The sequence below is a fragment of the Eptesicus fuscus genome, chromosome 7, assembly GCF_027574615.1.
Source record: "Eptesicus fuscus isolate TK198812 chromosome 7, DD_ASM_mEF_20220401, whole genome shotgun sequence".
NCBI lineage: Eukaryota > Metazoa > Chordata > Mammalia > Chiroptera > Vespertilionidae > Eptesicus > Eptesicus fuscus.
In genome coordinates this window covers 104,468,095-104,606,381 of record NC_072479.1, presented here as the reverse complement: position 1 = coordinate 104,606,381, position 138,287 = coordinate 104,468,095, and the positions used below count along the sequence as shown (strand labels likewise).

General features: G+C 56.9%; 4 protein-coding genes, 2 long non-coding RNA genes, 3 other non-coding genes and 1 pseudogene across 10 annotated transcripts in view; 7 read left to right on the top strand and 3 right to left on the bottom strand.

Annotated features, from left to right (window-relative positions):
- Window positions 1-15,022: 15,022 nt before the first annotated feature.
- Window positions 15,023-35,847, top strand: A4GALT (alpha 1,4-galactosyltransferase (P blood group)). Its single transcript, XM_054719601.1, has 3 exons — window positions 15,023-15,113; window positions 32,856-32,996; window positions 34,676-35,847. Exon 3 carries the CDS (start codon window positions 34,721-34,723, stop codon window positions 35,780-35,782), a length of 1,062 nt encoding a protein of 353 aa, XP_054575576.1. The 5' UTR covers window positions 15,023-15,113; window positions 32,856-32,996; window positions 34,676-34,720; the 3' UTR covers window positions 35,783-35,847.
- Window positions 35,848-50,976: 15,129 nt separating this feature from the next.
- Window positions 50,977-60,410, bottom strand: LOC129149699 (uncharacterized). Its single transcript, XR_008556548.1, has 3 exons — window positions 60,353-60,410; window positions 55,213-55,325; window positions 50,977-51,134 (listed from the first exon to the last, which is right to left on the bottom strand). It is a non-coding gene; the product is annotated as an uncharacterized LOC129149699 (long non-coding RNA).
- Window positions 60,411-66,419: 6,009 nt separating this feature from the next.
- LOC114227741 (60S acidic ribosomal protein P1-like) lies at window positions 66,420-74,212 on the top strand (annotated as a pseudogene).
- Window positions 74,213-77,073: 2,861 nt separating this feature from the next.
- On the bottom strand, window positions 77,074-80,084 carry LOC129149868 (uncharacterized). Its single transcript, XR_008556677.1, has 2 exons — window positions 80,020-80,084; window positions 77,074-77,744 (listed from the first exon to the last, which is right to left on the bottom strand). It is a non-coding gene; the product is annotated as an uncharacterized LOC129149868 (long non-coding RNA).
- Window positions 80,085-80,105: 21 nt separating this feature from the next.
- On the top strand, window positions 80,106-106,699 carry LOC103304797 (NADH-cytochrome b5 reductase 3). 2 transcript variants are annotated; one of them, XM_054719599.1, is made up of 9 exons: window positions 80,106-80,202; window positions 89,898-90,029; window positions 94,363-94,435; window positions 94,747-94,853; window positions 97,026-97,155; window positions 97,593-97,676; window positions 97,860-97,945; window positions 102,383-102,482; window positions 106,384-106,699. In XM_054719599.1, exons 1-9 carry the CDS (start codon window positions 80,182-80,184, stop codon window positions 106,554-106,556), a joined length of 906 nt encoding a protein of 301 aa, XP_054575574.1. In that variant the 5' UTR covers window positions 80,106-80,181; the 3' UTR covers window positions 106,557-106,699. The 2 variants fall into 2 exon arrangements, with proteins under 2 accessions (XP_054575574.1, XP_054575575.1); XM_054719600.1 differs by lacking the exon at window positions 80,106-80,202 and adding an exon at window positions 82,294-82,351.
- LOC114229791 (U6 spliceosomal RNA) lies at window positions 100,604-100,711 on the top strand. The gene has a single exon (XR_003615719.2). It is a non-coding gene; the product is annotated as a U6 spliceosomal RNA (small nuclear RNA).
- A 4,044-nt stretch (window positions 106,700-110,743) lies between the features above and the next one.
- Window positions 110,744-110,893, bottom strand: LOC114227753 (U12 minor spliceosomal RNA). The gene has a single exon (XR_003613823.1). It is a non-coding gene; the product is annotated as a U12 minor spliceosomal RNA (small nuclear RNA).
- Window positions 110,859-130,808, top strand: POLDIP3 (DNA polymerase delta interacting protein 3). Its single transcript, XM_054719598.1, has 10 exons — window positions 110,859-110,949; window positions 111,098-111,331; window positions 120,098-120,488; window positions 121,175-121,261; window positions 122,719-122,814; window positions 123,856-124,035; window positions 124,587-124,664; window positions 125,156-125,285; window positions 127,671-127,737; window positions 128,693-130,808. The coding sequence occupies exons 2-10, from the start codon at window positions 111,273-111,275 to the stop codon at window positions 128,868-128,870; spliced, it is 1,266 nt and encodes a 421-aa protein (XP_054575573.1). The 5' UTR covers window positions 110,859-110,949; window positions 111,098-111,272; the 3' UTR covers window positions 128,871-130,808.
- On the top strand, window positions 115,675-115,780 carry LOC114227757 (U6 spliceosomal RNA). Its single transcript, XR_003613826.1, has one exon. It is a non-coding gene; the product is annotated as a U6 spliceosomal RNA (small nuclear RNA).
- A 5,229-nt stretch (window positions 130,809-136,037) lies between the features above and the next one.
- Window positions 136,038-138,287, top strand: part of LOC114227740 (ribosomal RNA-processing protein 7 homolog A) — a 6,178-nt gene continuing 3,928 nt past the window's right edge. Inside the window, exons 1-2 of the mRNA XM_054719597.1 lie at window positions 136,038-136,119; window positions 137,789-137,931. Of these exons, the coding sequence (XP_054575572.1) occupies window positions 136,047-136,119; window positions 137,789-137,931 (216 nt within the window). The 5' untranslated portion in view covers window positions 136,038-136,046. The remainder of the gene's footprint in view (window positions 136,120-137,788; window positions 137,932-138,287) is intronic.

Here is a 138,287-nt window from a genome sequence, read left to right as displayed (position 1 = left end):
TCTGTTGACGAATGAGTTTGCCGACCACTGGGATAAGGGCTTAATCACAAGGAACAACATCAGCCTGTAATTATTGGAATCGAGAGTCTAGGTCAGTGGTCGGCAAACTCATTCGTCAACAGAGCGGCAAACCACGGCTCTCGAGCCGCATGTGGCTCGCGAGCTACAGTTTGCCAACCACTGACCTAACAGAACAGAAGGAAGGACCGGGAACAAATGGAGGCTCGGAGAGGTCGGATTTGCGCCCAGTCTGCTTACGAGGCGCTGTGGCCACACGCTGACGGACCAGCTCAGGGGAGGCCTGGGCGGCAGCTCTGCCAGCTCCGAGACCTCAAGGAACCACGAGGATTCAGGCTTTTTAACTGAAAGCAGTTTGTGTCAGGAAGTCACGTTCCGGTCTCTTCCCGGACCAAGGTCGACCTTTGCCCTCACTGAGCCGTCTCCTGTCTTTTGCATCTAAGATAACCTTCCTTTGGAATGTCGGGTAGCTCTCCCTTTCCAGGTCTCACAGCGCACAGCCGGCATCTGGGCGGGAGACAGAAACCCTCTCCTGGTTACTGTTACCATCACGTTCCTTGGTGACCGTTAACTACCCTGGACCCACCTACGGAAAAGGTGAATGTGTCCATCATTTTACTTTTCATCCAATCCAGAGGTTTCCCCGCTTGGCTTTCTCCCGCCTCCCTAATCCATCACCAATAGATTCCATGAAACCCACTTAACATACCCTCTTTTGATTATAATGTATAAAATAAGGTGCTTATATTTGTTCCAGCCCTCCCACCCCCACAATTGATGACAGTTTGGCTCAAATACACAAAAGAGGTTCTCTATAGGTTTAAACGTTTCTTAATTTTGACAGCACAAAGATTTAATTGCAACACTGTTTGTAATAGCCATCCCCTCCTACACACACACACACACACACACACACACACCCCCCCCACACACACACACACGAAAGAAAAAAGCATTAAAAAGGTGTCCACCAATAGGGCCCCATTTAAACAACCATAACAGTAGCCACACCCGGAGGACTAGGCAGCAGCACGCGGGGGCACGGGCGCCCGCCCTGCCAGGTGCAGAGGGGCGCTAGGTCAGGAACCGGCTGCTCTCTGCATCTGGCAAGGTAACGTGATGGATGTCCTGTCAGTGGGACCCTTGAGAAAACCGCCCTCCACATCCTTAACTCTCGGGGGCCTGGGTGAGGGAGACTTGGCTGCGTGTTGTGTGAGGAAAGCCTCCGAGGTATATCGTTATGTTGTTAAGGGAAAAGCGGGTGCGGAAAAGTGCGTCCAGAACGCTCTGTGTGTGTGTGTGTGTGTGTGTGTGTGTGTGTGTGTGTGTGTGTGTGTGTGCGTGTGTGCGCACGTGCGTGTTGCGTTTGAAGGCTAGGTAAGTTTGTATGTGCAAAGGATAGCTCTCCGAGGACACAGAGGGTCGGCTAGCTGCCCCTGGAGGGAAATTTGGTAGCTGGGGTTGGGGTGGGAAGGAGGCTCACTGCTCCCCTCCAAACTTTTTGCATTTTGTACCATATGCACGTATTCCCCACCCCAATACATCACTATATATTTGTTGTTGTTGTTTTTTAAAGTGTTTTTCATGAACAAATTTTAATTTTTCTGTTGTTAATCCTCACCTGAGGATACTTTTTCATTGATTTTTTTAGAGAGAGAGGAAGGGAGGGGGAGAGACAGAAAGAAACATTGATGTGGAGAGATGCATCAATTGGTTGCCTCTTGCATGTGCCCCGACTGGGGCCGGGGATCAAGCCTGCAACTGAGGCATGTGCCCAGGACTGGACTAGAACCTGGGACCCTTCCGTCTGCGGGCCAGCGCTCTGTCCACTGAGCTGGACTGGCCGGGCCAATGAACACAGTTTGAATTCCAGAGCGGCTGTGAGAGCAGAAAATCGAGTGACCGTGCACGCTCTCCGCCAGCGGAGGAGGCCCCCTGTGCCCTTTGCTGGCGGCGGGTGTGTGTGTGGGTGTGTGTGTCAAATGCTCTTTCTGCATCTATAGGTGTGATCGGACGCCTTCTCTCCTTCCGCCTGGGACGTGAGGGCTCCTAGGAATGGACTTCTGGATGCTGGGCGAGCCTGGTGCCTGGGATGCATCCCACTGGCCGCGGTGTGTGGTTTCATGCGCCGTTGGGTCCAATTGGCTAACATTTCATTGGCGCTTTTTGCATCTGTGTTCATTAGTGCTATCGGCCTCTAGCTCCCGTTTCTCGTCAGGTCTTCGTGGGCCGGGGCCTGAGGGCGGTGCTGCCCCGCAGACGGTCCGGGGCGTCCCTCTGCCCGTTTCCCAGAAGCCATCGGAGAGAATCGCTGTCACTTCTTCCTCCAGCGTTTGGCCGAGTTCAGCGACCCGCCTGGCCTGGTGCTTCCTGTTTCAGAAGCTTGTGAAGGGAGAGGTTCTATAATTTCTGATTAAATCGCCAGGGGGTTTTTTTGAGGGGGGAGGGGAGACTGTGATCTGAAGGCATATTTAGAAGCCTCATTTTTATTGATTTCAGAGAGGAAGGGAGAGAGAGATAGAAACATCAGTGATGAGAGAGAATCACTGACCGGCTGCCTCCTGCATGCCCCACACTGGGGATCAGGCCCCCAACCCAGGCATGTGCCCTTGACCAGAATCGAACCCAGGACCCTTCAGTCCACAGGCCGATGCTCTATCCACTGAGGCAAACTGGCCAGGGCATCAGAGGAGTTTCTTAGCCGTTGTTTTTTTTTTTTTTCTTCCTTTAAGTAGGACCGAAGGGCCGGAGGGGGCGGAGTTGGCTGATTCCCTTTTCCCAGTGTTTGGTTTGCCACCTGGGAGCTTCCCAGGAGAATCTGAGACCGGCCGCCAGCCTGGAGGGTGCGGAGAGGCTGAGGAGAGCAGACACTCGGGGGGCATGGGGGGTTGGGGGGTGCAGGGTTGATAAGCCAGGGGGTGCACAGGCTTGTCCCGGGCCGCGTGAGACACGTAGGTCTCCACACGTCCACCAGGATCTTCCAAGTTTACGCAGAAGCCTCGGCTGGTGCCGTCACGCAGGCCGCCCCGACGGTCCCAGCAGCACCTGGCCCTCCAGGCTGCGTCCCGCGAGCCCAGGGAAGGCAGCAGAGCACACATTCCCAGGACGGGGGGCGTCCAGGAGCCTCCGGCCGCCCAGGGCCAGCTCAGGGGTCAGCCGGTCGTCCCTGGGTGCCCTGGGTGGTCAGGGAGGGGCTTGACTGGCACGAAGGTGAGCTGTTTGGCCGCTACCTGGCCGCACCGGAGGCAGCTGCCACAGCAACAGTGTAGACACGTGTCGGAGGAAACGGGTGAAGCTGGCGATTCCCAACATGAGGACTAGTGTCTCCCACCAAGCGCCCCGGGATCCGGACCAGTGGTGCAGCACGTCCCCGGGCCGGGGGACCGCTCGGGGCGCTCACTTGTGTCCGGGGGGTTTCCTGGCGAGGACCCTTAGCAGACAGCAGGTGCGTGGAGTTCTGCTTAGACGATGGCAGCGAGCACGACCCAGGCCTCCCGGTCAGGAGGCCGGCTTTCTGCATCGGGGACGTAGCAGCGTGGGGACGGGCCGCGGCTCTCTGGAGGCCGCTGAGCGTGCAGTCAGGGCTGGTCCGTGCGTGAGGCCTTCCCCGGGCCATGGAGGGAAGGAGCAGCAGACGCATCCTTGTCCCAGTGAAGGGAGGAGGCACCCACCGGGCCTGGCGGGGCGCGGCCGGCAGCTACTGTTCCCGAGGGCAGGCTCTCCCTCGTGCCGGGAGCCAGGGTGCAGGTGCCCGGCCCAGTGGAGGCCACAGCCAACGCTGTGCCACACAGACACCCACGTCCGAGCGTAGCCACCTCGCCGTCTGTCTAGGACCTTCCCGTCCGCGGTCTGATGGGCTGCGGTGTGTCTGATTGACAGTGAGTGCCAGAGGGGGTGTGGGATGGGTACCCCATGGCTTAAACGTACTGGTCCTGTTTGTTTTTCCTTCACACAAAGGACGTGCATCCCTCCGGCTTGGAGTGGCGATGCCCAGTACCCACCAGGGCGACCCTGACGAGCTAGAGAGGGGCGCGCCCACCCCCCACAGTTGGTCTGGATTCCTGATGGGCGTGCGAGTGCCCCTCCCCCCGTGGAAAAGGCAAGTGCAGGGACTCACAGCGTAAAAACAGCTGAGGTCTCTGAGGGAAGACTCCCGTTCTCTTAACCATCAAAGACCGGATGCCGGTGATCAGCGGCACAGGAAATTACTCTGACGAAACGCCAATCTGTGCTTTCTGGGCAGATAACTTAGGGGCGAAGGAGCACCTTCCACAGTCTTATCCGCAACGGACCAAGAAAACAGTCCAAGGAGACCTGTCCTCCCAGCAGGTGGGAGAAACGTGTTTGCATCATTGACAGGAAAGCTCGGTGTTTCTTTCTTTCTTTTTTAAATATATTTTATTGATTTTTTACAGAGAGGAAGGGAGAGGGATAGAGAGCTAGAAACATTGATGAGAGAGAAACATCGACCAGCTGCCTCCTGCACACCCCCTACCAGGGATGTGCCCGCAACCAAGGTACATGCCCTTGACCGGAATCGAACCTGGGACCTTTCAGTCCGCAGACCGACGCTCTATCCACTGAGCCACACTGGTTTCGGCTCAGTGTTTCTTAAAGCCAGTTAAATAGAGCTCTTTACAAGATGCCCTCGGAGGTAGAAAAGCATCACATATACATCACATTTATCCACAGACACACAGACACACGGACACACGGACACACACAGACACACGAACATAGAGACACAGATGGACACACAGACACACAGACACACAGACACAGACGGACACACACACACACAGACACAGACACAGACACACGGACACAGATGGACACACAGACACAGATGGACACACAGACACACACGGACACACAGACACAGATGGACACACAGACACACACGGACACACAGACACAGATGGACACACAGACACAGATGGACACACAGACACAGATGGACACACAGACACACGGACACACAGACACAGATGGAAACACAGGCACAGACAGACACACAGACACAGATGGACACACAGGCACAGATGGACACACAGACACATGGACACACGGACACAGATGGACACACAGACACAGATGGACACACAGACACACGGACACACAGACACAGATGGACACACAGACACAGATGGACACACAGACACACGGACACACAGACACACACGGACACAGATGGACACACAGACACATGGACACACAGACACAGATGGACACACAGACACATGGACACACAGACACAGATGGACACACAGACACACAGACACACAGACACAGATGGACACACGGACACACACAGACACACGAACATAGAGACACACATGGACACACAGACACAGATGGACACACAGACACACGGACACACGGACACATGGACACACAGACACAGATGGACACACAGACACAGATGGACACACAGACACACGGACACACAGACACAGATGGACACACAGACACACGGACACACAGACACAGATGGACACACAGACACACGGGCACACAACACACAGACACAGATGGACACACGGGCACACAGACACACGGACACAGATGGACACACAGACACAGATGGACACACGGAGACTCCAGAGCTTCCGTTTCCAAACTCCGGATCCGTGCCAACTACTAGTCCCTGCCCCTCACCACCTCCCAGCGCCCGGTGGCTGGAGGCTCTGGGGCGTCCTGGCCCTCGGGGCGGCCTGCGCCGTGAGGACGGTCAGGACACCCCCCCGCACGTGTCCTGTGGGCCGTGCGCACTCGGAGCGGAAGGCGCGTGTGGAGCAGCACCGGGAGGAGCCGTCTCTGCCGGGAAGAAGCGCCATTCCCACCAGAGGCTCGGCACCCGCAGGCCTGGCCGGCCCTCTCCCGCCGCGGTCTCCCTGTGTGCGCTGCTCCTCCACGCTCGGCCTTCCCTTCACCTCGGTGTGTGCGTGACCGGCCTCCCCGCGCTCCGGGGTGGGGTGCCCTGTGCGTCCGTCTGTCTTCGTCGGTGCCCGGGGCGCCCTGAGCGGGCAGAGGAGCGGCTGCTCCCTCCTGGCAGAGGACGGAGAGCTCGTGCTGTGCCCCAGTGCCGGCCTCGCCCTCTGCCGGCCCACGGCCCCACGTGGGGGCCTCTGCAGGTCTGACTCCCGCTGGTGAGCCCCCAAAGCTGCCAGCAGGCCTCGCTGTGCCCGCAGAGCGCCCTCCGGCCAGAGCGGCCTGTGCCGGCGGCTGGACGGTCGGCCTCTCTCTCCAGCTCGGGGGCCTGGTTTGCCCTGTGACCCGCGTTCGCTCCGTTCTCCGAAAGTGGTTGCCTTTCAGCTTATTACGCTTTTTTCTTGTGGGAGTGAGAGGTGACTTCCAGTTCTCTACATGCCGGACGGAACCCTGGAAAGCCCCGTTTTTTCAGAGGAAAAGACCTCCCCACCCCGACGGAAACCCCTGCCGGTTCTCCAGACCCGGCTCGGCGCCCCACCCGCCCTGGCCAGGTGTCCGTCTCGGTAACGCAGTGACCTCTGACGGCGGGTGCCCCGCCCAGTCCCGCGCTCCAGCTCCTGTCCAGCTGCCCGTGACGCCCACCGGGGCCCCACGCACATCTCAAACACACGTCCATCTTTCCCCGGAAAACGAATCCAAGTTCGGTTCCCGTCTCCAGTGATTGGCACCCAGGAGCCCACGTCAGAAATCTAAGCACCGTCTTAATACTTGCCTCTCCTCACCCTGTAGCACCTGTCAATCACCAGGTTTTGTTTTTATTGATGGAGAGAGAGAGAGAAATATCGATTTGTTATTCCAGTTATTTATGCATTAATTGGTTGATTCTTTTTTTTGTTTATCTTCACCAAAGGATATTTTTTCCTTGAATTTTTTTTTTTTTTAGAGAGAGAGTGGAAAGGAGAGGGAGAGACAGAGAGAGAGAAACATCCACTTGAGAGACACATCGATTGATTGCCTTCCACATGCGCCCTGACCGGGGCCGGGGATCGAGCCTGACACCAAGGTATGCGCCCTTGACTGCAATCGAACCAGAGACCCTCCCATCACATGGCTGGTGCTCTAACCACTGAACACCCAGCTAGGGCTCATTGGTTAGTTCTTGTATGTGACCGGAGATTGAACCTGTAACCTTGGCACATCGGGATGATGCTCCAACCAACTGAGCTACCCAGCCAGGCGCCCACCGGGTTTTGTGACGCTCACCGCCGGCCAGTTCGCTCACAGCCACCCAGGCGTCCGAGAGCGGCCTCGGCGCCTCTTCCGCTGATAGGAGTGGCCTCTTCGTAGCCCCTCTCACCCATCTCCCCCTCCTCCCACTGCCACCAGATCTCCCCCAAAGACGTCCATGCGCGCCCCTCCCTGCGTGCACACCCCCACCAGCCCCGGGGTGTGCAGGATACTCCCAGCCACTTCTCCTGGGTGGAAGCACGAGGTTCAAGGACCCTCTCCCTTCTGCCCTCCAAGTAGAGCCCCTTCCGCGTTCCAGCCTCTTCTCCACGGACACTTCCTTTCTAGAATAGACCATCTGCTCTTGCTCCCCCCCAACCCCCCCGTGTGAAACTTCAGCAGGCGATAGAATATTCCGGCAACGCTGCTCACCTGGCCACCTCCCGCCCACCCCCCAGGTTCCGCTCAGATGTCACCTCCTGGCCCCCAGACCAGCGATGCTGGCACACGTGTAACCGCTTGCTCTCCGGGAAGGAAGCCCTGATTTGTGGCATTTGCCAGATTCCAGGGTGTAAATGCTCCCACCGTGGCCAATGTCACCCTCCCAGGGTGACGTCCCCGAACACGATTTGGCAGGAGGCGTTCGCCGTCAGCTCTCCTCAGCTGATACGAGTCGGTTCCGGCTCACAGCTGGTGGATGAGCCTCCACTCGCTCACATGGAAGCATTCCCCTCGATCAGAGTATTGATTCCAGCCCGACCTTCGTGCCTCAGTGGTTGAGTCCACCTGTGAACCAGGAGGTCACAGTTCGATTTCCGGGTTGCGGGCTTGGTCCCCAGTGTGGGACGTGCAGGAGGCAGCCGACCAATGATTCTCTCTCATCATTGATGTCTCCATCTCTCTCTCCCTCTCCCTTCCTCTCTGAAATCAATAATATATACATTTAAATGACAAAATGACGGACTGACAGGGGCTGAGGGCTGGCGTGGGAGGACTGAAAGGAGAAGACGTGTCTGAGAGAGCGAAGAGGTGAAATCGAAAGACTTGCTGGTCGGTGGGTGGGACGTGGGGGAGATGAGGGCCCAAGAGGGTTGATGCCACCGTGGCGAGGGGTTGAACTGGGACCCCGCAGCTCCTGGGCGGCTGCACCAGGCTCCGCTCAGGACGGAGGCCAGGCCACCTATGCCCGAGGCCGCCTGTGCAGCGCTGGGCGAGGGGAGAGGGCCCCCGGGAAGGGCCTGGAGGCGCCCCTGGGGGAGGGATCGGTTGAGAACCAGAGTCCCCCTGAGGGTGACCAGTCGGAGGGCCGGGAGCCCGAGGACACGGAGAGTTCCTGGTCAGCTGTCCAAGGCCACCAGGAAGTCAGAGGCTCAGCCTGCGAACACCCACGGAGCTGCTGCTCTCGGGAGACCTTGGTCCCCGGAGGGCGCAGCCACCGCTACGCCACGTGGGCTTCCCTACCGCTCCTCCATCTCATCAAGGAGGTGCAGGAACCCAGTGTTCCCTGCCGCGCCAACCTCCATCCCCGACGCGGTGAAGTGAATTCCTTTCGGCAACGTAAACTGTAATTACAGATTTCTGAGCGGCTGGTCCGAGAACAATACGTTTGTTCTTAAAACTCCCTGGAATGCCAAGGCAGGGCCCGCGCCCTCTCCGGCCGGGCAGCCGCTCGATTTCCGCTCAGGAATTTGCTGGGCTTGTTTTGGTTCCTCCCCGGGGCTCTGCTGCTGGAATTTGGATACCCTCTCGTGTTTGGGATAAATACTCTCCCAAGACGAGCTGAGGTCACTGGTCTGGATGTTTGACCTCCGCCCCGGCTGGGCCACAGGGCGCGGCTGCCTCTCCCCGGGGGACACTTCCTAGGTGACCACGTTGGGCCTTTTCTGTTGAATCCTCCTCCTGGGCAGCGAGGTGACCCCGCACTGTGGGCCTGAAGGAGCCGCGTCCACCGGCCGTTTTGTGCAGCCACCAGTGGCCATGCGTCTGTCCTTGTTTTCCGTGACACAGTTCCTGCCCCAGAGCACACCTCCCCCCCCCCAGACCCTCAGCACCCCTCAGTCCCCAGCCCACGGCTTCCAATTCATGCTCTTTGATTACACAGGTAAAGCAAACACGCCTCTCTATTTGTGTTTGCTGGTTTGTTAATCCTCACCCCAGGGTATGTTTTCCATTGACTTTAGAGAGAGTGGAAGGGAGGGGGAAGAGGGAGAGAGACAGAAACATCCATGTGAGAGAGATACATTGAGTGGTTGCCTCCTGCACCTGCCCTGACCCGGCCGGGGATCCAACCTGCAACCCAGGCACATGCCCTTTGTTGGAAGCCGCCCATTGTCCTACCAGCAGAGGTGCGGACAAGGAACCCGGAAGGCTGGTCAACCTTGAGGCTCTGAAAGGTCAGAGCCAATCTGTTTAGTTGAGACAATGGCAGATAAAGCAACTTCCACCTTTTAGTTTGATGTAAATCCTTGCTGATTGGCTATTATTGGAATTGCCTGCCTGAAGGCTATGGGTGTATCCCATAGTCTTAATAAAAGGGATCCCAAGGCCAGAGCGGGGTGGAGTCCTTCCCCTTAAGTTGGGCTCCCGCCTGATCCCCAGTATTCCCAAATTTATACTTTCTTGTCTAGTCTCTTTCATTTGTGTGCGGCCTCCTCCAGAGCCCGAACCCTGAACCACGGGGGACGTGGGGGGCACACTCGCAGCCCTTGACCAGGAGTCAAACCCGAGACCCTTTGGCGCGCCAGGGCGATGCTCTGACCACTGAACCACACCAGCCAGGGCTCTAATTTGTTAACGACAATAAAAGAAGCAAAACACACATCCCCACGGATTAAGGTCAATAAAAATTCAAAGGTCGTATGACGGCCATCTTTCTTATATTACAACTCTCTTCAAATGCTTTACGAGAAATTTTTTGAGTTTCCTTATAGCCATCACCTTTCACCGAGTGAATTTATTCAAATTAACTGTCATTATCTCAACGACTAATTTTTGATGCGCTCCTCGTCATAGCTTGGCTAGCCTTGGGGTCTCCTCTGCTCCCCTAAACGTTCTGAGGGTGGCCTCCCTTCCTGGCCTCGTTTTCCTTGTGTGCTCCCAGGAATCCTGGTCTCCTTCCGAGGAAGGAGAAGGCAGTTGGATGCTCAGGAGCCTCGGGGTGGGGGTGGGGCCGAGGTGACTGTGGCTTTTGGGCCACTCTTGCCAGAAACAAAGCCAGAAGCACCTCTATATTAGTAAGGTCAGAAGTTTGCAGCCAGTTCTTTCAGCTTGTGGTTTTGTTAACAAAGGTTAACAATACTGGCATTAACCCGATATTGACAGGATCTGGCGCCAGCTAGCAGATCATTGTGACACTGGCCAGGTCCCTGAGAGGAGGTGACTCCATCTGGGCACCGCCGAAGGGAGGAGAGAATTAGAGGTCACGAGGGGGCGTTGCTTTTTCTTGTTTTGTCTTCTTTATGCGGATGGGAGGGGCTCGGTGCTTATGGGCGGGGCAGAAATGCGGGCCGTTGGGAAGTGTCCATTAGGTTCTTCTGTGTGCAGGGAAAAGAATCTAGCTCATCTGGTTAAACCGAGCTGTGTGATAGGAAGCCCAGGGGCCCTCGGGCAGCCCCACGGGCACAGAGGCTCCTGGGGGGGCCCAGTTCCCCTCTGTGTGACCCCTGGCCCGGCCTCCCAGGGGGGACTTTGTTCTGAGATGGACCCCCCTCGTGTGGTGGCGAGACACCAGGAAGCTCTAGTGTGCACACCCCACTCCTCGTCCAGGAGAAAGACCGTGCACGCAGGGCCCATTCGGGAGAAAGGACACATCCGTCCCCCAGACTTCTACGGAAGGCCAGTGTACAGCTGGGTAAACTGAGGCCAGAGCAGGCCTCTTCCTCCATGCCCTCCCTCCCCACACCGTCCCCAACAGCCAGGCAAGGCCAGACTAGAAGGGATTTCAGGGTCTGCTGAGGGCTTAGGGTCAGATAAACGAATTCCAATCTCTGCCCACTTTAACATGACCCGGGGGCTTGGGCAAGTCCCCATCTTGGCCTCAGTTTCTTTGTCCGTAAAGCAGGAGTGGTGACAGCATGACCTCAGAGCACGTGCGATCGGCCAGCTGGGAGAGCCAGGAAGAGCTGGTGCCCCTGGGTCTGGGAGAGGCCACGCGCCCCTGAGTCCGGGTGAAGCCGTGCCCCTGGGTCCGGCCGAGACCAAACCAGAGGGAGTCGGACCTCCGTTACCACCATTTGTCCACCATCCAGAGCTGAGGGGTCAGTGCCGACATGTACACATAAGGAACTGGTGGACATTGAAATTGGGTCTCAAAAGAACTGTTGGTCCAGAAAGTAACTCACTACAGACTGATTCATTTGCCTGTCAGCATAACTATTATTGCTCGTCTCACATTCAGTTCTTATAAGTATATCTCTAGTGACACATGATCTCACTCATCTAGGGGAAATGATGAACAACACAGACTGATGAACAAGAACAGAACCAGAAACAAGGAAGCATCGATCGGACTATCGGGCCTCAGAGGGAGGATAGGGGATGGTGGGGGTAGGGGGGAGAGATCAACCAAAGGACTTGTGTGCATGCATATGAGCCTATCCAACGGTTAAGGTCAACAGGGGGTTGGGGCATCCGTGGGGAGGGGTGTGGGATGGGAATGGGGGGGATGAGGACAAATATGTGACACCTTAATCAATAAAGAAATTTAAAAAAAAAAAGAGCTGGTGGGGCTGGCACAGCGCAGGCGGCTCCCAGGAGAAAGACTCCTTCTCAGTTCTCTTCTCCCCTCGGCTGAACGGAGGTCCAGGGGCAAGTGGCTGCAGGTGTTGACCTGGGGGACCTCCTGCCCGCCTGGGGACTCTCGCTCTACAGCAAGGAGAGGGCAGGAGGGGCTCAGCCTCAGACAGGCACCGGGACCCCCAGAGCCTGAGAGCATTGCTCTATTCTCATTTCTCCTCTTTAAAATTTTTTTTAAAATTGATTTCAGAGAAAAAAAGGAGAGGGAGAGAGAGAAACATCCCTAATGAGAGAGAATCATTGATCGGCTGCCTCCTGCACACCCCACACTTGGGATCCAGCCCAAAACTGGGGCATTTGCCTGATTGGGAATCGAACTTAGACCTCCTGGTTCATAGGTTGTCGGAAACCGATCATTGTCTCACTGGCAAAGGTGTGGACCAGGAACCCGGAAGCCGGTTGGATGGTGGGAGCTAACCGCTCACTGTTTAGCTGGACATTGGTAGCTGCAGCAGCCTCCACCTGTTAGTCTGATGTAAATCCTTGCTGACTGGCTATTATTGGAATTGCCTGCCTAAGGGCTATGGGTGTATCCCATAATCTGAATAAAAGGGATCCCAAGGCCAGAGCGGGGTGTAGTCCTCTCTTCGGCTTCCGCCTGGCCGCCAATTCCCAAATTAATACTTTTCTAGTCTCTTTCATTTGTGTGCGGCCTCCTCCAGGACCGAACCCTGAACCTGAACCGTGAGCCACGTGGGACGTGAAAGGGGTTCCCACAATAGGTCAACCCTCCGCCACGGAGCCACGCGGCACTTTAGTGTCATTTGTATGTTGCCTTCTACCCTAGCTTCGTGGTCCTGGTGCTCTCTGGGGGCAGTAATGCAGTTTCCTTTTCAAACACGTTCATTGGAATGAAAAAGCCACCGTAAAGAAAAGGCCTCGTGAGCATTGCCAACGGGGAAAGCGCGCAGGTTTATTGGTGCCACACGTGTGTGCTGAGAGCCCGCTCCTCTGTTCCACACACTGTTCCAGGAGGGACACAGCCGTGAGCACTCGGCAGGAACCCTGCCCCGCGGAGCTCACCGCCTAGCGCGGGAGATTGGCGAGAAAATAAATGCGTGACGGAACCGTAAAGCATGTCGTGCGGGCGCTGCGTGTGTGGGGAGGGGAAGGCAGGCCTGGGGAGTGCAGGGTGCGTGTGTCCGGTTGAAATGGGGCGATCAGAGACGCTGACATTGACGCCTGAACCTGAAGGAGGTGAGGGAGGGAGCCCGTCCGTATCTGGGCGGGCTGTTCCAGGCAGGGGCAGCCCGAGGAGAGGCCCTGGAGAGGCTGAGAGCGGCCGGCGGCGAGGAGGCCGGTGCGGCTGGGCGGGTCGGGAGGAGAAGAAAGGGATGAGGTCGGAGGCATCGAGCGCTTCTGTGTTCAGGGAGGAGCCGCTGGTGGGGCTGGGGCAGCGGAGGGATGGGATCCGACCTGGGTCCACCCTCCCCCGTTGGTGCTATTAGGACAGGGGCGCGGGAGAGGCAGGAATGCCGGCGAGAGCGCTCCCTGCACTCATCCTGGGGGGAGTCTGAGGCGTGGACGAGGGGTGAGGGAGATGCGTGGCTGCCGGCCACGTGTGGGCATCTCCTGATCACGTCTCCAAAGCCAGGGGACCTCGGGACAGCATCAGGGTAGAGAGCTGGGGGGGGGGGGGGGCTCGAAGGGGAGGGGTCCGCAGAGGAGCCTGGGGGTGGCCAGGGAGGAGGAGGAAGTGGAGGCGGAGGAGGGGCCAGTGTGGGGTCTGGAAGGTCACAGAGGAAGGTGCTCCAAGGGCGGGAGACTGGCCCGGACCTAGTGACCGGCATCGCTGGGGCAGAAAGGGCGGGTTTGGTGGATTCGGGGGGCGGGGGGGGGGGGCGGTGGACAAGAGCTGGATTGGAGGGGATACAGGCAGACGGTGGAGAGACCGCTCCGGCAGGACTCTGGCTAGAAGGAAAGGGGAAAGGGCCCGGCCTGCGTGGCTCGGTGGCTGGGCGGCCATCTAGGAACCAGGAGGTCACGGTTTGATTCCTGGTCAGGCACTTGCGGGGGTTGCAGGCTCGAACCCCAGTGAGGGGTGTGCAGGAGGCAGCCGATCAGTGATTCTCATCATGGGTGTTTCTCTCTCTCTCCTCCCTTCCTCTCTCTGAAATCAATAAAAACATTTTTTTAAAGGAGAAAGCGAGGCCGCAGTAGCGGCGGGCAGAGGGGTCGGAAGAGGGGTTTCTGTTTTAGTTTTAGTTTTAGTTTTAAGGTGGGAGAAGTAACGCGGCGTGGAGGGCCGGGAATGCCGGGCAGAGGGCAGAATGCGGGGTCAGTGCTGGCTCCGGGGGCGGGTCTGGAGGAGCCGCGGGGAGGCCGGGGCCAGCCTGGTCCTGGGGGGATTCTCTTCGGATTCATTCATTCAAAGGACAGTCCCCGCACCCCTCGTTGCCAGGCCGCTCCTGGGGCTGGGACGGCGTGTCTCCGTGTTCTCCGTGGCCTGGGCACCGGGGCCAGAGGAGGGGCGGGAGGAGCGGACGTGCGGCGGGCCGACCGGGAGGAGCGGGAGCGACAGGACCGGGCACCGCCAGGGTCGGGAAGCTGTGCGGGCGCAGGCGGCGGGGGGCGCAGGCGGCGGGGGGCGCAGGCGGCGGGGGGCGCAGGCGGCGGGGGGCGCAGGCGGCGGGGGGCGCAGGCGGCGGGGGGCGCAGGCGGCGGGGGGCGCAGGCGGCGGGGGGCGCAGGCGGCGGGGGGCGCAGGCGGGGTCTGGGGGGGTTCATGGACGTCCCCGGGCGGAGGCGCCAGGCGGCCAGGCCTCCCACATTGACACGGCCCTTCCCAGCGGCACGATGTCCAGGCTACTTAGCCGCTCGGAGCCTCCGTGTTCTCACCTGTTAAACGGGGAGAGTGGGTTATGCACCCCCAGAGCAGGCGGCCGGAGCCACGGGAGCGCTCCCGGCCTCTGGCCCGCGGGCCGGTGCCGGTCCAGCCCGGCGCGCGCCGGGGCGCGGGGACCCAGCGGGGGCGGCGGGCGGGGCTGCGCTAACCACGCCCCGGGCCGGCGGGGCGGCGCTCGGCCGGCGGGGCTCCGGGCAGTCTAGTCCGCCGCCGGCCGCCGCGGGAGCCGGAGGTACGGGGGCCGCGCGGGGGGTGCGCGGCCGGGGGTCCGGACGCCGGCCTGGGTGCGCCCGGCCCAGGTGAGGAGGGACGGGGAGGGCTCGGCCGCTGCCGGCCACCTGCTCCGGGGGACGCGGGAGTGCGCACCGGCTGGGCGCGGGGGCCCCCTCGGCCGCTGCCGCCTCCACCCCGCTGCGCCCCGAAGTTCAGCGCGGCGCGCGGCCGGACCGGGAGCCCCAGCCCTTCTGCGGAGCGCGCCCCGCCCCGAGCCCTCGGGCAGCCCCACGCCGGGCACCGCGGTGGGAGAGGGGCCGGGGGGCGGGGAGCCGGGGTCCCAGCGCGGGCCCCGCCCGCCCAACGTGCCGACCTGGGTGCGCCGCGCCGGGTGTCCGGGGCGCCGGAGGTCGCGGGAGGCCTGGCCCGCGGTGCCCGCCCCCGACCCCCCTAAGTGTGGCGGGAGCGGCCGGCCAGCGGCTGCTGGGGCGGGAGATGCTGCGGGAAGGAACGGCCTCCAGGTGGGGGACCGGCCCGGGAGGAGCTGGGACGTCGGGGAGTCAGGCCTCCGCGCTGCCTCCCCGACCCGGACCCGCGAGGACCCTTCCTTCCGGCGGCGTCTCTCCCTCCCTGCCTCCAGAGGGGCCTGGGAGCTGGGGTGTGCGCGGGGAGTCCACCCCTCTTCACTGCTGGGGAGTGCCCTGGCCTCAGTTTCCCCATCTAATCCCCGGGGGTGGCAGCTCCCACCGCCTTGCCAGACTCAGCTGAGCCTCTGGCTCCGAGAGGGTTAAAAGCCACCTCCCTGGCGCCCACCGCTCTCGGGGGACTCTGCCCCCCCAGACACTGAGCCATCGCCTCTGACCCTCCCTCACAGCCGCCCTGCAGCACCTGGGCGGCCCTGTCTCTCCCCCGGCTGCCCCCCCCCCCCCCGCTGCCCTTTACTCACCTCCTCCCCAAGGAGGGGGACCACCCTGCCCAGCTGACAAAGCAGGGCCCAGCTGGCCAGGACCGCACCCCTCCATGCTCACGCCTGCACTCGGGGTTCCCACTGCTGAGATCCCCCAAGAGGGAGCCCGGAGCAGGCCCAAATACAAAGGGAAAGAAAGGGCGAGTCCAGATGGAACCTCGCGGTTGTTCTTTTCCTCCGGTGCCTGGGCGCTGTTTGTTTGCCGGGACCTCTCAGGATCAGAGGACAAACTCCCAAATGAAACTTCTTTTTTTTAAAATATATTTTTATTGATTTCACAGAAGAAGGGAGAGGGAGAGAGAGACAGAATCAATGATGAGAGAGAACCACTGATCGGTTGCCTCCTGCACGCCCCCTGCTGGGGACCGAGCCCCCAACTCAGGCATGTGCCCTGACCAGAATCAAACCCGGGACCCTTCAGTCCACAGTCTGACGCTCTATCCACTGAGCCACACCAGCTAGGGCCCCAATGAAACTTCTTAAGAACGTGTTTTGTTTCCTCGTACCCGTCGCAGCCTTCTAGCTGCCGGGGTTAGCGGGGCTGTGCCGGAGGTGTGTGTGAGGGACCCGCCCCTTGTGTGGCAGGGTCTGCAGTCTCTCACGTGACTTGAAACATCAGGAGGTTGGGACCCACATCACCACGTCAGCCCTGCCCGGCAGCTCTGCTCCAGGCACCCAGGCCTCAGAGGATGTAAGTCCCCCCCCCACCACCACCACCAAGGTCTGTGAGAGGAGGTGGCTGCCTGGGACATTTGCTGCCAGACTGAGAGAAGGGGCGGATGAGAAAGGGAAACATGGCCCTCGCCGGTTTGGCTCAGTGGATAGAGTGTCGGCCTGCAGACTAGAAGGTCCCGGGTTCGATTCTGGTCTAGGGCACATGCCCGGGTTGCGGGTTGGATCCCCAGTAGGGGGTATGGAGGAGGAAGCCGATTAGTGATTCCATCGCAACATTGATGTTTCTCTCTCTCTCTCTCGCTCTCTCTCTCTCTCTCTCTCCTCTCCCTTCCTCTCTGAAATCAATAAAAATATATTTTTAAAAAAGGAAGCTTGAAATGTGGAAACAGCTCTTCTTCCCCCCCCCCCCCCCCGCCCCAGCTGCTGCCCCTCGGGTTCTGTCTCCGGCGGGCGGGGGGCGGGGTGGGCTGCGCCTGGGAACTGTCCACGGAGCTCTGCCCCGTGTCTCCGGAATGCACTTCCTCCTAACGCGGTGCTGCGTGCCCAGCCCAGCCATCATACGTGCTCGAAGGAATTAAGCCCAAGAAGCAGGAAGACACACTCCATATTGCATCCCTCAGAGATAATGATGGTTACAATGTGCCCCTTTGGCCAGACACTTTTTGACATATTTGAATATCTTGGCTCTATAAATGTTTCAGACTCCTCACCGCTCTCAACATGGTTTTTGATACTTTTCAACATGTTACACCGTATCCAGTTAATGGGCCGCGGACAGGTGGCGTTTGTGTAGCTGGTGCTTGCACTGAGTGTGCGTAAGTGCCTGTGCCGCTGGCTGTCTCGGCGTCCGCGGCCTGGGAGCCTCCAGGAGGGCTGCACCAGAGCAGCTGGCTCTCAGGAGGGGCCGAGTCGGGGCCGGGAGTGTGCGGCTCGTGACTTCCTAGAACGAAGTTCTGCAAAGGGTATGCAGGGCCCTGGTCTCGGGGTGTCACTGTTCACTTGCTGGGGCTCATCAGCGAGGCCCTTGTCTCTCGGCTCCCTGGCCAGCAGCTTCCCCAGGTTGTGGTTTAGCTTTCATTGTGTGGCTGCCTTTGTGTTTAAGGAGCCTCTTGTACGTGATCTGTGTGTGTGCTTTGTGACAAAGGAGACATCGGTGAGCTGATGGGAAAGAGCCTAAAGGGGTCCGCTGAGAAGGAGGGCAGGTACATAGACCGAGGTCCCGGGGGGATGCAGGGAGGTGGGAGGGGTCTGGCCCTGGTCTGGAGGGACCTGAGCTGGTGAGGACAGGAGGCGGGGCTGGGAGGACACCTGATGAATGGGGGGCTGGGAGGAACCTTATGAATGGGGGCCTGGGAGAAACCTTATGAAATGGCTTTGATCTTCCTGGAGAGGAGGCGGAAAGCTCCAGAGAGAGAGGGTTCTGGAGCTGAGTCCCAGCTCCCTGTGCTGTTTGCTGGCCCAGTCCCCTCGAGCCCGCCCTGCTCCCCTGGGAAGCAGCAGGTGTTCTCGCCCCTTTGACAGATCCCCGGAGGGAGGGAGGGGGAGCGCCTTGTTCAGGGCCAGTCAGCTGAGGAGTGGCAGGGCTGGTGCCCTTGAGAACCCTTCCTTGGGCCTCCGTGCCTGGTGGCCATCGGGACGCGCACCCGCCGTCCCGTCTGCAGCTGGGTGAGCCTGTCCCTGCCTCTCCTTCGGCCCTTGTCTTCTTTCTGGACAGACCCCCGTGGGACCCCAGGACTAGGAGAGCCCCCTTCCTTCCCAGGCGGGCGCCCGCACACCCTCCCGGTGCCCGCTCTCGCCCACCGGTAGCCCAGAAGCCACACGGCCTGCTGCATGCCGCGCCGGTGCAGCCTGAGCTGGCGAACACGGAGCCGGTGGACAGGCACCGGGTGAGACAGGAAGCGGTCTCCATCCTGAGAACCGGCTGGATTCCAAAGAGCAGGAGCCCTTGGCCTGGCGGTAGACACAGCGGGGAGAGGTCCCCCACCTCCAGGTGTCCCTCGGCTTCATTTGCTGCCTCCCACGGTCTCCAGGCAACCCCTGGAGTGGAGGGAGTCACCTGGTCTCGTTGGGCCCCTCGGCCGCCCCGTGCTGTTACTCCCCTTTTAGAGATGAGAAAGCGGAGACTCGGCGGGCGCCCTTCTTTGTCACAGCGACACTGGGGCCCCTGCCCCAGAGAGGTCCCCGGTGAACCAGGCAGACCCCTCTTCCCTGGCAAAGGGGGTTCGAATCCCAGCGGCGCCTCGGGTTCCTCGGGACCGTCGGGACAGTTGAGCACGTTGTTGCGTGAAAACCACGCTGACCTTGGCGGTGCCGGGAAGCCCTTAGGAACACGCTGTTGTTGGGTCACGCAGCTCCACGCCCCAGGGGAGCTTTCCGTGTGTGAACTTGGCCACCTGCCTCCCGCCTGGGTGAGAGGATGGGCCCCCGACGCTGGAGAGAACGTGGGTGTTTTAAAACCTCCCTGGGTCGCGATCGGCATCTAAACCTTAAAGCGCACTTCCTTTGCGTCAGAGCTCCTTCCAGGAAGCGGGTGGCGGGGGTGTGCTCAGCACAGACGTAGACGTGGCTGAGGCGCTCCCCACCGTGTCAGCCACAAACGCAAAGCGGGGGCGGCACATTTCCCGCCATCGCGACGGGAGTAGGTGACGTGAAGGCTGGCACTGCCCGTGAGACACACGGACTGGCGGCCTTCTGCGAGCCCCGACCAGGGCCCGGGCCGGGGAGGAGCCTGCATCTGAGGTACGTGCCCTTGACCGGACTCAAACCTAGTACCCTTCAGTCCCTAGGCCGACGCTCTGTCCAAGCCACACCGGCTAGGGCACCAGCCTCTTTTTTTTTTTTTAAATATATTTTATTGATTTTTTTACAGAGAGGAAGGGAGAGGGACAGAGAGTTAGAAACATCGATCAGCTGCCTCCTGCACACCCCCCACTGGGGATGTGCCCGCAACCAAGGTACCTGCCCCTGACCGGAATCGAACCCGGGACCCTTCAGTCCGCAGGCCGACGCTCTATCCACTGAGCCACACCGGTCAGGGCTCCAGCCTCTTTTTAAATGAAACATTAACCATCCCTAACCGGTTTGGCTCGGTGGCCAGAGCATCAGCCTTCGGACTGAAGGGTCCCAGGTTCGATTCCTCTGAGCCAGGAGGAAACCGCCGTGGCATTTTGGTGGATTCTTGGCAAGCGGCAACTCTTCTTACCTTTCTGGTTCGGAGGCCGCTGGGCAGAGGGAGGGACGCTGGGACGGGGACCCCGCACGCTGCAGACGCGGAGAATTCCTGGAAGCTGGTGGCTCTGAGCCGGAGGAGCGATGGTTTTCCTTTCACGGTTTTACCATCACTGTCAGAGGCATCGAGAGCATCAGGACGGGTTTCCTTCCTCCCCCGTCGCTCGGGCATGGGGTGCCCGCCGCGTGCCAGGCCCCCCCCATTCGGCGTCATTTACAGCCTTAGGCGGGGCGGGCTCGGGGCCGCTGTCCGCTGCTGCCCGTTCACTCCAAGGCCAGACTCACCTGGTCATTCCCCTGGGGACCCACCCCCGCGGCTTCGAGGGTCTGCCATGGTCTCGGCCAGTGGTCGGCAAACCGCGGCTCGCGAGCCACATGCGGCTCTTTGGCCCCTTGAGTGTGGCTCTTCCACCAAATACCACGTGCGGGCGCGCACATACAGTGCGATTGAAACTTCGTGGCCCGTGCGCAGAAGTCGGTTTTCGGCCTGGGCGACTCTTATTTTGAAGAAGTGGCGTTAGAACTGCGAGCTGCGGTTTGCCGACCACTGGTCTAGGTGGGTGAGGCCCAGGGTGTGGGAGCGTGCTACTCACTCACCCACACATTTTTTTTTTTAAATATATTTTTATTGATCTCAGAGAGGAAGGGAAGGGAGAGAGAGATAGGAACATCACTGATGAGAGAGAATCATCAATGGGCTGCCTCCTGCACGCCCCCCTACTGGGGATCGGGCATGTGCCCTTAACCAGAATCAAACCTGGGACCCTCCAGTCCGCAGGCCGCTGCTCTATCCACTGAGCCAAACCGGCTAGGGATCACACACGCATTTTGAAGGAGCCACACGCTCCTACCTTACCGTGTGCCAGTGTGTGCAGCACTGGGGCCCCCGTCCACAGCCTTGGTGGGAGCTGTGCTGCAATCCAGGTGGCTTCCTGGAGGTGGCTGCTCTGCTCACCTAGGTCAGGAGAGACTCGTGGAGAAGGAGGGTCTGAGACTTGGGAGCAGACACACCCTGCCTCTCACTGACTTTCCTCTGTGCACCTCGGTCTTCTCCTCTGTAAACTGGGACTGCGGTGGCAGTGGTGTGGTTGGCCAGGTTGCCTGCCGCGTGCTTCGTTCTTGGCAGATGGCAAACTCTTCCTCTGGACTGTGGTTGGACGGTCCTGGGCGGGGGCGGCAGTGTGTGTGGGGGGGAGAGGCAGGAAGCCAGAGGGGCGGTGGGGTGGTGAGTCCCGAGACAGAGACAGGGAGAGACCTGAGCCGGGGAGAGTGTGCTGGGGCTGTGGGCTGGCGGAGAGGGAGAGGTGGGGGGCTGTGTGTGACCAGAGGCCCCCCGCCCCCCACCCTGCGCCTCACTCTCACAGGGGCCTCATGACTGCTTTCTTGTTGCCACAGGTCCTCTGCGGTGGAGTCTCACATGCAGTCAGGCAGGAAAGATCTCTAAGATCTAAGTCACACTGTAGCCTTTCCTCCTCAGGGTGTCCCCGCGGCACTTCCTCCCAACCCGAGAGGCAAGTCCTTCCAGTGTTCCCAGCGCCCCAAGGCCCAGCCTCCCCGCTCTCTCTCTGCCCTCCTCTCCTGAATCCCCCTTCCCTGCCTTGCTCACCCTGCTGTTCATCAGCACCTTCCGGGCACATGGCCCCAGGGCCTTTGCACTCACCGTTCCCTCCCTGGACTCTTTCCCTCAGGCACCCCCAAGGTTTGCACAAATGTCAGCTTTTCAGAGAGACGATCCCTAACCGTATAAAGCCCCCCCGCTGCCCCCCCCCCCCCCAGTCCTCCCAGCCCAGTTTCCCTGCTGCCTTTTTCTCCGTAGCACGTCTCACCTGAGATATTCCTTTACTTTGTTTGTGGCCTCGGACAGCGAGGCAGGACTGACGAGTGACACCGCTGTGACCCACATCGCTCACGGGGTCCAGGTTGCCAAAGGACTCCCCTGGGTCAGGGACCACAGTCGATCCTGGCTTTGGTCATTTTCTTACTCATTTAGAAAAGACGTAGGTGAGCTGTAGGTTTGGCTCAGTGGATAGAGCGTCGGCCCACGAACTGAAGGGTCCCGGGTTCGATTCCGGTCAACACGTATCTCAGTTGCAGGCTCAATCCCCGGCCCTGGTCGGGGCATGTGCAGGAGGCAACCAATCGATGTGTCTCTCTCACATTGATGTTTCTCTCTCTCTCTCTCTCTCTCCCCCTCCCCTTCCATTTTCTCTAAAAATCAATAGGAAAATAAACTCAGGTGAGGATTGACAAAACGTGTGCGTGTGAGTGTGTGTGTGCGTGTGTGTGTGTGCACGCGTGCACGCGCTGAGGTCTGTGCTGGCCACATGGGACTGGACAGTGAGTAAAAGCAGCCTCGGGCCCTCCAGCTGACACTGTCCCGTGCTATCAGCGTGTCACTGCGTGTGTAGTCAGTCCCCTCAGGAAGGACCTTGAGGGTAGTTGCTAATCGCTTGCAGTTGCAAACAGATCTGCGGCCTGTACAAATACCACTCCTCTGTAGGCTAAGGTCACCGCGCAGGGTGGCGTGACGAAGGGCAGCTGCCTGTAACCTTGCTAGATGGGGTTCCCGCCGGAGCGGTGCCAGAGCTGCCCACCAGCCGCGTGTGAGGCCACCCCGCCCCCCTGGGGAGAATGTGCCCAGGTTCAGGCCCTGTGCCAGCCCCACGGGAGAGATGCTCTCTGCGTGTCCGCTTGCGGTTCTGCTCACAGAAAGGTCCTCAGCCTTGCTTGCGGGTCTCAGGGTCACGTTTGGCATACGGAGCTTTTCGTGCCGGCATTTTTGGGGGGAGGACGAGGACAAGTTTGTTTTTTCAAGGAGTCAAGTTTATTCATGTTTTCTTCATGGCTTCTGGGTTTCATACATCATTCAGAAATCATTGCCAACTCTAAGGTTATGAAGGAATTTACCCATGTTTTGTTCTGAAGTTTTATGCGTTTTAATTGGGATTTTATCCTGGGGCGTGTTCTGAGGTATGAACGTGGCTTGTGCTTTTTTGTGGGGGGAATATGAATGGAGCTTCTAATTTTATTTTTTAAAATCTTCATTGCTGAGAGTATTACGGATGTCCCCCTTTCTTCCCCGTTGACCCCCCTCTAGCCCACCCCGCCCCAGGCCTGCACCACCCCATTGCCCGTGTCCATGCGTTATGTTTATATGCACACAGGTCTTCGGTTGATTGCCTCCCACCCACCCTCCCCCGCCTTCCCTCCGAGGAACTCAGCTTGTTCTTACTCCTTCTAGAACAAGCAAGTCAAACTCAAAGGCTAACAAGGGCTAAATAAACAAGGTTTACGTGTATGTGGGCCGCAAAAAAACAAAAGCTTCCGTTTTCATAGAAACGTAGGTTTATTTTGATAGAGACACGCTGAATACAAAAGGGCTGAAATAAGTGAGTCATCGTTAACATAAAACATTAGAACATTCTAATAAAAATTAATATTTTTTCTTGGACATTAACTTATCAGACACTGAATAACTGCACAAATTAATAAGCGTAACGCAAATAAACCTATTTTTCTTGTTCTCGGAAAGCAAAATATTTCCTGTTGCGCACACCAAACAAGTCAGTCCAAGACTAAGGATGTGCCCTGACCGGTTTGGCTCAGTGGATAGAGCCTCGGCCTGGGGACTGAAGGGTCCCGGGTTCTATTCCAGTCAAGGGCACATGCCGGGTTGTGGGCTTGATCCCCAGTGGGGGGCATGCAGGAGGCAGCCAATCAATGATTCTTTCTCATCATTGATATTTCTATCTCTCCCTCTCCCTCTCTGAAGTCAATAAAAATATATTAATAAAAAAAAAAAGACTAATGATGTGGCTGCTAAAATATTTGCTGCTGGTATTAGTGGAGCGAAACGGTGCGTCTGCGTGTAAGGCGCGTAAGAGAAACGAACGCAACACGGTTGTAGCCCTCAGTCATTCGTGAGTGCTGTAGTCGTTATTAACAATCATGTATGGCAGGACACTGTGAACATTAAGTTAGGAGATTTTATTAAAACGTTGCGTATTTACCTCTATCGGCCGGGCTGCAAACTGGGGCCGCGGGTTCGACACGCTCGCTCCCGAAGCTTCTCCAGTTGCCGAGGTCTGTGAAAGGCTCCGCCTGCTTCACGGTGGGGGCCGCCTTGCCGGCCGTGCGGGCACCGCAGGACGCGTGCGATGGCGTTGGTTTGGCCGCCTGTTGGCGGGCCGTGTGCCGATGTTGTTTTAATTAATTACTGAAGCGGTGCAGCACGTTGCGCAATCTCAGAGGCCGGCCCTTCCTCGCCGGTGCCTCCTGCTCCGGCTCTTCCTGGGCTCCTGCCTGTTTCCTTTTCTGTACGAACCCGCGATCAGCGTGTCGCACTCCAGCATCACACCCACTTTACACCCACTTTACACCGCGGCTCAGAGAAAGCGGCCTCTTGACGGAGCCGAGTCATCTGTCCTGAGACCATGGTGGTCTCTCCACGCGTCCACGTCTGTTCTGTGCATTGGAACATCTTTGGTGAAGTTGAACCCTGAGTCCCGGAGTGATGGTTGTCATGAGTCGGGTCTTCTCTTTCATGACAACTTCTGCTTCTACCTGCTTGGTTGTTTTTTTTTATATATATATATAGATTTCAGAGAGGAAGGGAGAGGGAGAGATAGAAACATCAATGATGAGAGAGAATCACTCATTGGCCGCCTCTTGCACGCCCCCTACTGGGGGTCCAGCCCACAACCCAGGCATGTGCCCTTGATGGGAATTGAACCCGGGGCCCTTCAGTCCGCAGGCCGACGCTCTATCCCCTGAGCCACCGCGGCCCTACCTGCTTGTTTGTATTTAAGTGTGTGTGTGTGTGTGTGTGTGTGTGTGTGTGTGTGTGTTATCACATTTCAGCATTCTTTTTTTTTAAATGGATTTTTATTGATTTCAGAGAGGAAGGGAGAGGGAGAGATAGGAACATCAATGATGAGAGAGAATCATTGATGGGCTGCCTCCTGCACGCCCCCTACTGGGGATCGAGCCCCCAACCCCTGCATGTGCCCTTGACCAGAATCAAACCCGGGACCCTTCTGTCCGCAGGCTGACACTCTATCCACTGAGTCAAACCAGCCAGGGCAGTTGTGATATTTTAACATGCTACTGAATTTTATTCGCTGTGTTTTATTTAGGGTTATTACAGTAATATTCATAAGTGATATTGGGCAGTGGGGTACCTTACGAACTCTTTTTCGGGTTTTCATATCTGTTACACTTCAAAAGTTTTTTGAAGTTTTCTCTCGTATTTTGCTGATGAGCACTAAAAAACGTTGGGTTTCTGTCATTTAAGAGTCTGCTAGAAATTTTCTCTAAAAATATCTTGCTCTGGTGCTTTTTTAAAATGTTTTTATTGATTTTATTTTTTTAAAATATATTTTATTATATTTTAATAAAATGATTTTAGAGAGGGAGAGAGAGAGAGAGAGAGAGAGAGAGAGACAGAGAGAGAGAGAGGGAGGGAGAGACCGGGCATGTGCCCTGACCAGGAATAGAACCAGCGGCCTCTTGGTGCATGGAGTGATGCCCAACCGACTTAGCCACACCAGTCAGGGCTGGCGCTTTTGGTTTTAATGCTCTTTTATCATTCTCTTTCTCATGTGAAAGTTGGCCTGTCTAGATTATCTGTCTCTTCCAGGAACAGTCTTGATTTATGATATTTGTCTAGAAATTATTTTTTTCAGGGTTTAAATTTTATTTGCAAAGTACTGTCATGATTAAAGTGTTTTTCCTCCCTTCTTTGGCTCCGTGCCCCGGTGGCATTTCTTAGTTCGCTTCCCTCCCACCCCTTGTGTTCTTCATTAGGTTTAATGGTGGTTCATGTATTTTATTGAACTTTCCCCCAAACGCCAGCTTTTTGCCATATTTCTTAGTAGGCTTATCTGTTTTTCAAATTTATTTCTGCTTTAATCTTTACTAATTCTTCCCTCATTCTTTCTGTTCGCTCTATGATTATTTTTCTAATATTTTTATCTGTTCTGTTGTAATTGTTACACGTATTGGAAACTGTAAACATTCCTCTGACTGCTGCAGCTGCCTCCCTTAGATTAATAAGATTCATGCTGTTTTGATTGTCATTATTTTATGGAAATCCCACACATTCTGTTTGTATTTCCCTTTGGATTTGAGAATTGTCCAAGAGAGGTGTGTGTTGTTGTTTTTCCCCCCAATTTCTGGACTTTTAAAGTAATTTCTAGTCATTCTGCCTTGTGATCATAAAATAATCTGTATTTTTTGTACTGATGGATGTTCTTGAGGTTTTCAGTTTTCATGAATGTTCTGTCAGCTCTTAAAAAGAACGTACGTACATTATCTATCATTAGCATAGAGAGTTTGATATGTTGTACTTTACTGATTATTTTATTGAGGTCTTTTGAACTCGTATTTGTGTTTGATGTACTCTATGTTCCTTGGGCTGAGAGGTGGATTAAAATCTCTTATTGCCCTGACTGGTTTGGCTCAGTGGATAGAGCGTCAGCCTGCGGACCGAAGAGTCCCAGGTTCGATTCCAGTCAAGGGCATGCACCTTAGTTGCAGGCACATCCCCAGTAGGGGGTGTGCAGGAGGCAGCTGATCGATGTTTCTCTCTCATCAATGTTTCTAACTCTCTATCCCTCTCCCTTCCTCTCTGTAAAAAAGCAATAAAATATATTTAAAAAAACACAAAAAAACTTTCCTCAAGATCAGTGAGTTACACCTGTCTACTTACTGATGTGGCAGGTGTCTTCGGTCTTCTTCCTGGCACCATGTGCGTGTGTGCGTGTGTGTGCATATGTATGTCTTTGTGCACGTGGAAAGGCTGTATTCTGTATTCTTTATTCTTTCAAGTGTGGTCTGTTTTCTTCACTTTTAAAAATACTATAGCCCTTCTGATATTCAGGAAAGCTTGTATTTTGGTTCTAGTGGTTACCATTATATTTATGTGTATATAATACTAGTGGCCTGGTGCACGAAATTTGTGCACGGGGCGGGGGTGTCCCTCAGCCCGGCTTGCACCCTCTCCAATCTGGGACCACTTGGGGGATGTCTGACTGCCGGTTTAGGCCCAATCCCACAGGGCAGTCAGACATTCCTCTTGCAATCCGGGACCGCTGGCTCCTAACTGCTCACCTGCCTGCCTGCTGGCCTGATCGCCCCCAACTGCCCCCCCCCACCAGCCTGCTCACCCTCAACTGCCCCCCCCCCCGTTGGCCTGCTCGCCCCCAACTGCCCCCCGTGCTGGCCTGCTCGCCCCTAACTGCCCCCCCTGCTGGCCTGATCGCCCCAAATTGCCCCCCTCTGCCGGCCTGCTTGCCCCCAACTGCCCCCCTCCACCGGCCTGATAGCCGCTAACCGCCTCTGCCTCAGCCCCGCCACCATGGCTTTGTCTGGAAGGACGTCCGGAAGGTCTCCCAGTCTAATTAGCATATTACCCTTTTATTAGTATAGATTCCTAGTTTTTTCTTTCTACTCTATCTATTATTGCTTCTCTTCTGTGAGCAATACTGCTTTTTAACTATGTTTTTATTGACTTTTAGAGAGAGAGGAAGGGAGAGGAAGAGAGAGATAGAAGCATCAATGATGAGAGAGAATCATTGACCGACTGCCTCCTGCATGCCCCCCACGGGGGACCGAGCCCACAATCCAGCATGTGCCCTGACTGGGAATCAAACCGTGACCTCCTGGTTCACAGGTCGACGCTCAGCCATGGAGCCACACCCGCTGGGCCATAGTGTCCCTTTTTAATTCATGAAAGTTTTCCTGAATTACAGTTTTAAATATTTCTTCTGTTCAGTTGGTTGAGTTTTCTTCTTTATGCTGGGCTGGCATGGCTCAGTGGTTGAGCATCGACGTATGAACCAGGAGGTCACGGTTCGATTCCTGGTCAGGGCGCATGCCCGAGTTGCGGGCTTGATCCCCAGTGTGGGGCCTGCAGGAGGCAGCCGATCAATGATTCTCTCTCATCATTGATGTTTCTATCTCTCTCTCCCTCTCCTCTCCCTTCCTCTCTGAAATCAATAAAAATATTTTTAAAGAGTTTTCTTCTTTAGAAACTCCAGTTATACCATCATTGCATCTCCCATCTGTCTGTTTTTCTTCTTGAATTCTTTGATCTCCTTGACTATTGCCTCTCGATCTTTGTTCAGTTTTCCTGTTTTAATCTCTGCTGGGTTTTGTTCTGCTTCGTATGGAGTGCACTCTCCCTTATGTTTCTTGCAGCTCGGTCTTCACTCCTGAAATGCATTTGTCCTTTTCTTTCGGTTCTTCCCTGAGGTCTGTCCGCTCTCGCCCTCGTCCTCATGTCTCACGTTACCTCTCCGTTTCTTCTCCGCTTGTATTCCTGCCCTTTGGTCTTCCTTCAGGTTTGTGGGGTTTTTTAATTCATGTTGTAATTATGGATTAGAATTTTTATTTGTTGTGTGCCAATATGGTATCTTTGCGTGGATGCTGTGTTTCTTTCTTTCTTTTTTTCTTTTTTCTTTCTTTCTTTTTTATTTATTATTATTTTTTAAAATATATTCTATTGATTTTTTACAGAGAGGAAGGGAGAGGGATAGAGATCTAGAAACATCGATGAGAGAGAAACATCGATCAGCTGCCTCCTGCACACCCCCCACTGGGGATGTGCCCGCAACCAAGGTACATGCCCTTGACCGGAATCGAACCTGGGACCTTTCAGTCCGCAGACCAACGCTCTATCCATTGAGCCAAACCGGTTTCGGCTATTCCTTTTTAAAAATATATATATTTTATTGATTTTTTTACAGAGAGGAAGTGAGAGGGATAGAGAGCTAGAAACATCGATGAGAGAGAAACATTGATCAGCTGCCACCTGCACACTCCCTACTGGGAATGTGCCCGCAACCAAGGTACATGCCCTTGACCAGAATCGAACCTGGGACCCTTGAGTCCGCAGGCCGACGCTCTATCCACTGAGCCAAACTGGTCAGGGCTGTTTATTCCTTTAACAGTGTTTTTTTTCTGTGTTTGAATTGGTTGGATTTCCCTGGATCAGCTGTCAACAGGAAGTCCTGGTGGGAACTGGGAGAGAGGTTTCCCTGATGAAGGCTCCTTCCTCTGTTTTTATGGGAATGAATTTAAAAGGTGGCCCTTTAAAAAAAAAAAAAAAGGAAAAAGAAATAAATAAAAGATGGCCCTCTGGACCCACTCCCCTTTGGCCTCGCAGAACCCCACCTGGTTCAGGAGGCAGGCTGCCCTGGCCGGTGTTGCTCAGTGGGTAGAGCCCCAGGACTGAAGGGCCCCAGGTTTGATTCCCGTCAAGGGCACATACCTTGGTTGTGGGCTCAGTCCCTGGCCCTGGTTGGGGTGCATGTGGGAAGCAACCAATCGATGTGTCTCTCTCGCATTGAGGTTTCTCTCTCCCTCCCTCTCCCTCTCCCTTCCTCTCTGAAGTCAATAAAAATATATGTTACTGAACGCAGAGGACGCCACTGTCTCCTCTGCGCCTGCGACCCCAGCCCCAGCCGCGCCGGGACACAAGGAACCCCGGTGTGCTCCCCGGTGTCCACTCCTGCCGGCAGGGGGTGGGGCGTTTGTCTTCCTTGGGGGGCACTTGTTCCCCGGGGGGGCCTGTCCTTGGCTGGAGGGAGGCCCACCCAGTTCAGGCCCCCATCCTGGGAACAGCCCCCGTCCAGTGGGTCAGGGTGGGAAACCGACATCTGAGGGCCGGGGCGCCAGGGCTCCCGTGGGACCAGCTCTTCTCCGGCAGGTCCTGGGTCCCCCCCCGCCCCCGCCCCCGCCCCCAAAGCCTTGCAGGTGGCTCTCCACGTCACAGCCCACGGGGGACAGGCCTGTGACTGGGCCCTGGCGGGAGCTCTGGCAATGTGACCGAGAGTGATGGGCGCAGAGGGGGCGCTCTGCAGAGGGGACCCTTAAAGCCGGGACACACACACACCCCCAGACGTCCACGCACAGCGGGTGAGGCCACACACCTCAGACCCAGGCTCCGCTCGTGACTCCTTGGCGGCCCCTGGCGGGATCTGGGAACGCGCTCCTCCGTCCTCGGCTGTGATTGAGAACGAAGCTTCCTTCTTTTTCTTTTTAAAGAATATATCTTTATGGATTTCAGAGAGGAAGGGAAGGGAGAGGGAGAGAGAAACATGTGTCCTGACCGGGAATGGAACCCTGACCTCGTGGCTCATAGGTCAATGCTCAACCACTGAGCCACGCCGGCCGGGCCACAGCCTCCTTCACGAGGCGGCCCGGAGGCGCCGGAGGACACAGAGGGGCGCAGGGGGGCGGCCAGTGGCCTCCTGTCCTGTCCTGACCCCGGCACCTGTGGATGCGACCTGTTTGGGGAAAGACTTTGCAGCTGGTGCGTTAAAGATCAGGACTGAGCCCTGACCGGTGTGGCTCAGTGGATAGAGCGTCGGCCTGTGAACTGATGGGTCCCAGGTTCGATTCCGGTCGGGGGCACGTACCTTGGTTGCGTGCGCATCGCTGGTTGGGGGGTGTGCAGGGGGCGGCTGGTCAGTGTTTCTCTCTCATCGATGTTTCTAACTCTCTATCCCTCTCCCTTCCTCTCTGTAAAAAATCAATGAAATATATTAAAAAAAGAAAAAAAGATCAGGACTGAGCCGGTCGCCCAGGTAGGCCATGCACCAGCGACAGAGACAGAGGGGAGACAGGGACTCGGAGAGGCCGCGTGGAGACAGAGGCCGAGGCAGGGGGACGAGGCTATGCGCTCAGGGGCCGAGAGCCCCAGACACAGGAAGTGGGATCAGGGCCCGCCCACACCTTGACCTCAGGGTCGGTCCTGCGATGAGAAACCCGGCGCCTGAGCTAAGCCCCAGACTCAGCCCGGAAGCTAACCCCGAGGCCACCAGGCTGGTCCCTGCGCTGGCCCGGTTTTCTGGTTGAGACTTCTGGGATGTCTGCCTCCTGCCGCCTCTCAGAAGCCCCCGAGGGTGCGGGACAGCCGAGGAGGGACGGGAGGGGCTCCCTGAGCTGCCCAGGCTCCTGTGCAGGCGCCACCTCCGCTGCTGTGGGACCCTGGCTGAGTCCCTCCCTGCTCTGGGCCTCTGTCCCCATGCGAACATCGGGCTCCCTGGCGTTCAGCACCAGCCTGGCAGCGAGCGGGGTGCGGGGGCCCGGTCAGCCCGCCCTGGGCGGGACACGGGAGCCCCGAGAAGGTCAGAGGGGGCTGCCCCACTGCGGGGCCAGAGCTGGGTGTGGGCCCTGAGAGGTGCCAGGTGCCCGGCAGGGAGCCTTTCCAATGGACCCTGATGCCGATGCCCCCGAGGTGGGAGGCCGGGGGGTCTGGCCAGGCCCGTGCCCTCTGTCTCCACCAGCCACCCCTTCTCACTCGCACGTCCTGCCTGAGAAAGATGGGGTGGGGGTGACGACGGGAGCCACAGGGATGCCCCGCAGGGAACTGCTAACTGGAACACCTCCCGGTGCGGGGCGGGAGGGGGAGGCGGGGGGGCGGGAGGGGGGGGCGGGAGGGGGCGGTGGCGGCGGTGTGCCAGGCTCATTTGACGAGGGCCAGGACTTCGGCCGCAGCTGCCAGGCCCATCCAGGGGGCCAGGAGCGTGCTTGGGGCCTGAGGTCTCACGGGCATTGGGCTGTGGCCAACTTGGCCCAGGCACGGTTTCTATTCCTGGGTCCTGGGCTCCGGCACCAAATACGGTGCTGCCTGCCTCTGGCACCCGCGGCTATGGCAGGCCTGGCTCCAGTGGCTCAGCCCGCCTCCCCTCAAGGCCCATACTTGCCCCACACCGTGGCAGAGCCCCCTCCCCCCGGGGCCCCCGGGCCACCAAGCAGCCAGGGCCTCGCTCCATCCCTCTGTCCGTCCGTCCACTCCTCAGTAGGGTTCACATGGGGTTAAGAAGACGTGGGACCAGAATGGCCTCTCTGCCTGCAGGGGAAACCGGGGGGGGGGGGGGAGCACAAGGCTCTTGGTTTACAGCAGCGCTCTGCCATTCAGGAGCCGGGGGGGGGGGGGGGGTCCCAGGCAGCTCACCCCACCTCTGACCCCCAGTCTCCTCACTCACATGCTCACTGGTTCATTTGGTCACTCACTGACTTGCTAACTCACTGACCGACTCGCTCACTCATTAATCCGCTCATTGATCACCCGTTGATCTACTCACTCGTTGATTGCTCCGTCCACTCCTCACCCACGCACAGTATTCATTGACCCCATGGGGTTTGTTCCAAATAAATACCTAACACAAGCAAGTACAAAAATGCACAGAGTGTTAGCCTAGTCCCGGGGAGAACAGACCTCAGCAGGGGGCTCTGAAGTGCTGGGGGAGTTGGCATTTTAGGGAAGGTGACTTCTGAGCGAGGGTGAGAGGGCGGGGAGGGAACAGCTATGGGAACAGTGTTCCAAGCAGAAGGAACAGCAGCTGCAAACGTCCTGAGGCGGCAGCATGGGGGGTGGGTTTGGGAAAGAGCAAGGAGGCCTGGTGTGGCTGGGGCAGAGCAGATGACGGGGAGAGAAGTGGGGGGTGCAGTCAGGGATTGGGGGACACACGGGACCCGGTGGACCGCCCACATCTCAGGGCCTGAGCAGGGGAACGACTGGCCGCCACGTCCTTTCAGTGTCCCTCTGGCGGCCGAGTGAGTGAGTCAGCGAGTGAGCGAATGGACGAGACGGTCATTTTCCTGTGTGACGGGGCACGGGGCACAGGGCACGGGGCCGGGCTCGGGGAGAGAAGGTGTGCGGGCCCAGTGGCACTTAGGGGGGTCCATCCGGCCAGCTCCCTTCTCCAGTGCCACCTTCCCGGGAAGCCACCTTCTCCGGACTCTGCGGGCCTTTGGCTGCATTTCCGCCTCATCTCGTTTATTATCCTCGGCTCTTTGCCAGAGGTCTCCCCAGGCTGAGCGCCCCTCCAGGGTGGGGCTGCACCTAACTGCTCCCTTCCCCTGGGGCCGAGCGAGTGCGAGAATCAATGAACGTAGGAGCCCACGCCCCGGAGCGCCCGCGCCCACCTCACTGTCTCGTCTTTTGCAGATGGATTTGCGGGCACAGAGCGCGGGCGGAAGGGCCGTGTCCGTCTTGGCAGAGGAGGCTGACCGCTGAGCCAGGGCGTGTCTGCAGGAGGCTGCCCGGCTGTCCGGATCCCCGCCTCACCGCCATGGGCCGCCCAGGCTGGTCAGTGCCAGCTCTCGATGTCATCGCGGTTCCCGCCCTGGGCCCTGGGGGCGGGCGGCCCATTGCTCACATCCTAGGCTCCTGGCACCGCTCTCTGGCCCTGAGACCCAACTGTCCTGGGAGGGGCTGTCTCCGGCCCCCTGGGGTCCCCAGACTGTGTCTGGTCCCTCCACCCCTTTCAGCCCAAGTTTCCAAGCCTCTAAAGTAGAAATGATGCAACTGCCCCCTGGGGTTGCTGAGAGCCAGGGGGGGTGGCTTTGTCTCTGGGCACTCAGCAGGCCCCGAGGAAATGGCCGGTTCTGCTAACAGGGAGCAGAGTCCAGGCCCATGAGCTCGGACCCCCTGCACCCCCCACCCCCCGACCCCAGCGCCAGGCACAATGTGTATTAGCTGCGCTGACTCGCTCCCAGGCAGGATGGCGCAGTGGTGAGAGCACAGGCCCTGGAGCCAGGTGGCCAGGGTTCAGACCCAGTCCTGCCACTTGCTGGCCGTGGGATTCTGCGTGAGTTGTCAGACTGCTCTGTGCCTCCGATTCCTCACCTGCAAAGTGGGGTGATGCTTGCCACCCGATAGGGTAGCGTTAGGACTTAATGAGTGAATACACGCTCGATGCTGAGAAGGTCGCCTGGCATGCGCATGGCAGACGGGCAGTGTTTACTGAATAGGTGGGCGAATGAATGGATACCTACACACCCCCCGCTGGTGGGTGCTAGTGTTCCTGTCTTGCAGGTGGGAAGGTTGAGGCTCTGACGGCTGAGTGACCTGCCCCAGGTCTCTCCGCTGCTTCAGACAGACTTGGGGTCACCTGCACCCCAGGCATTCACAGTCCCGCCCTTGGGGATGAGTCCCAAGCCAGTCTTGTTCCTCCCAGCCACCGGCAGGGCCCCAGGCATGTTCCCGGCTGCTGGCCCCGTGGGCACTGCCCAGGGAGTGAGGGCCCCAGGGCAGCAGTGGAAGCCAGGGGCCCAGGAGACCCCGCGTGTCTGAGCCCGGGGCCTCAGGACCTGGCGAGCATCCCCAGGTGCCTGCAGTTCACCCGTCCTGCCCGTGAGCGAGCTTGCACGCCAGCGCCAGGCCCCCCACCCCCGGCCCAGGCTCTTGCCGCACGTCCCCGAGGCTACTCGGCAGCCTGCCCTCTTGGACCAGCTCCGGGCCTGCTTTGCGGAGCTGAGGGGTCCGGGCACCGGGCCTCCCATCACTGGCTGCCGAGGGGCCAGGCAGGGCCGGGCAGAGAGGCCTGTGGCAAAGGCACGGCTTCTGACAACTCCTGCGCCTGCCAGCCCCTGCCCTGGCCCTGCTGGCCACGGGTTGTATGGCCCTGGCCCCTGCTGGCCACGGGTTGTATGGCCCTGGCCCCTGCTGGCCACGGGTTGTATGGCCCTGGCCCCTGCTGGCCACGGGTTGTATGGCCCTGGCCCCTGCTGGCCACGGGTTGTATGGCCCTGGCCCCTGCTGGCCACGGGTTGTATGGCCCTGGCCCAGTGCTCGGGGAGCTCCCCGGTGTGTCACAGAGGCTGAAAGGGACCCGCCCTCGGTCCGCGGCCACCGCGCCCAGGTGAGGAAGGAGAGGAGCGATGAGCGGCTGGCAGGCCTGTGGGCCCCGCAAGCCAGTTTGGCCTTGGCGTGTAACGGGTCAGGGATGCCAGCAGCCCGTCCGAATGTGGTGTCCTCTCTTGCAGACCAGCCCGTTCCTGCTGGAGGCGCCTGGCGGCACCGGGGAGACCATGTCCCGGCCCCCGGGCGGCCTGCTGGGGCTGCTCCGGGGCGCCCCGAGCCAGCGGGGCTGCACCCTGTTCCTCATCAGCTTCAACTTCATGTGCCTGGTCTCCGTCATGATCTACTGGCACATCGTGGGGGAGCCCGGGGGCCCGGCGCCGCCCTCTAACCTGCCTGCCGACGTCCCCTGCCCCCGCCCGGAGCCCCCCGCGCAGCCCTCCGGCACCCCACCGCCGGGCAGCATCTTCTTCCTGGAGACCTCGGACCGGACCAACCCCAACTTCCTGTTCATGTGCTCGGTGGAGTCGGCCGCCCGGGCGCACCCCGAGTCGCAGGTGGCGGTGCTGATGAAGGGGCTGCGCGGCCGCAACGCCTCGCTGCCGCGGCACCTGGGCCTCTCGCTGCTGCGCTGCTTCCCCAACGTGCGGGTGCAGCCGCTGGACCTGCACGAGCTGTTCCGGGCCACGCCGCTGGCCGCCTGGCACGCCGCCACGCAGGGGCGCTGGCAGCCCTACCCGCTGCCCGTGCTGTCCGACGCCGCCCGGCTGGCGCTCATGTGGAAGTTCGGCGGCATCTACCTGGACACGGACTTCATCGTCCTCAAGAACCTGCGGAACCTGACCAACGCGCTGGGCGCCCAGGACCGCTACGTGCTCAACGGCGCCTTCCTGGCCTTCGAGCGCCACCACGAGTTCGTGGCGCTGTGCATGCGGGACTTCGTGGCCCACTACAACGGCTGGGTCTGGGGCCACCAGGGCCCGCAGCTCCTCACGCGGGTCTTCAAGAAGTGGTGCTCCATCCGCAGCCTGGGCGAGAGCCACGCCTGCCGCGGCGTGCGCGCCCTGCCCTGCGAGGCCTTCTACCCCATCCCCTGGCAGGACTGGAAGAAGTACTTCGAGGAGATCAGCCCCGAGGAGCTGCCCCGGCTGCTCAACGCCACCTACGCCGTCCACGTGTGGAACAAGAAGAGCCAGGGCACGCGCCTCGAGGCCACGTCCCGGGCGCTGCTGGCCCAGCTGCACGCCCGCTACTGCCCCACGACGCACGAGGCCATGAAGATGTACTTGTGAGGGGCCTGCCAGGCCGCCTCCCCACGCCCCGCATCCGGCTGGAGCAGGGCCCCCAGCCTCCCTTCCTGGGGGAGGGGGTGAGATGAGGGGTGAAGGGCAGGGAACTAGGTGTTATTGCAGGACTTGCTGCAAGCCCTGGGGTGTGCTCCCTCCAAGCCAGCGTGAGGCTGGTGGGACCCCCCTCAACCGGAGTGCTGTCTCAGGGTAGAAGCGACAAGTGGTGGGGAAGGGCCCCCAGCCAGAATCAGCTGGAGTGAGCGGGGTCGGCGGGCGGGGGGGGCACCCCAGGCCTGCTGGACATCACAGCATCCTCCTCCAGGATCCAGGGAGGACAGGCCGTTCGGGCCCAGGTGCCCTGAGGGGAGCAGCCTCAGAGGAGCCCAGGGAATGGGAGAGGAAGGCGGGCCTGAGGGGAAGGGAGAGGAGGCCGTCGGAGAGCAGTGTGCAAACCCAGCCTCCCGAGCCCGAGGCCCGGGCGCTCTGCTCCTTCCTGGTTTTGTGTGTTTGTTTTCAGGGAGGCTGAGGCCGGCAGAGGGGGCCTGGGGAGCATCTGGGGGAGGCCCTGCCGGCCGCCCATCCTTTATTCTTTCCACAGATGTTGCAGGGGTGACCGCTGCCCACTCCAGGGCATGGGGTGTGGGGTATTTTGGGCTCGGGAAAAGCATCTTAAAGGAAACGCTCCCACCCTGCTGGTCACAAACACAGGCAAATAATAAAAATAACCAACGTGACTCGCCACCAGCCAGTGCTCTGTGGTCGCTAAAACACACTCACTGTCCTTCGGCTCCGTTCTGCAGATGGGGAAGCGCCGGGCGGGAGGAGACTTCCCTGAGGTCATGCAGCCTGCCTGGATCGGAGGCCTGTGCCAGAGGGAAATCTGCTCTCGGGGCGGAAGGGCGCGGCCGCAGCTGCTGGGCATTGAGGAAGCTGCCCAGGCGCTGGGCGGCCCAGCACAGGCCTCCCTCGGGACTGGGGGTGCTGCCAGGAACTCTGGGTCTCTGCGTGCTGCTCTTTGCCAGTGGAAGGGGGACGTGTTCAGAGGCCTCTGGGTTCTGCCTGCAGACTCTTGGGCAGCCTGGTAAGGTGGTGAGCTCCCTGGCTCTAGGGGTATTCAAGAGCAGGTGATGTTTTTGATGCAAACAGTGGATTACATGTCAGTTATTTCTCCACCTATCTTAATTTTCATTAGAATAAGCAGGTTTTACTTTAATCACACACACACACACACACACACACACACACACACACACACATGTAACGAGTGAGATGACCTCTTAGGGCCAAGCCTCGTTTAATTCGTCATTTGGTCGTCATGCCGTGAGTGTCTACCCCCTGGGTCCAGCATTCCAGGCTCTCCTGATCTGGCCCCGCCTCCCTCTCCAGCTTTGACCTTTGCCCTCCATCCACACTAAACTGTATATTCTTCTTCTTCTTTTTTAACTGGATGGTCTTGACCCCCGTCCCCACCTCATGTCCACGTTGATGCTCTCTATGCCTTCGCTGCTGCCGGCAGTGCCCTTCTCAACATCTTCATCTTCACCCAAAACTCTTGTTCCTTCCCTAAGACTGATCCATGTCCCGCCCTCGCTGGTTTGGCTCAGTGGATAGAGCGTCAGCCTGTGGACTGAAGGGTCCCAGGTTCGATTCCCAGTCAGGGCACATGCCCGGGTTGCGGGCTTGCTCCTCAGTGGGGGGCATGCGGGAGGCAGCCGATCAATGATTCTCTCTCATCATTGATGTTTCTCTCTCTCCCTCTCCCTTCCTCTCTGAAATCAATAAAAAATATATTGAAAAACAACAACACTATTAAAAAATTATTAAAATAAAAGACTGATGTCCCCTTTGGGAGGCCTTCCCTGATTGCCCCTCCTCCAGCCCCAAGGCCCCCAGGCACCCTCCATGACCGTTGGGTTCTTGGCCCATTCCTCTAAACATTTTTTTTAATGTTTTTATTGATTTCAGGGAGAGGGAGAGAGAAATAGAAACATCAATGATGAGAATCATCAATCCATTGCCTCCTGCACGCCCCCTACTGGGAATCATGCCCACAACCTATGCCCTAACTGGGAAGCCGTGACCTCCTGGTTCATGGGCTGATGCTCAACCACGGAGCCACACCGGCCGGGCCATCTAAACATCTTGAAGGGCAGAGCCGTGTCGAGTCCCTCTCGGGGTCACTCCTGGGGTAGGACTCGGGCTCCCCGTGGGGGACACCCATGTCGCTTTGCCAGGGCCTCCAGAAGTTCCTATCGTCCATGAAGAGCAACTCTGGACCCCACTTCCCTGGGGACGTCAGGAAGAGAGCTTTGGGCCCTCAGCTACCCCGACACTAACCCGGAGGGCTGGGCCGGGCCAGGCCCGCTCTGCAGGATGCCAGCCCCCGCGTGTTTCCGGGCCTTCACGGGGGACCTGTTCTGGAGACGCGGTCCCGGAGGCAGCCTGGGCCCAGCCTCCTCCCGCCCTGCCAGGCGGCCACGCAGGGAGAACTCGGATGTTCCTGGCGTCTCGTCTCTGAGAAAGTGGGCATGGCCTTCCGGAGGTTTGGGGTTGATTTTTCCTCTCCCAGGGTCTGGGAAGGGCCCCCATCCACCCGCCGGGACAGTGGGGGACGGGGCGGGAGGGGCTGTACCTGCTGAGCCAGCCCGTTAAGGCAGCAGCCTGCACCCTGGGACCAGCGGGCCAGAAATAGCAGCAGCAGCCCGGAGCAGGGCCCAGGGCGCGTGTGGGCGGGGCGAGGGACCGGGAGAAAGGCAGGAAGGTGACCTGCTGCCCTCGCCAACCAGCCGGGGGCGCCCTTGCCTCCCCCTCCCCAGTACCTCCTCTGGGCTTGGGAGCAGCTCTCCTAGTGCCCAGGGCAGGGTCGGGGAGCCAGAGCCCCTCTCCCTGCCTCCTGGCCGAGGGCCCGGCCAGAGCGCTGCGACTCTGGGATGGTGCCTGCCTCCGAGCACGTTGGCGATGATCGAATGAGCCAGCACCTGGCGTGGAGCCCGTTATTACAACACCCCTCCCCTCTGCGAGGGGAAACTGAGGCTCAGCAGGTAGGTGGCAGTACTGGGATTAGCGCCCAGGGCGTGGCCATCCCGAGGACTAGCTCCGGGCAGGAAGGCCAGTGGGGGGAGCTGGAGAGGGCACCCACAGAACAGCCCAGAGCCCGCCTGCGGCCCCCCTGCTTGGCTCTGATTCCAGGGAGGCCCTGTGCTTGGTTCCCTCCCATCCCAAACCCAGTGCCCCGCAGCCTCAGGCGCCCCCCCAACCCCCTCCCTGGAGTAGGAGGCGGAGCTCTTTCTCAGTTCTCGGAAGGAGAAGGGAGGGGCAGCCTGCCCTGGGGACAGTAATCAGATCCAGGAGCCCCAGGCTGGCTGCTGGCCGAGTGCTGGCTGACATTTTGGTCTGGGGGTTGGGGAAGATGAGGACCCATCCCTTTGTTGGGGGGCTGGAGGGGAGTGGCTGGCCGGGCGAGGCGGGCAAGCTTCGTCAGTCATTTAGTGAACCTTTCCCAGCTGGCCGAGCACAGGCGGGCGGGAAGCGGCCTTCCCAGCAGCTCTGGGGACGGGGCTGCATCCCTCGTCGCTATATCAACATTCAGCTTCTTGTTAAATATTAAACAGAATGTCCTCCTTCTGAGTGCCCACGGGAAGCCAGGCTGAGCGAGGAACTGGGGCTGCGTTCCTGGAAGTCAGGGTTCACAGTTCACTTGTTCCTAAGTCTCTGCTGCTCCCAGCGAGAGCCAGCCCGTGCAAGGCATGCTGGGAATCCTGCTGTGAGGTTGGGGGGCAGGACTGGACACAGCTTGGGGACCTGACAGCTGGTCGAGGACTCAGGTTTGAGCTGGGCTACCGGGGATGGGGTGGGATGGGGTGGGATGGGGTGGGGTGGGGTCGGGGCAGCACCCACTCGCCGGGCAGGGTCAGCAGCGGGGAGGAACCCAGGTGGTGGGTGAGACTGCACCTGGGGGCGGGGGCGGGGCATCCCCAGTCAGAAGACATTCCTCACCGCCTTGGTCCACCTTCACCGCCTTCGTCCACCACCAAGCAACATTGGGACCCAGCCCCAGGCCCCAGCAACTTCCAAGGACAGAAAGAAGATCCGAGGCCTCCAGCGAGGAGAAACGATTCAGGTGGCTGAAATCTTGAGGACATTATTCTCGGCCAAGGCACGGGGGAAGCCGCTGTAACGGAAGACTGCAAAATAGAGCCCCGTAAACCAGGGAGGCGACTTTCTCTCCCACCACAGCCCCAAGGTGAGTGCTCCAGACCCATGGGGCCGCTCCGCCATCCCCAGGGCACCAGCTGTTGCTATTTTCCAGCTCATGGGAGGTTTGGGGGGGGAGGGGTGCCAGGCAAATGTTTTTAAGGAGATAATCCTAAAGTTGCGAGCCTCACTTCTGCTCACATCCCATTGGCCTGGACTGAGTCACGCGGCCACAGCCAGCTGCCAAGCATGCTGGGAAGTGTAGTGTGCATCTAGGGGGCCAAATACCCAGGTAGAACCCGGTATGCTCCATCACTAAGTGGGTGACAGGAAGCAGGGACACTAGGGGACTGTGAACAGTGTCTCCCACACATAAAGCGGGGGGAGGGGGCCTCCAGGGTTAGTTAATTCAGCGCTCATCCACATTTTTATTTTATTTTTTAAAATATATTTTTTAATTGATTTTAGAGAGGAAGGGATAGGGAGAGAGAGAGATAGAAACATCAATGATGAGAGAGAACCATTGATCGGCTGCCTCCTGCATGCCCTCCCACTGGGGATTGAGCCTGCAACCCAGGTACGTGCCCTTGGCTGGAATGGAACCCGGGACCCCTCAGTCCATAGGCCAACGCTCTAGCCATTGAGCCAAACCAGCCAGCCAGGGCTCATCCGCATTTTTATATCTTCAAGGATCCAGTGTGTTGACTTGGCTCATTCCTCATGGCCTCAGGATGGCTGCCACCGCCCCTACCATCACACCCTCATGCACTAGGGCCAAGAGACGGAAAAGAGAATGCTTCTCCCTTGTGTCTAGGAAAAGTTTGAGCCCAGGGGAGCTGAGCTCTCCAGACAGGCTCCTTCCCGCTGCAAGGTGCCCTCGTAGGCGTCCTGGGACCGGCTCTTCGTTCTGAGACCAGCAGAATGAGACCTGTGGACTACACTGAGTGGCCAGATGATTATGATCTCTGAACGCATAATAATCTGGCCACTCAGTGTATATCCTATATAATAAAAGGCTAATGTGCAAATTGTCCCCTCGACCAGGAGTTCGACCAGCAGGCAGGCAGGCAGGCCGGCAGGCCAACTGCCCATGTCCCCTCCCCCTGGCCAGGCTGGCCAGATCCCACCCATGCACGAATTCATGCACCGGGCCTCTAATGTGTGTGTGTGTGTGTGTGTGTGTGTGTGTGTGTGTGTATATATATATATATATATACTGTATATACACTGAGTGGCCAGATGCTTATGCGTTCAGAGATCATAATCATCTGGCCACTCAGTGTATTTCACAGTGGCGGCGCTGGCAGAGTATTTTTGGAGAAACACAAGTGTTGCCCCACAGGGAAACTGCTCACACATCTCCCTGTGCCCCGGGCTCTTTGCAAAACCCCCCTTCTGCATTCCTTTACTAGATGAGGGCCCTGCATTGTTTTGGCCTCTGGCTCAGCCCAGGACTGGCTGGTGCTGACCCCACTTCTTGTGAGGATTATCCATCGGGATCTATCTCAGCTGCAAAGAGCGACAACAGCAAAAGAGTGGCTTGAACCGGACAGGAGCTCATCTCTCGCTTGTGCAGAAGCCGAGAGGTGGGCAGCCGGGCGGGTGTGGCAGCTCCACCATGTGGGGACCGGGGTTCCCATTAGCTGTGGCTGCACCACCCCCAGTTCCTGGCTCCCAGCTTGTGGCCCAAGATGGCTGCTCAAGGGCCAGCATCCCATTTGCATTCCAGCTGGAAGGAGGGGGGGCAGCACTCCCTGCCAGCTGGGGGAGCTCCCACGGGGCACGGATAACTGCGCTTCCCGTCATTTGCAGGAAGTGAGCCAGAGGACCGCGTAGCTGCGGAGGGGTTACCCTGACGTGGCCCCCACAGGCCCACCGTGGCCTGGAGCCGGCAGGGCCTGCAGTGGTTCCAGTTGTGCAAGGGGCAGGGCCCTTTTAGCCCGCTGATGAGTCAGGGGCGCAGCTGTCCCTGGAAGAAGACAGGACCTCGGGCAAGGCCGCCCTTCAGCCCAGGCAGCCCTAAAGACTCAGGGCAGCGTTCCCCGCAGCTGGGGAGACACTCCCCCCCCCCCCCCCCACCCCCCAGCCGGGAGGGAGCCTGGGGTGCGCAGTCATGCCGGGTGTGGGAGGTCAGGGCCGCGGCTGCCCTGGAGGGGGCCTCGGCCTCTGGTCGTTGTCTCTCTCTGGTGCTGGACACGCGGGGGTGTTGCTTTGTGGGTCTCGCTGGTCTCACGCGGAGGGTCCGTGTGCTTCAGTAACACGTACACAAACAGTAAGACAGACCGCGAGGGTGGAGGGACGGGGCTGGGGAGGCGCTCTGGAGCCGGCAGGACTGGACGTCGGGGCCGGGTGCACGGGCTTCAGGCCTGGGCGTGGAGGAGGAGCAGTTGAGAAGCTCAACAGACTGAGTGTGCGGGGCCCCTGGAGACACGGCTCGGGGCTGACGCCAAGGCTGTGGCCAGCGATGCCTCAGAAAGGGTGGCCGGGCCGGCCCTGGGGAAGGTGCAGAAGAAGAGAGGGTCAAAGACCCATCGTACAGGGTGCCTGCACCCAGAGAGTGGGTGCTGGAGAAGCCACTGGCGGAGGGGGAGAGAGGACCAGGGCCCAGTGGGGTCCGAGAAGGGAGCCGGGTGGGGCAGAGCCTGGAGGTCACAGGGGCCTCGGGAGGAGAGCCAGAAGCTGGGCCCCCGGGCCCCCGTCCCAGGCCCAGGCCCTCTCCTTGGGCTCCGGCAGCCAGCAGGCCACCTCTGCCTATTTCTAGAAGGGGCTGCCGCAATCAGGGGGCCTGGCAGGGATTCCAGGTGGAGGCGGTGCTGGCGGGGCTGCTAGAGGCTCTGCGGGGTCCTTGCCAGCCCCGTCCACGCCCTCAGAGGGGAGACAGGCAGGGGCCACTGTGATTGGACCAGGGCAGGGCTGGCCTGAAAGCAGTGGCCCCGGCCCATCGCCGCTCTGCGGGCCGAGGAGCTCTCTTCCTCTGGCCTCCAAGTCCTTACCCCGGGGGGAAAGAGCCTGCCTCGGCTCCAGACTGAGGTCCTCAGGGGGCCTGGGCCCGGCCCCCTCTTGGCCCCACCCAGTGCGGGGCCGGACGGGACATGCGTGTTTGCCCGGTGCAGGGCCGGACGGAACATGTGTGTTTGCCTGGTGCGGGGTCGGACGGGACATGTGTGTTTGCCTGGTGCAGGGCCGGACGGAACATGTGTGTTTGCCTGGTGCGGGGCCAGACGGAACATGTGTGTTTGCCTGGTGCAGGGCCAGACAGGACATGTGTGTTTGCCCAGTGCGGAGCCGGACGGAACATGTGTGTTTGCCCAGTGCAGGGCTGGATGGAACATGTGTGTTTGTCCGGTGCAGGGCCAGACAGGACATGTGTGTTTGCCCGGTGCAGGGCCAGACGGAACATGTGTGTTTGCCTGGTGCGGGGCCGGACGGAACATGTGTGTTTGCCTGGTGCGGGGCCGGACGGAACATGTGTGTTTGCCCAGTGCAGGGCCGGATAGAACATGCGTGCTTGCCCGGTGCGGGGCTGGGAGGGACATGCTCACTTGCAGGGATTTGAATAAAGAGGAAGCCTTGGCCCTGACCGGTTTGGCTCAGTGGATGGCGCGTCGGCCTGCGGACTGAAGGGTCCCGGGTTCGATTCTGGTCAAGGGCATGTACCTCGGTTGTGGGCACATCCCAGTAGGGCGTGTGCAGGAGGCAGCTGATCGATGTTTCTCTCTCATCGATGTTTCTAACTCTCTATCCCTCTCCCTTCCTCTCTGTAAAAAAATCAATAAAAATATATATTTAAAAAAAAATTTTTTTTTTAAAGAGGAAGCCTTGTCCTCCAAAGGCCCAGGGCCCACAGGCAAGCAGGGCCTGCCCTGGAATCCCCCACGAGCCTCAGGCCCTCTGGCTCCTCAGGGTCCTGCAATGTTGCCCTATGACCTCAGTGCCCCCAAAGAGGGCTGAGGGGGTGGGGTGGCCTCCAGACCAGCCAGGAGGGGAAGGACCGCGTCAGGCCCAGGGCCTTGGGGCCGTTGGCATAGTCACCTCAAATATCACCTGAGGAAGTCGAGAGTTACTTGGGGTGTGCAAGTCCTACTCAGTGGAGACCCCTGGAAGGCTGCCCGGCGCGTCATGCAGAAAAGAGTGCTCTAGGGCCCCAATTCCCCGTGAGCCTCAGTTTTTTCATCTGCAAAATGGGGGCAGTGAACCATGGAGTCTTGAAGCAGCTGCTGGCCCTGACATCCCCAATGAATGAGGGTCTTCAGGGGCTGTGGGAGCTAGAACTGGGAGGTAACCACGGGTTTGTGGGCTGCAGGCTCTGCCCCTGCTGCCTCAAGGGGTGGCGGGGGGTGCATCAGCCCCTGGGTGGCAGCCACAGAGCCTTAGAGGGCCCCCAGGCCTGGAGACCATACGCCGCAAAGTCCCGAGGCAGCGGAGGCCTGAGTGACGTGCCCAGCGGCGGGCACAGTGCGCCTCTGGGATGACCCCACGTCTGGTTCATCCATCTGTGAGCCCCCAGCCGTCGGGGATGGCTCTCACGATTGTCATTCCGCCCCAGGGAGGGCGGATGTGTCCCCCAGTCACACAGCCAACTCCGGCCGCCAGAACAGCACAGTCTTGAGCGCAGAAACGCCCCACCTCCGGCCTGTCCTTTCCATCCGCTGTGGGCCCAGGCCCTCCATGCACAGATGCCCTCGGACGCCCCTGCAGGCGGGAGAGCCTCCGGGACCAGGACAGAGGGAGGCAACCCTCCCGGGTGCAGGGGTTTCCGCCTCACAAGCGTCCCTCTCCTCCTCTGCACGAGGACTCCACGCGGCAAACGTCACCTCCGCTTGCCGAGCAGACATCGGATGCCCCACGTCGCGGCTAGCGGAGGCCGGGCCAGACGCCGTTCACCTCCTTCCTGCGGGGATGCAGGGAGGCTCGCAGGACCCCCTCCTTCCACCAGGTGCGCCCGCAGGTAAGCCACAGGGCAGTGGGAGCCAGGAGGCGGGCTCTCTGAAGCCCCTTCTCAGCTGGCAGCCATCCCCGAGCCTGGCCCCGCCCCCGGCTCCTTGGTGAGGCCTCAGCCGGACTCTGCAGGTGCCAACACATCTGGATGCCATAAGCCTGCTGGGGGCTGCCTAGCGCTGAGCCGCCCAGACAGCCCCAGAGGACCGCAGGCTGGGCTGACGCAACCCCCACAACTTCAAGGGGTACAGAGCCCCCGAGTCCCTGGACAGGGAGGAGGCAGGAAGCTCCGCGGCTCACGTGGCCCTTCGGGGTGTGGCCCTGAGCGCCCTCTGCAGCTACCCTCGCTCCTCACTCTGTTTGTGTCTGTGAGCGCCTCCCCCTCGGACTGTGAGCTCCTCCGGGGGACAGTCGGCCCACCTCTGGTTCATCCATCTGTGAGCCCCCAAGCGTCAGCCTGCCGGGGCCCTGTCACAACGCACGTGTCAGGCGACTGTTTGTGAAATGAGTGGATGAGTGAGTGGATGAATGAGAGAAAGCAAGCAGTCTCCATGCATCTCCCAGGGTCCAGTCAGGAAAATAGAAGCCTTACCAGTTGTTTTATCGTAAAGGGTTTTATATCAGGAGTCGGTTAAAGAGGAACTGGAAAGTCACAAAGGGAACCCTGAGGTCAGCAGAGACAGCCCTACCCCCTCACCCCCCACTCCCACCCCTGCCTCGAAGCAGCTACCACAGCTAGAGCTGGGGGCCACGTGGGAAAGGCGGGAGTTACTAGAAGCTTGGAGGCGAGGCCCCAGGCCCTGGAAGCCGCCTCGGCAAGGACGCTGCCCAGTGGAGGAGAGGCCGCCCAGCGGGGCTGCCGCCTCTGGAGCGTGGAGGAGGGTCCCTGGTCCCTCCGAGCCAGCCAGGCCTCCGAGTGGGGGCAGCTTGTTCTCAGAGTGGGGAGGAGAGTGGAGCTGGGGCTGAGTGCGCTGCTGCCTGAAGAGTCCAGAAACAAACACGTACAGTGGATCGGTGTGTTTTTTTTTGGATGGATCGGTGTTTTTGACAAGCGTTCCAAGACAGGCCGGTGGGGAAATCATCGTTTCCACATACGGTGACGGCAATAAAACTGGATGTCCCCATGCGAAAGAATGAGATCGGACCTCCCTCCTCACACCGTATACCAAAACCAATTCAGGGTGTATCCAAGAGCTTAATGCAAAATGTATGTAAGAGCTGAAACTGTAAAACTCTCAGGAGAAAAGATAGGAATTCATTTTTATGGTTTTAGGTTAGATAATGGTTTCTTAAATATGACACCAAAAGCACAAATCAGGCCCTAGCTGGTTTGGCTCAGGGGATAGAGCATCGGCCTGCGGACTGAAGCGTCCCGGTTCGGTTCCGGTCAAGGGCACATGCCCAGGTTGCGGGCTTGATCCCCAGTGTGAGGGAACTGAACTGTGACCGTCAGCCTATAAACCAGGGGGTCGCGGTTTGATTCCCGTCAGTGTGAGCTCAATCCCCAGTGGGGGGCGTGCGGGAGGCAGCTGATTGATGATTCTCTCTCATCATTGATGTTTCTGTCTCTCTCTCCCTCTCCCTTCCTCTCTGAAATCAATAGAAATGAAATAAAACAGTGAGTCACCACTTCGTGCCCATCAGGATGGCCACCCTATCGAAGACAGGCAGTGACAGGTGTCAGTAAAGGTGTCAGACCCTGTGAGCCTCCTGCCCGGCGGGAGGGGGTGTAAAATGGTGCAGCCACTCTGGGAGCCTGGTTGGCAGTTCCTCAAAAGTTAACCATAAAATTACCCAGTGACCCGGAAATTCCCTTCCTAGGTACATACCCACGGGAACCGAAAACATGTGTCCACGGAAAACCATGTACATATTGTTCATACTTTTGTTTAGGAGGCCAATGCCTTATCCATTAGGCCACTGCATACTATCTATAATAATCTATAATAATAAAAGCATAATATGCTCATTAGACCGGACGTCCTTCCCAATGACCTTCCCGAAGAAGCCAGGGCTGCGAGGGAAGCCCGGGTCCCGGGTGCCAGAGGGAAGCCGGTGCTGGCAGCCGGAGGAAGGAAGGCCTACTCTTTTTTTTTTTTTTTTTCTTTTTTTTAAATATATTTTATTGATTTTTTACAGAGAGGAAGGGAGAGGGATAGAGAGCCAGAAACATCAACCAGCCGCCTCCTGCACACCCCCCGCCGGGGATGTGCCTGCAACCAAGGTACATGCCCTTGGCCAGAATCGAACCTGGGACCTTTCAGGCCACAGGCTCGATGCTCTATCCACTGAGCCACACCGGTTTCGGCGGAAGGCCTACTCTTGCGCCAATTTCGTGCATCGGGCCTCCAGTTGTTTATAATAGCCAAAAGGTGGAAACGACCCAAATATCCAACAACAGTGGACTGGTATTCAAGAATGAAAAGGGAGTACAGATACACATTACCACATGGATGAACGTGCTCAGGGAGAAAGCCGCCCAGAAAAGGCCACGTGTTGTACGATTCCGTGGATGTGAAATGTTCTGAATAGACGACTCCATGGAGACGGGAGGTAGGCCTGGTTGCCAGGGGAGGGCTTGCTAATGGGCACGGAGTTTCCTGTTGGAGAGATGGAGAGGTTCTGAACGTAGTGGTGACGGTTGCACAACTCTGTGAGGGTATGGAAAAACCACGGCAGATGTTCTGGCACCTCGATAATGTTATTAGTTTAAATATAGTGCATGCTCCTCTTTTCTGGCTCAGTGGACGAGGAGCCTGCGTGGCTAGGAGGCCGGCTCCAGCTCGGCGTTCAGCTCAGTGGAGCCATTGTTCTGGGCACGGTGGACGCCCTCCCCACTTCGAGGTCCGGGAATCGGAAAGAAAAATTCCGTGCGTGACTGCACCGGGTGTCATCATGGTTCCTGCCCGTGTGCTCTGTTCTGAGACATGCTGGTCTCGGACTCCGCGCCAACATGTCATCCGCTATGGCAGAACCCCATCTTTCTACGTGTGGCCTCCCAACTGAGTCTTCAGTGGGTCCTGCCACTGTTTCTGGGCATCTTCGCGCTTAATAAAGGCCCACTCTGCCCTGGGAGAGTCCCCGCGGGGTTGTGGGTAAAGTCCACACTACTGTGCTCTCCAGCTGCAGAGTAAGGACGGAGGCTGGGGACGGGGTGGGGGGACATCAGGTTTGACCCCAGCTTGGTCTAAAGGCCCAAGATATGACCCTGTCTAAGCTCAAATACAGCATGGGGCAAAAGTAGGTTTATAGTAAAACACAGAGTATATTCTTATATTGTTAATCATTCTATTACTAGAGGCCCGGTGCACAAAATTCGTGCACTGGGCGGGTTCCCTCAGCCCATCCTGCACCCTCTCCAATCTGGGACCCCTCGCGGGATGTCCGACGGCCTGGCTGCTTGATTGCCCCTAACCACTCTGCCTGCAAGCCTGATCGCCCCCTAACCGCTCCCCTGCCAGCATGATAGACACCTAACTGCTCCCCTGCTGACCCAATCTCCCCCAACTGCCCTCCCCTGCTGGCTTGATCACCCCCAACTGCCCTCCCCTGCTGGCCATCTTGTGACAATGTGGGGGCGGCCATCTTGTGATGACATGTGGGGTGGCCATTTTGGGACGATGTGAGGGTGACTCTCTTGTGGTGGCCATCTTGTGACGACATGGGGGTGGCCATCTTGTGATAACGTGGGGGCGGCCATCTTGTGATGTGAGGGTGTGAGGGTCAATTTGCATATTACCTCTTTATTATATAGGATTTTCCATACAAGCTACTGTAAACCTACTTTTGCCCACCCCTGTATCCAGAAAGAGTTCATTCTCCTGGAGTCTGGGAGGAAACAACAGGGGGAAATTGATGATGATGGTGATGATTAAGATGATGATGATGATGGTGGTGATGATGATGATGATGATGATGATGATGATGGCGATGGCAGGAGTGACTAATTTTTTTGAGCCCTTCTTCTCAGCCAGGCACTACTGTAAGCACTTACAGACGTGTTTAACTCAGTTCTCACACTCACCCTTTGAGGAAGGGGCTTTGTTGACTCTGCAAGATTTTGAAGCAACGTCTCCGTCAGGATGGCCCATTATGGTTAATGTCCTTCTGACACCGGCCTTTTCTGTGGTGGTTGTTCATCCTCACCAGAGGATACTTTCTCCACTGGTTTTCAGAGAGTGGAAAGGAGGGGGAGAGAGAGACAGAGAGAAACATCGATGTGAGAGAGACACATCGACTGGTTGCCTCCCACACCTGCCCCAACCAGGGCCAGGGATCGAGTCTGCAACTGAGGTACGTGCCCTTGACCAGAATTGAACCCACAACCCCTCAGTCTGTGGGCGGATGCTCTATCCACTGAGCCAAACTGGCAGGACTGCCATTGGCCTTTAACCAATTTCTGCTTCTCCTGTTTGGCCGATCGGACTCCTAACTCCTGGTGAGGCACACCAGGCGTGTGCCCTTGGACAGTAATACCCCGTCCAAGAGCGGCCCCAGGCCTCCACGCTGTGCCCCTGGAGCCTGCTCCTGGCCTCGGCCTCAGACCTCTGTCCTCAGCCGATTCTGCCCTGCCACCCGCTCTTCTCCTTCTGCCTCTGCCCGAGCCTCCCCTTGGCGAGGTCAGACCCCGTCCCCTGGCACCCCTCCCACATCTCCCCCAACCCCTGAGTCTCCCCATCCTGTTCCCTGTCCCAGAGAAGTCCCCACATGCCCAATGGGTCCCAGAGAAGCCAAATAAACTTGAATATTTTTTCATCAGGAAACTCCACACCCTAGCTATGCCAGGAAAACAAAGCCTTTAAAAAAAAAAAAAAAATCAGAGTCGGAAAAATACACACAAATGACTCCGTGATGTTTGGGTAAAGGCGGGGGAAAAAAAAAAAAGAAAAAGAAACCCACACACAAACAGCATTTCACAAAATGGATTTCTGGCCATTGCAAAATGGTCATAAACTGTCCCATTTCCAGAGTATCCGAAAGGAAAACTCATCGGCACACAGCTCCTTCCTTTCCATTTGGGTTTGAAGGCGGCCCCACCCCAGCTCTGTTACAGAAGGTCAGAACGGAGGTCGAGGGAAAATAGTGAAGAGAAGAGAAACAGATCGGCATTCGGTCCAGGGCCTAGGAACTGCTGGAAGCGCTCAGTCCAGCCACCCCTCTCCCACCACACGGCCATGGAATTGCAGCACTGGGAGGGGCCCTGGGGACTGGCCCGGCTGCTGCATCCCTGGACAAGCACTCCCTTTCTATTGTAAGATGGCCTGTAGGTTATGAAAAACCCTGAAATTAACACTGGCTTAAAGAGGGTAGGACTTTTGCCCTAGCAGGTTTGGCTCAGTGGGTACAGCATCGGCCTGTAGACTAAAGGTTCCTGGGTTCAATTCCCGTTAAGGGCACATGTCCGGGTTTTGGGTTTGATCCTCAGTAGGGGGCAGCTGATCAATGATTCTCTCTCATCATTGATGTTTCTATCTCTCTCGCCCTCTCCCTTCTTCTCTGAAATCAATTTTAAAAAAAAAATTTTTTTAAAGAAGGTGCCCTGGCCAGTTTGGCTCAGTGAATAGAGCATCAGCTTGTGGACCAAAGGGTCCCAGGTTCGATTCTGGTCAAGGGCACCTACCTCAGTTGCAGGCTCCTCCCCAGCCTGGGCCCTGGTTGGGGCTCATGCAGGAAGCAATCAATCAATGTGTTTCTCTCACATTGCTATTTCTCTCTGTCTTTCCCTCTCTCTTCCACTCTCTCTAAAAAAACAATGGAAAAACATCCTCAGGTGAGGATTAAAAAAAAAGATAGAATTTTTCCCAGCCAGCATGGCTCAGCAGTTGAGCATGGACCTATGAACCAGGAGGTCACAGTTCAATTCCCAGTCAGGGCACATGCCTGGGTTTGGGGCTTGATCCCCAGTGGGGGGGGGGGGGGGGGGCGGTTGCAGGAGGCAGCCGATCAATGATTCTTCTCATCATTGATGTTTCCATCTCTCCCTCTCCCTTCCCCCTTGAAATCAACAACAACAACAACAACAACAACAAATATAATATATATATATTTTTTTTTTCAAGGTAGAATTTTATTTCTCCCCTCAGGCAAGAGGCAGAGGCAGGTAGTCAGGGCTCAGGGATTGAGCTGTTCCCCAAAGTCATCCGAATACCTCAGGCTCCTGCTCCCCGGCTCTGCTCCTCGACACTGTTTTCATCTCATTGGCTAGCCCTTATTGGAAGTGGAGCTGTGAAAAACAATCGTTGCTAATGTACGGTGACAGGGCACACGGTGCAATACACACATCTTGTAACACAGAAACCCACCCCACACCTGAAATCTATATGTTCATGTTGACCAATGTCACCCCAGTCAATTTAATAAATATTAAAAGAAGAAGAAGAAAAAAAGTCCTGGCTGGCGTGGAGCATCGACCCATGAACCAGAAGGTTGTGGTCCGATTCCCGTCAAGGCACATGCCCGGGTTTTGGGCTGGATCCCCAGGAGGGAGTGTGCAGGAGACAGATGATCAATGATTCTCGCTCATCATTGATGTTTCTCTCACTCCCTCTCCCTTCCTCTTTGAAATAAATAAAAATACACTGAGTGACCAGATTATGCATTTAGAGATCATAATAATCTGGCCACTCAGTGTATATCCTATATAATAAAAGGCTAATATGCAAATTGCCCCCTCGACCAGGAGTTTGACCAGCAGGCAGGCTGGCCAACCGCCCATGTCCCCTCCCCCTGGCCAGGCTGGCCGGACCCCACCCATGCACGAATTCATGCACCGGGCCTCTAATATATATATACTGAGTGGCCAGATTATTATGCGTTCAGAGATCATAATAATCTGGCCACTCAGTATATATTGATAAAGAGAAACCATTGTTGGGTGGGGAGTCAGGTGCCCAGCTAGAACGTCTGTTGCTGTATGAGACGGAGAGGTGGGTATTGGGAGAAACCGGCCATGTCTCCACAGAGGGTTCCTGTGGGAAAAGGCAGGCCAGTCTATGGCAAAACTTCCCAGAATGCACTGAACTGAATTATGCAGAATGTCGCATTTTGTTTTGTTTGGAACTCACAAGCATCTTGGGCACAGGGCCACCTTGTTGTTAGTCCAAAACCGTGTCCCGAGACGAAAATACAATGGTTTTTGGATTTTGCCTCTAGTTCCGCGGGTGGGCTATGTGGCCAGACTGCTCAGGTTTGAGTCTGGGCTCCCTTCGTACATACAAGCCACACGGCTCTGGGCAAGTCACCTGCCTACTCGTGCCTCCACGTCCTCATCTGTAAAATGGGGATAATAACTATTCCTGCCTCATAGGACTGTTGTGAGATTGCATGTGGAGGCGCCCGGCCCAGTTCTGGGCGTGTAGGAAAAGCTCCATAAACACTGTTAAGTCTATTTCTGCTCTGCCCCCGAGCCTGCGGTCCCATCTCTGAGGCTGTTTCCTCATCTGTAAAAGCAGGGGTGCGTGGCTGCAGACGATCCCTCCCCTCTCTATACACACACACCACCCTCCTATCAAGGTGTGGAGCTTGGTTCTAACCCCGAGAGTTTGGTCTGCACCGAGGGCAACGTGGCAGTGCCACGCGGGCCTGACCCTTCAGAGAACAGGCAGCTTCCACTTCCTCCCGCTCGGAGACAGCGCCGGGTTGTGGGGAAGCCCACGCGGTGGCCTGGACAGGCCCACGTGGAGGACGAGTGAGGCTCCCCGCGCGTGAGTGAGCCACCTGGGAACTGGGTCTTGCAGGCAGCCCCCTGTCTCAGCTGATGCCACGTGGAGCTGAGGGATGATCCTGCCCAGCCCACGAAATTGTGAGCTGTGAGCCCTCGCCGGTTTGGCTCAGTGGATAGCGCATCAGCCTTCGGACTGAAGGGTCCCAGGGTTGGTGCCAGCCAAGGGCACATACCTAGGTTGCAGGCTCGATCCCCAGCCCTGGTCGGGGCGCATGCGGGAGGCACCCATCAATGTGTCTCTCTCACATCGATGTTTCTCTCGGTCTCTCCCCTTTCTCCCACTCTCTAAAAAAATCAGTGGAAGAATATCCTCAGGTGAGGATTAACAAAACAAAGCAAAGAAGAAGAAAAAAGACAGAAATATGGAACTGTGAGCAAGTAAATGATCTTTGTGTTAAGCCGCCACATGTGAGGGGGTTGTCATGAGAGACGATGCCCACAAGACCATCCGATTTGGGGAAGAGGGATGCCGTGCAACCCCCAACGCTGGACACGTGGCCTGGGTCAGGCCGTTGAGGAAATCAGTGAAAGTTACAGGCTTGCAGCGCCGTGAGGAGCCTGCCACTGGCTGCAGAGGAAAAGGTCACCCCGGTTAGAATAAAGCTGACACTTGTTTTACTCTCCCTGCGTGGGAGGAATCCCCACGGTAGGGTTGCGGGAATGGCCGAAGCATGACACCCAACACCGGACAGATGACATGGAAGCAGTTAGGAGTCCCCTATGCTCGGAGCTCGGAGAATGAGGACATTGCAGGCCACACGGGGCTGCACTTGGGAGCAGCGTGGACAAGGGGTGGGGGGCGGGGGAGGAGGCAGGCTGTGCCATACCGAGAGGGTGTGGCGCCCTGGTTCCTTCGGGAGGATGTGAGGGGCTTGTCTGTCTAATTCCCCGGGCTGGCCGGGAACAAAGCCAACGTGCAGAGATAAACAGGAACGGTGCCTTGTCCCTGTGACAGGCAGGGCTGCTGGGCTGGGGGAGCCTGATCCCTGGGACCGCCCCTGAGGCCGTTGGAGGGCCTCCAGATTTCACCAGAAATCAAGGCCGCCCCTGACGTGGGGCCATAACTTTAGGGTTCGTAACACTGAGCGAAGCTGTTGCCGCGACCGAGAGGGTGTGCAATGAACGTGGAGATCTAGTTCCAGTGGTTTCCAAGCAGAAGTCAGCAATGCCGGCTGCGCTCGCTCAGCTGCCTGCAACCAAACACAAGAGGAGGGAGGAGCTAAAAGGGGGACTGCTCAGGTTTTAAGGAGAATGAAGGGGAAATATAAAGGAGCCGAGATGTGCTGGCTTCAAACCTAAACTATACTGTAATTTCATATTTCAAACTGTGGAGTCGATTCCTTTTATAATTGACTAGAAGCCTGGTGCATGAAATTCGTGCACGGAGCGGGGTTGTCCCTCAGCCCAGCCTGTACCCTCTCCAATCTGGGACCCCTGGAGGGATGTCCGACTGCCCTCTCACAATCCAGACTGCTGGCTCCCAACTGCTTGCCTGCCTGCCTTCCTGATTGCCCCTAACCGCTTCTGCCTGACAGCCTGATCACCCTCTAACCACTCCACTGCCAGCCTGGTTGATGCTTAACTGCTCCCCTGCCAGCCTGTTTCCCCCCAACTTCCCTCCTCTGCTGGCCTGGTCACCCCTAACTGCCCTCTCCTGCAGGGTTGATCATCTCCAACTGCCCTCCCTTGCAAGCCTGGTCCCTCTCAACTGCCCTCCCTTGCAGGCCTGGTCCCTCTCAACTGCCCTCCCTTGCAGGCCTGGTCCCTCCCAACTGCCCTCTCCTGCTGGCCATCTTGTAGTGGCCATCTTGTGTCCACATGGGGGCAGGATCTTTGACCACATGGGGGCAGCTATATTGTGTGTTGCAGTGATGATCAATCTGTATATTACTCTTTTATTAGATAGGATAGAGGCCTGGTACAGGGGTGGGGGCCAGCTGGTTTGCCCTGAAGGGTGTCCCAGATCAGGGTGGGGGTTCCCTTGGGGTGTGGGGCGGCCTGAGCGAGGGGCCTGTGGTGGTTTGCAGGCCAGCCACACCCCCTGGCAACCCAAGTGGAGGCCCTGGTATCTGGAATTTATTTTCCTTCTACAATTGAAACTTTGTAGCCTGGAGCAGAGCCAAGCCTGCTGCTCCCTCCGGGGCGGCAGCCATTTCTATGGCAGTTAATTCACCTTCTACAATTGAAACTTTGTAGCCTTAAGCGGAGGCTGGGCCCGGACAGGGTGTGTGGAAAGCTTTGCTTCCCCTGTTGCCGCTGGCAACCCTGGCTTACTCTCTCAAGCTCCGTTCTGCCGCCATTTCTGTTTGAATTTGTTTACCTTCTATAATTGAAACTTTGTAGCTTGAGTGGAGACTTAGGCCTGCAACAGCTCGCGGAAAGCTTGGCTTGCTCTGTTACCTGGGATACCTTGCTCTCTGTGGCTGTAGCCATCTTGGTTGGGTTAATTTGCATACTTGCTCTGATTGGCTGGTGGGTATGGCTGGTGGGTGTGACTTGTGGGTGTGTCGATGGTACGGTCAATTTGCATATTACCTTTTTATTAGGTAGGATACTAGCATGAAAGCTTTAAACAAACCTTTGTGCCTGGGACAGAGCCTGGCGTGCGACTCTTCTGAGTCGATATTTAAACAAATGCCATCCGATGCCTCTGTCTGCCATGGCCCTGGGTCAGTGAGGCAGGTTCTTTACCTGCAAAATTTTAAAAAATATATTTTTAGTGATTTTAGAGAGAAAGGGAGAGGAGGAGAGAGAGAGAGAGAAACATCAATGATGAGAGAGAAACATTGATTGGCTGCCTCCTGCATGCCCCCTACTGGGGATCAAGCCCACAACCTGGGCATGTGCCCTTGACCGAAATCCAACGTGGAACCCTTCAGTCCACAGGCTGACGCTCTATCCACTGAGCCAATCTGGCTAGGGCTTTACCTGCAAATTAAACTCTTTCCGAAAAGAGCTTAATAAAGCAGAACGAGTGACCCCAGCGACCGGGGCATCCGGAAGCTGAGATGACCAAAAGCTCCTGACAGGGTGCTTTCCAGGTGCCGCTCATTTTTTTTCTGGTGCAGCCACAATATTGTTCCCCAGAGAAGATGGTCTGTGCATCAGACAGGGGACGCTGAGGGCTCAGGGCTACTTTCTGTGAGCTTCCTCCGGGGTGTCAATGGGCACGTGGAAATGGACAGGTCAGTTCCGGCTCCCACGTCCCGGGGCAGCTGCAGGTGTCCTCACCTACCTTTTCCTGTTTAATTCACACAACCACCTCACTACGTTGTCACACCTGTCCCCGTTTTAGAGGTGAGGCTATTGAGGCTCCGAGAGGTGGCCACACCGTCAAGCTTTGAACTCCTGGCTCTCTGCGGATAAAATTCCTGCTCTTTCAACCACACCAGGGAGTCCCAACCTGTCTCCCTGAAACTACCCAGAGGCCCCCCAAAAAAGTCCCCGAGCTCAGATGGGGATGAGCCTGCGTGGCAAATGCCATCCTTCGTATATGACGATGCAAAAAAACTACCACACTCATCTGTGCCAAGGAGCAGGGTGGGGTGTGGAAACCCCCAGCCCCCAGTCTGACCTGCCTCTCTCCAAAGGGCATTTTTGCCGTGTCATTCCCTGAACTGGTACCACTGCAACGAGCTGGGTATCAGTAATGGAAAAGGAGCAAAGGGAACATCAGCCATCATCGGCATGTCACTGGGCAGCTTCACCAGGGAGCTGCAACTTTGCACTCCCCAGGGAACCACACAGGGAAGACAGACGCATGCCCAGTCATGTTGGGGTGACACCGGGAAGATACTGGCTTGTCAGTCACACCTGAGGACAGTAATGGTTGGCCAGAAGGGGCGCGGCCACTGCGAGCATGCACAGTCTGGGAATACATAATCCCCCACGCAGAGACGCTTGCTCTCTCGGGCTCTTGTTGCGCTTGGCTCTTGGCGTGTGGGGCTCCCTTGTTTTGCTGCTGCCCGTGTTCCCTCCATGGCCACGTGGCCCCGCGGACCCCACGTGCAGTGGACTAATGGACTGAGCGGGAAACACAGGCTGAGCTGGCCGGACCCTGGACAGACCTGGCTCCAACATGGAGAGGAAACCCCGATGTTAGCTCTACCGAAACCCCAGCTACACTTCTTCTCCGACTGGACTAAGGGAACGGGGCTTCGGCAACCCGGGGTGTATTCCACAGAAGTAACGCCTCCTCCTCCATCCTCCATGGAGGGGCACACGGTCTCCACTGACCCCCAATCTGTCTGTGGGTCTCAGAAAACTCCATTCCCAGTTCCAAACGGGGGGGAGATGAGCCCCTCTCCCAACCTGTAACAGAACGACTATCTATTGGGGTCACCATGCAACCGTCCCTCAGGCAGTGGGGCCAGACTGACTCACACTGAACTGTGTGAAGCTGAGTGAGAGAGTCATCGGCCTCAGTTTTCTCATCTGTGGAATGGGGTAATACAGACATTTACCTTCCAAGTGGACAGAAGGAATGAATGAGTTAAGGCATGTACACAGGGAGATAGCAGGCACTCTCTGCCCTTATTATTATTTATTATTATTATTATTTGATGAGTAGATGGATGGATTTTTTTTTTTAATCCTCACCTAAGGAGGATATTTTTCCATTGATTTTTAGAGAGAGTAGAGAGAGGGAAAGACAGAACTATCGATGTGAGAGAAACACATTGATTGGTTGCTTCCCGCCTGGGCCGGGGAGGAGCCCATAACTGAGGCATGTGCCCTTCACTGGAATCGAACCCGGGACCCTTCAGTCTACAGGCCAACGCTCTACCCACTGAGCCTAACCAGCTAGGGCTGGATGGATGAATTTAACTGCAAAACTGTGAGGAAGACAGGAGAGGCTATACCTAAGCCCGTTTTATAGGTGAAAACATGGAAGCTTAGAGATATTAAAAACGTTGCCAGAGACAGAACAGGTATAACTATTCTCATTCTACAGACAGGAAACTAAGGCTCAGGATTTAAGTAACAAGCTCAAGGTCAGAGTCAGTGTCAAAGCCAGGCCCAGGCCCCACCTCTGCCCTCGGTAACATCCCCCTCTTTGGAATTTTGCCCTAATGGGAAAGGGTTACACAGAGGTCACAGGTGGCCCTCATCACCCCTGCCCGGGAGGACCAACAGCCTGAGATGGTGTTGCTTGCATCCTCCATCCAAACCTGCCAGGCCTCACGTACTTAGGGCTCCCCTGCCCAGGCCTCACGTACTTGGGGCTCCCCTGCCCAGGCCTCACGTACTTAGGGCTCCCCTGCCCAGGCCTCACGTACTTGGGGCTCCCCTGCCCAGGCCTCACGTACTTAGGGCTCCCCTGCCCAGGCCTCACGTACTTAGGGCTCCCCTGCCCAGGCCTCACCTTCTTAGGGCTCCCCTGCCCAGGCCTCACGTACTTAGGGCTCCCCTGCCCAGGCCTCACCTTCTTAGGGCTCCCCTGCCCAGGCCTCACGTACTTGGGGCTCCCCTGCCCAGGCCTCACGTACTTGGGGCTCCCCTGCCCAGGCTCCGCAGGAAGTGCCCTGGGAAATGTAGGTTGGGGAGAGCCCCCCACACTGGGCTCAGCACCTGAGCCTGACCTGGACGGGGTGAAAGGAGGTGGAGGACGAGACCTTCAGACCCCCAGGCCCCACCTTCACCTGGTTGGACAGAGGTTAGGATCGCTGCCTTTGGGCTTAAGACGCCACTTAGCCTGACCTTTCTCATAACATAAACATGTAACCCTGAGGGGAAATTACTAAGCGTTCTTAATAGTCAGGTGGTAGAAGATGGAAAGGGCGGGGCTGGGTGTCTTGACTTTTAGTAAAAGGAAGCCGCGTCTGTCTGGAAGGTGGAAAGGGATGGAAGGAATTCAGTGAAAGCTGGAGGGAGCTGTCTGGCACCCATGGAGGGTGGGGGGACAGTGTTCAAGCACCGTCTTGTCTCAGGTTCGTCCTGGGCAGTGACCAGCAGGACCTCATTGAACCTGATGCCCCTCCCGCACGCCCTGCCATCCCTCCCAGCGCCTCCTCCCACCATCGTATGGAGCCCATGGGGCGCGGGAGAACTGGGGGGCGCAGAGCTCGGAGGGCTGAGAGCGGCGGGGGCGGGGGGGGGGGGGGAATAACCTGGGTAAAGGGATGGCGAGGGCAGATTTGATCGCGAGCGCAGGAGACTCGGTGCTGCCGCCTGGAGGCTGCGGGGGATGGCGATGGCGGGCTGGGGACTCCGGGGACGCCCGGCCGCCTGCCCAGGAATCCGTGGGCCCCAGTGGCCTCCCCCACCCAGGGCTCCGGTGTCCCCGGCACCCCAGCTCTCCCACCTCCGGGCCTTGGTTCCAGCTGCGCCCGGGCCAGGAACGCTCTCCCCGCAGGAGACTCCGCGCGGCCTCCGGGGCAGCCTCCCCGCCGTCCACCCGCCCCGGACGGGTTTCGGCTCCGCCCCCGGGTTTCCTCGGAGCTTCGTTGCCCGGGACGCAGCTCCGCCCTCGGGGTCCGGCGGCCTCTCCTCCCACCCAGGGGTCTGCGGGCCCCCCCTCCCCCCACCGGGAGCGCAGGCAGGACTCGGGTGAACGGGCGCCCAAAGCACTGGGACATCTCCTGGAGCCGCGGGGAGGGGGCGGTGGGTAAGCCCCATCGAGCCGCGCACCCCCTCCCAGGGGTGGGTGCTAGGGATGGAAGGACCCAAGGACCGCGCGCGGCCTCAGGGAGCCCTTTCCTGGCTCGAGGGCGCCCCCCCTGGAGGCCCAGGCCACCAGCAGGCGCGTCCCGGCTCTGCACGCCCCCACATGTGATCTCAGGGTCAAGGGCGCCTCCTGAGACCCTTAGGCCGGGTCTCTCCTCCCTGCTCCCCTGACTGCTCCCCAGCTCCGCGGTCTGGGAGGACGCACTGGGGTCTGAGAAGACCGTGCGCCTCCTCCATGGGTACCTCCATTGGGGGAAGGGAGGGAAGATCTGAATCCGCCACGGACTAGGCCTTTAGGCCCCGGACTCCTCCTGTCCCCACGCTGGGTGACACGCGCACACGGGGGTACACACGCGCGTGCCCACGGCACTCAGGCAAACCCCCACTTCCCTGCGCACAGCACACTCACAGGCCCACCCGTGCGTCCGCGCGCGCGCATGGCCTTTCTGTGAGAGCCACCCTTTTGCCCAGGTCGCCTCACCTGGTTCATCACCAGGATTGCTGGTGCGCCCCCAACACTGGAGGCGAGGCTGTCCCCACCCCAAACCCCTCCTGCTGCTCAGGTCAGCTGCAGGGCACAGGTAATACCCACCCACCCCCCCCCACCCCCGCTTCCGGGACCCAGGCGCTGCCGCGCTGCCCTGAGAGTGCGGCTGGTCCTGGGCCGGGGCGGCTCTCCTGGACCGGTGCTGGCTGGGATGGCGTCTGCGGGCAGGCGGCCGCTGGGGGAGGCTCCCAGCAGCCTCCCTCTCCCATCGGTTCACCTTCCCTCCCCACTTTGAAACGCCCCCTTTATACTGAGGTCTATCCCTGGACTCCCAGCCCCCCCCCCCATCCCCCAAGGGCCACTCCGCATGGGAAAGGAGGCGTTTCCTCCTGCCGGGGTCACAGTAGGACCCCAGTGGGGTTTGGAGGCCCGCCCTTCCCTGTCCCCTGTGCGGGAGGCAAAGTTCCCATAGCCCTCGGTTCCCTGGCTGGCCTGAGGGTTCACAGACAACACAGATTAACCAGGGGAAAGCACACAACTGTATGTAACAGTTTTCTGTACATACGGGAGTCTTCAGAAGGAAAACGAGGACCCACATAAGCGAAATAAGCGACCGGGCCCCGAGCTCATGTGCCTTTTGCTGTGACAAGGCGAGGGGCGGGGACGGGCAGTGCGTTGTGGGGCGGTGACCAGCACGTGCGTGGGGGGCTGACAGAGACGGCTCTTCCTGCCGTTTGCCGGGCAGGCCCGTCCGGTCCTGGACACGCAGTCCCGGTGACAAGAACGCTCTCCTCCTGTGCGGGGAGGGCCTTCTCCGGGGCCTTCAGCTCGGGGGTCCTCAGCGTGCCAGAGCAGCGTGTTTGGGGAGACGTGTTCTGAACCCCCTCACCAGGAAGGGGGTTCCCTCCGCACTTAGGCCTCTGGCCCCAGCCAAGGGGAGAGGCGCATCTGACTGTGAGCTGGGATGGGGAACGGGACATTCAGCCGGAACCCTCCCCGCTGTCCCCAGGAGCGCTTCCCTTTCCCACAGGGGAGGCGATGGCATTCGTGGCTGCGTGCCTGGATGGAGGAAGTCTGTCTATCTCTGGGTTCATTATTTTTCTTTTTTTTTTTAAATATATATTTTTTTTATTGATTTCAGAGAGGAAGGGAGAGGGACAGAGAGATAGAAACATCAATGATGAGAGAGAATCATGGATCGCTGCCTCCTGCACGCCCCACACTGGGGATGGAGCCCACAACCCCGGGCATGTGCCCTGACCGGGAATCGAACTGTGACCTCCTGGTTCATAGCTTAACACTCAACCACTGAGCCCCAGTGGCCAGACTGCTTTTAGTTTTGACAATTATAAATAAAGCGACTATACACGTGGATGTGCCGGGGTTTTGTTTGTTTTTGTGGTGTGTTTTGTGTGTTTGTTCTATGTGCAGGGTTCTGTGTGGTACATGTTTGGGTGAAGAGGTGGGAAACTATATTTAGCTTTGTGAGAAACGTCTCCCCTCGTGGCTCACTGGCCTGCAGCCCACCAGCACCAGCGTGTCCGTTGCTCCACATCCTCACCAGCATTTGGGATTTTTTTTTTAATTTTTGGATTCCAGCCATTTGGATTTAATAGGTGTGTTGTTTTCATTTGCAAGTCCCGCGTATGTATGATGTCGGCCGTCTTCTCATGTACTGTTTGCCATCTGGATAGCATCGTTGGCGAGGTGTCTGTTTAGATCTTTTGCCCATTTTTAGACCGGGTAGTTTGTTTTCTTACTGTGCAGCCGTACGACTTGTTGGCATGTTTTGGATACAATTCCTCATCAGCTCTGCTTTGCCAATATTTTCTCCCTGCCTGCGGCTTGCCTTCTTTTTTCACTCCCCTGATGAAGCTCTGCTTGTAGAGCTTCACCTCGCCCTCTAACTCCGCGTCTGTTAGCAATAGGAAGGCTGTGTGGTCTCCATGGCGCTGAGTCCCTGTCCTCTCAGTGGGTTTGAACTTGACCGGGTGGAAAGGATACCTGGATTAAGCCTCTAAAACCCTCATACCTACCACCTCCAGGGTTGTGATGAAGAACAAGCGGGTTAGTGTTTCTAAAGCCCTTGGGACGGGGCCTGGAACATGTGAAGTGCTCAGTTACCTCAGATGATTGTCATAATAAGCATTCCATCTTGAACAGCTTAACGGAGTCCGTCCTTCCTCCTCGCTCTTCCTTCTCAGACTCCCCAGCTACGTTCACACGTTCACTTTCAGAATGAGTCATTTTAATTAATTTTTTTCAATATCCTGTTTGGATTTTATTAAATGCCTAAGTGATTTAGAGAAAACAAACATTTTAATGAGGTTGGGTTTTTTAATCCAAGAATAAAGCCTGTTTTTTTTTAATTGAAGTATTCGTTATGCCCCTTTTCTTCATATAGAACTTATCAATCCTTGCTAAATGTATTTCCTAACATTTTACTTTTTTCTTTTTTAAAATTTAATTTATTTTCCATCACCATTTATCCCTCCTACACCCTCTCCCACCTCCCCCATCGCCCTCCCCCGCAATCACCACACTGTTGTTCGTGTCCATGAGTTCTCTCTCTCTCTTCTCTCTCTCTCTCTCTCTCTCTCCCCTTTGTTGCTCACCCCTATCTCCCCCCCCCCCACTTCTTTTTTCTTAAATGCTATTATGAATGAGGTCTTTTCATCAGAGCCATATTTCAACTGATTGCTATATATCTATAAGGTATATATAGGCAATTGGTTTTTTTCATAGACTTTATTTTTGGAGCAGTTTTAGATTCACAGCAAAATGGAGAGAAACATACAGAGATTGAAAATGCCCCCTGCCCCACACATGCACAGTCTCCCCATTACCACTGTTCCCCGCCAGAGCGGCTGATTGGTTACAACTGCCAAACCTACGATGACACATTATTGTCCCCAAAGTCCATGAGGGGCCACTCTTGGTGGTGTACATTCTACAGGTTTGGACAAATGTATAATGACATGTGTCCAATTTCACTTGACTTTTAAATATTAATGTTTTTAAATCTCCTTAAACTTTTTATTTATTTATTTTTCTACATGATTCTCTCAGCTTTTCTGGGGAATAATCTGGAAACAGTGGAATTTGCCTTTGCGTTTCCCACACTTACGTACCCTTCTTTACGCGTCCTAACTGCGCCCCTTAGTTCCCCCAACGCAGCGTCACACAGCTGTGGGGCCAGGAAATCCTTGCCCTGCTCCCAGGCGATGGGAAGGCATCTGGGGTCTCACCCGTGAAGATCATGCTGGCTGTGGTAGCATCTATTTACATATTTCATCATGTGAAAGTGTTACAGAGAACCGAGTAAATCCAGCCATGCTCGGAGAGTTTGGAGTCACACTTTATTCACCGGTGGGCTTAGAGAAAATGAATTCATATTCTAAGCAGAGCTACAAGCAGAACTTCCCTCTTTATTAAAGAGCCAGCCCTCCATGTCCGATTAGTGGTTATCTCGCTGCTGGCCTTGAAAACAACACAGTTCTATCCAATTAAAAAATGCACCTGGCACGGCATGAGAATATGAGCGTATCTCGTCTCTGGCCTACAAGGTCGGACAGCTAAGTTTATCTTCCTCATTATTCAAGCAGGCTAGAAAGCAACGTTATTTTTTTCAGAATAAGAGGCTGTCTAAAAAATAGAGAATTTCAAACAGTAGTTTTACAAAATAGGGGTTAGCCTTCTCAAAAGCATAAAATCTATTCCTATGTTAACCAAGTCTTTTTCTAACATTAGGACTAGATGTTGGGTTTTATCAGAAGCCTCCTTAGCACCTATCAAGACACTCATTTGCTGTTTCTCCCACAATCAGTACATTTGGTGAAGGCTAGGCTTCTCCACGATTCAGTAATGAGGCTCAGAGAGGGGAGTCGCTGGCCCAGGGTCACACAGCGGGCAGGTGACAGAGCTACGTCTCTCTCCTAGAGCCCATGCTCTTTGCCCGGCCCCCAATCCTGTCTGCTCCGAACGCTTGTGACCTGCAGCTCCTGAGACATCTCAGCCCTGGGCCCTTGCCCACAGTCCACATAGCTCTGTGGCCCCCACGCCCCCATTCTCATGCAGGAGAAGCCGGCCCAGCTCAGCAGCCACCCATGTCCCACCCGTGAACACAGTTTAAAGCCACAGGACCCAGGCCTGGGGTGAGTGGGTACTGGGCAGGCCCAGGGTCACAGGCCTAGGAGGACAGAAGAAAAGACATTGTTCTTCCCTTCTCCCAGGCTCCATAACACAGGGAGGAGCATGTGGGTGCTGCCAGGCGGAGGCACGGCTTCTGGGGGGGGGGGGTTGAAGTGGGCACAGAGGCGGCCAGCGGGCATCTGGGCTCCGATGAAGAGCCTCAGGCTTTGATTCAAGTTCACCCCGGCCTTGCCAGGTCCCCGCCCGTGCTTTGCTGTGTGACCTGACTGGGCCGTGCCTCTGTGCTGAGGGAGGCACAGAGACCCTGAGGAAGCCCCTGGGGGCAGGGGGGATGGGCTGGCTCACCCGGGCCCCCACCTGGAGCAGCTGAGCCCAGAGGTGCCTGAGAGCCCGGCAGGACAATTATCATTGAGACTCTGCCCTCGGCCACACATTTTGCATGCACTGTCTCATTAAATCTAAATTAACTTGCGGTAATTAAATCCTCTTCTGAGTAATCCTACCTGCAAGACAGGGTCTTCTCAATGTTGAGTGCTCTACACGCCTTCTCGTTACCCCATTTTACAGATGAGGAGCTTGAGGCCGAGGAAGGGAAATAACTTACCCAGGGTTGGGGGGGTGGGGGTGGGGAGGGATGTCGGGCAGAGCCGGGGTCCCCTGCCTTTGACAGCAGTGTTAGTATTTCAGCCGTCTGCAGGTTTTCTGAGACCTGCAAGGTCACTGTGTGGCTTTGGCATCCTGTCACCAGTTGGCCAAGCCAGTGAAAACAAACTGTGGGGGGCGGGGGAGACCTCTCCTTAGCTGAGAGCCTCTGGAATTGGACCCCATTCTACATGGAACAAAACTGAGGCCCCAGCAGGTAAGTGGTGGAGGTCAGATTCCGGGGGGGGAGGGGGGGAAGGGGGGGGCTGCCTGACGCTGCTCCAGGGGGAGTGGCTTCATTCCCATCCGGGAAGAAAAGGCAGTGTTTTTTCAGTGTTTTCACCCATTCTCCAATCGTCCACCTGGGGGCGCTGGATAACAAGGCTGTGACTGGAGCTCGGCAGAGAGATCTCTGTATGGCTAGCCTGGGGGTGGGGGTCTCCCCTCTGGGCCCATGGCTCCTTCCCCAGGATGCTCACCTGCACCGGCAGACCCCCAGGTGCCACGTTGGGTCGCAGGATGCCTCCCCTGTGCTGATCGAGGTTACACATCTGGCCTCGACCGGCACCTGGGTGGTCTGGCAGCCTCTCACCGGGCCAGTTGGGCCCTCGGCCGTGCCCCCGCTCCCCTGCCATCTCCAGAGCTCCTCCTTTTCTTCTCCATCTTCCCTCTAATATCAGAGGTTGCCTCTGATGTCATGGGCTGCTCCCAGGTTCACGGGGACCTGCAGCCTTCCCTCCTCCTCAGTGTGTCCCCCCCTCTTCCTATAACCACCTGTTTCGGGGCCGGAGACCCCAGGTCTTCAGCTCCTCGAAGGCAGGCCCACGGAGGCCTCAGTGCAGGGTGCCGAGCGCACAAGGAGCAGGTGCCCGGTGGGTAGCAGGTGTGTCTAGATGAGACGGGCCGGGGGTGGGGGTGGGGGACAGGGCCTCATGGGGTGGCCAGGGCCTAATTCGCACAGATGGGCATACCTGTGGGCAACCTGCCCAGCTGAGCGGTTGAGGGCAGTGGGGGGGCCCTTAGCCACAAGCCCAGCTCCACTGTGTGAGGCACTTCAGGTTCACTGAGCAAGGGGCCCCCTGGGGCTGGGGGTCCTTGGGTCACTTAGGGCCTCAAGGATGCAGCACTGACTAAAGCGGACGCCCGTGGCGAGAAAGTTCCTGTCTCTTCGCGTCTCCTTCTGGCCTCTGTTCGGTGCGGGGGCCCCTGCAGCCTCTGCAGCCCTGCCGAGCGCTCACTTCCTCCGGAACCCAGCAGGCCCTGCGCCGCGGCACAGCATCCACCAGCCAGAACTAATCTCATTATTTCCATGTGCTGATCGCTATGGTTACTGTCTGTTTGTGGCGAGTGCTACTCGTTCTCTGTTTGTGATGACAAGTTTACTTTTTAAGGGAAAAGTGGATGAATTGAAGGATGTCACAGAGTGGGCTCAGAAGAAACGAGCCTCTGGGATGCCCTGGGGTGCCTGAGGTTTGGGAAATGGAGAAAGTGCTCCCCTGAGCCTCGCAGCCACCCGCAGGGGCGCTGCTGGGGGCTCGCCCCCTGGCACAGAGGAGGAAACCGAGGCCCTGCGAGGGGAAGTGACCATGACAGAGAAGCCCCTTGCCTGGGGGGAATCTGCCCCCCCCCCCCGCCACACCTGAACCCCTCCGCTCAGGGCCAGCAGCCTCTCGGCTGGCAGCCTGGGCCTGGGGGCTGGGGTGGTGGAGCCCTTGAGGGTCCGCCTGAGCAGCAGCTCTGTCCCCGATGCACTCACCTCTGGCCCTGCAAGAGGCCCCTCAAGGAGGAGGGAGCCCAGCCCAGTGGGGCGTGTGCCACCCAGATGCCATCATCCCCGCATGCAGACGGAAACGGACTCAGCCAAGGTCACACTGACGCTGGAACCTGTGCTCTCTCCTTTGCGACTCCAGCGGGTGGAGGACGCGGAGGGTCTGAACCCCGGAGGCCATGTGGCACGGAGGGTGGGTGCCAGTGGGGAGCAGGTTCTGCCCCGTCAGCTGTGCAGGAACAGGTGCCCTGAGGGTCCCCATCCTGGTGTTCTGTGGATGACAACATGCCCTCCCCTCCGCACACCAGAACCCTCCCGCTCCCAGAGTTAGGCTCCCTCGTCCTTATCACTGCCCCCTTCCCACCCCACACCTTGTCACCAGGACCTCCGGGAACCGAGGAGGTGCCCCCGCAAAGGCTCACCGCACCCCGTCCTCTTCTTCCAGATTAAGGTTGGGACAGGGTGACGGGAGAGAGGCGACAAATTGAAGAGGGCGCCGAAAAGTACTAGTCAACACCAACAACCCAGTTAACCGCGGCACGTGATCTAACAGACATTTCTCCAACGACACGCAGACAGGCAAGGAGCACGTGGAAAGGTGCTCAGAGCCGCTGGTCATCAGGGAAATGCAAATCAAACCCACAGCGAGACACCCCCCACCACCACCTCCCAGCCACCCGGGTGGCTGTCATCAACCGGAACCCTCGCACCCTGCTGGGGCGTGGACAGCGGTGCAGCCGCTGTGCAAAGCAGTTTGACAGTTGCTCCGTGAGTAAACACAGAATGACTGTCTGACCCCGCAATCGCACATCTAGGTGTATCTCCAAGAGCAATGCGAGCATGGCCACACCAAAACCGGTACACAGATGTCATAGCATGAGCCATAACAGCCCCAACGCAGAAACAACCTAATGTCCACAAACAGATGAGGAGTGGACAAAGTATATATCCTATCCAGACCATGGTTTCTTTTCTTTTCCTTTCTTTCTTTTTTTTTTTTTTAATTTCAGAGGGAGAGAGAGATAGAAACATCAATGATGAGAGAGAGTCATTGATTGGCTGCCTCCTGCACGCCTCCTTCTGGGGATCGAGCCCACAACCTGGGCATGTGCCCTTGACAGGAATCGAACCCGGGACCCTTCAGTCCACAGGCTGATTGATGCGCTATCCACTGAGCCAAACTGACTAGGGCCAGACAATGGTTCCTAACACCACTCTCCAAGGAAGGGAACCAAGGCTCCTTGGAGAAACGGCTGCTCTGGGCCTGGGGCAGGAAAGACACAGAATGAGCCTGGAGCACGTGTAGTGCCAGAAACCAGCAACCGAGGAAGTGCTCAACCACATGCCTACCATGTCCAGGGACACGGGCCAAGGGATAGAGCTACCGATGGCCAAAGACAGAACAATGGGAGAGAGGAAGGAAGAACTGGATTACAGCACAAAGTAGGAAAAGGTCTAAAATATATACCCATAAAAATAAAAATATGCCCATAAAAATAAAAGCATGCCTGATATAAATGAACTTGAGGCCCGGTGCACGAAATTTGTGCACGGGCAGGGGGGGGGGTCCCCTCAGCCTGACCTGCACCCTCTCCAATCCAGGAGCCCTCAGGGGATGTCCTACTGACAGCTTAGGCCCGCTCCCCGTGGTTCTCTACTCTCTGCGGGGCCTGCCTGCTCCACACCTTGGCGATGGCCAAGCAGGCCATGCTGGGAGCTGCCTCCTCCCTGCTGTCAGACTCCACGGAGGTGATGAGGTTAATTTGCATGCTCACTCCTGATTGGCTGGTGGGCGTTGCGAAGGTATGGACAATTTGCATATTTCTCTTTTATTAGTGTAGATGACTGAGTAGGTAAATAGAGTGAAGACACAAATCTCCCCAGCAGAAGCATTCCAAACCACTCATGTGGACACTCCGGCCCCCAGGAGGGGGAGCAGAATCCCCACCCGAAGGAACTGGGTCCTTTCAAGAAGTCCATCAGGTGCACCCCATTATTAGACCCATTTTACAGATGAGGCCACTAAGCCTCAGAGAGGCCAGCCTCTACGCCACACTTTGCAGCCCCCGATCCTGCTTCCTGCTTCCTGCTTGGCCTGGTCCATGCCCTATGTATGCCCTAGGACCTCACGAGGGTGTGAGGGGTATTTAGTGACTAAAATTGTCAAATGAGTGAACGGAGGTAAAAGCAGAGAGAAGAGACAGAAATGGAGCGAGAGAGGTCGAATTAGAGACCAGGTGCCTGCCGGTGCCGCTGCTGAGGGCTGTGTGACTCTGGGCAGGCCCCTGACCTCTCTGAATCGGTCTCCCTTTCCTCATCTAGGAGATGGGATGGTCTTTCCTGCCTCATGGGGTCGACATGAGACTAAAATGAGGTCACTCCACGCACACAGCTGCGCAGGGAACACAGTCTTCTGTTTTCTAAAAGGCAGCTTCAGCCTCTAAGCCCCGCCTTGCCCAGCCCACAGGAAAGACGTTTCAGCTCCAGAATCCTAGGAATTTCAAGTGACGGGCTGGCTGGCTGGTGCCAGTCCTGCCGTGGCCTCCCATCATCCCGGGGCGGCTGACAGGGACAGCTCCCTGCTTCCTTCTTATCCCTCAGGGGGGCCGGGAGGCTTTCCTGGGGAGACTGTCTGGGTCCCAGTGACCCACATACCCCGAGAAAGCCCACACAGAAAGCAGTGCAGGCAGAACCGTCTCGGCCTGTTGTGCAAGGACCCAGCAGAGGTGGGCGTGGCCACTCCCGGAGCCCTGGATGCCAGCCTGGGGCAGCTCCCAGAGCGGGTGAGGCTGAACAGTCAGAAGCTGGGGAAACCTCTGGGCAAGCAGAATGGGAAACGGAGACACTGAACACACTGGCCAAGCAATGTACAGCCAGATCCGGAAGGTCGCCTCCCTAGAGATAACATCTAGGCCTCCATCGTGTTTTAGCTCCAGGCCCAGAAAAGCAGCAAAACCAGGTGGGCGAGGCCAGGCCCAGCTGCACCGAGCAACGACCCTGTCCTGGCACCAACCAATCGGCAGAGACCAGGACCCTGACAAAATACACCTGGGAAACGGATGACTATTCCGCTGAGACCTCCCCTAAGATTCCCACCAGCAAGAGAGAGATAAAAACCCTCAGACAAAGGACCCAGCTGGCATTTTCCCTCCCGAGAGCACGCCCGAGCCTTTCTCTACCCCTTCCTCCCCCACAGGCACGTATCTCCGAAATGCCAAGGGTCCCCACGAGACTTGCAGCCAGGGGAGCAATGGGCAGTGGCAGCTTGTCCCAGGCTAACACCCTGAACTTGTCTCCAAGGCCCCTTTAAAGCCACAGGACACAGGCCTGGGGTGAGTGGGGGGTATTGGGCAGATACTGGGGAGCTGAGGCCCAGATCAGTAATTGAGCAAAATAAAGGCCCCTGGGCCAGTCCCTCACCGGGGCTGGGGCAGTTGGAAGAGGATGGGGCCGGGACCACGCAGGCCTAGGCCCTCTTGTTGCCTCTTCTAAGCTAAGTCCTTCCTTGCTTCACTGCCCCCAACTTCTTTAAAAAGGTATTTTTTTATTGACTTCAGAGAGGAAGGGAGAGGGAGAGAGAGAATGGAACAGCGATAATGAGGGGGAACCATTGATTGGCTGCCTCCTGCCCGCCCCCACCGGGGGTGTGCCTTGACCAGGGACCCAACCGTGATCTCCTGGTTCATACGTTGACGCTCAACCACTGAGCCCCTCCGTCTGGGCCACTATCCCCAACATGAATAAACATATTCCCAAGATCACCTGGGCTTATATTGGGAAATCTTTTTGATTTATTCTATTTTATTTTTAAATTTATTTTTGTATTGTGAAATCTTTCTTGCAGGCAATCAAAACCCCACACACCACCCGCTGGCCCTAGGCAGACCCACTCAGGGCCAGGTGTCCGTCTGGTAACCTCGGCACCTTTCTCCCACTCGCCTAAGACATCCGACGGGGCTGCAGGAGTGCTGGGGGCAGGCCCCTTGGCTCGGGGATCTATGCACCTCCCTTCGCCCCTCTCTACTCGCCCCAGCCCTGGGTCCGCTCCCTGGTCAGGGCTGGGATCTCTTCCTCCTGTTTGCGTCCTCCCTGGGGCGCTCTGTCTGTGCTGGGAATCCTCTCCCCACTCCAGACAGGCTGCTGGCTTTCAGCTCCGTCTGGTCCCTGGGTCGGGGAGCACAGGGAGGGAAGGGGGAAATACAGGGGAAGGTGGAGAGAAGCCCAGATTATTATCTCTGATCCTAACTCTCCGCACAGCCAAGCCCCTGGCATAGGGCAGTGTTCTCTCGTCCACCTTCGTTTGCATATAATTATGCAGCATTTTGAGGCTCTCAGAACACCCTCCCATCCTCTCCTTGACCAAGGTCACACAGCAAGTCAAGAATAGAGCCTTTTCCAGCTCTAGGATCCAGTGGTGACCCCCACCGGAGGGCAGCTAGCTCATTCAACTCCCCGAGGTCACAGGGGGGGCGGTCCCCTTCTCATGGGGACCCTCCTGCACCCACTTCGCACCAGCCCTGTCATCCCAACGGGAGAAACCAATCTCCCCCCCACACACACCTGACCCTGCCTCCCTCACCAGAGTGCTTAGCGAAGGGGTAGGCACCTGACCCAAACTGGGCCAATTGGAGAGTGCCAGCCTCTTGGTGGCACTGATTGGTCCAAAAATGGGCACATAACAAAACAGACCAATCAGAGTTCTTCCCCAGGATTTTTCCTCTCAGACCACCGCTGGTGGACCATGGGAGGCCCACCCAAGTGGGAAGACACCCATCACTGGCAGAGAGAGGCAGAGGTGGGGAGGGGAGCCCTGGTCATTCTCCAGCCTTTCCCCAGGTGCCTCCTTTGATTTGGTGAGTTATTCAAGGGGATTTCAGTAAATTCCTGGTTTCTGCCCCCAGGTGGTAGTGCACCTCCCCCTCCTAAACCCCCCCTCCCCCCAACCCCTTCCCCAACCCCTCCCCCACCTAAGAACTTGGACTTCGGAGCCAGCCAGCCAGCCTTGCCTTTGCATACCCTCCGCACTCACTAGCTGTGTCACCTGCGGCATCTCACTAAATAGCTTGGTGCCTCGGTTTCCCCAGCTGTAACGCACGTTGGCTTATTGTGGGGACTGAGTGAATGATAGCAGCACCTGGCACACAGGAGGCCCTCAATAACACCAGCTCTTCAACCGGGAGCATTCTGGATCCCACACCTTCGGGGGCCCTTGGCGCCTCCCCCGTGGTGCCCACACCTCCCCGTGGTGCCCACCCTCCCGTCGGGGTCAGCCAGCCTGTCCACCAGAGTGGCCTGGCGGTGGCTTGCTTCCTTCTTGCTGAAAGCTGGCCGCCTTCGTGACGAGGCCGCACTGGCCGGCCCTGCCCGCCTGCTGCTCAGGCTCGGTGCTTTCCCAGGGTTAGTATGCAGGGTGCAGAGCTCAGAGTCTGGCCTTCCACAGCAGGCAGCCCCTGCCCCAGCCGGTGTGGCTCAGTGGATAGAGCATCAGCCTTTGGACTGAAGGGTCCCAGGTTTGATTCTGGTCCAGGGCATGTACCTCAGTGGCAGGCTCCTTCCTGGCCTGGGCCCTGGCTGGGGCTCGTGCAGGAGGCAACCAAGCGATGTTCCTCTCACATCGGTATTTCTGTGTGTCTTTCCCTCTCCTACTCTCTAAAAAATCAATGGAAAAACATCCTCGGGTGAAAATTAAAAACAAACAAAGAACAGAGTAGGCAGCCCAGGCCCCGGGGTGGCTCAGAGACCAATGCCAGGGATGGACACCGTGAGAGAGACTCCGAATACCTCTTCCCTCCACGGCTAGCTCTGTTTGGGGTCCAGCTAACCACACGTGGCACTTGGAACCGTTAGTGGGAATTTTTGAGCACTCCGGAGCGGCCGTGGACTGTGCCCCGGAGAGGGCTGCCAGTGCTGACACCAGGCCAGGCCTTGAGATAGGGTCTCATGGCCCCTTCCCCTTGCACCTCACAAAATAGCCTTGCGAGATAGAACACTGTCGGCTCCCTGAAGCACAGGATGACCCTGTGAGGAACATGGTCGTCAATAGCATGGCCCTGACGTTATTTGGGAAAAACTGTTTTGTCTTGGGTTGCTTACTCTGCAAAAACAGGATGTGGTTAATGTGCTTACAAGGTGGTCTTGCACAAAGGGTCGGGGCAGGCAGAACAGCCGCCGGCCGGCAATAAAGGCTCCCTGAATCTCAATTTGGTTTGGACTCCAGTGGTCTTTATCGCGTTCGCTCCACAGCAGGAACGGTGCTGGCAAGTGTTCGGAAAAGGCAGAAACTGTGGTGCCCAGGTGCCCAGCTCTTTCGACCCCCCTCCCGTGTGCCCACCCCCACCCCCGCGAGGCTGGCTCCCCTCCCAGGCGCTGCTCAGCCCCTCACACAGACAGCTGTCAGCCAGGCTCTTGTCATCCAGGGCTGGCCTGCCCAGACCCGCCCAGCGCTGCCTGAGCCCCAGGGGAGTCCGCAGCTGAACCCAAGCTGGGAACATCTTGTCTGCCAACAAGGTTCCCCCACCTGGGACCTCAGGCTGTGACCTGATTGGGAAATAGGTCTTTGCAGAATCTCAACTTAAAGATTTCAAGATGAAATCATCCTGGACTGAGGGTGGGCCCTAAATGCCACCGTGGGCGTCCTTACGGGAGAGGAGGGGACAGAGAGAAGGTGGAGGCGGAGGTTGTATGTGGCGGCAAGCCCAGAAACACCCAGGCTGGCGGCAGACCCCAGGAGCCAGGAGAGGCATTGGAAGGTTCCTCCCTCGGGGTCCCCCCCCCCGGAGGAACCAACCTTGATTTCAGACTTCTGGCCTCCGGACCTGGGAGGGAATGAATGTCTGTTTTTTGAGGCCAGCCAGTTTGTCATTGGTTATGACGCCCCTAGAAAATGCCTGCTCGTACAGGTGCCCATCGGCAGTCTGGCTGTATTACCAGGAATCTTTAAACTTTGCTCTCTCTTTGCCCAAGAAATTCCACGTCTAAGCATTTATTTTTTTGGAAATAGTTGGGGCAATGCAAAGATATACCTGCCAGGGTCTTCCCCACAGTTTTGTCCAAAATGGTGAAAAATTAGGAAAAGAGTAAATATCTCTCCATGAAACTTGGTCGAATACATGGTAGCACTCCGTGTGCTGGGATACCAGGACCTTACGTGGTGAACATCAGATGAGATACCAGGACCATGATGAGTTGTGGGTTCAGTCCCCAGTAGGGGGAGTGCAGGCGGCAGCCGCTCAATGATTCTCTCTCATTGATTTTTCTGTCTCCCTCTCCCTTCCTCCCTTTCTCTCTCAAATCAATAAAAACATATTTTAAAAAACACATATTAATCATAATAAAACGGATAATTTCCCCTTTCCCCAGCTGCCGGTAAGGTGCTCGGTTCTTCCGAGGCAGCTAAGGCTGCGTTGGGGTGAGGCCCTCACTTCATCCGGCAACTAGCTCCGCTCCGGGCAGCGCTCGCCCAGCACTCACCCTCACCGTGGCCTTGGTCTCGGAGCTCGCCTGCATCCACTCCGCCCTTCTCCTGCAGGACGATGAAGTGAGTGACGGAGGGTAAGATCAATGTCCTCAGTAAAGCCGCTGGTGTGTATGCTGAACCTTTCTGGCCAGGCTTGTTTGCACAGGCTCTGGCCAATGTCAACACTGGGAGTCCCATCTGCAATGTAGGGGCTGGGGGACCTGCCCCTGCAGCTAGTGCTGCACCAGCAGGAAGTCCCGCCCCGCCCCCCCCCCCCGGCCCCCCGCTGCTGCCCCAACTGAGGAGAAGAAAGTGGAGGCAAAGAAAGAAGAATCTGAGGAGTCTGATGACGACATGGGCTTTGGTCTTTTTGACTGAACTGGCTCTTTTGTAACACAGTCAATAAAAGCTGAACCTTGGTTGCGGGCACATCAGTAGGGGGTGTGCAGGAGGCAGCTGGTTGTTTCTCTCTCATCGATGTTTCTAACTCTCATCCCTCTCCCTTCCTCTCTGTAAAAAATCAATAAAATATATAAAAAAAAAAAAAAAGCTGACCTCTGTTAAAAAAACACAACAAAACCTGATCATTTGAACTTCATTAAAATTAAGAACGTCTGTTCATCAAAATACAACATTAAGAGTTTGATTTCAAATGCCAGTTCCCACTAACTGGCCGTGAGGCCGCGGGTGAACGGTTTCAGTCCCCCCTGCCTCCGTTTCTCATCTGTAAAATGGGGGGAGTTTCTCCATGAGGTGCTCCCCAGTTAACTATTATTGTGTAACCAGCCACTACACCTTAGTGATATAAAAAATAACCACCTGCTCATTTGCTCATGAATGTGAGTTCTGAGCAGGGCTGTGTGTGTGTGTGGGGCGGGGGGGGGCAGGTGGCACATCGCTGCTCCGCCAGGTGTCAGGTGGGGGGGCTCAACCGGGGGCTGGAGATGGTGCCCTCACGCGGTTGGCAAAGTTGGTGCTGGCCATTGGCTGGGAGCTCGGGGTCAGAGGCCTGGGCTCCTTCCCACGTGGGCCTCTCTATGGGCTGCTTGGGCTTCCTCACAACATGGTGGCTGTGTGTTAAGTATACGTATATTTAAGTGCAATATTTGGGGCATATACCACACAATTATTCATTGTTCATCCGAAATTCGAATGTAATCAGGAATCTTGTGTCTTTATTTGCTAAATCTGACAACCTAGGTCTCCTGCACAGGTTACGGGGATCAGAGGGACTGCCAGGGGTCAGACGGCCCCAGCCTGGACCCTGAAACTTTGTGCTCCCGTTGGCCCGAAAGCCTCCTTTCCGGTCCATGGGAGGGACTGGAGCCCAGAGCCTGCTGGGAGGGGCTTCTCTGCCCTCTGGGCCTCAGTTCCCTCCACTCGGTAAGACCCTGGTGGTAGCTCTGCCCGCCTCCCAGCCTCTCCAAGGATTTCCTGAGGCGTCGTCACAGTGGCCAGACAAGCCCAGGAAGAACTGGGCCTGGGGCGGCTCCGTCCTTTGGCCCAAGGACCTTGAGGACCAGGACGAAGCTGTTTTCTTTCTCCCAAAGCACCCTGCAAACCTGTTCCACCGCCTCCGCGATAATTGATCCAGGCACGGATCATTAACAGATGCTAAGACCAGCCGAGGAAATTTTCACACGGTATCAAAGGAGAAGTTCCCTTTACAGGAGGGAGACCTGGCCGGCGCCAACAGCTGCCCACTCATCACCTGGCCTCTGACCCAGGTCTCCAGATTAAAGGAGACCTGCCTAGTAAATGTCACGCTTGATCTGGAATTAGAGCCCAACCAGAAGAAATAACAGCTACAAGGGCATGATGGGGCAACCGGGCAGGAGGAGTGTGGCCTGGGAATTGGGTAACAGTGCTGCATCAATGGTGAATCTCCTCAATTTGGTCATTGCACCGCGCTCGGTGTAACCCTCGGCCTTGGTCTCAGGAGCTACGCGGTGCTGGAGGCGAAGGGTCACTCCCTGCCACTGACGCTCCACGGTTCAGCAGAAGCAAACAGAAGGGAGAGGAGAGAGGGTGAGAGAGAGAGAGGGAGGTCACATGATAACAATTGGAGAATCTGCGAGTTCATTGTACTATTTTTGCAACTTCTCTGTACATTGGACATTTTTTTTCAAAATAAAAAGCCTGAGGGGTCTGGCCGGCGTGGCTCAGTGGCTGAGTGTTGACCTGTGAACCAGGAGGTCAGGGTTCGATTCCTGCTCAGAGCACATATCCAGATGGCAGGCTCGCTCCGCAGTGTGGGGCGTGCAGGAGGCAGCCAATCGATGATTCTCATCATTGATGTTTCTATCTTTCTCTCCCTCTCCCTCCTCTCTGAAATCAATAAAAAATACATATTTTAAAAAGTCTGCGGGAACGTATACCCCGAATAAAATATCAGAAGTAGGAGCGTCTTAAAGACCCAACGCCCTCTCTTGGAGGAGGAGGCTGAGGACAGAGGTCTTGGCCTGTGGTCACACCGTGAATGGCAATGAGCCCACCCCACTTGGTCTGAGTCCCAAGAGCAGGAGGAAGCGCCGCAGCGATGTCATCCCAGGTCTTTCCTGCGCCCCGCCCCACACCCCCTGAGGTCACCCTACTTTGCTACAGGTGAGCAGCCCCGTAGGGTCCGGGGGGAAATCTACCCTCCCTCTCCAACCAAACGGGGCCACCACTGCCTCAGCCCGCACTGCCAACACCCGTGAGGAGACAGCTGCCGCCCAAGGTGCCGGCAGGCTCACCCAGGAGGGAGACCCGAGACGAGGGGACAGGGATTCGAACAGTGTCCCCTGGAAAGCAGCAAGTCCTGGGGTCTCACCGGCTGTGCCAGCAGGTCCAAACCCCGGGCAGACACTGGGGGGTTGAGGCCCAGATCAGTAATTGAGCAAAATGAACGCCCCTGGGCCAGGCCCTCACCAGGGCTGGGGCAGCTGGGACCACGCAGGCTGGAGGGCGTGGCTGCAAGGGGTTTCCAGTGACACTGGAGTCACCACTGTCCGGAGCTCATAAGCAGCTGTCCTGACCACGTGGGGCCCCAAGCAGACAAAATCCGCCCCCAGTTTTGGCTTCATGTTCAGCCTTTGTCCACTTCTGCACCAGGTGTGTGACCTCCTCAAGTTCATGTGTGGCCACGGACAGGGCCACACAGCCAGGCAGGAGCCAATGCCAGTGTAAGGCCAGGCACGGCGGGCAGGTCACGTTCAAGGGAGGCTTCCAGATAAAACCAGGAGTGAAAATCCCGCTTTGGGCTTTACTCAGTGAAATGAGCCAGTGGTGTAAACGCAGGCGGGATTTATTACAGGGAGAGCAAAATGCCTCAGTCATTTACGCTGTGAACAACGTTAAGTTTTCTGTACAGAAACAATCATGAAGACAGTCACACAGAGAAAGAAGGGAAGAAATAGACAGTTAATATGATATTAAGAGAGGCACCCTGGCCGGTGTGGCTCAGTTGGTTGAAGCATCATCCCGTACCCTGGAAGGGTGTGGGTTTGATCCTTGGTTCGGGGTGTGAACAGGAGGTAACCCATCGATGACTCTCTCTCTCTCTCTCTCTCTCTCTCCCCCCCTTCCTCTCTCTGAAATCAGTAAGAACATAGCTTGGGGTGAGGATTGGAAAAAAAAGAAAAGGGAGGCAGTTAATAGCATACATAACTTAGGAGGAAAACTACTTCCTTTTTGAGTCCACAAATACAGATACAAGGCAGGAAAATAGATTCCATTCTCCATCCGTGTTTTAGGATCGTTTGCTGGACTGGCACGTATGGCCTCAGTCTAAACGGTCTTCAGGTTTTGTCTCTGTAATGCCAGCTAGGTGATGGGCCCTTCCAGGAAAAGCTCCGTGTGGGAGTCTTCATGGCTGTGGAGGACGATTACACGGGGAAGCCAGCTCAGGGACCTCCAATTTCACCAGAAGAATCGCCATCAATCCAGGTGTAATAAGGCCTGGGAGGAAAATGAGGAGCGATTGGGGGGTGAGCAGGACGGGGGTGACCTGCCCCCAGGCCTCCCTGGAGAGGGCACCTGGGCAGGGCTGGCCGACGGGAGGTACCAGGTCAGGTGTGCTGGCGTCAAGCTTTGCGATTTGATGACTTCCTTTGAAATATTAAAATTGTGATCACGAAAACTGAAATAAGTGATCTGCTCTCTCATTTACCCTTGTACTCTAGGGTAGTCGAACCCTCTCCCCGCCCCTCCCTCCAGGCTGTTCCAGCTCCCTCTCAAAGCCAGCAGTCCCGCCCCACCTGCCTAAATCTTCCAGGGCCTCCTGCGTTCCCCCACACCCCAGCTCCCCCCACTTGGGGTCCCACACTGCCTCACTGTGACCTCCCATTACACCACTGTGCTCCCAGCTCTGGCCTCGCTGACCCTATCTGTCTACCCCGTTCCCACCTCCAGGCTCTGCCCAGCTCCCTCTGCCCGGCCAACGTCACGTCACACTGCGGGACACATCACCCAGGAAGGCTGGCTGGCCAGAGCACCGGGGACTCCTATCCCGGTCATTCCAGGAGGGTGAGGCCGGAAGTGCTTGCGGGGCGGGGCCAGCGTGGGCCCACACAGAGGAGGCGTCCACAGTCTGTTACATTCACTCCTTCGACAAGTGTTTATTGAGCACCTACTATGTGCAGGGACTTCAAGGCAGAGTCCTGCCCGAAGGGAGCCCTGGTCCACTGGGGTGGAAGCGCACAGGTGGCTTCAGCTCAGTACTAGGCGCCGGGAACCGCAAGGCTGCGTGGGATGGGTGGGGTCAGGGCGGCCTCATGGAGGAGGGGACCCTTAATGTGACACCCACAGTAGGCAAGGGTCCCAGAGGGAGGAGGGGAAGGCGAGTGTGGACGAAAGGGGCCACATGCTGACCTGACAAGCTCAGGGGAGGCCTGCATGGTGGTCTTGCAAAATCAGACACCTAGAGTAACCACAAAGGATGGTCTGAAATCAAACTTTAACTAAAAACAGGCTATAGTGGGTAGTCATGTCCTAGGCCAGTGGTCGGCAAACTCATTAGTCAACAGAGCCAATTATCAACAGGACACGTGTTGAAATTTCTTTGGAGAGCCACATTTTTTAAACTTGAACTCCTTCAAACGCCACGTCTTCAACATAGACTCGCCCAGGCCGTGGTATTTTGTGGAAGAGCCACACTCAAGGGGCCAAAGAGCCACATGTGGCTCGCGAGCCGCCGCAGTTTGCCGACCATGGTCTTAGGCCAGTATTTTCCCTGACAAAGATCAACTTAGATCTTTACTGAGCCCATTTGTCTTTTGCACCTAAGATAACGTATCTGTGAGATGTCTGGGTAACTTGTAACCCCCCCCTTTTTTTCCCCCAGGACCCCTCAGGGCACAAGTGGCACCAGGACCTTGTTATTGCTATTGTTTTTGTTATTGTTTTCAAGTTAATCGTCAGCTGCTCATGTGTTAAACCCTGTATCCCTCCTGTAAAGAAGCACGTGTCGGTCATTTCACGTTCACCCTATCCCCGAGGTCCCCGCTTTGCTCTCCCACCTCCCCAATCTGTCGCCAATGGATTCCGTGGAAGCCACGTTGGATGGTACGGTTATGAACACAAGGTATGAACTCCCCGTTCTGCGAGCATCATTCAATTGTTGAGGTTCTGCCTGCGGCATGTGTCGACAGTTTGGCTCAAATGAACTCACAATTCCTTACAGGTCGCAATGACTTTTTACGTTAAAAGAGTCCGAGGCCCGGAGGGGACCCCGCGCAGCGGCGCCAGGAGCGGGAATGCCGAGGCCCAGCGGCTCCGCGGCGCCGGCGGAGGCCAGGCGGGGGCGGGGCCTGCGCGCCCGGAGGCTGCGGGGCGTTTCCGGGTTCAATTTTAGATCTGCGAAGGGGGCCGCCATCTTCCTCCCTTAGGCTGCCCAGGGCCCCGAGGAGGCCGCCCCACCCGAGCCGCACAGCAGGCGGAGCCCGGCGCGCTCGGGGCGTGGAGCGTCTGCAACCTACGGCCCGCGGCCCCCCCACCTCCGTGCACCCCGCGGCGTCCCTCTCCGCGCACCCCGCGGCCCCCCGACCTCCGCGCACCCCGCGGCCCGCACCCCTCTCCGCGCACCCCGCGGCACCCCCACCCCGTGCACCCCGCACCCCTCTCCGCGCACCCCGCGGCACCCCCACCCCGTGCACCCCGCGGCCCGCACCCCTCTCCGCGCACCCCGCGGCACCCCCCCACCTCCGTGCACCCCGCGGCCCCCCTCTCCGCGCACCCGGCGGTGGAGGCGGCGGGCGGGCCCAGACCCAGGCCTCCGCCCGGTGCACCCACGGGGCCGCCGGGCCCGCCCTCCTCGGGGTGACGCGCGCGGGGCGGGCCTGGGCGCGGCGGGGACTGACGGTGCCGGCGGCGGAGCGAGCGGAGGAGCGGCGGCGCGATGGGGGCCCAGCTGAGCACGGTAGGCGCGGGCGCGGGGCGGGGGCGGCGCGGGGGACGGCAGGCTCGCGGCCTCGGGCGCGGGCGGCGCCCACTGCGACCAGCCCGGGGGCCGGGTGCTGGGTGCAGGGGTGCGGACCCCACCTCGCCGCACCCCACCCCGCCCCGCCCGGCCTGGGCGTGCCCGCGGGCGCCCTGACTCACGCCCTGGCCTCTGCCGGGGACCCAGCCCTCCTGCCCGGGATGGGCGACTGCGGGCACCGGGGGCGACCCCGCCCGCCCCCCTCATCCCCGCCGCGCCCCACGCAGGGACAGAGGCTTCTGTGCGCGCGAGTGTGAGAGCCACTGTCTGTGACCTGGAAAGTTTGCGTGCGACCGAGTGTGACAGTGCGTGACGTGTGACGGTGTGACTGTGACTGGTGATGCGTGTGGCCGAGCAAGTGTGAATGTGTGAACGTGAGTGTGTACACGGGTGAGTGTGAATGCACGTGGGTCTGAGTGCAGATGTGAGTGACACGGGGTGGCTGTGAGGGTGAGAGGCTGAGTGGAAGTGCGTGTGTGAGTGTGGGGTGTGTGAGTGGGGGTGTGGGGGTGTGAGTGGGTGTGGGGGTGAGTGTGGGGGGATGAGTGGGTGTGAGTGTGAGTGGGGGGTATGAGTGGGTGTGTGGGTGTGTGAGTGTGGGGGTGTGACTGAGTGGAAGTGCGTGTGTGAGTGTGGGGTGTGTGAGTGGGGGTGTGGGGTGTGGTGGGTGTGGGGGTGGTGTGGGGGGGTGAGTGGGTGGGGGGGGTGTGGGGGGGATGTGATGTCGCTGGATGGAAGGGGCTTTTGTGCATCTTCAGCAACAACCACCACCACTGGGCGCCTCCCCCAGCTGGCGGCCCGCTCCCTGCCAGGGGCCTGCTGTTGGCCATTTCACAGATGAAGAAACGGGCTCGGACTTGGCCAGCGGCCTGTGGCCGGGCCTGATCTGTGAGCTCCAAAGTCCACAGTCATGCTGTCACGTCGGGGTTGTCCCAAAGCTGCCCTCCCTCCCACCAGGCCCACCTCCTCTCAGATTTCCCAAAAGCCACTGCACAGAGCCACAGAGCCACAGAGCCACAGAGCGGGCTTGGGGCATGTGTTCCCCTGGAGACTGTGGCCAGAGGGCAGCCCCCAATCACCTGGCTGGCTTGGGGGGGTGGGGTGCAGGGGTGAGGTGCAGGGGGGGCTGAGGGGTGGGGGAGGGGGACTGGGGGAGAACAGGCCCAGCACCTCTGCCTCCATCTCCACGCTAAGCTCTTGGACTTGAAGGCCCCTGCCTCCTCCCTCAGACTGGGAGGCTCCCCCAGGACCGGGTGTTTGCTCGTGAACTAGGGCCCAGCCAGGACTCGGGGGATGTTCAGACCTGTGGGCCTCCCCCCGCCTCAGTTTAACTTCCTGACTGCTCCCAGAAATTGCCTTCCCGTCCCCGCCCCCACGGGGTTCTCACCTCTCCCAGCGCTGGTTGGATTTGTCGCTGGGTCCCCAGCACGTGGCTGTTGCACACATTGTTTGAACTGCCAGCGCCCCCGGCAGCCCCCATGTGAGGGCAGAGCCCTGTCTTGGGGTCAGGAGTCCTGATCCGTCCAGGGGTTGGTGGGAATTGCCCCTTCCTTGCGGGACCTGCTGGGTCCACCCCCCCCCCCCCGCCCCCGGCCCAGAATACCCACAGCTGACCTAGCTGGGCCACCTGGTGAGGGGCTGCCCGCAGTCTGAGGGAGGCCAGCCCAGGCCGGGGCGCCAGGCAGCTTATCTGGGATGTGCAGGCTCCAGGCTCCGAGGGAGGCCTCCCACCCTCCGGGGGGCCCAGCCGAGGGGTTGGCACTTGAGTCTACCAGCCACCTGAGGGGAGCGTTGGGGCCTGGCTCCCCTGCCCTCAGCCGCTGTGAGTGCTCAGTCGGCCCACCCCACGCTGTCCCTGGGAGCCCCAGGCCTCAGCGGTGGCCCCTGGGAAACTGGGTGGTCTCCCCTGCAGAAGGCAGCTCTGCAGTCACCTGCCCCTCCTCCTGGGTTCCCTTCTCCTGCACTTGCAGGCAAGGAGCCCCACCCCCTGCAGGACTTCCTCCACTCCCTCCCATTTCCTGAGAAGGGGACCAGGCGGGGGTGGCCGCTCAGATCCCAGTGGGACAGCTGGCAGTCGGGCAGCAGGCAGGTAAGCCTCCGTGCAGGGAGCTGGCACGTGGGGAGGGCCGGGCCTGCCAGGTAGGAGGTCCTGGCACATCCCTCTGCCCACCCAGACCTGACCTGGGCAGAGTGGATGCCAGGGTCCCAGTGGGGAATTCCAGGGGGTGAGCAGCTGAGCATGGTGCCCTGTGGTGGGGAGCAGGGCAACCCAGCCCCTCAGCTACAGTGGGTGAGCTGGGGGCTCCCTGGAGACATCCTGGGACTCTGGCACCCCGTTTCCTTCCCCCCTTTCCCCCCCCCCCGTGTTATCAGAAGTGAGGAAAGGCAGGTGGGGGGTTCCCCCACGGGACAGAGCACAGACCACGGATCAACAGGTCAAGGCCCTGGAGGCAGCTGTTTCTAGAACCCCGTGGTGGCTGGGGCGAGGTAGTGTGTGTGTGTGTGCGTGTGTGTGTGCGTGTGTGTGTGTGTGTGTGTACACACACATATGTTTATGGGTACAAGCTGCACAGCTGAGAAGCTGGGGTGAGGCCTTGGCTCAGCCATCTGCCTCCTGTTTTTTTTTTTCATCTGCCTCCTGTTTACTCTGCCTGCAGCGTGCAGGGGTGGGAGGGTGCCGTAGACAGGGAGGGGGCTCAGAGCCCGTTTCACCCCCAAGTGTGGGAACTGCATCCCACCCCCGATGAGTCTGGTGCCGCCTCCCACGTTCTGCAGACACAGCCCTCGCCCTCCACTGCGCCTTTCTCTGCCGGGTCTGTTTCCCCGCTGACCTGATCTCCTCAGGGCGGGGTCCCCTGGCCTGTGACCCCAAGTCCTGCCTAGGCCCTGGCAGATGTGCCCTTTGGGGTTTGTGGCCTGCGGGCCTGCCCACAGCGGCCTCCCCAGACAGGAATTTGTGCGAACGTGAAGCCCTCTGCTCTCTGAGGCCAGGCGGAGTCTGTGGGCGCAGAGAGGCCGTGTGGTGTGGTGTGGCTCAGGGCACAGGCTGGAGCCAGACCCCTGGATTCAAATGCTGGCCCTTGGGATTGTCACCCAAGCCTCCGAGTCCCCGTCTGAAATAGGGGTTGTGCAGCCCCGCCTCCCAGCTCTGCGGAGTCCCCCGTTGTTGGGAGCGGGGCCTGGAAGGCCCCCCGCATGTATCAGCCGCCCAGTGAGCGTTCTTCCCGCAGGGGCTCCCATGTGCCACCTCTGGGAAGTGGGTGTGCCTGACAGGTGAGGGCACGGCCGGAAGCCGGGATCCCAGACCCGGGCAGGGCCCTGGGCTTGATGATACACAGGATGGGCCGGGCATGCCCCACCCTCGCCGGGGAGGGATCTGGCCTCTTGCCCTTATTCCTGAAACTTCCAGACACAGAGAGTCAGAGAGATGCGGGTGGGACTTGTCCCTTCACACGTGTACCCACAAATACTGATCGCGTGTCCCTGGTCTGAGCGCTGGGGATGCGCAGGTGATGAGCCACATGCCCCTGCCCTCGCTCGGCTAGAGGCTCTGCTGTTTGGTGTTGACTGTGACCAAACAGGGGGTGAGCAGCTGAAACCGGCTCTCCGACATCCCCGAGGGGAGCTGGCCCGGCTGTTTGCCCCCGGGGCTGGCGTCCAGGTCTCGAAGGGCTGTGCCAGGGCTGAGGCCGTGGTGTCCTGGACTTGCCTTCAGAGCTGTTGACATCTGAGTCTCTCGTGGCCCAGCACGCACCATGGGCCAGCGTTTGTGGGCTTGGGGCAGGAGAGATTCGGGGTGAGGGACAGAAAATCGGGAACCAAAGCCCAGACTCCACCCTGCGCCTCCCCGAGCCTCAGTTTCCCCATTTGTCCAGTGAAGAACACAGTTGGCCTGTCTCCCACCCGGCGAGGGTGAGTCAGCGAGGAAATGCAAGGGCAGGTGCTTCTCAGGCTGAGGCCAGCTGCAGGCCGCAGGGTCTTGTGTTCTTGAACTTGGCTGTGCACTTAAACAGCTGTCCTGGGGGGGGGTAGCTCCTGGAAGAACCAGCACAGCTCCCGCGGGCTCTCAAGGCCGTTTCCGTTCATTTCCAGGACTCCCAACATTGGCGACTTCCTGGGAATGGAGCTTCATCAACTTTCCCCTAAACAGCGTTCCCCAAGGATGTGGCTTTTCTGATGGACAAGGGAGGGGCTTCTGAATAGTCCTCACCCCCAGGGAGTTCAGGAGGGAGGCCTGGGCTGTGGAAGTCTGCTGAGGGCCTGAGTAGCTAAGGAGTGCCAGTCAGGGAAGATTTGAGCTGGGCTCTGAAGGATGAATAGGAGTTTGCTGGTTGGCTGAGGGAAGAGGAAGGGTGTTGTAGGCAGAAGAGAGACTATGCAAAGGCCTAAGGCAAGAAGGCCTTGTGGCTGGTGTTGTCATCAGTGGGGCCTTGAGTGTAGGCAGTGGGGAGCCATGGTGGGTGTTTGAGGAGGGGGTAGAGCGGCCTGTTGGTTTGGGCAGCTGGGGCCTCACCGTGGAGAGAGGATATCGGATTGTGGGGGGTCAGTGGGGCTCTGGGCTCTGTGACTGGGGCCCAGAGAGGGCACCTGCCCTGGGAGGCGGCTTGGGAAGAGCCGTTCTTTGGGTTTGACAGGCCTGGGTTTGAATCCTGGCTCCGCCCCTGACTTGTGCGTGACCATGGGCAAGTCACTTAATCTCTCTGAGAAACAGGGTCAACAGTATCCCTTGTCACGAGTGTGGTCCTCCGAGGGTTGGCTGTGGTGTGACTTGGGGCAAGTTACTGGTCCTCTCTGGGCCTCAGTTTCCTGCCAGCACCTGAGGCCGAGGGCTGGAGGGAGGATTATCCCAGGGAACACGTGTCCCGTACCTGAAGCAGTGTCAGCCGTTCCTGCCTCATTTCCTCCCCAGCTGGAAATGGGGCCACCCTCAGGCTCTTGAGGGAGGTGGGGATTGGAGGGGCAAAGAGTCTCTCCTGAAGTCCGGAGCTGGGCCCCCGAACCCTGGTCTCTGGACCTGAGTCCAGGGCTGCCAGCCAGGACCTTAAATGAGACCAGGGCGGGTGAAAGGCCCATGGTTCCCGGGACACGGTGGGTGCTAGTTAGATGGGCAGGTGGCCCCGGGCAGGGGTGGTCTGGCCCGGCTCCTGCAGGCCTTCCCTTTAGACCCTCCAGTTACAGGCCAGGGGCCCCATGGGGCCAGGCCTGGCCGCCCCGCCTGGAGGCCCTGCCTGGAGGCCCTGCCTGGAGGCCCTGCCTGGAGGCCCTGCCTGGGAGAGACACATTGTTCTGAGCCCAACAAAGGGCTGTAACCCCGGAGGCAGCCAGGCAGCTTGAAGCTGCTGCGCCGGTTTGGGCGGCAGGGCCAGGCCTGGTGTGGGGTCTGGGAGCCTCTGCCCGTCCTTCGCTTGGGTGTTCCAGCTCCCAGGGGGCAGTGGCCCCGTGAGGGTGGCAGGAAAAGCTCCTGTGTGTGTACCCACAATTCTCGGGTTATAGACGGCTCCGTGACCTGTAACCCCCATCTCATCTCATATCCCAGGTCCCCTAGGAGGTAGGCAGGGCAGTGGCTCTCCCCTTCCCTCTGCAGAAGGGAACAGCGAGGCTCAGAGAGCCTCCCGGGTTGATAGATAGTGGGGGCAGTTTCCAGGAAGTGGGGAGCAGTAGGACAGGGGCCACGTCTAGGTCTGTGCTCTGCAGAACACGATACCTCGCCCTGGCCGGTGTGGCTCACGGGATAGAACGTCGGCCTGCGGACTGAAGGGTCCCAGGTTTGATTCTGGTCAAGGGCACACAGGTGGTGGGCTCTGCCTCCAGTAGGGGGCGTGCAGGAGGCAGCGATCAATGATTCTCATCTTTGATATTTCTCTCTCCCTCTCCCTTCCTCTCTGAAATCAATAAACATATATATTTTTAAAAAGAATACGACACCTCAGGAGTCCCACAAAGGAAGCAGAGAGGCCCCCATGGAAGTAAGGAACTTGGGTCTAAGCTTCCTGGCAGCCAAGGCAAAAAGGGGAATGTGTAGTATTATGATAAGAACACACACACAGCCGAAACTGGTTTGGCTCAGTGGATAGAGCGTCGGCCTGCGGACTCGGGGGTCCCAGGTTCGATTCCGGTCAAGGGCATGTGCCTTGGTTGCGGGCACATCCCCAGTGGGGGGTGTGCAGGAGGCAGCTGATTGATGTTTCTAACTCTCTATCCCTCTCTCTTCCTCTCTGTAAAAAATCAATAAAATATATTTAAAAAAACAAAACACAAACACACACACACACACACAGTCATTTGCTGAGAGAACTGAAGTCAGGGAGGTTTCCTAGGGAGAGTGAGTGAACAAGCTGTGAAAAAACTTTTTTTTTAAACTTTTATTTATTGACTAGAGACCCAGTGCACGAATTCATGCACCAGTGGGGTCCCTCGGCCTGGCCTGCGGGATCAGCTGAAACTGGCTCTCCGACATCCCCTGAGGGGCCCCAGATTGCGAGAGGGCACAGGCCAGGCCAAGGGACCCCACCGGTGCACAATTGGGGCCAGGGAGGGACGAGGGAGGTTGGCCAGCCAGGGAGGGACCATGGGAGGCTCCAAGGGTGTGTCCGGCCCATCTTGCTCAGTCCAGATCGGCCGGAACCCAGCAGCAAGCTAACCTACCAGTTGGAGCATCTGCCCCCTGGTGGTTAGTGCACATCATAGCGAGCAGTTGAGTGGCCTTAGCATATCATTAGCATATTACACTTTGATTGGTTGAACAGACACCGGACACTTAGCATATTAGGCTTTTATTCTATAGGATTGCTTTGAGAGAAATATCGACTAGTTGTTCCACTTATTTATGCATTCATTGGTGATTCTCATATGTGCCTGACTGAAATCTGGGTGTATCAGGATGATGCTCTACCCACCTGAACTCTGGGCCAGGGCTGAAACAGCTTTCTTTTCTTTTAAATATATTTTATTGAGTTTTTACAGAGAGGAAGGGAGAGGGAGAGAGATAGAAACATCAATGAAAGAGAAACATTGATCAGCTGCCTCCTGCACACTCCCCACTGGGGATGTGCCCACAACCAAGGTACATGCCCTTGACCGGAGTCGAACCCGGGACCCTTCAGACCGCAGGCCGACGCTCTATCCACTGAGCCAAACCGGTTTCGGCTGAAACCGCTTTCTTGAGAACCAGTGCTCTGTGTGACCTTTTGGGTCTCAGCCTCCCTGTTGGAACCACCAGCGTGGGCCCCCCTACGCCATGCCCCGCTTTTTATTTTGAAATAATTTCAAGCTGACGGTCAAGACTGTCTAAAGGGCTCTTGTATACTCTCCATGCACATGTGCCAAATGTTAACATTTGCTGTATTTGCTTTCCTGTGTGTGTATACATTTTTTTAACTATTTGAGAGTGTTAGAGATACGATGCTCCTTTGCCCCTAAATACTTTAGTATCTTTCTCCTAAGAAGAAGGACATTCTGTTGCCTACCGCATGGTAGTGAGCAAATCATGGAAGTAACATGGATACAACGCTATTGTGTGATCCATGGGCCCGGATTCACATTTCACCATTGTCTCAGGATTGCCCTTCATACCTATTTTTCCCCCCCGGGCCATGACCTAATCCAAAACCGCACATTGCATTCAGTTGTTCTGTCTCTTGGCCTCAGTGTTCGTGTCCTAGGGCTGCGTGAAAATTACCACAAACTGGGTGGCGTGAGACAGCAGAAATGTATTCTCTCACCGTTCTGGGCCACAAGTCTGAAATCGAGTATGGGCGGGCCGCACTCGCCGGAGGTCGAGGGGAGCCCTTCCCGCCTCTTCCTGCTTCTCCTCAAGGCCGCTGGCCTCCCTCGGTTTCCTTGGCTTGTGGCCCCATCACTCACATGGCCGTCTCTGAGTCTCCTCCTCTCTCATAAGGAAGGTTGTCGTGGGACTTAGGGCCCTGGGATAATCCACGGTGATCTCATCTCAAGATGCTTAGTTTAATTACGTGTGCAAAGACCCTTTTCCAGATGTCCCTTCCGGGTTCTGGGTGGACGTCTCTTCTGGGGCCCCACACAGCCTACCAGAGCCCCCTTTAAGCTGGACCAGCTTCTCAGACTTCCTTTGTTGTTTGGGGCATTGACATTTTGAAGTTGTGGCCACTTGTTCTGGAGATCGGCCCTCAGTGTTTCCTCGTGGTTGGAGACAGGGAGCCCACAGGGCAGTGGTGGGCCCTTCTGAAGTGGCCTCAGGAGGCTCATGACCTCCCGCCCCTTTCCTGTGGCCCAGATAGCGGAGGCCTCTCGGGACCAGCTTCCGGATGGCCAGCGGGTGGCTGCGGCGCAGCGGATGCCCTGTGGGCTCGGGCCCGCCAGGGAGCTGGCCTGGGTTAGACACTTTCCGTGGCGTATTTCCATCTTCACAGCCTGGGAGCACGGCTTATGATCCCCATTTCACAGATGGAGAAACTGAGCTCAGAGAGGCTGAGTGATCTGCCCAGGGACAAAACAGCTAGAAAGGGCGGGAGGCCTGTTGTCTGTCTTTGCCTGTCCTCTCCAGGTAAAGCTGAGCAATGAGCTATCCTGCCATTGGTGTTGGGTTTTCTGTTTTGTTTTTTAAATATTTTTATTGATTTTTTACAGAGAGGAAGGGAGAGGGATAGAGGTAGAAACATCAATGAGCTGCCTCCTGCACACCCCCTCCAGGGATGTGCCCGCAACCAAGGTACATGCCCTGACCGGAATCGAACCTGGGACCTTTCAGCCGGCAGGCCGACGCTCTATCCACTGAGCCAAACCAGTTAGGGCTGGGTTTTCTGTTTTAAAAAAATCCAAACCACCCCTTAGTGTCTCTGTGAGACTGAGATGGCGGGGGCAGGAGGCTGGCAAGGAGGAGGTTTAAGTGTGTGACTGGGGAGGCAGGTGGACTCAGGTCCCTTGGCGAGTTGCTTCACCTCTCTGAGCTTTCTCCTCATTTGTAAAATGGTGGTGATGACAGTGCCAACCTCATAGGGTGGCATGAGCTTCACTTAACGCCTGGGCGGGGCCCAGCATGGTCCTGAGCAGTGACCTCTCAGAGCTTCCAGAACCCTGCAGATCGCTGGTCCCGTTCAGTTCAGAGAGGGGAAGGGACTTGCCCAGGGTCACACGGCCAGCAAGGACCAGAGCTTCTAGTGCCCAGCTCAGAGCCTTAGCCACCCCTCGCACCTGAAGGCAGAGCCCCAGGCTCCGGGGTTTGTCTGCTCGTCTAGCTAGAGCTTCATCGGACAGGGAAGGTGACTGCAGGAAGAAAGGGAGGGAGGGAGCACAAATACACCGGGATTTATAGGTTCTCTCCACGAAAATAAGCGCCATTACTTGGAGCTTGACCCCGAGCTTCCTGGCAGCCGGAGTGAAAAGGGAGGCGTGCTCCGTCATGTACGAGCTTTCTTCACCCCTGTTCCCCGGGGCAGAGGGAGCGTTTCCAGTGACTGTGCAATGCCCTGATGGGCTCAGGAGTCTGGTTTTGGTAACTACTCCCAGCCGGCACAGAATGCGTGCTGGGGTTCCCTGGGTGCAGACGGTGAGGAGAGGGAGCTCTGACGGGGGGCACCAGCTGGGGCTGGCGGGAAGGGCAGGGGGCAGGCCCCCCCCAGGCCTGCCCTGACCTTGGGGGTCTGTCCCTGTCGTTTCAGTTGGGCCACGTGGTCCTCTCCCCAGTCTGGTTCCTCTACAACCTGCTCATGAAGCTGTTCCAGCGCTCCACCCCGGCCATCACCCTCGAGAGCCCGGACATCAAGTACCCGCTGCGGCTCATTGACAAGGAGGTGAGTGCCGGCCCTGCGGGGTCACAGGGCGCGGCCCCCAGGGGCACCTCTCTGCTCGTCAGCATCGCAGCATTTCCCCGGCGCCCACTCTGTGCTCAGGACATGGCCCCCTCTGAAGTGCAGGTGCTGTTATCTGCCCCTTTAACAGGTGGGGAAGGCAAGGCGATGTCAGTTCTATGGTTCCCAGTAAGTGTCTGACCACAGAGCACATTCTCTGAACCACACTCACTGTCCCACAGAAGGTCCGAGGAGGGGGGACCCCTCAGGACTTTCGAGTCCAGGCGCCCATTTAACAGATGGGAAAGCAGAGGGTGAGAGAGGAGTAGAGGGCATTGAGGTCACACTGTCAGTTAGAGGTGGAGCCAGGACTTGGGCTGTGGCCTCCGGGTGGTCCCAGGAGCTTCCAGTCCCAGTGCCCCTCCCTCCTCCTTCCTGCCCCAGGGTCTCTACCCAGGGCTTGTTCCCTCTGCGCAGACTCCCCGTGTGAGACCTGACCTCTGCGGCTCCACCCGTCCCTCCGCCCGCCCCTCTGCCCACCCCTCCGAGAGGCTTGCTCAGGTCCCTTTTCAACTTCTGCTCCTGAGTTAAAACCATCCCCCCCTCCTTTGCCCTGTGCCCCTTACTCTTCCCGGATCCAAGTCCCTCCCCGAGCTCCGAGTCTCAGATCTCCCGGGGACAGAGCCGGGCTCCCTGTGACTGGAGGGAGGTGTGTTGATTGTGCCCGGAGTCCATAAAAGAGATTAAAACCAGAGAGGGCAGCCCCTCCTCCAGGTGAGGCCACACTGTCCTTCCGGTATGTTCTACACACTTCCCTCTCACGCAGGTGAAATCGTCAGGTTTTGAAATCCTTTCCTCTCTTAAACTTCATTTCTTAAAATTCATTTTCCTTGCTTTTTAGTTCTGGAAGTAATGTGTGATTTATATGTGCTCTCTATAAAAATTCTGTGTGTGAAATCTGAGTGATCCCCTCCACACCCCATAGTCATGCGGTGGGTCCCATTCACCAGCCCCCGCCCCAACCCCACACGGTGCAATGGGTCCCATTCACCAGCCCCCGCCCCAACCCCACACGGTGCGGTGGGTCCCATCCACCAGCCCCCGCCCCAACCCCACCCGGTGCAGTGGGTCCCATTCACCAGCCCCCCTCCCCAACCCCACACGGTGCGGTGGGTCCCATTCACCAGCCCCCGCCCCAACCCCACACGGTGCGGTGGGTCCCATTCACCAGCCCCCCTCCCCAACCCCAACCCCACACGGTGCGGTGGGTCCCATTCACCAGCCCCCCTCCCCAACCCCAACCCCACACGGTGCGGTGGGTCCCACTCACCAGCCCCCCTCCCCAACCCCACACGGTGCAGTGGGTCCCACTCACCAGCCCCCCGCCCCAACCCCACATGGTGCGGTGGGTCCCATTCACCAGCCCCCGCCCCAACCCCACACGGTCCCCCCCAACCCCACACGGTGCGGTGGGTCCCATTCACCAGCCCCCCTCCCCAACCCCACACGGTGCGGTGAGTCCCATTCACCAGCCCCCGCCCCAACCCCACACGGTGCGGTGGGTCCCATACACCACCCCCCCCCCCAACCCCACCCGGTGCGGTGGGTCCCATTCACCAGCCCCCCTCCCCAACCCCACACGGTGCGGTGGGTCCCATCCACCAGCCCCCGCCCCAACCCCACAGGGTGCGGTGGGTCCCATTCACCAGCCCCCACCCCAACCCCACACGGTGCGGTGGGTCCCACTCACCAGCCCCCGCCCCAACCCCACACGGTGCGGTGGGTCCCATTCACCAGCCCCGCCCCAACCCCACACGGTGCGGTGGGTCCCATCCACCAGCCCCCGCCCCAACCCCACAGGGTGCGGTGGGTCCCATTCACCAGCCCCCGCCCCAACCCCCACCTCCCCAACCCCAACCCCCCACGGTGCGGTGGGTCCCATTCACCAGCCCCCCTCCCCAACCCCAACCCCACACGGTGCGGTGGGTCCCACTCACCAGCCCCCCTCCCCAACCCCACACGGTGCAGTGGGTCCCACTCACCAGCCCCCGCCCCAACCCCACATGGTGCGGTGGGTCCCATTCACCAGCCCCCGCCCCAACCCCACACGGTGCGGTGGGTCCCATTGCAGGTCAGCCGGAGCCTTCTCGGGCATCACGTCTGTATACACCTGGTGGCGGAGGTCCAGGTGTGCGTACACTGAATTTTAATAACCTTCCTTCACCCGGCCATATAGCATGGACACTTCCCTGTCTATCCCAAAGCTGATTCCCTCTTTTTTAAAAATGTATTTTTGCCCTAGCCGGCATGGCTCAGTGGATAGAGCGTCAGCCTGCGGACTGAAGGGTCCCGGGTTCAATTCCGGCCAAGGGCACATGCCTGGGTTGCGGGCTCGATCCCCAGTAGGGGACATGTAGGAAGCGGCCAACCAATGATTCTCTCCTCATTGATGTTTCTCTCTCTCTCTCTCTTTCTCCCTTCCTCTCTGAAATCAATAAAGAAATATATATTTTTTAAAAACAATAAAAATAAAAAATATATTTTTATTGAATTCATAGAGGAAGGGAGAGGGAGAGAGAGAGAGAAACATCAATGATGAGAATCATTGATCAGCTGCCTCCTGCACGCCCCCCACTGAGGATTGAACCTGCAGCCCGGGCATGTGCCCTGACAGAATCGAACCGTGACCTCCTGGTTCATAGGTTGACGCTTGACAACTGAGCCACACCGGCCGGACTGATTCCTTATTTTTGACGACTGTCTAGTCTGTGGTCATAGGGATGTCACCCCGCGGACCTCCAGTCCCCTTTGATGAGCGTGTGGCAGATGTCGGAGCCGTGGCCTAAGGCTTTGCGTGGTCAGCGGGGGTCCTGCTTTTTGACACTTCTGCTGTCTCCCCACGGGCCGGGAGTGGCCCGCTGCCGCCCTTCTCTCTGAACCGGGCCTGACAGGTGGCCCGAAGGTCCCCGAGGCGCTGAGTCTACTCAGGTCGTCGCGGCCACAGCCCCCTGGTGCCGGCCCCGTGCTGAGCCGTGCTCAGATCTGGCCTCCTGACCGCTGGGCCCCGAGAGGGGGTGCCCAGCACAGTAATCACCAACGTCTCTCATTTCTGTCCTTCCTCCAAAAATTGTCCGGTGTGTGGGTTTCTGACCGGGAGCCTCAGGACCAGTCGGTAATTCTGGAATCTGCTCCCTGGGCGAAGGCTTCCGGGAGGCAGTGCAGGCCTGGGTGCTGGGGTAGAGAGGCACCAGCCACCAGCAGCCCCGTGCCCTGAGCGGGGGCTGGGGCCATCTTTCCTGAGACCCAGGCCACCTGCCTCGCTCGCACGCCCCAGTGATGCTCAGAGCCGCTCTGTCCCTCTGAGGAGCTGGGCCCCACCCCACCGGGAGGACACTGCCGTGGGCGGACCTGGCCATGTCTCCCAGCCTCCCGTGGACACGGGCTGGACACTCAGCTGTCTCCCAGCCTCCCGTGGACACGGGCTGGACACTCAGCTGTCTCCCAGCCTCCCGTGGACACGGGCTGGACACTCAGCTGTCTCCCAGCCTCCCGTGGACACAGGCTGGACACTCAGCTGTCTTCCGAGCCGCCGCACACACCCATCCTGGCTGCACCAGGTGCAGGGCAGCCCCCACAGCGGCTGCTGGAGCCCCGGTCAGCGGTCAGGGCCCAGGTCCAGCCCCAGCTCTGACCACAGCCTGCCTGGCCTCGGTTTAAGACCACTTAGCGCGGTTTCTGGGGCTGTGATCCCAGCTCCTTCCCCCTAACCAGCCTCTGCCCCACCTTGGAGGGGAAACGGCTGCCACCCTCCCGCCCGTGGACTGGGCGCGAGGCTGCCACGTCTCCTGCCCCGTGCAGCCAGCGCAGCCATGGCCGCCCCGGGTCACGGTGCCTTCTGGAGCCTCTCTGGAGCCTCGGCCAGGGCGTGTGGGGCTTCTGGGGACAGAGCAGGGCGTCTCGGCTCTGTCCCTAGTTTCCAGCCAGTCCCTGGGTTCCTCCTGCCACCCAGGACCCCGCTCAGGCTGATGGCACAGGTGGGTCCCTCCCTCCCGCCCCTGGAACTTTCTGGGCCATCTCAGCCTCCCGCTGGGACCCTGAGTTGCCCTCCCGCTCTGACAGGCTCGCTCTGGGCCCTGGGCCGTGACTGCCCTTCCCAGGGCCAGTGAGAACAGTGGCTCACCCGCGTGTGCCCGACCTCTGTGCCCTCACACACGGTCTGCACGCGACATCCGTGTCACTCCCCTCAGTGACTTGGGGGCACTGGCGAGGAGGGGGGCTCTGGGGCCTGGCGGCCCCTCTGCCCTGGACGCCGCCCCACAGCTCGGCCTCTTTGCAGATCATCAACCATGACACCCGGCGGTTCCGCTTTGCCCTGCCGTCACCCCAGCATATCCTGGGCCTCCCTATTGGTGAGTGCGTCCCCACCCAGCTCTAACCGAGGCGGGTGCTAGGTCAGAGGGGGGAACTTTGCACTTCAATGAGGGAGGGCTTCAAGGAGGAGGAGACAGCTGCTGTGGCCTTAAGAGTAAGTGTCAGAATGAGAGAGGTGTCACCCCGGGGCCCTGGCAGCGGCTTCAGCACAAGCAGAGGCGTGGTGGCGGGAAGCTGGGCATCCCTGCGGTGGCAGTGTTAGCTGAGCACGGCAGGGGTGAATGCTGGGTGGGCACCGGGAGGTGGGTTGACCAGTCCCTGACCCAGGCCACCGCTGCGCATCCTGCAGGCCAGCACATCTACCTCTCGGCCCGGATCGACGGAAACCTGGTCATTCGGCCCTACACGCCCGTCTCCAGTGACGACGACAAGGGCTTCGTGGACCTGGTCATCAAGGTGAGGTCTGGGGGCCACGCCACATGGAGTCAGTGTGGGGGTGACCACATCATAGCCGAGGCCTCCGGGGGACCCATGTCCCCGAGCCTGGTCTCTGCTGGCCTGGTGCCCCTCGCGCCCGGTGCCTCCTGCGCCTGGTTCTGAGTGAGGAGCCGATGTACCCGACCAGCAGCGGCCACGCGTGGGGTCTTTGCTGAGGGCCGAGCAGCTGGCCCGGCTCGCTTTCCCCTGCACTGCATACGGCCACACGAGCTCCGTGCCCAGCGGGTCCCGTTCTGGGCCCGGTTCCCTGAGAAACATGGTGCACACGCGCGGGGGTGCGGTGTGAGGGCGCACGGGCGTGGTCGGGGAGCTGCAGAGAGCGGCCGTTACAGGCCGCGGACCGGCTGTTACAGGCCGCGGACCGGCCGTTACAGGCCGCGGACCAGCCGTTACAGGCCGCGGACCCGCCATTCCGGGCCGCGGACCGGCCGTTCCAGGCCGCGGACCGGCCATTGGCCGTTCCGGGCCGCGGACCAGCCATTACGGGCCGCGGACCGGCCGTTCCAGGCCGCGGACCGGCCGTTCCAGGCCGCGCACCAGCCAGGACTGTGAAAACCTGGAGAGAGAAGTGACGACTAGCGCGGGGCCTTTTATGGAAACCAGCAGCACAGACTTCGCAGTAGCCATCCACGGTCTCTGAGTACACGTCCAGCGGGTGTGAACCAGCCGGGCTGCTGGCGTGGGCTTCACAGACCATCCCGTCAAGGCCCAAGGCCCCCGGGCCCTGGCTGACTCTCAGCTGCACTGTGTGGGCCCAGGCCCCCTCGCTGGCCATTGGTGGGTGGGGGGACCGAGGCAGAGCCCCGCTGAGTCCTGGGGCCGGGCTGGGTCTGTGAGGGCAGGAGGGGAGCCTGGCTCTGCCTGGGTCCCCTTTAGCTCAGTGTCATTTAGTCCCCCTGCTGGTGCCCAGCCTGGCCTCGGGACCCTGTCTTTAGCTGGGGAGCCGACAGTGAGCATGTGGTCACACAGGTCGGTGCTTACTCCAGGGGACACGGGACCGAGCCTGGAATGGGCACTGGGCAGGGGTGGGTGAGAGCTGCTCCTGAGCGGGCGGCAGCGAGGAGGCAGCGACAGCTGAAGAGGAGAAGGGCCTTTCAGGTGCAAAGGCCCTGAGGTCAGGAGGAAGCACGAGTGCTAAAGCCCCAAAGGGCAGTGGATCAGGTCCGATAGGTCAGCGGGCAGGCGGGCCTGGGAGATGCTGGTAAGGTCTGGGGCTTCGTGCGGAAGCAAAGGGAAGGGGCGAGGGTTCGAGCATCTGTCCTCATTGAAACACTCCGGCCAAATGCGGGGTGTTGGGGGTTCGAGTAGAGGATAAAAAACTCACGCTGACCAGGCCCCTCCTGGCTGGGAGACCCCATGGCCACCATTGGCCCAGGATAGAGGTCACAATCCTGGCCTGGCACACAGCCTGCCCTGACTCCCCTTCCCTCTCCCTGCACTCCCTGCCCCCCCTCTCCGCCACACACCGCCCCTGTGCTGTAGGCACACCAGGCTCCTCCCTCCCTAGTCCCCAGCCCTGGCAGGCCGCCTGGCTCTGCACTCCCTCCCTCCCAGCCGCCTTCCTGTCTGCCCATCACCTGGCCGGCCCTTCCAGGCCCAGGGAACATGCCCCGCGCCGCCTCCCCGGCAGGGCGAGTGCTCCCTGTCTCCGCTCTCTGTCTGAGGGCTGTAGCGCTTCCTTTTTTCCAAAGCTGAAGCCCAGAGAGGGGGGCCGGAAGTTGTTCTGAGTGAGGCTTTTATAAGGGAGGATGGAAGAGCTGAACATCCCGGGAGGGCGTGGCCGGCCCACTTCCGGAGCCGCTGGCCTTCACTGAGCTGACAGCCTCGGAGTCTCCCGTGGGAAGGTCACGGAGAAGTTCTTGGAGGAACGTTAATACGTCAGATGAAGCCATGGGGTCGGCTGCCCTGTGTACACCAGGCTGACGCTTTGCGTTCCAAGGACACGTTGGGGGAGGGCAGACTCCTGGGGGTCCGGGGCACAGCCGGGTACCTTTTGATGGGTGGGTGGGGCACTCTATGACAGGGCCACCCCCAGGCTGCAGAAGAGCCCCCAAAAGTCACTTCCCGTGAGGCCCAGAGCTTCCCCACAAGCCTGGGCACGGGAGTGAGGCCTGTGTGTGTGTCTTGCAGGTTTACTTCAAAGACACTCACCCCAAGTTCCCCAACGGAGGGAAGATGTCCCAGTACCTGGAAGGCATGAAGATCGGAGACACCATCGAGTTCCGGGGCCCCAACGGGCTGCTGGTCTACCAGGGCAAAGGTGCACGGGGCTGGAGGGTGCTGGTGCAGGGCCTGACTGCTGCTTCTGGGTGCTGTCCCTCTCCTGGGCCTCAGTTTCCCCAGCTGTACAGGGGATGAGTGGGCCAGCGCAGGGGTTGCAGCTGGCTGCCCTTGGAGGCCACACCCAGCCCACAGACCAGCCTCGTTTGGCTGAGAACAAGCGGGAGGTTGTGCCGGGAGCCTCCGTGCGCCAGCCGCTGCCGCTCCCCACGCCGTCTGCACGAGGGAGCCCCGCTGGGCTCCTCTGGCCTTCGAGTTGGGCCTGTGTCCCGCCGCCCCCCCCTCACCCTGCCTGGCTGGCGTTGGCTGGTGGGCGCCTGCACCTCGGACACCCAAGCAGGGGCAGGTTCTCCAGCCCATCCGACCCCCAGACACAGCGTGCTGGAGAGCGGGCCTCACCCCTTCTCCTCTCCCCAGGAAAGTTCGCCATCCGTCCGGACAAGAAATCCAACCCCGTCATCAAGACGGTGAAGTCTGTGGGCATGATCGCGGGCGGGACAGGTGTGTGGTCGCGGAGCCCCTCGCGGAGTCCCCAGCGCGTGGATGCTGTGGGTGGGGTGAGGGTGTGGGGCGGGGCACAGACGTGAGCAGTTGTGAGCTGCCCGAGGTCCTGGCACCTCCCCGGCCCCCCGCCGGTGTGTGTGCGGCAGGGGCTCACCCAGCCGCGGGGCTGCCGTTCTGCAGGTATCACCCCGATGCTGCAGGTGATTCGCGCCATCATGAAGGACCCGGACGACCACACCGTGTGCCACCTGCTCTTTGCCAACCAGGTCAGTGGGCGTTCCCGAGGTGCAGACCCGGCCCCTCCTGAGGGGCGCAGGGCCTCGGGGCAGCAAGCATGAGGGGTGCTCCGAGGCCGTGTGCCCGGCAGCCGGTGCAGCAGCGGGTGGGGGTGGGGCTTTTCAGCCCAGAGCCCGTGTCTGGCCTGGCACTTGGGGGTTGGAGAGGGATCAGGCACCGGGAGCACCCCCACCTGAGACTTGCTCCCCCGGCTGCTTCCGCCGAACCTCAGAGCTCCCTCCGTGAGCAGAGCTCAGAACCCACCGGTAAAGGGCAGATGCTGGCCGGGCTGGGGCGGGCCTGGAGGCGGGCCGTGTCACCGGAGGGGCCGGGAGCCCACCTGCCCCAGGCCCTGAGCTGGGGTGTGGGGCAGGGTTCGGGCCTGGTCTCTCTCCTGAGTGCATGTCCTCCCCGCGCCTGCTGCCTGCCCACCCTGGCCTGCTGTGTGGCCTTGGACAAGTCACTTTCCCTCTCTGTGCTTTGATCCCTCCGCGGGAATGAGCAAGGCCATCACAGGTCGTTCCTGTTCAGTGTTTCGTGGCTGGGGATGTGGGTGTCACAGTGACGCCCGTTAGGGGGAGGCCGAGATGAGACTGTCCTTCCCTGCAGTGTGGGGGCCGTGCCAGGTGCGGGCTGGGTCTGGCCCAGTCTCTGCACCCTCCGCCTGTGAGGAAACCGAGCCCCGAGGACAGAGACTGGCCTAAGTCCTGGACGCTGCACAGTTACAGAAAGTGGCCCTGGGGCCACCAGGGCGGCCTTCCCGGCCCGGGGTGGGCGGAAAGAGCCAGAAATCCCAAGCTGCTGGCGGGGCAGGAGGGCGGGCAGCAGCTGCCCTGGTCCGAGTGGGTGCGTCTCTGTGGAGGCCACCAGCCCTCTGTCCGCCAGCAGGGCATCCCCGTGCCTGTCAGCCCGTTAGCCAGGGCCGGGGTGCAGCTGCCCTGCCTCTAAGCTCTGGACACGGAGACCCCGAGGGGGTGCGGCCTGCATGTGCCACAGGAAGTGGTGGAGCCAGTGTATTTTATGGAAAATAGCACGTTTTATGAAAAGTCACTGGGACCCACGCGTATTTTGTGGAAAATAGCCCTAGTTTTGCGAACGTCGTTTTGTTCACCGGGGAAGCCTTTGTGGGGTCTGGCTCCATGCCTGTTCTGCACTCGGTGCCCCGGGAGGTCCCGGCCTTCCTGCGGGAACAGGAGTGGGCGATGCCGATCAAGTCCTCGTATCAGATGAAAACCGTCTGACCTCACAGAGCTCCGGAGGGTCCCCGGGACCCCGGCTCGCAGGCCATGCCGAGTGGGCATTGCCACTTTGCCCACCCAGGTCTCGCCGCCCCTCCGCTTCGTCCCGAGAGGAGGACGCGGGGCTAGCGCCAAGCCCCTCCTAAGGGAACACGCCTTTCAGAAGGACATTAGCCCTGGCCGGTGGCCAAGTGGTTAGAGCATAGCCCACGGCCGGAGGGTGAGGATTCGATTCCTGGTCAGGGCATGTGCCAGGTGCAGGCTCCGTCCCCAGCGCCGGTCGGGGCACGTGCCAGAGCATCACTGTCCCACATGGATGTTTCTCTCTTTCCCACTCCTCCCTCCCCTCCACTCCCTCTGAAAAAATCAGGGATAAAAACAACAAGCGAGGACATTGAAGGAGAGTTCAGAGCAGTGGGGCTGAGGCTCTAAAGGAGCCGGTTCCTCATAAAGGAACCCCCGTTTCCGGGGGGTGTCCCCCCTTCCACGTGACAACAACGCAGCGTGGTCAGGGAGACGGCGCGAGCGCAGCCAGGGAGTTCTGAGAAGGAAGGTAACGGGAGGCGCTTAGCTCACGATGTGACAACCGCTAGCAAAGCACGTGGTGGAGCCGTGGCTCCAGAGCCGCACGTGAGACCTGGGCTCACTGGTCCTGCTGCATTTCTGGTGACAACGGACGTCAAGACGGTGCTGGAACCTGCTAGGACGTGTGGCCATTCGCATTTAGATTAAGATCAGAACGTAAAACTGGCCCTTCCAGTCTCACCAGCCACATTGCATGGGTTCTGTAGCCACATGTGGCCAGTGGTTACCACCTCGGATGACACGGGCCTGGGACATTCCCATCACTGCAGAAGGTTCTGTAACGTCCGACCTGGAAACAGGCCCGGGTGTCTGTGAGACTTTGTACAGATGCAGGGACATGGCAGCCTGAGGAGAGAGGACCGTGGTCTGGGGGCCTGGCCAGCGGGGCTCGGGCTGAGCGGAGAAGGTCGCTGGTTGGGTTCCTGGTCAGGGCACAGGCCTGGGTTGTGGGCTCGATCCTCAGTGGGGGGCGTGCAGGAGGCAGCCGATAGATGTTTCTCATATTGGGGTTTTTTCCCCTCTCTCTCTTCCTCTCTCTAAAATCAATAAAAACATTTTTTTAAATGGGTATTGGGTGGCCCTTGCTGGTTTGGCTCAGTGGATAGAGTGCCAACCTGTGGACTGAAGGGTCCCAGGTTCGATCCCCAGTCAGGGCAAATGCCCAGGTTTCGGACTCGATTCCCAGTAAGGGGCATGCAGGAGGCAACCGATCAATGATTCTCGCTCATCATTGATGTTTCTATCTCTGTCCCTCTCCCTTCCTCTCTGAAATGAATGAAAATGTATTTTAAAAAATGAAGAAAAATAAAAATAAGTGGATGTTGGGTGCTCGCTTCGGCAGCACATGTACTAAAATTGGAACGATTACAGAGAAGATTAGCACAGCCCCTGCACAGGGATGCCACGCAAATGGATGAAGTGTTAGTATATTTCCACAGAGTACGATGCCGTGAAAGGTTGAGGAGCTGAGGAGGCGGGACCCTTTCTGAGGGCAGAGTGACCTTTGGGATGTGAAGAATGTCTTTGGGTTGAAACCATGGCCGTTTGTCACTGGCCGTGTTCCTGAATACGAAGCATGCATTTGTGAGCTCCGGAATAGGTTCCCTTGTTAAATAACAATTAAGAAATACAAAAGGAGGAAAGGAATGTTGGGTTAGTTGCTATGCATTTGGGGAAAACTAAGTAGATCCCTCCTTTCCTTCCGTAGAAGGAAGTTTAGGTTAAAGATGTACATGTAAAAAAACACGACAACAACAACCCGAAGCTTTAAAAGTAGGGGAGCATTTTTCCAAGAACTGTTGCGTGAATGAATGGCTGGGGACGGCCAGTCTAAGCCAGACGGAGAGGAAAGACTGGTGGAGTGAGTTCTCTGCTGAAAATTAAAAACATGTCAATGTTCTTATTTGGGTGAAAAAAACATATTAACGGTAGAAAAATACAGAACTGAGGAAAAACATATAACATCACCAATAGAAATATCCTTAATGTTAAAAGAGTTTTATAAACTAATAAAAGCTATGACTAGACCAATGACAAACTTATTTATTAATAATCTATATATATAAAAGGCTAAGGGACCAGCTGGTAGGGATGATGCACACTGACCACCAGGGGGCAGACACTCAACGCAGGAGCTGCCGAGCTGCCATGACTTGGCAGCGGTGGTTCTCAGGTGATGCACCCCTGAACCAGAGAGGAGGGACCCCAGTTCCTAGCAGGGCTGCAAGATTCCACCAGGCTGCAAGACCCCACCTGCCAGAGGGACCCCGCTCACTCCGCAGACGCCCTTCGAGCCGTGGCGCTGCCCCAGGAGGGGCCGGCTGGGGAGGGACGGTGAGAGGTTGGCTCCAGGGCATGTTGGGCCCGTCTCTCCCGCCCCGCCCCGCCCTGCCCTGCCGGCCACCTTCTAAATCCTTTCCTTTCAGTGTGCACTAATCCGTGTCCTGGGTCACCAGTAAAATATAAAACATGAGATTTACCTTCAATCGGACTGACGGGCAGAGATTAAAGTTATTACCCAGTGTGGGCAGTGGTGTGGGAGGATGGGCACTCCCTGTCGTGCCCCGGGGAAGTCTGGGAAGGCTTCCCGGAGGAGAGGGCCATGGGCTGAACTCTGGGGCCGTGTGGGCTGGCAGGGGTCTGATTTCCTAATTTACGGATGTGCAACCTGAGATGCCGGAACCTGAAGGCTTGTCCCAGGGATGAGGATGGCGAACTTCGTTCTTTCACTGAGCCACTCGTTAGTTTAAGAATCATAGTCACCCCCGAGGGACCGTCACGATTAGGGTGTCGGCCGTCTCCTCCCCGTCTTTCCTCTGTCGGGCCGTTGAGCGCTCCATCTGTCGTTCTGTTCCCCGCTCTGTCCATTCCCACTGTACCGTGTGCATCTCCCACCGCTCAAAGCCCTTTGCAAGCTGCCGGTGCAGTGAGCACCTCCGTCTGCAGCCTGGCCCGCTCCTGTGCGAGATGAGAGGGTGGTGCTTCCGGGAGTCTGGTGAGCTGTGCCAAGCGCGTGCCCATGGGTGGGCGATGAGCCGTTGGGCGAGTGTCTCCAAGGGCAGTCCCTGCCGCCATCCTCCTGACCCGGGACTTGTCCCCCCACAGACCGAGAAGGACATCCTGCTGCGGCCCGAGCTGGAGGAACTGAGGAACGAACATTCCGCGCGCTTCAAGCTCTGGTTCACGGTGGACAAAGCCCCTGAGGGTGAGTGGTGGGAGCCGGGCCGGGCGGGCTGGGTGGGGGCGCATGCTCTCATCTGCATGCTCTCCCGTGGCCTGTGAGAGGGACGCGGTGACCCCGTCTCGCAGGTGAGGAAGGAGGGATCAGAGCGGGGAAGTAAGCGCCCGGCACACAGCTGGGAGCATCAGGGACAGAGCCCTGGCTGCACTGCCCCCTGCTGGACGAAGGAGGCAGGCCCTCCCCTGGGCTGGGACTCGCTGTGGGCAGGTCTGGGGCAGAGCTGGGGGCTGATTGCTCCCACCCTGTAGTTTGTGCCCCGTTAGGCCCATTTTTCTCTCCAGTCTTCAGCCCGGGGGTGGGCTAGACTGACGGACGGTTACCCCTCCCTGTCCAGGTGCTTAAGCTGTTTGCCAGGGTCACACAGTTGATTGCGGAGGAACCAAAACCATGTAGGAGACAGTGAGGGAGGGCTGCCCCCCCAAACTTGAACACGGTTGCCCTCTGGGAGCTAAACAACTTCATCTCCTGCCTTAGGTAGATGCGGATGTAAAAAAAATCACCTTCTTTGCTGTGGGAAGAGCGGCAGGCCAGGCTTCTTGGTGGATAATCGTGGTGGTGTTTGCTTCGGGTTAGAGGCAGTAGGGGATGGTGGGGAGTGGGGCGAATTGGAGAGCACCTGCCCTGTCCACAGCGGGCAGCCCCTCAGCGCCATGTCAGTTGGCCGCGCAGGAATTAGCCCTGCGACCAGGCCTCTCCACTCTAAGGGAGCTGGATCTGCATTTCCACGGGAAATTCCTAAATGTTAGAAATAACATGTCCTAAACAGCCACGTGGGCGCCAGCTTGTAATCTCATTCGCGCTCTGCCAGCCCCCCTGCTTGGCCTCCAGCTTCTCACCCAGCCCCACAGTTCACGGGGACTCAAGCCACGTTGTGGGGAGCACACCGCTCTCTGCTCCCCCCAGAAGTGAGCACACGGGCTCCGGGCTGGCGCCCGTCTAATGCGCCGCGCCCTCTGGGCCCATCCCCGGGAGAGGAGCCTCCCTCCTGGGCCTCCTGGCCGAGAGCCAGACCCGGGCCGGGCGGGCGGCGGACCTGACGGCTGTGTCCCGAGGCCGCTGGCTGGACCGGCCGTCCGGGGCCAGCCCATCTGGGCACAGCTTCCCTCCCGGTCGGGTGCCCGCTGTGTCTCATGAAGCCAGCCTGGCCCCGGGGCTGATGTCCAGGGGGTGAAGGAAGAGGCTTATTCGTCAGTCACCGAGCACGGGAGCAGGTGGCCAGAGACCCAGGGAAGACCGTGCCGGGGGTCGGGCAAGGCCTTGCGTGAAGGCCGGACGGGGCACTGGTTCTGCGAGTCGCAGCTGCTCTTCTAGCAAAGAAAGGAGCCTTTCTCGTGTACCCAGGTCTCAACCCAAAGGGGGTGGGGTGGGGAGGTCCTGGGTTCTGGTGTGGTAGGGGAGGTTCTAAGAGTCTGGTAGGGGAGGCTCACTAGCCACATGCGAACCGCCTTGCCTGTGGCCTTTGGAAGGCCCGTCCACTGGAGGAGGGGCCGACACTGACCCCTGCTGGTGGCACACGGCAACGCCAAGACCAAGTGCCTCCTCCCAGGGACTGTTGAGCAGGACCGGTTCCGGGCCCAGGAGGTGCCGTGGGCTCTCCTCTCGGCTTACGTTTGGCGTTACCCTGACCACGTTTCGTGGGCGTAAGGTGTGGCTATGACATTAGCCTAAGCTGGACTCTAGATGCTGAGAAGGAAGTGGCAGCTGAGCAGCACAGCCATCGCGGAGCTCAGCGGGGACAGGAGAGGGGCCAGCCCACGTGGCAGGTGCAGCTGACGTCTCCCCCCCAGAGCCACCTCTGCACGCGTGACGGAAAGCACACTGCCTGTGAGCACGGAGGTGTGTCACGCCTGCACATTCCGTTCGTTAGCAAACAGTTCCGTCCATGCAGTTTTTACGAGGTCCTTTCCGATGCCTTGCCCAGCTATGAAAATGCCACGTGTCTGTGCCCTGCCTCGTTCCAGGAGGCTGTTAGGCAGCTTAAGAAGACTCCCCGAGTGAGTCAGAGGGGTGCAAACAGAGTGGGTGAGGAAGACAAGGGCAGGGCTGTGACATAGAACCAGGAATGGGGTTTGTACAAAACCATGGACTGGGATACACGCTTGCTGCAGATCCTGAGCTTCCCAGCAGCCAAAGTGCAAAGGGGATGTGGTCGGTTACCCAGATCAGTGCCCATACGATAGCGAATGCTCCAGCGCTCAGCACTCCATTGCCAAGACGAGCTGGGACTGCTGGCCCCGGCAAGGCACCCCCTAGAGTGGTGCAGTGAGTGTCCATCGAGCCAGGTCCCTCGGTCTGTCTCCTGTGCCTGACCTTGGCTTCCAGAGCCATGTTTCTGTTGGTGTCCAGGGCTTTAGCGAGGCTTTTCCAGCCAGAAAACCGAGACCAGCCAGATAACCGGGGGTTCAGGGTGGAGGGACTCGGCACAGGGCCGCCCCAGCCTCTGCCAGCCCTGGCGGAGCACAGACCCTCTGACTGAGCCCGCGCCCCTCCGCCTCCTCCCCTCCCATCTGCTGCTGCTCTCCCACCCTCCCCGCTGCCCGCGCCCCTCCCCCCAGAGCCCAGCCAGGGGATCTGCCAGGGTGACCGCCCCGCCCATTGGCCAGAGCGCACGGGCCGGCCGGGGCGTGGGCACTCGGTGGGGTCGGGAGGTGGCCGGGGGCTCCGTGGAGGGGAGGCAGCCTCTGTCTGTCGGGCTGAGCTGCTCGGCACCGGGGTCATTTGAGAGCCCGTGGCTGCGTGGCCAGCCGATGCCCTCAGTCCCCCCAAACCTGGGAGCGTGAAGGAGGTGACTTCACACCGGGCCCTCCTCACTGGTCTGAAAGGGGGGGCAATGGTGAGGCGGCACGTTTGAAAGGTGGGGGCCCCCTCCCCCCGGACCTCATGGCCCCGGGCGGTAGGCAGGATGGCACCGCGAGGACACGGAGGCACAGAGGGGCGATGCCCAGCAGATGGGAAGCCAGAGCCGGAGAGGTGGGCGGCTCCTCTTCCTCTCCTGCCCCTGGCGGCGCCCAGCCCTCCCATCAGACTCCTGCCAGCCATCGGTCCCGTCCGCCCACTGTACCCCTCCGAGCAGCCCCTGCAGCGGGTCAGTCCCTGAGGGCCCTTGCCAGCCTCGGTGCCAGGTTCTCACCGGGGGCACCGTCCGTCGCCTGAGGAATGAAGGGGGTTCCATTCTCAGGCGAACCTGGAGACACTGCGTGCGAGAGGGAGTGCAGGCGGGACCAAGTCGGGGCCGCGGCCGCTGGCTGGAGCTGCGTTTGTGTCTGGGCCTTTGCTATCTTCAGGCTCATTCACTGCTGGTTTGGGGCACATTCCTCCCTTCACTACTAATCGAGCAAGTGCTACGTGCCAGGCTGTCTGGGCACTAGGAACACAGCACATGGGCCGACACCCCGGTGGGGGCAAGGGTCAGGCAGGGGGCCCGGGGAGGGGGCGTGGGTAGAGATTGTCACCTTGACCAGCCTGGAGCTGGACACTGGCTTGGGGACAGACCCCTGGGGCCTGGAGTCCACATCCTAGCCGAGCAGCTCAATTCTGGGTCCTCTGGGCCTCAGTTTCCACGTCTGTAAAATGGGATCATTAGCCCTCTCCCTGTCCGCCCACCGGGGGGTTCTGAGGGCCAGATGGGAGTGAAAGGCTCTGTGGAGACCCAGGGGGCTGCGCTGTGCTGTGGGCAGGCCAGGCTGGGCGGCATCAGCGCGAGGGGTGGCTTGGATCAGCCTCTTCACTCCTCAGTGCTGGTGGGAAGAAGGGAAGCATTTTCTTTCCGGGGCCGGGACGCATGCGCCGTGGGAGGGGTGCTGGGCAGGGGCGGTGGTCGGCAGCCCCGGGCCGTGCTTGGGCTCACCTAGTCTCCCCTCTGCAGCTTGGGACTACAGCGAGGGCTTCGTGAACGAGGAGATGATCCGGGACCACCTCCCGCCGCCGGAGGAGGAGCCGCTGGTGCTGATGTGCGGGCCGCCGCCCATGATCCAGTACGCCTGCCTGCCCAACCTGGACCGCGTGGGCCACCCCAAGGAGCGCCTCTTCAGCTTCTGACGGCCGGGCACTGCCGCGCGCATGCCCGCACCCGCCCTCCCTGCCACCTTTGCCCTCACTCCCCCACATCCCTCACCGTGGCCCGGGGCTCAGCCTGGCCTGCCCGCGCCCGCCCGGCCGGTCACCCTGCTGGGCTGGCCGCCACGGCCGCCTTCAGGACCGGCTCCTGTCGGACCGGCACTGGTTCTCGCAGTGATGGTGCCCAGGCTCGGTCCCCCCCTCCCCCCGCCCCCGCCCCACCCACACACTACGGCCCCGGCCGCCAGAGCAGACCACAGGCGGGAAGGATCGGAAATGCACGGCAGTCAGAGCTGCGGGCGCCAGGGACTCCCTGCCACCACCTGGGGACCCCCTCCTGCGCCCCTCACCACCTGCCTGGGGGCCAGGCCAGGCCTCAGCACCTGACACTACAGGGCAGGGACTGCTGGGTGAGAGGCTGCCCCACGCCAGGGCTGGGAGGAGGGCCGGCTGAGGGCCCCCTGGCTGGCACGTGGCCCCGCCCGGAGCCCCCACATTTCCCCCAGTGCACCCAGACATTGGGCAGCTGTGGGAGTTCCAAGCTGTCGGCTCGGTGGTTAGAGCGACCACTTCAGGGTCCTGGGCCCCAGCCCTGATGGCCGAGGGAGGACCGAGCTAATGTTTATTTCTTCCTCTGCCCGAGCCCGCCCGCCCGCTGCCTGCGCCCCGCCCCGCGTGGGGACACTCAGCAGAGCCTCTTGTCCGAGCCACATTCTCAGTGGCCGCGTCGTTGCCTTTAGACAGCGGTGGGTTCGCCTCTAGCATATCGGCTTTTTCAGTCATTTATGAGCAGAAAAAACGTTGAAATAAAACTTCGCTAATGTTAACCCTCGTGCGGCTCCCTGAGGCTGTGACCTGTGTCCCGGGGGGGCGGGGAGGGGGACAGGCTGCGTGGGCCTGGCACTCAGTGCAGGAAAGGTCACAGGAAGAACCCCCCCGCACCCCGCACCCCGAACCCCCCAGGCCAGCGCTGGGGACCAGTGACACCACATGTGCCCCCGAGGGGCCCTGCTTTTCCCCGATGCCTGGGGGGTGGGGGGGCTCTCCCTGTCCTCACTCACCGTGACCCCCACGGTGGGACAGGCTGCCTCCAGTTGGGGGGTTCAGTGAGGAACTGGCTGTTTTACCTCCCTCCAGGCTGTCTCCTAGGACAGATGCCTGGAGGCGGGGCGGGGGCTGGGGCTGCACCCCGAAGGCCAGCACTTAAGCTCCCCGCATGCCCATCCTGTTCACGTCGCCTCCCGAGGGAGAGGTCTTGTGGGACTTAGGTCTGTCTTGGGTGCTCGCCTGTCCTGGTGGCTTCCTTTTTCTCTCCGCCCGACAGCCAGCCGGAGAGGAGCAGGGAGCAGCCATTAGCCCCACTGCTGCAGAGACAGGCTCAGCAGTGAATGGTCCTGGGGCCGGAGGTGGGGCCTGGCGAGGCCCGAGGCGCTGCCCTGCGGAAGGCTCCCCGGGGAAAGGCGCTCACGGTTTCCAGGTGCTGGGGACCCTGGCTGCCCCCACCCGCGCTTCCCTGCTCCCGGGCAGCTGGCAAGCAAGGCACCAGGCAAGGAAGCGATGGTGGTCAATGCCAGGGGAGGGAAGCCCTCCCAGGAGATGGCCTGCCGGGATGTGGCGGGCAGGATCCGCCCCGCTGGGGCAGCAGGAGGGCCGGCTGAGGCCCCCCTGGCTGGCACGTGGCCCCGCCCGGAGCCCCCACATTTCCCCCAGTGCACCCAGACATTGGGCAGCTGTGGGAGTTCCAAGCTGTCGGCTCGGTGGTTAGAGCGACCATTTCAGGGAATGTGGTGGTGGGAACAGCCAGCGAAGAGCCCTTGTGGTCAGAGGAAGCTCGTGGAACAGACTTCCAGACAGCTCAGAGGAGGCGGGTGGCTGAGGTGATAATGCAGATGAGGTTGGATTGGCGTGACCAGCAAGTGCAAAGGCCCTGGGGCAGGGACCTGCTGCAGGCTCCGGGACCATAGGAAAGGCCAGTGTGGCTCGAGTGGAGGGGGGAAGAGGAGGAGATGAGCGAGTTAACGGGAAAAATGCTTTCCTCTCACCTTCTGTTCTGTCCCCAGTGGGCAGGAAAGGGACTGACCTGGGAACCCCAGGCCCCCACGGCCCTTCTCCACACCCACTGTGTGCCGGGCTCTGCTGAGCACTGGACACACCGTCCGTCTCCTCATTCCTGCCTCCATCTGGGGGTGAAAAACGGGCCTGAGGGTCAGGAACCGAATGCACATCTGCCTGAGCCCCTGGAAGCTGCCTCCTGGAGCAGGGAAGAAGGGCATGAATGGGTCTGGTCTCCCCTCTCCTGGTCTCAGTTTCCCCACCTGTAAGATGGGTGCGTGAACTCGGTCAGTGATTCTTCACCCTCTCAGACTTGACAGCCTTTTAAAATAACAGGCCTTTATCCCCTGACGTGAATTCACAGGTAATATCACACACACACACACAGCTCTATGTTATAAAAGAACAAGAAAGAAAAGGAATCTATAAAATGGGGGCAGGTCAGGGTTTGCCCAAATGCCAGGTCCCTGAACTGTCTCAGCCCCAATCGCAGCCGGGCTCCCAGGCAGGCACAATTCTTGGTCAGTTTCCAAACGAAGCAGCACCCCGTCCCTTGGCTCCTGCGCAGCTGCCTGCCTGGCAAGTCCATGTTCTTCACGGGACAAACAGTCCTGCACATTCACACAGAACCGGAGCGAAGCCTGGCTCAGACGCAGCCAGCCTCTCCGCTCTAGGAATGTCGCTGGAGATGGGAGACGTCCCACCTCCACGTGACTGGACCTCTGTCCTCTGGACCAGCGGCTGCCAGCCGGTGCTCCGGGGACCACTGGTGGCCCACGAGGTCCAAAAGGTTGGCGACCGCTGCTCTGGACAACCAAACAGGACTCCACAAAGCTCAGAAATGCCCCTGGGGGAGGCCACCCCGCTGAGAATCCCAAAATTAGTTGATCTCGGTTAATGATCCTACTGTGCTGGCTTTTAACAATCATTGAAGTGACTTTTATACCTTTCACTTAAGGCACCACAGGGCTTTAATTCCTGCACCCTCTGGCTGCTTCCTGCTTCTGCACCTGCCGCCCGGTCCAGCTGGCCCAGGCTGGGGCGGAACCTGGACCTCCCTTCTGCACCCCCGGGAGGGAGGGGATAGTGGCCGCTGTTCGCAGCTGAGAAAAGGAAGGCCAGCCAGCACCCAATCACAGCCGCCCAGGTGGGACCTGGATTCCGCTCTGTCTGGTGCCCAACCCCAGACCCTCTGGATTTCTTTACCAGCTCTTGCCCAGTTTTTCCATGGAGCTTCTGGTGACAGATTTTTAATGATTATTTTTTTATTTCAGAGAGGAAGTGAGAGAGAGATGGAATCATCAATGATGAGAGAGAATCATTGATCAGCTGCCTCCTGCATGCCCCACTCTGGGCATCGAGCTCGAAACCCCCGCGCATGTGCCTGATGGAGAATTGAACCGTGACCTCCAGGTTCATAGGTCCCTCGACACTCAACCACTGAGCCACGCCCATGGGCCTGATACCAGATTGTAGTGTGATGTTCTGTCGAGCGCACATAACTCATTAACCAAAGTCACAATTAGTTTTTATTTAAAGTGGACTTTGTCATACTTTAAAAATACATTTCTATTGAGTTCAGAGAGGAAGGGAGAGGGAAAGAGAGATAGAAACATCAATGATGATTGAGATCATTGATTGGCTGCCTCCTGCACGCCCCCTACTGGGGATGGAGCCCACAATCCAGGCATGTGCCCTTGACTGGAATTGAACCTGGGGCCTTTCAGTCCGCAGACGGACACTCTATCCTCTGAGCCAAACCGGCTAGGGCCAACGTCACAATTTAAAAAAATAAATAAATAAAAAGAGTACATAACTCCACTGGCAATGTTGGACTAAGAAAATAGTAAACAGCTCATAAAGCATTAAACTGTTTGCAGGGCCAAGGGTGGCCCCTGGGGCTGAGCCAGGCGGTCCTCTAAGCCACAAAAGGAGCGCCGACTGTGTGTAGCCGGAAGGCGCACTTACCTAAAAGCGACAGTAGCTATTGGGTGACGTTTCAAAGAACTGGCTGAGGCCCACGGACCCCACGGAAGAGGACAGGAACGTCAGGGAAGGACACCAGCTCCAACCCCCTTCTACCTTCCCAGCAGCCTGTTCTTTAAGCGCGAGGGGGACGGGCAGATCGCAGCACCCAGGCATCCCGCAAAGTAGGCGGGTCACCTTAGGGGCAACCTTTACCCGCTCAAAAATTCGTCTCACATTAGCAGTGAGGATCCGGGCGTCACCCCGAATCGTTATTTTCCTTACTCATAAGTTTAAGGCATAAAGGAGTACTTCCGTTTCTCGCTGCATGATGATTCCGAATCTCATTAGTGCTACGGTGAGTATAAAAGTTGACCGTTAAACTGAGATCCCCGTTTCTTTAAAGTTGATCTTCATACTCGTTAATATTTTATGTCGCTTTTCCTTTTATTTGTCCTGGAGGAGAATAGAGAAATGATAATGATCCCCCCCCACTTCGTATGCAGATATGCAGCTAGCGCCGCTAAGGCTCACGGGTCCCACCGCCTGTGTACTTCCGGTTCTTGCCTACTTTGAACTGTCGCGAGAATTCGTCGAGGAAAAGCCGGAAACAGCTCCTCCGTAGCGGCTGAAGGGGCGGGCTCGAGGAGTGAGGGGATCCAAGCTGCTCCGTGGTGTAAGATGGCGGACATCTCCCTGGACGAGCTCATCCGGAAACGGGGAGCTGCGGCAAAGGGGAGGTAAGTGGCCTTTTCTCCCTTTGGGGTTTAGGGCCCGTGGCTTAGCGCAGCTCGGGGTGAAGGAGGGAGCGGCCCGGGGCGACGGAGGGCCTCCTGCGCCCGCCCCCTGCCGTAGCCGCGCCGCTCATTGGCCCGGCCGCCGCCGCCACAGGCCCGGCCGCCCACTGGCTAGAGGCACCGTTGTTTCGGCGAGCCGGGGCGCCAGGGGAGGCTGGCGTGGCCGCTGGCGGCGGCGGGGCCGGGGTACGCGGCTGGTGGGAGCGGCCGAGGGGTGCCCTCAGGGGGGCGGGGCTGCCCTCCGGGTCCCGAGAGCTTCCCCGGCGCCGCCCCCTCCCCGAGAAGACGGGCGTTCGGGCCCCGCTCCGGCGCTCTCAGCTCGGCCTTCGCGTTAGACGACCGGACTGCAGCGGGGCAGCGACTGGCTCGGACTCTGCGGGGACCTCACTCCACCTCCTGCGCCGACCGCCCTCTGCGAGCCGCTCGGTTCGCCCCGCCTCCGCGGTGCGGCGTGCTGGGCACTCCCAGCGCTTTCGAGTACACTTTGCCTCGTTGGCTTTCCCCGGCCCCGTCGGCCGGCCGGCAAGTTGTCCCCATTTTACAGATGCGGACTCGAGGCTGGCAGAGGTAGAGTGCCGTGTCCGAGGCCGCGGCGAGCGGCGAGCGGGGCTGTGCGCTTCCATTGCTGCCCGAGGGGCCTCGGCGTGGGAGGAAAACGGGGCGGGGGCGGGGGCTTGGCCGTTTCCCGACGGCTGCAGCTCCCCGCTCTCAGAGGTGGCTGGGGCTGAGCGGTGCCCCACACTTTCTCAGGACCCTCCAGTGCTGGCGTCACCTGCAGCCGCAGGGGCGCCCGGGGTGGAGGAGGGGACTGGGCCCGTGGTTTTCCCGCACACGGTACAGTCGTTGAACTGTTTGCGAACAGCCAGGCTGTGAAGAGGTTACCTGCCGTTGTTTTCTTTAGTACCTCCCGGTGCTTGAAGCTAGGAAATAGATTCTTTCCCTTGCTGTCGAAAATGAGTCCCACCAAAAAAATAAAAAGAAATACAGGGAGTCCCACCACCCCCGCCCGGCTTCTGGCCCATGACCCGCCCTCGCTATGAATTTCCTCAGTTCCTCGGGAGCATTCCTCTCCTGGTCTTTTCCTCTAGTAGCTGGTGTAGCACTGGCGCTGGGTCCTCTGCCCCTTGGAAACGCGGCCTGGATTCCCAGCTTTGCTGGGTGGCTGCTGAATGAGCCCCTCCTCAGTGCTGAGGGCAGGGGCTCTGCTGCGGGTCTGGACTGTTTGGCTGTGGACGTGTGCGGAGTCTCGCGTTGGGTAGTGGGTGGGGCTGCAGGGAAGCGGGTGGTGAATCCGGGGGGAGCACAGGGACTGTGTGTGCCTGCAGCCCCACTGTGGGGTGCTGTGCCTCCCTGGCCGGGATGACTTCTGAGCTGGGCCTTTCCTCATTTGTAATGATGGTTGCTGGTAGATCATGGAGAGGTATGACTATAAGAATGTAAAAGTGTGTATTTTACACTTGATCTTAGCCAAAAGGCCGAGAAGCAATAAGAGTGTGTATTTTAAAGTTTGTGCCAGGTAGTACGTGTTCAGCAAGTGGTGGCAATGATCATGGCCTGAAAGGAGGAGAAGCCAGGCCCCCTCCCCTGGGAACATGCTAGGCATGCACTGGGGCCCAGAGTCCGAATGCACAGTTCAGTCCCAGCTTCTCCCACCTGCCATTAATCGTATGCAAGTTACTTAACCATTTCCTTATCGGTAAAGTGTGGGCAGTCCTGACTTCATTAGGCTGTTGCCGGCACGAAGAGAATTAATATCCAAAGTACTTCCGAAGTGTCCGATGAGTGCTGTGCTCCGAGACATCAGCAGTTCCCAGCATGAGAGTATTGCTCTGCTGTGATGTCAGACTGGATTGGGGGGAAAATGCAGGCAGAGTGTGAAAGGAACTGGACTGCATGCTGTGTTTGAGTTAAATCTGCTGGAAACTCCATTTTTATTTGTTTATTGAATTAAAATCCACCATTTAACGGGAAACTCAGTAATAAAATACAAAAACATGGATAAATCTTAAACACATTATGCCAAGTGAAAGAGGCCAAACAGCTACATGTTGTGTGATTCTACTCACATGATGCTCTGGAGGCCCTAAAACAACAGGGACAGAAAAGCGTAGTTGCCAGGGACTTGAAGGGGAAAGGGGAGATTGACTACACCTGGGCGCCAGGGAACTTTTGGGGTTATTAAAACTTTTATATTTTGATTGTGGCAAAGTATATATCTAAAAAGGGTGAATTTTACCACATGTAAATTATATCTCAAAACCTCATTTATCAACAACAAAGCAGAGCATGCTACCCACATCGAGAATATTTCATGCAAAGACAGCCTTCATACCTTTCCTCCACTTCAGTGGAGAGATGGTTGCAGAGGCTGTGAACGTATTATATTGGGCATTAAGTCTCCGCCAGGGCCATGTCATATGCAGTCATGTGAATGTTCAAAACCCCATGTTCATAATCTGTCCCCAAATTAATGGGTCTCAGTTCCACTGTTCCCATCTGCTTCTTGGGCTCTTGTGCTTGAATTGGGTGCTTGTGTCTTCACTGCCATGGGTGGGCTTTGTCTTGTGGTACCGGTTGATACTCAGCAGAATGCGCCTGTAGAACACCTGGGATTCTCTCCTGAAGTTTGGAACTTAAGAGGGGAAAGGCTTTCTTAAAAATGAGATCGTTCTTCAAACACAGCACCTTCCCCAGAGCTCCGGTCATCCTTTTCTGCTGCGGCTGTTACGCAAGATGAAGGTCAGCCCAAGCAGCTGCAATCCCTGGGTGGCTGACAGCCTGACAGACCGGCCTCCGCCCTTATTTACTTATTTTTTTAATGTTTTTATTTATTTCAGAGAGAGAGAGAGGGAGAGGGAGAGAAACATCGATGAGAGAGAATCATTTATCAGCTGCCTCCTGCACACACACACACACACACACACACCCCCACTGGGGATTGAGCCCACAACTTGGGCATGTGTCCTTGGTCAGAATGGAACCTGGGACCCTTCAGTCCGCAGGTGGACTCTCTATCCACTGAGCCAAACCCGCTAGGGCGTCCATTTTTATTTTACTTGCACAGCCAACAAAGAGAAAAGCTAGACCAGGGAGTCCTGTCAAGAAATGTAAAAGTTCTGAACAGTAAATATAGTCTATTCTACATGTTTGCTAGGAGATTCCTTCCTGGGAACTTTGGTTTGACATTGCATGGATGTCCCAGGAACTTGTATCTTAACACTTTACGAAGAACCTGTGATTATCTCAGAAAATGCCTTTCCTCTGGATGGGAATAGCAGAAGACCGCCTGTGGGAGTGTGACTGACCTCTTCCCCACAGGGCGGGGGGTGTGCTTGGACTTAACAACAGCCTTTCCGTCTCATGTTCATTGCACCTTGACAGTGTCACTGTCATTATTAATACCTGGACCCCCATTCGCTATCATCATTACCTGGACTCCAGTGAGGTTTTCTTGATTAAGTGGAAATTACAGAAAGGGAGGGGCGGGTTTTGGGTGCTCCCTCATCCAGGCCGTGGTGAGGCGCTGTGTTTCCCCGCGCCTAGCACATCTCTGGAGACTCGAGTCTCCTCAGGACAGCACTGGGCACCAGCTGGTCATTTCTTCCTTCGGATGTGAGAGCGTCGCTGGTTGAGTTTGTCAAGACAACAGCTGGTTTGATGAGTTTACTCCTCGGGATAGCGGTCTGTCCGCTGTGTCCATGTGTTAGATGAAGCTGGCAGGCACCTTAGTGGGAAAGCTGGGCCTTGAGTGTTGGAGCTGAGCAGCCCTGGGCCACATGCCCGGACTGAGGGAGGGGTCCTGGGAACCAGGGAGGGTGGGAGGTGGAGAGCTTTTCAGTTCAGGCCGGGCCCTGGTCTGGGTCCTCCTGCTTGTTTCTCTGTTGAAAGGATAAAGGAAATGTATGCCTCAAACAGAGGAAAATTAATTACTACATAACTCAGAGGGAAAGAATTAGTATTTAAAATGAGACATCTGGCCCTGACCGGTTTGGCTCAGTGGATAGAGTGTCAGCCTGAGGACTGAAGGGTCCCAGGTTCGATTCTGGTCAAGGGCATGTACCTTGGTTGCGGGCACATCCCCGGTAGGGGGTGTGTAGGAGGCAGTTGATCGATGTTTCTCTCTCATCGATGTTTCTGACTCTATCCCTCTCCCTTCCTCTCTGTAAAAAATCAATAAAATAGATTTTTAAAAAATATAAAAAAATGAGACATCTGCACAGGACTCTCTCGGAGGGTAAGAGGTTAGTGTGTTATTTTTCTTTATGTCTCTAAAGTACCTAAATTCAGTGCTCGCTTCAGCAACACATATACTAAACTTGGAATGATGCAGAGAAGATTAGCATGGCCCTGCGCAAGGATGACACACAAATTTGTGAAGTGTTCCATATTTTAAAAAAATAATAAAGGACCTAATTCACAATTGACCCAGGGTAATGGAACGAAACTGTGTTTTCTCCCTACAAAGATAACCTCAACACACATGTACTCTAACCCAGAGATCCCCATGAATTAAAATCTACTTTATAATAATCCATGCCCCATCATTGGCTTGAATCCTTGGGTCTGGACTTATGTCAGAGCCAGCTGCCACTCTGCCCTCCACAGATAGAGCCGAGAGAGCGAGGCCTTCCTAGCCCCATACAAACCCTTTTTGGGGCATCACGTGTCCCGGCTCCAGTCGGGGTCTGGGAGAAAGAGCTTAGACTCCAGTGGGGCATTTGCCCTCTTAATCCACAGCACTCGTCCCAAGACCCGGAGAACGCCTGGCGAGCGGCTGAAGCAGTGCAGCGGGGCACGGTGTGGGGTGTGACAGGGTGGGGCAGTTGAGAGACTTGCTTGAAATGTCCCTCTCCCCTCTGCAGACATTTACTGAGGCCGGAACCTCCGATAGCCTGCATTTGGAGGTGAGGCTGCAAGTTGGGGCCCGACCAGGGGCTCCACTGAGGGAGGTTGGGCCTTGTTAGGGAACCCTCAACAGTTCTCGGGGCGGGAGGCACCATAATTGACTCTGTTTTAGAGACCTGCTTCTAGCAGGAATGTTTATTTGGAAAATTCCTGATGACTAATGCCTGCTTTATAACCACTACTGCTACCTGCTGGGGTGAATAGCTGTCTTCTCCTGCAGGAAGAGGAGCAGTGATTATAAAAAGCCTGCACATTGAACCCCCTAAAGCTGCTCATGACAGGAGTTTAAAAAAAAAATTGGAGGAGCCCGGGAACTGAAGCATGGAATTGAGGGAGAGTAGCTTGCTTACCCCAACTACGTCTCCTCCCTCCCCCGAACGCACCTCGCGCTGTTCCAGTAGGTAAACACTGGAGCACAGCCTGGTATTCTCGGTGGTCCTTCTGCCTGACAAGCGGTGTGGTGTGTGGGTCCCCAGTGTGCGGACATCCTCGGTGTGTGCACTCACCCTGCAGTCGCTGAGAGAGCACTTTCCCCCTCGACATGACTGAAGTCCTGAGATTTTCCTTAGCCTGGCGACAGTACTCACCCTTCCTTAGCTCTTCAAATTCTGGCCTTTATTTTTGACCCATGCTTCATTTATTAGGACTTTAACTAGGTATAGTGAAGTTCAAATCCAGCCTTCACCATTATAGCTCTGTGATTCGGGATTCTCAGAGTCCAGAGTGCTAACCATTACACTATGGAATGATTTGGGATTCTCCGTTTTCTCCTCTATAAAATGTGGATAATAACCTCATTCTCAGAGTTGTGAGGGTTAAAGGAGGTGTGTCAAAGTCTCTGGACCTTTAGTAAGTGCTCAGGACTGTTAGTTAGATCTTCTTCTTTATAAAATCTTTCCTGCACCCTGCTGGCCAGTGCCCCTGTGTGACCATGGCAGACATTGTTTATCATCCATATACTCGTGTGAATTCTCAGTAGAGTACTTAAGAGCCATTACTGATCATCAGAGAGGGAAATGGTTGAGGAATATGAACAAATTAATGTTATAGAGGCCTACTCTCCATTGCCCCCCTAAGTAGGCTTACTAATCTGTCCTTTTCTCCATTCTCTGTTCAGGTATATGAAATTTGTTTTCAAGAATCTCATTCTTTCTGTAGCCACTGATCTGATTACTATTACTGTAGATCAAGCATGTCAAACTCCCAGCCCGGGGCCACATGCCTCGTTTATTTGGCCCGTGTTAGCCTTTGAGTTTGACATGTTTGCTATAGATGCTTTCCTTTTCTAGAACTTCATAGAAACGGAGTCTTTCAGTATGAACTCTTAGTGTCTGGCTTCTTTTACTCAGCAGTGTTTTTGAACTTCATCTGTGTTACTTGGTGTATCAATAGTTCATTCCTTTTTACCGCTGAGTAATATTTCGTAAGGATATATCATAATATATCCTGATGATTGGCATTTGGTGTGTTTTCAGATTTTGGTGATTGTGAATAAAAGCTACTCTAAAAAAAAAAGAAGAAGCTCATTGTTCCTTTAGTTATTCAAAATAATCACTTTCAGTTGGTTATTTTTTGCCCCCTATTTTATGGGCATTGTTTACTTTGTTGAAAGTGTAATTGATGGCATGGTGGCTAGATTTGCCCAATTTCATGGTATTGTAAAATCACAAGGAGCACCACATGATAAGAGCATCTTACCTCCTTTAGTTATATATATCAGGAACTTTGGTAATGAGGGTGTCCTGGTGATGGGAGGAGGTGGGATTTGGAGAAGGCAGACGAAGAAAGGAAATCTTCAGGACAGGCTGGCGTTTGGATTAGGATGTGTCTGACCCCCACTAGTGGACGTGCTCAGATGCAGCCTGGTTCTATTTGTAATGCCCCTACTTGGGCAGGCAAGAGCCTTGTGGGTCCCATTTGTAGCGTCAAGCCCTGGGTTACTCTGTGTGCTCTGGCTGCATGGGTAGGAACTGGGAGGAGCAGTTGGTAGCTAGGATCCCAGCAGGGTGTTGGACTGGTCGGTGGGGGCTGGACAGAGGGCTGCCTTGCCGAGGCAGTCTTTAGGAGAAGCACTTTCAGGGGCAGCCATCACTTCTCTCTCTCCTCCCTTGGGGCTTGGAGTAGGAAGGAGGGGAGCTTGGGGCCCGTTATAATGGAAAGATTGTGGGCTCTGGAGTCAGGTGGACCTGGTGTCCAGTCCCAGCCATGCTACTAGCGCTATGATTTAGTTCTTACTGAGGAGATGAGGTGATGGCAACTAACAGCGATTGTGAGCCTGGAAGGTTAATGATTGATAGGAGCCCTGTAGGGGCCTTGACACTTCCCTGGATCTCAGGATCAAAAAGCTGTCTGAGCCTTTGTCATTCCCCTGGTGCCGGGAGACACTGGTCAGGAGCTGCAGAGTGTGCCCCTGTGAAGCTCTCAGTCCATCCCAGGAGATGCAGGCTTGTAGACAAATCATTGTGATGCAGCAGGGTAAGTGCCTTAATGGAAGCTTTGTCCCGCGGGGGAAGTGAAAGAATGGGAGGCGGAAGCTTACTGTGCCTGCTGCCTGAACTGCAAGAGCAAAGAAGCCCCATCTGGCTGTAGTGGACATTTCCCTGGTCTGCCTGCCGTGCCCTTTGACTCCTTCTCTTTCCAGACACCTGGGCCTCTTGGCCTGCCCACCACCCTGCAGGTATCCACTTGCTTGTGGTGTCCCCACAAATTGTGGACTTCCCTAGAACAGGAGTCTGGTGATTATTTGGGTATCTGTGTGCCTCCACCCCCAAGTCAGAGCCTCAGGAGACCTGTTCCTTGCCCTGCCCTTTTGGTCACTTGATTGCTGGGCCCTGGGCCCTGGGCCTCTGGCTTCGGGGAGGGCGGGGGGAGGTTCAGTGCCTGATGAATGAAGGATTCATCTGGAGTGCTTTCCACTAACTTCGGTTTTATCTATCTGGACCTTACGTATTGATCAAATTATTTTTTCCCTATTTTATGAGTAGGCCCTCAGTAGCAGCTCCTGGTGTGAACTGATAGTCTGTTACTTTTCTGTGATGGGCATCATCAACAGATGTAGGGAGTTGAAATCATTAAAAAATAAAACCAGCCCTAACTGGTTTGGCTCAGTGGATAGAGCGTCGGACTCAAGGGTCCCAGGTTCGATTCCAGTCCAAGGGCATGTACCTTGGTTGCAGGCACATACCCAGTAGGGAGTGTGCAGGAGGCAGCTGATTGATGTTTCTAACTCTCTATCCCTCTCCCTTCCTCTCTGTAAAAAAATTAATAAAAAATATATATTTTTTTAAATAAAACCAGTGGGGACTAAAAATCTATATAATAATAAAAGCATAACATGCTAATTAGAATGGACAGCCAAACAACCTTCCAGGCGCTGGGCCACCTTGTACGAATTCCATGCAGTGGGTCTCTAGTATATATATAATACTTTCCTTCCACCTTTGAAGTCCTTCTAGCTGGGCTAATCAAATTAACAGAGACAGATTAACAGAAGAAAATAAATTTTAATACATGCACATGAGGAATTCACATAAGCATGAAAATTTTTTAATTTTTTAAAATATGTATTTTTTTAATAGATTTCACAGAGGAAGATAGAGGGAGAGAGAGATAGAAACATCAACGATGAGAGAGAATCACTGATTAGCTGCCTCCTGCACACCCCACGCTGAGGATCAAGCCCGCAACCGGGGCATGTGCCCTGACGGGATGGAACCGAAACCTCCTGGTTCATAGGTTGATGCTCAACTACTGAGCCATGCCGGCTGGGCTTAATATTACAAATATTACAATTTTTATTTGCAGGCTCAGTGTCAGACCAGGAGTTGGAGGTGTCCGATCTTACGTTGGGATCCAGCAGAGCTTCCTCAGCCAGCCAGCACGCACAGCCACCTTCCAGCAGAAATTTGATGCCCGGCAGAAGATTGGCCTCTCGGATGCCCGGCTCAAGCTGGGAGTCAAGGATGCCCGAGAAAAGCTTTTGCAAAAAGATGCTCGTTTCCGGATCAAAGGGAAAGTGCAGGATGCCAGAGAGATGTTGAACTCCCGGAAGCAGCAGAGCATGGCTCCCCAGAGGCCCCACCAGGTAGCTGATGCCCGGGAGAAGCTCAGCTTGAAGCGGAGTACCCCTGCTTCCTTCATGAGTCCCCCCATCGGGACGGTGACTCCAGCGCTGAAGCTCACTAAAACCATCCAGGTAGGTATGGCTCTTGTCATAAATCCCAGGAAGCCAGTAACAACTACAGATTCTGGCAGGGAGCAGGGGTCAGGAATGTTTGGGGAGCATAACATTCCTGGGTTTGTGTAGTAACCATATGAGGAAGGCAAGGCATTGCCCAGTTTTATATAAAAGCGGGGAGGTCCAGTGAAATGAAGTGCCTTTCCCAGGTGAGCTAGCGGTGGAGGGAAGAGACAGGAAGGGACAAAACACTTATGGAGCATGTGCTACCTGGCAGGCACTTACCATATATGACCTCCCCCACTCACTGTATTGCTCACTGCAACCCCGGGGTTAATACCTCAGTTTTATCCAAGAACCTCAGTCTCGGAGATGTGAATTATGCCCCGAGTTACACGGCTCCTCATACAGTGCCCTGGCCACCGGCACAGCCACCGCCCCAAAGGGAATGGAAGCAAGATCATTCATCTTCACAACTGGTAACAGGAATGGCGGCAGCAGGGCCGGTTCATTGAGCCCTGCACATGCCTTGCCAGGTGATCTCGGACGGCAAGGCTTCCTGTCACTCTCCTATTTTGGACTGAGGCACTCTGTAGGGCCTTTTACCAAAGACCAAACTGAGCGCCCCTCATATTTCAAGTTCAGTGACCATAGAGAGTGATGTGGGCCCTGTGTGATGAATTGTGACCAGCGGGTGTTTCTAGGTTCCACAGCAGAAGGCCATGACACCACCTCATGCCCATCCTGCTGGAATGAGGATTAACGTCGTCAACAATCACCAGGCCAGACAGGTAGAGTGTGTGTGTGTGTGTGTGTGTGTGTGTGTGTGTACACACATGTGTTTTCATTGGACCTGCTGGGTGGATTAACTGATGCTACTTCAAGGTTCACAATTTGAAGAATTGGGAGGAATTACATTTGACTGTATTTTATGAGTTTTAAGAAGAAATTTTATAACTGAGGAGAGAGGCATAAGAGGCAGAAGCAAATTGGAAAAATATATATTTTTTAAATTAACGTGCTTAATACAGAAAATTTACAAACTAGAGAAAGATTAAGAGAAGAAGAAGTTTCTTATGCTCATGTTCTCCTAAGCCAGTGGTCGGCAAACTCCTTAGTCAACAGAGTCAAATATCAACAGTACAACGATTGAAATTTTCTTTTGAGAGCCAAATTTTTTAAACTTAAAACTTCTTTTAACGCCACTTCTTCAAAATAGACTCACCCAGACCGTGGTATTTTGTGGAAGAGCCACACTCAAGGGGCCAAAGAGCCGCATGTGGCTCACGAGCCTCGGTTTGCAGACCACTGTCCTAAGCTAACCATTGTTGAAATTCTGCCCTGTTCCTTCCTGTTTTTTAAATGGCATTATTATTTAATTATTGCATAGTTATAGTTGTGGTTATATTCTTGAGAGCTTGTTTGGAGGTTCTAGCAGGGGAGCGCAGCTACTCGTATACCCTTGACCGAAGACGGTCCTCTCCTCTGGGGGGAAGGTCGTCCTCTTCGACCGAGCGCGCAGCTTCGGGAGGGACGCACATGGATCGGTGAGGGAGGAGGGGACACCCGCCTAGCCAGCCAGATCAGCCGAATCAACCCTGGTGATCAATGGGGTGACAGATGTCGCAGCCAGATCGCCCTCACATCCTGTGGTTATATTCTTAATCCAATTTTGTATCATTCTTTTTTCACTTTATAACTCAAGCATTTTTCTGTATTTACATTTATTGTAAACAACATTTTTAACCCTTTATATGCCATAAGCGTCTATAGACGCAAGCGGGATGGTTTCCATTTTGGAGGCGTGGCAATTAATTGGTTTATAACCACATAAACCATTGAGCTGACATTCCAGTTGATTTAAACCATTTTACTGTACTTTTCACTGTTAGAAACTCTCTGAACATCTTTGTGGACAGCGTTCTTTCTAGGGTTTGGGTTTGTTTCCAGAGGCCAGATTGCCAGGGCGGGGCTTTCCAAGCCAAAGGATATAAGCAGCCATTTTGGGGACTCTTCCTAGGCATTGTCCACTTGTAGGAAGGATGTACCTGGAAGCTGCAGCACTTTATCTGCCCCTGTGGGCGGGGAGCCACCTGTCAGGACTGGAGCCTCACTCAGCTCCTCAGGCACCCCACACGCCGCTTCTCCCTCCACCTCCATTGCTCCAGCAGCCCTCTCCCTGCTGTCCTCGCTCCAAATGCTGTTGGCAGCCTGTATGCCACGTTAGCTTATATTGATTTATTTTCAGAATTTATATGACCTGGATGAAGATGATGACATTGCAACTCCCATTCCTAGTAAACAGACGAAATTGACCGCCTCCAGCAGCTTTCTCCACCACATGGTAGGGTGTTTTGTGTTTTGCCGACACTCGCTGTGTGAGTCTGATTAGTTGGATGGTAGAGGTGGTGGAGAATTGGCCTTTCGACTCAGAGATATTTCTTCATTTGGGTCTTAAGATTTCCAGAACTGGAACTAGTCCAACCCCTCATTTTATCAATACTGAGGCCCGAGTGTCTAGTGACTTGTTCGAGGTCCCACAGGTCGTGAGGTGCAGAGCTACAGCTCCCCATTGATTCAGGTTTGAGACGCTTCGTGAGAAACATGGTGACCCCGCAGGAGGAATCCATGTCCTTTCATTTGCAGCAGGCATTCTACGTGTTCCCCTTTCTCCCGTTCTTAAATCTGGATTCCCTTGGTTAGTGGGTTAGCAAAACAATCTGAACCTTACCCACCAGTGCAGTCTTGCAAGAAAAGCTTGCTAAACTAGGATACTGGTCAGATCCATGCAGCACAGGAAAGAAAGCAACATCGGGAACATCACGGAGGTCTGCGTGTTCCCTGACATTCTGGGAGCTGCTAGGGCCAGGCCTGTGTCTGGTGCCGGAACAGGGACCAGAAAACCGGGAGTCTGGGCCTTCTGAGGAGTGGGTTCTTAGGCCCAGCCAGCCTGGAGCTGATCAGTCCATTGTGATGGAAGCATATGTGGAAATGTACTTGATCCCAAGCCTTTGACCTTCTGACCAGCCCCAAATTGGATTTTTATAAGTCTAAAGCATGTCAAACTCGTGGCCAGCAGGCCGCATGCCTCGTTCAGGTAAAGGAGGTCTAAACGGTATGAGTGAGCCTGTGGATCCTGGTCAGGGCTGCGTGTCAGCTTCTCGCCAAGGGCTGCTCACCCTGGAAAGTGGCTCCTGTGAGCGCGTGTGCAGGCTGTGTGTTTCTTCCCCTTCTGCACCTTCCCTGGGATGTCACCGGCAGCCTTTGGCTTCAGGCCACTCATGGAATTGGGAAGCGGTGGGGGCCTCAGGGGTGGCGGTTGTCAGTCCCTAACGGGGCATTCAAGTCACTGGCCTCTCAGGTTCCTGTCTGCCTCTTCGTTTAGGCCGGGCTGAGCAGTTCCAAGCTTTCCATGTCCAAGGCCCCCCCTCTCACCAAAGTGGTTCAGAATGATGCATACACAGCTCCTGCTCTCCCCTCCTCGGTTCGGACAAAAGCCTTGACCAACATGTCCCGGACACTAGTGAACAAGGAGGATTCCCCCAGAGAGCTGCCGCCTGCAGAGGTGAGGTGAAGGTGAAGGTGAAGGTGAAGGTGAGGAAGTGGAAGTGGAAGTGACCACACCAGTTGAGAGTCAGCCTGTGCTGGGTGGGCAGTGGGCAGTGTGCTGTATGTACCCTGTTGCGTCCTCACAGCGCCTCTCTGAGGTAGGCGTTGCCACCCCCATTTTACAAATGAGCAAACCGAGACCCAGCGGCCCCTGAGCGCAAAGAGCTCGCAGGCGAGTGGGGGAAACCGCCTGTGTCTGGTGATACAACAGTTGTGCTCAGAGAGCTGCTGGGGCGCTGAGGAGAGCGCAGCTGAGTCCACTGGGCACAGCTGGGAAGGCTGAGCTGGGTGGGTCTTGAAATAGTGGCATTCCAGGCAGAGGCACAGACGCCTGAGAGGGCTCTGCTTAATGGAAGCAAGAGGCTCCATCCCTTAGCATGGGGAGCGGGCATGATGGGCGCTGAGGTCTCCGATAGGAGGTGGGCCTCCAGGTCACTTGCCTAGAGTGAGTTCTGCTGTTGAGCACAGCTGTTCTCTGCCTTCTGGTAACACTCTTGTCTGTGGCAGCCTGTCCTCAGCCCTTTGGAAGGGACCAAGATGACTGTGAATAACCTACACCCTAGGGTCACCGAGGAGGACATTGTTGTAAGTATTGTGCCCTGCCAGAATTTCCCATCTCCAACCACTTCTGTGTCAGTGGAATAGTCACTCTACGTAGAGCTCCAGAATTTATTTCTAACAGATTCCTGTGCGACATACTAGCCACTGTCATTATTTGATAAGCCTACACATTCATTCTCCTGCCAGAGTTCTCAGGGAAATTCCATAACTATGATCCCCATTGAGGAAGGAAGTGGGCACCAAGGCAGGAGGACTTTGGGCATGACTTGTTGAATGTCACACGACCCATAACTGTAAGCTCAGGCCCATTTCTCATTTCTGCACAGCTTGTCCCCTCTTCTGGTCCATGCTGAGGCCGGTGGATATCCCAAGAACACCACCTAGAATGGAGCTTCCCTGAAATCGTGGGCATATTCCGCCATAGTGCAGTCAACCCAGAGCCCTCACAGTGTGTGAATGGCAGGCAGGATGGTGGCCTGAACTTGTCCGCTAACCCTATCCCCTCTGCTTTGCAGGAGCTTTTCTGTGTATGTGGAGCCCTGAAGCGGGCTCGGCTGGTCCATCCGGGGGTAGCAGAGGTGGTTTTTGTGAAGAAGGATGATGCCATCACCGCATATAAGAAATATAACAACCGGTGTCTGGACGGTAAGTCGGGAGAAAGCAGCTACTTCCCCTTCCCATCCTCACTGCTTACTGCCGGGCAGCAGGCCTTCAGAGCAAGCCTCCCTCTGCAGCGGGTGGGAGGGCACCCTGGTGCGGTCACCCGCTGGGGCCTTCTGTGCACCAAGAGCAGGCAGGGAGGTGCAGTCTCTGGGTGGTGCTGAGCTGGCAGGGAAACACCTGCTCCGTGGCTGGTCCTCTTGAGGAGTCTCGGCAGTGCTGTGTGGGCCGTAGCCTCCCCCTGCTAGCTGTTGGTCTGCTCAGTGCTAGGACACAGCCTCCTTAATGGCCTGGAGCCTCGTCTAACTATTGGCACCCGGTGAGCTCTGCTTCTAGTGAGTAAACCACTGATTTCACTGAGTGCCGATTCCCCGCTATTCATCTCGGGGCGGCCTAGAGAGGAACGCTGTCCGCCGCGGTCCTCCTGTCCGCCCATTTGTGCTTTCGGGGTGTGGAGTCCTTACTGTGGAGCGAGGCCCTGTGCTTGCAGTGGAGGGGCAGAGACTAAGAGAGCACGGTCACCGGGAGTTCGGTTTGCATTTCCCTAGTAACTAATCATGGTGAGCATCTTGTCATGTGCTTTTTGGCCATTTGTGTATCCTCCTTAGAGAAACGTGTATTCGGAATCTTTGCTCACTTTTTGAATTGTCTTATTGAGTTGTAAGAGTTCTTTATATATTCTTTTTTTAAGAGTTTATTTTATTATTTATCTTTTTTAAAATTTTAATATATATGTTCTTTTTTATCCTCACCCGAGGGTATTTTCCATTGATTTTTAGAGAGAATGGAAGAGAGAGGGAAAGGAAGAGAAATATCGATTGGTTGCCTCTTTTTTTATATATATATATTTTATTGGTTTTTTACAGAGAGGAAGGGAGAGGGATAGAGAATTAGAAACATCGATGATAGAGAAACATCGATCAGCTGCCTCCTGCACACACCCCACTGGGGATGTGCCCGCAACCAAGGTATTTGCCCTTGACCAGAATCGAACCTGGGACCCTTCAGTCCGCAGGCCGACGCTCTATCCACTGAGCCAAACGGGCCAGGGCTCTTTATGTATTCTTGATATAGGTCTCTTAGATAAATGGTTTGTCAATAATTTCTCCCAATATTTAGTTTGTCTTTTCACTCCTTTTTTAACATATGCATTTAGAGCGATATATTTCCCTCTCAGCACTGCATTAGCCACATCTCATAAGTTTTGATATGTTGTGTTTTTATTTTCATTCATCTCAAAGTATTTTCTAAGTTACCTAGTGTTTTTCTTTTTTGACCCATTGGTTATTTAGGGTTGTTTTGTTTAATTTCCATATATTTGTGAGTTTTCCACATTTTCCCCTGGGTGTGTGGGACAATAAGTGTTTAGCTCTGTTGGGTCCAGTAGATTTATGTTGTGCAAGTCTTGTTTCTTTGTTCACCTTCTGCCTGTTGTTCTGTCCATACTGGACGTGCGGACTGAAACCTTCAACTATTGTTTGTTTACTTCTCCTTTCACTTCTGTCAGCGTTTGCTTCATGTGTTTGAGCCTTTTGTTAGTTTCACAAATGTTTATCAGTGTCCTAATTGTTTTCTTCCTAGTGGAGTGACCCTTTTATCAGTTACAAAACATCCCTCTTTGTCTCTAGTAACATTTTTCGTTTTAACGTCTATTTTAGCTGATATTCATGTAGCCACTTCACGTTTCTTAGGGTTGCTGTTTGGGTGATAAATATCTCCTTTTGCTTTCAACCTTTTTGTATCTTTGAATCTAATCTCCAGTAGATAGAATATATCAGAATCTATTTCAGATTAATACTAACTTCATTCCACTGAGAGAGAGAAACGTCACTTCTCTATGACTCCATCCCCTCTTTTTGTGCTGTTGTGTTTTTAATGTTTACATCAAAAAAAATTTTTTTTATCTTATTCTTTTTTGTTATTCTCCCTGTCACATTTTATGTACACTGGGAGTGTAGTACTCAGTACAATTCATCCTTCATAGACAAAGTGGAAGCCTGTACATATACTTTTGAATCCTCTTTGCACTTAATTTCATAGCATAACATTTTCCTTTACTAATTGCTTCACAAGCCAGGTTGGATGGCTTCTCACCGAGTCCTGGTTCTCCGCTCCCCTCTCCTCCGGTGTGAAGCAAGGTCTGTTGCCAGTTTGCTTCTCGGTGCTGTTATTGCCGAGGTTTCATGGACCTCACACACTGGGGTTTTCTTAGTCCCTGGGTTTTGCTTCCGAACCTAGCAGCTCCATCCCCAGTGTGGAGCGAGAGCTGCCAGTGGTGGGTGTTTGAGCCCCGTGATGAAGGTGGCAGCCTTGTCCTTTGGTGTGAAGGGCTGTGGTCTCGTGGCAGAGCCTTCTCTCTTGGTTTTGCAGGGCAGCCAATGAAGTGCAACCTTCACATGAATGGGAACGTCATCACCTCCGACCAGCCCATCCTGCTGTAAGTCCCAAAGGCAGCCCTGCTGGGGCGGGAGGAGCTTTCTCCACACTCACTCTGCCTGATGGCCTCTATCCTGACGGGGACAGGGCCTGCACACAGCTCCATCCCACTTCCTGTGCTCTTCTGGCGGACAGGGAGGCAGGCAGGCAGGCAGGGTGCTTAGCTTTGTCTCGCCTTTTCCACAGGGGATCGGCCTCACGGGCTGGCATTAAACCTGTTCCCAGCCTATAATCTAGAAACGCTTGAGAAGAAAGTGGAGAGCGGGCCAGATGTGTCCCTCTTTGCAAAACTGGGTGTGTTGTCCAAGGGGACAGGGAGCCCCACCTCCTGTGATTGACTCTGATGGAGACGGTGCTGGCTGCTGCCCTCGTTCTGTGTCGCACGTCTGGGCGTACGTGCCGGGCACAGGACTGTGGTGCCTCACGTGTAGACGGTCCTTTTATAGACAAGGAGGCAGGGACCTGGGGAGGATGTTAGATGCGCCAAGGCGGGCAGGGTAGTGCGGGCAGGCCTGGAGTAGACTGGAATTTAGAAAGACCAGAATGTGAACCCTGGATATTGAATTGTGTGATTTGGACAAGTTTCTTAAGCTTTCTTCCAGGACTAAGTGGTATTCCGAAAAGTGTGTGTCCTATGACCTAAGAAGTTTGAGAACCATTGGGCTAAACAGAGTTAAATTTATTTCTTTACTTCGAGAATTCTCAGAATACATAACATGCTGATATGTGTGTGACCACCCCTGAGGGATGTGTATTGTTTTCTGAACTAACACCCCAGCCGACAGCAGGCTGCGCCTCCTCAGCAAACAAGACAGGTGGTAGGTTTGCTGCAGGTGAAGTGAGATGCAGGCCACAGGGCACTACATTCGGGGCCTGGCTTGTAACAGATCAGTCAACGGTGGCCCCTCTGCGTCTATGGGAAACTGACAAGGATCTTGACTCTTCTCTGCTCACAGACGGCTGAGTGACAGCCCCTCGGTGAGAAAGGAGAGTGAGCTGCCTCGCAGGGCCAACTCTGCCGCCTCATCCAACCCTCCGGCCGAGGTGGACCCCGACACCATCCTGAAGGCGCTCTTCAAGTCCTCGGGGGCCTCTGTGACCACACAGCCCACAGAATTCAAAATCAAACTTTGAGCGGGGGAGCCGGGCAGCCAGAGCGGGGGCAGGAGGGTGGTTCTGTTTCCAAAGCAAAGCTTGTGACCAATGGGCCGTTGGACTGGAGGCCCCAGGCGGGGGTAAGAGCTCCTCACTGGACAGACCCGCCTTCCTGTGATGTGTCCTACCCTGTGCTCTGTACGTTAACATTTCCTGTAGTGTTTCTTCTCCCTCCATCTTCTCTCCAAGGTAGGTTGTGTTGTTCAGATTGTCTCTGCCCCTAACCTCAGCTCCAAACCAACTTCTTTCCCGGAAATGGTGTTCTGGATTCTCTGCGTGATTCCTTGTGGCTCCGTGGACTACAGGGCGGGGCTGTTTGAAGGATACTGCTTTTTCCAGGGGTGACGGGTTTCCTCCCCTTCTTATTTTTTAAAGTTTTCGAACAAAGTGGAGGATGGAAGTTCTGCCGTCCTAATGGGAGCCGGGTCAGCTCCAGAGCTGTGCCACTCACCGGCCTGGCCAGTGGAGGGGCCTGGGTGGGCATCAGGTCACAGGCTCTTGTCCTCTCCCCACAATTGTCTCCACACCAGGGTGGTCGGGAGGGCCCTGTTGGCAAGGGCAGGGTGAGGCTGCCGCTCTGCCAGGAAGTGTGCACACAGCTCTTGCCTGGCGGGCCCGTGCTGTTTCAGACAGCTCAGAGTTCGTCCTGAGGTCACGTGTCCCTTTTCCCATGGGTTAGGCCAAGTGCTCCCCCCCAGTTCTCTTGGCCTCTGGTTATTACTGCTGGGAGGGCTTGCTGGTCCCTCAAGTTTTCACTAGACCAGAGCTCATCACACCCTGGCTCTGGGGTTCATGCCAGCTCTCCCCTAGTTTGTGACACTGGGTTTGGAGGGTTATTAAAAGGGGAGATATTGGCTTGCTCCTGGCTCTTTCTGGCCTCAGATGTCTGCAGGACAATAGGGATTCTGGGAGCACATATGCAACCTTTGTAAGTGGCCCATGGTTCATGAGCAGAGGGATCTTTTCCTGCCTTGGCAATGGGGGGAGGGGAGTGTGGTCAGAAGGAAGTAGAGAGCAGAGCAGCCCTTCCAGGCCAGCACTCGGTTCCTCTCAGAATGGTTCTAGGGAGTTGGGGCAAAACTTGAGCACTCAGGGCAGCCCCTGAGTACCCCGTCAGCATTGCTCCAGAGTCACCATCAGTGCCCGCCAGTTTGCTGGGCTGTAAAGGGAGTCCAGGTGGCTGAGCTGAAGAGAGTTGGGGAGCAGGGTTCTGGGAGCTCCACAGGATCAGTAGCAAGTGCTGTGAAAGGCACAGGCCAAGAGAGTAAAGGGGCTGAGGCACAGTGAAGACAGACCTGGAAACGCGTCTCCTCAGAGTTAAACCTGGCAAGCAGGGAGGCCCCAGGGTTTGAGCCCAGCTCCGTCCTCCAGCTCCGAGGTTGCGCAGGCCGGGCACGGCCAAGGACTGTGCTGGTGGTGCTCCCTTTCTGGTTCTGTAAAGAATGCAGTTCTGTTCCCTTTTCCCCCCGTGAACGGGTGCAGATACAGTTCTCTCAGCAGCTGGAAGACATTCCTCCTGCACTTCCCGAAACTCGGCCCAAGGGAGCATCCGGTAGGCCACGCTCAGACTGCTCCGAGCGGAGGTGGTGGACGTCCTCCCCGCCTTCCAGTCCCAGGCCGGGCCGCTCTGCAGCAGAGTGTCGTTGAGCTAGCTGCAGCCACCTGGTCACCTGGGCCCGGTCTCTGGACAGCCATGTGGTACATGGTGGGGTGAAGCCCGTTTGTGTCCCCTAGTCTACAGGATGGCATCGTGGAAAACGGAAGAGAAGGTGGTGGGCCAATCCTCGTGTCCCTCTTAACTTCCCACTCCCCTACATTCCCCATCTGTGTCTCTTTAGTTCAAAAGAAGAGGAAGAGGCATTAAGGGATGGAGGAGACTGTTACTTAAACATTTCTGAATAAAGTTTGTTATTCCTACCTCTGAGCTGTCCTTTCTTACAGGTTTTACTAAGTGGCCTTAATAACCAGAAGCAGGCATTTGCCTTGGCATTCCTACTCCCCAGCTCCGACCTTGGAGCAGAGGCCCTCACAGCACTCGCCGAACCTGATTCTCCGGCTGAGGATGTGAGCAGTGGTGTCTGAATATGTGAGCGGTGGAGTGCTCCCCTCCTGGACATGAAGTGCCTCCCTGAGGAGGAAGCATGGTCAGCCTGACAGATGGAATGAAGACCCTAAATTTTACTGACTTGACCACCCTTTGTGGTTGTTAATCCACACCCGAGGACACCCTTTATTTTTTATTGATTTCAGAGAGGGAGGGAGAGAGAGAAATATCAATAAGAGAGAATCATTGATCAGCTGCCTCCTGCACACCCCACTGGGGACCGAGCCTGCAACCCTGAGCATGTGCCCTGACGGAATTGAACCGTGACCTCCTGGTTCATAGGTTGACACTCAACTGCTGAGCCACAGCAGGTGGGCCTCCATTGATTTCTAGAGAGTGAAAAGGAGGGGAAGAGACGAGCGAAACATCGATTGGTTGCCTGCCACACGCCCTGACCAGGGCCAGGGATCAATCCTGCAACCCAGTTATGTGCCCTTAACCAGAATTGAACCCAGGACCCTTCAGTCCACAGGCCAAGGGCTGACTTAACCATTCTTTAAAAAAAAAAAAAAAAAAAATTTTTTTTAATATATTAATTTTTTACATAGTGTGAGGGGGAGAGAGTTAGAAACATGGATGAGAGAGAAACATCGATCAGCTGCCTCCTACACACTTCCTACTGGGTATGTGCCCGTAACCAAGGTACATGCCCTTGATCGGAATTGAACCTGGGACCTTACTGTCGGCAGGCCGACACTCTATCCACTGAGCCAAACCGGTTAGGGCTGACTTAACCATTCTTAAGTGTACAGTTCATTGGTATTAAATCAATCAACTCCCCCCTCCCCCAGTGCCTGGCAACCCACCACTATACTCCCCAAAAATGGCAGATATAAACCTGAAAGCAGCAAGAGAAATGATGCCTTGCCTGTAGGAAAAAAATTTGACATTTCTTATCAGAAACCATGAGGTCAAAGGAATGGTACATTTACCAAGTAGCAAAAGAAAATGACTGTCAACTAAGAATCTATACCCAGCAAAATACATCCTTCAGGAATTAGGGAGAATTTAAGCATTCTCAGATGAAGGAAGAGTAGAGAATTTGTTGCCAGTAGACCTATCCTGAGAAGATGGTTAAAGTTCTCTAAACATAAAGGAAAAATTTTTTAAAAGGAAACTTAGGAGCATCGACCTGCGGACTGAAGAGTCCCAGGTTCCATTCCGGTCAAGGGCACATGCCCAGGTTGCGGCCTTGATCCCCAGTAGGGGGCGTGCAGGAGGCAGCTGATCCATGATTCTCATGGTGTTTCTTTCCCTCTCCCTGCCTCTCTGAAATCAATTTTTTTTTTTTAAAAAAGGAGACTTAGAATATCACAAAAGAAGAAAAAACAAATACCATAACTTGGGTAAACAAAATACTCCAGTTTTCTAAATTATGGTTGATAGTTGAAGCAAATGTTATAACATTGATGTGGTTTTCAACGTAGGAAATATTTAAAGCAATTGCTTTATAAATGCGAGAGAGCAAAGTGATATAAACGGAAGATTTCTACACTTCTCTCAAACTGGTAACATTTGGACAAAGTATATTGTAACGTATAATGTGATTATTGGACCGACAAAATGATAAGCAATGCACCCAAAAACACTGTAGAGAAATCAAAATGGAATTCTAAAAATAATTTCCAAGCAATCTACTGGAAATCGGGGGGGGAAAGACACAAAAAACAGCAGAAAACAAAAAAAAAGTGAGTGACTTAGGCCCTAGCATACCACAAAGTACATTAAGTATAAATGGTCTAAATACATGTGTCAATTGAAAGACAGAAATTGGCAAAGTGGGTGAGAAAGGAGAGTGAGCTAATTATATTCTGTCTACAAGAAAAGTGACCTAACTATATTCTGTCTACAAGAAACGTACTTCAAATATAACGGGATAAGTAGGTTGAAAGTAAAAGGATGGGAAAATGGTAAATACTCAAACATTACTCAAAAAAGAAGCGGTGCTCTAACTGGTTTGGCTCAGTGGATAGAGCGGACTCAAGGGTCCCAGGTTCCATTCCAGTCAAGGGCATGTACCTTGGTTGCAGGCACATACCCAGTAAGAGGTGTGCAGGAGGCAACTGATTGATGTTTCTAACTCTATCCTCCTCCCTCCTTCTCTGTAAAAAAAACAATAAAATATTTTTTAAGTGGCAAAATAAAGTATATTTGATATTGAGCAAAGAAAGTTACTAGACATTTTGCTGTCCACCTGAATATAGTTTTTTTTAAAAATTACCAGGTACAGCCCTAGCCGGTTTGGCTAGGTGGATAGAGCATCCACCTGTGGACTGAAGGGTCCCAGGCTCGATTCTGGTCAAGGGCACATTGCCCAGGTTGTGGGTTTGGTCCCCAGTAGGGGGCTTGCAGGAGGCAGCCAATCAATGATTCTCTCTCATCATTGATGCTTCCATCTCTCTCTCCCTTTCCCTTGCTCTCTGAAATCAATAAAAAATATATATTTTAAAACATTACCAGGTACTGCCCTAATTGGTTTGGCTCAGTGAATAGAGCATCAGCCTACAGTCTGAAAGGTCCCAGGTTCAATTCCGGTCAAGGGCATGTACCTTGGTTGTGGGCACATCCCCAGTAGCGGGTGTGCAGGAGGCAGCTGATCGAAGTTTCTCTCTCATCGATGTTTCTAACTATCCCTCTCCCTTCCTGTGTAAAAAAAAAAAAAAAAAAAAAATCAATAAAATGCATATTAAAAAAAATATTACCAGGTACAGAGAAGGACATTACATAATAAAAAAGGGCTCATTGCGCCAAGAAGACATAATCCTAAATATGTACTTACCAAACAACAGAGATACAAAACGATACAAAACCTAGTAGAATGGAAAGAACAGAAAATCCGCATTTTTACGTGGAGACTCCAACACCTCTTAACAACTGGTAGAACAATTAGAAGAAAATCAGCAAGGATGTAGAACTTAACACCATCAACCAACAGGATCCAATCAACAGAATACTCCCCAATCACAGGATACACATTCTTTTCAAATGTCCATGGAACGTACATAAAGATAGATCATGTCCTGGACCATACAACAAATCTCAACAAATGTAAAAGAACTGAACTTATAGTGTGTTCTTTGGTCACGTGGAATGATCAGAGACAAAGATGTCCGCTTTTATCACTTCTATTTAACATTGTGTAAGAGGTTTTAGCCAGGACAATTCGAGAGAAAGGAAAAGCATCCAGATTGGAAAGAGAGAAGTAAATATCTATTTGTAATGACATGGTCTGTATACAGAAAATCCTAAGAAATCCAGAGATTACTAGAACCAAATAAGCAGCAAGGTTACAGGGCACAAAATCAATTGATGATAATTGCAATGAACAATCTAAAAACCAAACTAAGAAAACGATTCCACCCCCTGAACCTGTCCCCAAGGCCCCTTTTCTCTGACTTCTTAGCCAAAGCAGCCCAGCCTAGGCTCACTTCCCCAACCCTTCCTGGTTTCACTGTGCCCAGCTTAATAAACAGCCTCTAAAAAAAAAAAAAAATCCACTTAGCATAGTGTCAAAAAGAATAAAATACTTACACATAAATTTAGCAAAATAGCCCTAGCCAGTTTGGCTGAGTGGATAGAGCTTTGGTCTGCAGACTGAAGGGTTCCGGGTTCCATTCAGGTGGAGGGCACATGTCCGGGTTGTGGGCTTGATCCCCAGTAGGGCACATACTGGAGGCAACCGGTCAATGATTCTCTCTCATCATTGATGTTTCTCTCTCCCCCCTTCTCCCTTCCTCTCTGAAATCAATAAAAATATATTTTAATAGTTATTTATTTTTATTTTTTATTGATTTTTCACAGAGAGGAAGGACAGAGAGATAGAGAGCTAGAAACATCGATGAGAGAGAGACATCGACCAGCTGCCTCCTGCACACCCCCCACCGGGGGATGTGCCCGCAACCATTGTACATGCCCTTGACCGGAATGGAACCCGGGACCTTCCAGTCCGAAGACCGACACTCTATCCACTGAGCCAAACCGGTTTTGGCAATAAAAATATATTTTAAAAAAGGTTTGAGCAAAATACATTGAAAACTTATATTTTGAAAACTGCAAACTATTGTTGAAAGAAACCTAGTAACCAAAACAGTCTTGAAGAGTTGAAGGACTCACACTTCTGAGTTCAAACCTGAAACCACAAAGCCACAGTGATGAAGACAGTGTGGTGTTGGGTAAGGATGGAAAGATAGGTCAGCCCTGGCCAGGGGGCTCAGTTGGTCCGAGTGTCATCGGATCTGCCAAGGTTTCGGGCTTAATCCCGGTCAGGGCACATACAGGAATCAGCCAACGAGTGCACGGATAGGTGGAACAACAAATCGATGTTTCTCTCCCTTCCTCTAAAAAGTCAATTTTAAAATTTAAAAAAGTATATAGATAGATCAATGGGATAGAATGGAGAGTCCGGAAATAATGCCTCATCTATCTGGTCATTAATTTTCAACAAGCGTGCCAAGACAGTTCAGTGGGGGAAAGAATCATCTTTTCGATAAATGGTTCAGCCCGGGCTGGTGTGATTCAGTTGGATGAGTGTCACTCGAAAAGTTTCTGGTTTGATTCCCAGTCGAGGCACATACCCAGGTTGTGGGTTCAGGCCCTGGTTGGGGCACATGCGGAAGGCAACAGATTGATGTTTCTCTCATATCGAAATTTCTCTCACTTCTCCAAAATGAATTTCTTAAAAATTTAAAAAGTTCATATTCCTTGAAATAAAATAAAATGTTTCAAAGACAATTGGGTATCCACAAAAAAATTCTTCATCAAAATTAAAAACTGCTTTAAAATAAATAAATAAAAATATATATATTATTGATTTCAGAGAGGAAGGGAGAGAGAAAAACATCAATGATGAGAGAGAGATCACATCCCGGTTGAACGACCCGTCCACGCCCTCATTTACTCCCACATTTATCTTATTTACTGACTATTCTGCGCAAGGAAGGAAGTGGCCCAAGAAAGGATGGGAACCCCACGCGGCGCCGTTGTCATGGAAACACGCAGCTCCCAGTTCCCACTACAACTCCCAGCGGCCCGCGCGGTTTCCGGCCGGCAAGATGGTGGCGCGCCGGAGGAAGCGTGCGGCGCGGGACGCCGAAGAGGGGATTCCGAGCCCCCCGGGCTACTCAGGTGAGGGTCCGCGGGACAGTGGGGGGCGGCGGGACGGGCGAGGGGCCGCGGGACAGTGCGGGCCGGGGTCAGCCAGGCTTCGCCCAGACGCGGCGCGGGTTCGGCGGTGCCCGGCGGGTCGTGAGGCCCACGTCGCTCTCGCACAGACTCCTGGGACGAGCCGCTGTGGCCGGCGCCTCCCTGGGTGAACCCGCCTCTGTCCCCGCTCCCCCTCGGCGTGTCCCACACCTTCCCCCTCGGGGAGCACGTCTAGCCTCTTCCCTCTGCGGTTCCTAGTCGCCCGTCAGCTCTCTCCTGGGCGGTCTGTGCCCCAAACCCCTCCCTTTTGGCAGCCACCAGTCTGTCCTCTGCATCTATGTCTGTTTTTGTCTTTGTTTTTAAGATATTTTTATTGGTTTGTAGAGAGAGGGGAAGGGAAAGAGAGAAACGTTGACGTGCTGTTTCTTGCACGCTCCCTCCGGGGATCAGCCCGCAGCCCGCAACCCCCGCATGTGCCCTTCGCGGGGAGTCGGACCCGCAACCTCCGGGTGTAAGGGAGGAAGCCCAACCAACTGAGCCAAACCGACCGGGCTAAGGGGCTAAAGTCAGACTTAAATCAGACTTTGCTTCACACTCTTACCTCTAGTCGTCTCCCCACCCCTCCAATACCCCCCGCCCCCCAAATCTCTCCAGTGGCTAAAGTTAGGCCTAAAGTAAAACCCAAACTTGTTACCATTGACCCCGTGGCCCCACGTGTCCTGCTGGCGCAGACGGTATGTCAGCTCTCGCTTTCTGTGCCGCCGAGGACGCAAGCTCTGTACACCCCAGGGATTCTGCACTGGCTGTGGCCCTTCTCCGAGTTCCCCAGCAGCTGAGCCCTGACTGCTGCCGCCCGCTTTGTGTCCTTCCCTTCCGCAGAGAAGCCTTCAGGACGGTTCCCACGGCCTCTGCCACCGCCACCCTGTGCTGCCTCCCGTTTCTCTCCTGTGGGCTGCAGCCTCGGTTTCTGCTTGTTCACCGTCTCCCCCGCCCCGGGAGCTGCTGCGTGCAGGGCTGCAGCTGTCCCCCACCCCACCCCGTGCTCCGAAGAAGGTGGTGGGAGGGACAGAGAACAGTCCCTGATTTTGAGAGAACTCAAAGGTGTGGGAATATGAGCGATTATCCAGATAACCCTCCAAGTACAGAGGTAGGGCCATAGGAGAGATTGTGAAGGCGCAGAGCAGGGGGGTCCCACCTGGCAGGTAGGCCTCCTCGCAGGAAGTGAAGTGAACACTTGCAGAACAGGTGGAGAGGAGAGGGTTGCTCTTTCCGTGAAGGGTACAGGTGTGTGAGGCCCTGGCGAACCGGAGGGAAGGCCAGAGTGGCCTGCCAGCTGGGGGCGGGGCGGGGTGTAGGGGTGAGAGGAGGCGCAGAGGGGGGCCTCCAGCCACAGGCGGTTCGGTGTTTACCTCAGGAGCAGCAGCAGCAGCAAATCTCCTCTTGCTTCACTCCCCGCCTGTAGTCGTTGTCTCCTCCATAGCTCGGGGGGCAGGGCGCTCATCTACTGGCACAGACTGAAGAGCACCCTGCACAGGTCTTGCCTAGGGGAAGGGCTCAGTGAAGGGTGGGGGGTGGGTGGACAGACAGATGGGACTAGAAAGGGGCAGCCTGACCCTGACTTTCCTGCCATCCTCTTCTCTTTTCCCCCCAGCCGTTCCGATCAAGTTCTCCGAGAAGCAAAAGGCTTCCCATTACCTGTACCTGAGAGAGCACCGAGTTCGAGAAGGCACCAAGTCTTCCTGGCCTCCGAAGAGGACCCTCTTTGTCCTCAATGTGCCCCCGTACTGCACCGAGGTGAGCTGGTGTCTGGGGGGCAGCTGCGGGCTGGGGTGGGGCTCTAGGCAAGCTGTGCTTCCACTGCCCCCCAAGGCCTTAGTGGTGAGATGGAGACCACTGAGGCCCCAAGGGCAGGAATCCAGACGGCAGCCTCTCTCCTGACAGGAAGATTGCTTTTTAAAGATCTGTTTTTATTGATTTCAGAGAGGAAGGGAGAGGAAGAGAGGGATAGAAACATCAGTGATGAGAGAGAATCATTGATTGTCTGCCTCCTGCACGCCCCACATGGGGGGAGTCTGCAACCTGGGCATGTGCCCTCACTGGGAAATGAACTGTGACCTTCTAGTTTATGGGTCGATGCTCAACCACTGAGC

What these genes read in the sequence shown, in the direction of transcription:
- A4GALT (XM_054719601.1), top strand. Translation starts at nt 34,721, where the DNA reads ATGTCCCGGCCCCCGGGCGGCCTGCTGGGGCTGCTCCGGGGCGCCCCG.
- LOC103304797 (XM_054719599.1), top strand. Translation starts at nt 80,182, where the DNA reads ATGGGGGCCCAGCTGAGCACG. An exon ending in ACCTGCTCTTTGCCAACCAG is followed by an intron (nt 97,946 to 102,382) that starts GTCAGTGGGCGT and finishes GTCCCCCCACAG; the next exon opens with ACCGAGAAGGACATCCTGCT. An exon ending in GGTGGACAAAGCCCCTGAGG is followed by an intron (nt 102,483 to 106,383) that starts GTGAGTGGTGGG and finishes TCCCCTCTGCAG; the next exon opens with CTTGGGACTACAGCGAGGGC.
- POLDIP3 (XM_054719598.1), top strand. Translation starts at nt 111,273, where the DNA reads ATGGCGGACATCTCCCTGGACGAGCTCATCCGGAAACGGGGAGCTGCG. An exon ending in GGAGCTGCGGCAAAGGGGAG is followed by an intron (nt 111,332 to 120,097) that starts GTAAGTGGCCTT and finishes TTTTATTTGCAG; the next exon opens with GCTCAGTGTCAGACCAGGAG. An exon ending in TAACAACCGGTGTCTGGACG is followed by an intron (nt 125,286 to 127,670) that starts GTAAGTCGGGAG and finishes TTGGTTTTGCAG; the next exon opens with GGCAGCCAATGAAGTGCAAC.